Source organism: Cupressus sempervirens, chromosome 9 (genome assembly GCF_028749045.1).
Source record: "Cupressus sempervirens isolate cs-2001-9-10 chromosome 9, ASM2874904v1, whole genome shotgun sequence".
In the NCBI taxonomy this organism is placed as follows: domain Eukaryota; kingdom Viridiplantae; phylum Streptophyta; class Pinopsida; order Cupressales; family Cupressaceae; genus Cupressus; species Cupressus sempervirens.
In genome coordinates this window covers 517,070,433-517,214,611 of record NC_143126.1, presented here as the reverse complement: position 1 = coordinate 517,214,611, position 144,179 = coordinate 517,070,433, and the positions used below count along the sequence as shown (strand labels likewise).

The 144,179-nt window shown below is 34.8% G+C and overlaps 1 protein-coding gene across 1 annotated transcript; it reads left to right on the top strand.

Annotated features, from left to right (window-relative positions):
• Positions 1-26,821: 26,821 nt before the first annotated feature.
• Positions 26,822-96,014, top strand: LOC149539630 (uncharacterized). Its single transcript, XM_089800860.1, has 2 exons — positions 26,822-27,683; positions 95,426-96,014. The coding sequence occupies exons 1-2, from the start codon at positions 27,042-27,044 to the stop codon at positions 95,660-95,662; spliced, it is 879 nt and encodes a 292-aa protein (XP_089656986.1). The 5' UTR covers positions 26,822-27,041; the 3' UTR covers positions 95,663-96,014.
• Positions 96,015-144,179: the final 48,165 nt, after the last annotated feature.

Here is a 144,179-nt window from a genome sequence, read left to right as displayed (position 1 = left end):
GCTGAGTCAAATGTAAAGACCGAAGCATATTCAAGGATAATTAAAGTGGAAAAAGGTGGTTTTCTTGGGCCACATTCCCTAGGAACGAATATTGAGGATAAAGCCCAATATTATAAGGAAGACTGAAGTGGAGTAGAGTATTAAATTAAGTTGTAAGTTGGAATGTAATAAAGTATAGGTCTACGAATATTAAGAAAAGAATATGTTGATAAGTAATAGAAATGATTAAAGAGGGAAAGTAAGAGTGGAACATAATAAGAGAGGTTTCTAATATCCAATATATTTGTTCTTGTATATGAAATTATCACCTCCTAAGGGTATACATATATTAAATTCAAGAAACAAAATCATTTATTTCCACGTGTAGGATATTTTTGAAATACCTGTAGAACCCCAAATCAAGAATTTCAAGGTGATTAAGAATAAAACCCAATAGGGGACATTACATCTTGCCTTTGTGTTAATTTATTGTCTTCATTTCTCAACTATATGATTGTATCTACTTGGCTTTTTGAATGATATAGAGTGAAGTCTCTTCCTTATAGCATTCTTCTAGTTTCTGATCTACATATAGTTGTTGGATTAAGCAAGGATTGAATTTGTAGGCTTTGAGGTTATATTGATGAATTGTGCATTCTTGGGTAGAGATAAGGTTGAACATATTATTTAGTATATCACCTCCTCTTAGATTAGATTAGGTAGTTTGCTTTCATGCATTCCTTCTCCCTTTTCCTCTCAAGAAATAGTTAGGTGCATCGTGATAGTAAGGAAGTTGACCTTCTCTAGAGACTCAATCTCAAGTCACAAAGTCCCACACTTTAGAGATTGTTCCATGTAAAGACTTTAGGTGAGGGTGCAAGCTTTTGTGTCAACAATTTTTGGCATGCCTGATGGGACTAATATTGAAGCATTCTTAGTTCACTGGTGTCAAAGAAGAACTTCAAATATATGTTGAGAAGATAGTGTTGCTCTTAGTATTTTTCAAGCTTTCAAGAGGCTTATTTTCAAAAGTACTTGGTGACTCCAATTCAATACATCTGGTTCCTAAACCAAAGTTGCTATGATCCATGCCCAAAGCTCATACAAGGACATCTTCTAGAGGTAATTTTCAATATATTTAGCTCTCATTTTCAAACCCTAGAAGAAATAGAAATAGATTATCTCTATCACCAATTAGGAGTGCATCAATAACACATACACTTGCAAGATCTCTCTCCACTCCTCCTGTTGATAGATCACAACCTAGGTTAACATCTTTTCATTTGAATAGGTCATTATTCCATATGGCACAACATAGAGAACATGCATTTGCCACCTTTAATGGTGGAAGTCCTCTCCTTTTTGGCTCAAAGACATGATATTCCAGTATCATCTCTTAAAAATATACTCGATTTTACTAGTGAAACTTTCATTTCCTCTATAGAGCATATTCAAGAAATTTCAAATGTTTGCAATATACATGTTATTACTAAAGATGATGTTGTTGTTAGGATTCTAGCTTCATCCTTAAAGGGAAAGGCCCTTCAATGGTATAGGGGTTTACCTCATAACTCTATCACTGATTGGGATGGGTTAGGAGTAGGGCTTTATAAACATTTTGAGGATAAAAGTGATCACATATCACTTTTAGAGCAACTAATAACTACCAAAAGGGCACCCTATCAATGCATGAAAGATTTTAATTATAGATTTAAAAAAACATGGGATAGAATACCTACTACAATGAAACCTACTCCTGGTAATGCCTTTTGTATTACCTCAGAGCCTTAAATAGTGATATTGCTACCACAATGCAAACCATGGGAGGAGACATTCCGCCTGCTGCCTATGAAATTGCCATTAGGGTAGATAATATCTTGATATAAGGAGGAAAGTTAGCCCCAACGCCTCCAATGCCTTTCTTTCTAGTTATACCCAATCATCAATCAACAATAGCCCCCATCCCTACTACATCTACATGCCATTTTTTGGCCACACCCCCAATAGCCTCTACATCCTCAGATGAGACAAATAAGATTAAGGCCATGATGTAGATGTTGATGCAAAATATAGATAAAAGACTTCAAGATTATAGTTCTGACATGGGTAAGAGATTCCAAGATCAAAGTTTAGAAACACAAACTATTAGGCAGGCCATTGGTCAGCAACAATCATTGATCTAGAACCTTGGAAATGAGGTGACAACCCTCAAAGGACAATAATCCCAGATTGTTAGGTCCCCTCAACCCTTGTAGTCATATAGGTCAACACATCAAGGATAGGCTCCATGGGCACACAATAAATCTTTCAATGGTATGCCTTATGTAGCTCCAGATTAGTCAAAGGCAATTGCTCATCAAAACAATCTAGCTTAGGAACAATAAGGATACACATATGGTTGTCCATCAAATGATCAAGGTACATTTCATCAAGCCTTAATTATACAAGAGATGCTAACAACTTTAGGAAAACAATGCAATGCAAACTAGTCTGATGTTGGATATTAGGCTCAAGTGCAGGGGAATGTCTCTTATGTCATCTTTCGTAGAGAGGATTTTGGAGGTAGAAATCAGAGGAACAATAGTAATGCGACTATGCATTCCATGCACTCAGGGATAGAGAAAGGGACAACCACACCATTTCAAGATCAAAGTAAGGGACAAAATTGCAAGAAGGAAGAAGAGCCTAAGGTTGTTTCTATATCAACTCAAGGTGAATCTTCAAATTTGGCCAACTATACATAGCCTCATAAGGAAGAAAATAAAAGTAAGGAAATGAAACCACCTCCTTTTTATATCTCTTTAGTTGTAGGAGATAAAGTAGTTCACAATTGTATGATACACTTTGGTGCTTGCACCTCAGTCATGCCTAAGAGGATTGTTGATCAACTAGGCATAAAATATGAACCTATGACTAATGGGATTACTTAGTTAGATGGAAGTTCTTGTGGAATAATAGGAGTGTTCAAAGAATTAAAGATGACTATAGATGCATGTCTTGGCTACACTATGTTGCAGGATATATCTGTTATAGATCTCCCCGCACACTCTGTCATTTGCTTATCTAGAGATTTCACTGCTAAGATTAGTGGTGGGTGTTTTTCTTTTGATTGGTCCCAGATGTTCTTCAGAACTAGGAATGGCACAAAAACCTTCCTCATGGAAGAGGTGTTCAATACCAAGCATGTTGAGCCTTACATGGTTGACCCTATAGACATGAATTGTACTATCTTTTTAGGGAGGAGGGGCACTTGGATCCATCTAGACACATAAATGAAGATGAACCAAGGGTCTATGTTATATATGAATAAGATGTTGTCATTCCAAATCTAATCCAAGATGAAAATGAGGAGGTCCTACCCAAGTCAACAATAGCAGATGGTTTGAGCATCAAGAAAAAGTTGAACAACTAGGGGAATCATGTTTCCCTCAAGGGTTTGATGAGGATATTTTTTTCTTCAGGGACATAAAAGATGATTCCATTCATTAGGATGAGAAACATGAATGCAAAGGTGAGCCACCTTTTGTATCAGATTCTAGTGGAGTATGGTGTTGTAGTCGCCACTTAATGGTGAGAGGATGATGTTTGAACATGTCAAGCATTCTACGGTTAGAAAGAAAGGGATTTATTTCATCAAGTCAGTCAATGGCTTTGTTTGAATTATTTTCTCTGTAAAATAATTTACATAGTAGTAGTTGTTTTCAATTTTTTCCTATTTTCCAAAAAGTGCATGAGCACAAGCTATTTTCCTAGAGATAGCAATTTTCAAAGTTTTACATAGTTGCAGAGAAGACAGAGGCAGAGTTGTGGTTTTGCAATGTGTTGGTCTCATTTTTTCTATGACTCCATAGTCCAATGGATGCTTAAAGGTCACTGGTCATATACATGGCAAGCTGGTATCCCCTTTGAGTCACTAGAATTGTTAGCCAGATTCACCCTCCCACCAAAATTTGAGTGTTTCCTATCAAACATGTCCAACAGTAATCTTTTCAAAAATTCAAATGTTCTAGTATTATAAAATGTATGTTTAAGCCTTGGGTTATGTTTTATATCTCAAGTCTTCAAGTGGTCATGTGTTATAAAGATCCCGACAGGCCCGTATCTTCTCATCCATCTAATCTTCCAAGATCTATAGCCATCACTTTGTCATTACCAAAATTTGCAGGACCAAAAGTCATAATGACATAGCGAAAATGTGTCACGCATCCCAAGTGGGCCTTTCTTTTTTGTAACTAGTAGAGTTATTAGACGAGGTACAACTGGCGAGGCTTCATTTGTGCCTTACAAAAGTGGGCCAGTTTTCTTGACGTAACTTGTTCACCATCAGTTCAAAGATGATCAAGCATCATCATTATGTCGCTAACCAAATATGTGAGGCCATTATCCATAGCCACATAATGACAAGTTGACACATGTCTCGACGGGCCCAGATAGTGAGTAAGTAGTAAGCAACGACGATTAAGTCCATTTTCACAAAGTCGTAGGCATTTCATGTTACATCAAGGTTCAATCTACAACAACGTGAATGGTATGTTGGCAATTAGGTCCCCATGGTTTGCTGGGTGGCTGACATTTGATGTTATCCAAGAAAACTGCGATGACGATGCGAAGGCTTAGAATCATGCAATCGTCAGGTCACAACAATTAGTAAGAAATGTTGGAGACAAGCTATGAAGTAACGATAATGGTTAGTTTGACTATGCTTGCAGTTTCACAAGGTAAAACAATTAGTTAAATTAAAAGGTGGTGAAGATGTGACTAGGGTAAGGTGAATAGGTCAACATAAAGTCAGAGAAGTGGCTGTGTGGAAAAATGATGGAATATGACTAGTCCACATGGCAAAGCCTGAGGATTGACTTCAGTTGACCGATGATATGGCTGACTTGGCATGCTGTTAACAAGGGAAACAACTCTTTAATGGTATGTCTAATCTCTTCAATCTCCTTCAACCACTTTCATTATTCCCTATGCTTGATAAATGTGAAGGGATACTCCATTGTTGCCTGGTGATCCATCTACCTAGTTAGAATGATAATGGTCATCGTTTATGTCTTCTCAAGGTTCTGTTTGGAGAATAAAGTGATTTTCCTGTGTCTAGATGTGTATTGTGATGAGATCTCTTCCAAATTTGTAGTGATTTTTCTTTGCAACATTAAATATAGTTGTTAAATTTTGCCTTAGGGTAGAAACTATCTTAGTTATGCTTACACTATAAAAGTAGATTTTGTAACCCTTCATAGGGTCAATATTTTCTCTGATTCTGTAGCATTGTATGTCTATGCTCTACTATTGTAATTTCCTTTGCCTCTAAGTTAATATACTCCTCTGTTGTATCTCTTTCTTCCATTAATATACTGTGCAATACCTTCTTGCCTTTGTGTTAACGTGTTGTCCTTATTTCTCAAATGTATGATTGTATCTACTTGGCTTTTTGAATGATATAAAGTGAAGTCTCTTCCTTATAGCATTCTTTTGGTTTTTGATCTACATATGGTTATTGGATTAAGCAAGGATTGAATTTGTATACTTTGAGGTTATATTGATGAACTGTGCATTCTTGGTCAAAGATAAGGTTGAACATACTATTTGGTGTGTCACCTCCTCCTAGATTAGATTAGGTAGTTTTCTTTCATACATTTCTTCTTCCTTTTCCTCTCAAGAAATAGTTAGGTGCATCCTAATAGTAAGGAAGTCAGCCTTCTCTAGAGACTCAATCTCAAGTCACAAAGTCCCACACTTTAGAGAATGTTTCCATATTACAAGAGGTTTCCTTTAGGTAAGACTTTAGGCGAGGGTGTAAGCTTTTGTGTCAACGCCAACTTAGATGGTAGTTTTCACCCAAATTGGGTTTCCATAAGATAAATATAGTATTTATTATGTGTGGTTAATTACTTGTAGATACATGTTTTGAAAGTTTTATTTACATTAGGTGATGATTGAATGTTTTGGTGAATAAAAGTTTAAGGAATTTGAAATCAACAAATTTTATTGACTATTGATCCACCCCTACCCTCTCACTAATTAGACATGTATTAACAATTGGTATCAGAGCTTTGGTTCATTGACTAAGAAAGTCGAACAACTTTGGGAAAATATCTAAAGATATATAGAAATGACGCACCTATGTTCACTAAGGATAATTTATTTACATGGTAAGCAAGATGAAGTTGCATATGTGAAGCATTGGAGAAAAAGCATTGAATTGTCTCACAACTAAGTATACTCAACCTAGTAGAACCCTAACTATTGAACAAATACAAGAAAATGCTAGAGCATAACTCTATAATAATAAATATATAAAGTACTTTATCTAATGTCGAGTTTGTAGGTATTAGGGATATGGGAAATGCTAAAAGGAATGTGGAATAAGTTGATAATAGTTTATGATGGTGATGTTCATGTTCAAAAAGAAAAGGTGGATAGTCTTAGAGGAAAGTACGATGAAATGAGAATGCAATAATGTGAGAACATTTTCTCAATACAATTATAGTATAAAGGAGGTTGTTGCTACAATCAAAGGAGTTGGTGGTCAACTTGGAGAAGATGAAGTGGTAATTAAAATCTTGAGAACCCTACTACCACGATATACCATTAGAGTCTTTGCCATACAAGAATTGAGATCTATTAATCATGTAAATGTGACTCTAGATTCCTTGGTTGGGAAGATCACTACTTTTAAGTTAAGTTATTTTGACAAAAGTATGTCTGGAATGGAATCTGCATTCAGAGATTCCCTAACCATTAGTCCATTGAAGAAAGGAAAAGAAGTCTCTTACAGTTCTAAAGGAAGTCGTGATTATGATTCTATCTAGTCTGAGGAAAGAGATAAAGAAGAGTTTAAGGCACTACTAGCAAGGATATTACCTAAAGGAAAAGTGAAGTACAAAGGTAAGCTCCTCTTAGTATGATTTGCATGTAAACAAATTGGTCATATTTTAGCTATATGTCCTAACAATGATAAGAAGGATAAATACAAGAGGTTTAAGAACTTAAAAGGAAAGAGAAAAAAGGAATATTACCTAGTAGAAGAAGGAATGAGTGATGAAGAATCAAATGGAGGAGATGAAGATGAAGAGATAGTTTTTGTTGTAGTCAAAGAAGAACCCTTTACAAGTGAAGAAGGATCTACTGAAGAAAAAATATTGGTTTCAAGCCTAAACATCAATAATGACTAGATAATAGACATTGGATGTACACACCATATTATTGGAGACAAAAATAAATTTATTTCAATGGAGGAATGTGATGGAGGTGTAGTCAAATTTGGTAATGGTTCTCCATGTGTCATAAGAGGTAAAGATTCAATAGAAATCAATGGTAAAATGACTTTTGGTGATGTTAATTGGGATGATGGATTAAAGTATAAACTATTAAGTGTTTCTCAACTAAATGAAAAAGGTTTCATATTTGAATTCGATAATGGCATTTGCAAGATCTCAGGAAAGTCAAGAGAGTTGATTGCTACTAGTGAAAAAACTAGAGGTAACCTATTTTGATTGAACTCTACTAATAGATACCTTCCTTGACTCAAGGTAATCGCCACTTGGTTTTATTTGCCTTTGATGCAATTTATTCAAAGTTATAGTTATATATCAATTTTGAAAATCTCCTTTGTCAAGTATTAGGATGTGGTTGGGGGAATATGTACTTGATACCTCGATGGTTTGGCTTGAGCTTAAAAGACTTTTCTCCAATAACTAGTGTCACCACGTTTGTAGAGCATGAACTACTACTACTACTGATTCTAGGCAACAAGGAGTATAATGGTTCTCATATGACTTCTTCTTTCTTGACTAATGGGCTATTACTCGCTCTTCTTGAATAAGCATGCCACCTAAAACTTCTTCTGAGTCATCAATTATTACACCAAAATGACATTCTAAATCAAGAACCTTCAATTTTGGATCCATAGTAAAATTTTCTTTGAGAAGGATCCACTACCTCCTAGAATTTCTATAACCATTTAAAGTGCTTTCTTTTTCTCTAAAGAGAAGTGATAGGTTTGACAATCTTAGAAAAGTTCAACACAAAGTTTTCATAATATTTTGTTAACCCCATAAAATTGTACACTTGTGCATATTTTTGACACGGTCTATTCAAGAATGACTTTGATCTTTGATTAATCTATTATTATTCCTTCTACTAAGATTACATGGCCTAAATATTTTGACTCTTTTTAAGCACATTTATAAAACTTCCCATATAGTTAATTTTCCCTTGGACATTGGAGAACAAAATATAAATATTGTAGTGTTCTTTCTTACTCTTAGAATATATAAGACTATCGTCTAAAAATATCAAAGCAATCAAAACAAAGACATCCCAACAAAGACATTATTGATCAATTTCATGAATGATTTTGGGACATTAGTATATCCAAAAGGAAACATTGTGAATTCATAATGTTATATCTTGTTCATGGAACTTGTTTTATGTCTCCATCTTTCAGTCTTAATTGATAATAACTAGATCCAATCGATATTTGAGAATACTATATTTCAAAAGATCATAATTACACAACTTTGTACATAATTATGAGCATATTTTTATTTTATTTTTAAAAATAGAAACTATCTTGATGGTCTTTGTTTTTGTCATGCATTTTTATTACAAATTACTAAAAAATCAATGACTAGAACAAAGAGGATCAAGATAGTTTCTATTTTAAATAACCAATTTTTAAAAAAATATCAAACAATGTAAAATAATATTATTGTCAATGTTTGACTATTTGATAAATTACTTTAATATATTTATTTACTAGCTTATATATTGTTAGAGTGGGGTTGTCATTGCACAAAAAGACCGATCTGTCAATGTTTGATACAACCACTCAACTTATAGTACAAAGGAGGCTTTTAAGCCCTTGTCACAAAACCAAAGGGGACCACTAAATAAATTTCTAACAATCTCTCCCTTAGCATTACCCGAGGGTCTAAGGATTTGAACCTATGACCAAACTCTGATACCACTTGTTAGAGCGAGATTGCCATTGCACCAAATGACTGATCTGTCAATGTCCGATATAACCACTCAACTTATAGTACACAAGAGGTGGTTAAGCCCTTGTCATGAAACCCAAGGGGAGCATTGGAACAATTTCTAACAATATATACCTATATATAATACGATGAGAGTAATCCTTCTTGAGACACCTATTTTCATCAAAGCCCAAGCTTGTTTTTATTCTCGATTAGGATTGATGAAAATAGGTGCCTTAGGAAGGATTACTCTTGACATGTTTTATATAGGTATGTATAATCTAGTAGCAATCATGACACAATAGGAAAAATATTTTAGGTATTCATTTATTTTGTTAAGGTTAGTATCAAATTATTATTTTAATTTTAACTTTTAGGTGTATATTTTCTTAAGGTTAGTATACAATTATGCTTCAATTTTTTGTTTTTAATTCTATATGTAGTGTTTAATTTACATAATTTGATTTGTTCCTAAGGAAGGGCATGAAAAGAGGTTCTTGGGGTCTTAGAGGGAGTGTAGATAGAATCGGGAAAAGTGAAAGAAATAGGAGAAAGATCATATTGAACATGAATCCATACATAGTCCATGAAATCACTATGGGATGGGTCCTAAAAGGCCTTAAATGATGGGTGCTTCCATTTTAAGATGATGCATTTAGCTCCCACTTTCGTGGGAGTATGAGTTGACAAAAACTCATGATAAAGTAGATCAGAAGTAAAAAGTTATTCTCATCATGACTAAGAGGACTAAGAAACCATCAATCCCTAAAGAAAATTGAGTCTTCATTATATCCAAAATCACAATGAGAGAGAGAGAGAGAGAGGGTTGTGATCAGCTCGCCTAATAAGGTTTGTGCTCCTTATTATGAACCACACAAAAGGGATAGGATTGAATAGTCTAGCGGGTTTGTATACCTAATAGTCAATCCCATGAAAATAAAAAGGGGTAAGACAAAATGGTCTAACAGGTTTGTTTCCCTAATAGTTAATCCTACAAAGAAAATAAAGGGGGATGATTGAATGGTCTAGTGGGTGTGTGTGCTTGATAGTCAATCCCATAAATTTTGCACCTTGTGACGGCTTTAAATCCCCATGATATAGTATTCGTATGTCATGAGAATAGTTTTTGAATGTGCTAGGATAGGTCAAATGGCCTAAAAAGTGTGTATTGCATTCTAGTCAACCAATCAAAGACATGTATGAAGGGAGATTAATTGGCCCTAGCAAATTGTGTTAGGCTAGTGTACTCTATATGTTGTGCTTGAAAAATAAAAAAATATGAAAATCAAGGGACCATTTATTCCACTCACCCCAAGATGGATAAGTAATTGCTTAGTTTAACATCTTAAGAAAGTAACGAAGAAGGATAAAGCAATTTGAACATCTAGACAGTATCCATAAGCAACAACTAGTCCAAACCAAAGAAGTCACAACTCCTATGAGGCCATAGAAAGGTAGACTTCAATGAGACACTATGCAAGAAGTGAAAAAGGAAATCCTTCAAAACGAGAATACACTATTACGAGGCTCCAAGGTAAGTGATATATCTACCATAAAGAAATAATTGCAAGTAATGAAAGATTGAATACCTCATGATAAACAAATAACACACAACCAAAGGAAATAATGAATCCTTAAGAAAATGAGAAAGATGGATATGATTCCCTTTCCCCCTAAGTTTGGGAACAAGAGAATAGAGGACCTATTATGATACAAAGTAAACCATGTATGCACGAGATATTTGTATAAGTGTAGGTTACACATAAATATTACTATTTACAAACACCAAACACTAGCATGGGTAGAGAGACAAATATTTGGGTTAGGACATCAAAGGAGAACTACATCAAAACTTCATTGCCCATATAATTGTAGGGAGTATTGTCAAGTTGTTTAATTAATTCCCTACTATTCTAAAAGTGAAGAGTTGGTGGTTTTGAGTAATTGATTATGCGTAAACAAGCTCACTTTTGCACCTGCATCATCAATCGGATCAACATAAACCATTGTTTCTCCCATTTATCCGCTACTCCAACAGACCTTTGCACCTAGATCCTTGGGACAACATAATAGGGACTTAAATTTTATTTGAAGAAATTGGGATTAAATAAGAGATTATCATAAGGGGACATGTCAATAATCTCATTATTAATGAGTTTTTGAATCTTGTAAATTTTGTCAATCATTAGTAGAGTGATCATGATAACATCATGAACACATGCAAAATAAGAGATTCATAAGTTTTTTACTATGTTTTTGCCTATGTTTAGGCATAGTAATTACCTTAGTGCAAAGAATTTTAGGTAAAATTGTTTCTTGATTAATAGTATAAGATAGGTTCAATGATAAATGTGAGGATGTGCACAAAGAATGAAATTCAACACTTTATTGCACACATCCTAAATCATGATTGACAATGGTGTGAAAAGAGTACTCATTCCCCCCATTGCCTAAGGGTATATGATTTTTGTGTTGTTTACCAAAGGAATTCTCAGTGAATCTATGATAATTAGGACAAAAACAAGAATCCATATCACTAGGTTTAATAGATTCAATATGATGGGACCTAGTAAAAAAGTTATTAGAAAGAGGAGTTGGTTTAAATTTCATGAATGAAAGATCATTAGCTCTCTATTCTCTGAGAAGGTTGTTGTGAAATATAAGGACCCCTAATCATATTCAAAAATAAAACTTGTAGAAGGAGGATCATCATTAGATTCTTGATTTTGTCTCTCCTCAACATTTAGACAACTATTTGGGTTAGTATTTGCATGAAGAATGTACGCCACACTATTGTAGATAAACTTGAATTTTTCATGAAGAGTTGAAGGAATAGCATGTAACTAAGGACTACCCAAAAGAAGGTTGTAATTAAGAGGTCCAAGCATAATATAAATATAAGTATTCAAAATTACTAGAGCTACTTTGATAGGTAAAGTGATGGTGCCTAAAGTTTTCTTAGAAACATTATCAAATCTACTAGTAGGAACATTGTGAGGTTTGATATTTGAAAGATTGACTTTAAATTCTTTGAACATATCCATACTACAATTATTAAGTTCAAACCCATTATCAATTAAGGTTTTATAGATGAGGTTATCATTGAAAATGAAAACTACTATAAAAGAATAATAACAATCTTGAATCTTTTTAGGAGTAAAAATGTCATTAGTAAACACAATGTGAGGTGGGATAGGTGTAAGGTTCATGTTGTTGAAAACATATTGATACAAGTACGATAATGTGTTTCAATCATTGTTTTTTCATTGATGTCAAACCTGCTACTTGCTGGTAAGACAATTGCTTGTATGATTTGAGTAATATCATTTGTTTGATTGATGAACAAGATTTGATCAAATGAGGAAACAATAACACCCTAGAGGAAAAGTTGAGTTATGATATGGAAAAGGAGTACAAGGATTATTTAAGACAGTGATATTATAGTGCATTGATAATCTACTTAAGGTTGCAAAGGATGGTTACATTGATTAAGCTAAAAAGAACAAACTAAATGAAGGATGTCTACCAAGCTTAACAATCTGCATAGTAGGTGCCGAGAAAAGTTAGTGTGAGTCAAGCAAAAAATCATTTGGACCTGAGCAAAGTCAATTTCATTGTAAGTCAAGTGAAACAGTGTAAGTTGAGTAAAGTTTAGTTGATGTCGAGCACCAGTAAACTTTATTTTGTGCCGAGTGTTTCAATAATGGATGTCGAGCAACGTAGTATGTGTCTAGCATCAGAAGTCAGTTAATGTTGAGTGTCAGCATTATGAGAAAGATTGAGAATTTGATGAATCTGAGTTAACAAGTTTAATTTCTTGGATTGTGGGAACCATGTGGAAGATAATTTTGATGAGCTAGTGGCACAAAATTGAAAATGAATTGTTTTGAGGCAAATTCAAAGAAGATGGAAGGATAAGTTTCTAGAAGGAAATGAAATGAAATGAGGGGTAGATTTATTGAATCCTACCTAATCTAACCTAACCCTAAAATGGATAATGGAGGATGAACGATAATAGATCCTAATTTTATATTTATAGAGATGGTTGGTCAGAAGCAAAGGTTGTCATGTGTGAGAACCTAAGGAAGACAAAGAGTCTAGAGTATTGCTTCATTCAATGACCTAAGAGAAGAGACTGCATTGGCAAGCAAATCAAGAAGGCTTAAGAGTATGGATGTTTGAAGGGTGAGTGAGCTATCAAAGATGAAGTATGTGAAATCCAAGCAGAATGGAGGACTAAAAGAAAGATTTGTAATCTGCAAATGGATTTGTAAGTTGTTATCAGATCAAGCCTTATTGTTACTTTCTAATCATTGTACTAGTCTAGGGTAAATCCTTTGGATTAAGGTTGACCTAACAGTCATTTGTAAATCATTTAGCCGAGTGACATTCCAAGTGAATGATCTAAAGTCCTCTAACAAGGCTCACTCCTAATAGGGTAATTAAAATCCTTTAACCAGGTCGCATTTAACAGTGTGCATTGCAACCTTTAACAAGGTTGGCCTTTCATAGGGCATCACTTTAGATGAGTGAGAATGAGTAGCATTTTGCTAGTGGTTTTTACCAAATTGGGTTTCCACATGAAATTATTGTGTCAAATGTGTTATTGAATCTATTATGTTTCATGTTTACATTTCTAAAAAGTTGATTTGACGGTAACCTACAATTTTAAGTGATTGTATGATCTAATAGATGCATGCATGATGAAAATGTTTTTTGGATATGGGTTCACTAAATTGTGAAAAGTTTTAATTTTACATTTGGACCTTGGATAAATGATTCACTGCACCCTTCCCAATTATTCTAAAGAATTCCAACAGTTGGTATTAGAGTCATCTGCTTAAGAGGACTAGTTTGAAGGTACTATAAGGAAAAAATCAAGATGTCAAAAAGAGAGGTATCCAAACTTAATAGAGATAACTTTCCTGCATGGAAAAGTCTTATGAAGCTACACCTAAGAGGTCTTGGAGATCATGCACAATCTACCATTGATGTTGAGCATGTTGATCCTACTAGAGCCCTAACTATTGAAGACCTGAAAAAGAAGAAAGAACACAACCATGCAATGTTGAAGATTGCCTCTTCCTTAAGTTATGCCGAGTTTGATGATGATATCAAGGGTTGTGATAGTGCAAAGAAAATGTGGGATGCTCTCCACACCATTTATGGAGGTGACAAAAGTGTTCTAATTGCCAAAGCTGAAAGTCTTAGAGGTAAGTTCGATGATATGAGAATGCAAGAAGGTGAGAATATTGCTCTAGGATAAAGGATGTTGTTAATGCAATAAGAGGAGCTACTGTTAAAATAGATGATGATACTATACTAAGAAAAGTTTTAAGAACACTACCACTCATCTATGCTATTAGAGTTTCTGTAATACAAGAACTAAGATGTATGCTAGGGAATGATCTGACTCTTGAAGGTCTGGTAGGTAGGCTCACTGCTTTTGAGCTATTAATATTGATAATTACAACTTGAAAATGTTGAATCGTCTTTGAAAGCAAAGTTTTTATTGAAGGAACCTAATGAGAAGAAGAATAAAAAGGCAAAATATGTGTTTAGTGATAGTGATATAGATAAGGAAGATGTAGATCAACTTGAAGCACTACTAGCAAGGAGATTTCATAGAGGTAAAGACAAGTTCAAAGATAAGTTACCTATCATGTCTTTCAATTGCAATGAGGTTGGTCATATTGCTGCTAGATGTCCAGAGAAGAAAAATTACAGAGGTGGAGACAAGTACAAAAGTAGAAGAGATTAAGACAACAAAGATTACAAAGACAAAGGCAAGAAGTCAGGCTACATTGCTGAAGAGGAAACAAAAGATGGATATGGCGATCATGATGATGAAGTGGTGTATGTTGCAATGAAGGATGAATCTGATGAGGATGAGGCAACTGCACTAGTGTCTTGTGTGAACAAGAATGACAGATGGATCATTAACAGTGGGTGTTCACATCACATGACTGGAGATAAAAGTAAATTTGTGACCTTGAATTATTATGATGGAAATAGTATTAGGTTTAGAAATAATGTACCTTGTCTGATAAAGGGAAAAGGTCCTATCAAACTTACTAAAAAGATTTTATGTGACAATGCTTATTATGTTGAAGGACTTAACTATAATTTGTTGAGTGTGTCACAACTGAATAATTTAGGTTGTAAGGTGGAGTTTGAGAACAAGATTGCTAAGATATATGATACTGATGGAAAATTAATTAGAAAAGGTGATCAAACTAGAGGTAATCTATTCTACCTTGATATAGAGGATGTTACTTGTTTAGTTGTAGAATTTGATGACGTGTGACTATGGCACAAGAGGTTATGTCATGTTAATTTTGATAACTCGGTTAACATCAATAAAATGAGAAGAGTTAGAGGTTTGACTAAGTTGAAGAAGTTTGACAATATAATTTGCAAAAAATGTTAGTTAGGCAAATTGACAAAGTCAAGTTTTAAGAGTAAGACTCATACCTCCAAAGGAATATTAGAGATTGTTCACATCGACTTGTGTGGACCGATTAAGCTATAAAGGAGATAACTACATTATGTTACTTGTTGATGATTATTCTAGAATGATGAGAATTATGTTTTTGAAATAGAAATGTGATGCTTTCCAAATGTTTAAATGGTACTTAGCAAGAGTTGAGAAGGAAACATGTAAATGTATGAAATATTTGAGATTTGACAAAGGAGGATAATTTACATGAAATGAGTTTGAGATGTTTTGTAATGACAGAGGAATCAAAAGACAAACATCTGCTCCTAGGACCCCTCCACAAAATGGAATTGCTGAAAGGATGAACATATATATAATGGACTATGCTAGGACACTCATGATAAAGAAAAATGTTGCTTTGAAATACTGGAGAGAAGTTGTAAGTACAACTTTCTATACCTTGAACTGTGTACAAGTCAAGAAAGGTACTTGTTAAACACCTTTTGAACTATGGTATGGATACTCACCCAATATAAAATATTTTAAGGTATTTGAAAGCAAGTATTATATTCTCAAAGATTTTAGGAATGATAAATTAGATGCAAAAAGTGAAGAAGGTATATTTTTCAGTTATTCCACAAGAAGTAAAGCTTATAAGTGTTTAAATACTAACACTTACAAAGTTGTGAAAAGTACAAATGTGAAATTTGATGAATATACAAAAGTACACAAAGTCAAGAACCTGTGAAGAAACCAAAAGAATACAAATCATATGTATACTTTTATGAAAGTATGCCTACTAATGAAGATGTAAATCAAGTTGCAAACCAACAAAAAGTTTTAGTGACTGCTGAGTCAGATACTATGAATGTCGAGTTGCATTCTGGAACCAAGCTACATTAAGGTGATGAGTTATAGAATGAAGTAGAGGCACATTCTAATTTTGAGATTAGTATACATGAAAGAGATGTTGAACTACCTGATAGAGATGTACATAATGACTCAAAAGTTGAAAGACCAAGTGAAGAAAACAAAGAAGAACCAAGATTGCCTAAGTATGTCAAGAGACATCACCCTGCTGCACAAATCATTGGAGATAAAGATGCTAGACCAATGACAAGGAACAAGTTGAAAAATGATACATGTTTGTTGAGCATGTAAAAACATAAAATAGTGAAAGATGCCTTAGAGGATGTCGACTGAAGTAAAGCCATGGGAGAAGAGATTGAACAAATTGAGAAAAATAAGACATGGACTCTAGTTCCTAGACTAAAAGACAAAAGTATGATTGGTACCAAGTGGGTATAAAGAAACAAGTTAGATGAAAATGGTGAAGTCACAAGGAACAAGGCAAGATTAGTTTGTAAAGGATATGCAAAAGAAGAAGGGATTAACTATGGAGAAACATTTGCTCTTGTTGCAAGATTGGAAGGAGTAAGAACTCTACTTGCTTATTCCACATACAAAGGTTTCAAAGTTTATCAAAAGGATGTTAAGTCCGCATTTCTGAATGGTATATTAGAGGAAGAGATTTATATAGAACAACCAAAAGGATTTGTTGATGATAACAAGAAAAACATGGCATATAGACTACACAAAACTTTATATAGTTTGAAGAAAGCACTAAGAGCACGGCATGGAAGGCTTAATAATTATCTTGTGAAGATTCAATTTGAGAGGATTGATGATAACAACAATTTTTACTTGAAGGCAGAGAAAGGAAAAGGTATTTTGTTATCTGAAATTTGTGTTGATGATATCATATTTTTAGGTCAAGATACTTTATGTGAGGCTTTGGAAAATGAAATAAAGAAAGAATTTGAGATGTGTATGTTTGGAGAGATCAAGTTCTTTGTGGGTTTGCAAGTACATTAGATGAAATATGGTATATATATCATTCAGTCAAAATATGTTAAGGAGATATTGAAAACTTTTGGATTGGAAGATTCAAAGCCAATTCCCACACCTATGGTATCATGACATAAATTGTCAAAGAATGACGATTCAGTTGAGATGAATCAAACATTATACAGGTCTATGATTGAAAAATTACAATATGTAGTACATAGTAGACCTGATATTACATTATCTATAGGGATAGTTGCAAGATTATCTACTAATCCTAAGAAAATTCTTTTGATGGTTGTTAAGAGAATAATGAGATATCTGAAAGGAACAGAAGACTATGGTCTATACTATAAGAAAAATACAAAATTTGAATTGAGAGCCTACACTGATGCTGATTGGGATGGAAATATTGATGACAGAAAGAGCATCAGTGGAAGATCTTTTTTCTTAGGAAAACAGTTGGTTACTTGGACTAGCAAGAAACAAAACTACATCTCTCAATCTACTACTGAAGCTGAATATGTTGTTATTGCAGTAAATTTTACAAATGTTGTATAGTTCAAATAGCTACTCAAAGGTATGAAGGAGGAAATCACTGAACCTTTGATAATTCATTGTCATAATACAAGTGCTATAAATATACCAAAGAATCCTGTGATGCACACAAAGACTAGGCACATTGCAATCAAGTATCATTACTTGAGAGAGTTATTTCAAGATAAAGAGGTGCAGATGAAATATGTTAACACAAAAGAGAAAATAGTTGATATCTTCACAAAAGCATTACCTAAGGATGCTCATGAGTATCTAAGAGGTAAACTAGGGGTGATACCCCTATCAAAGGCTATTTAAGAAGCATGAGGAGTGCCCTGCATCAAACAAGATGATTGACATATGTTACACATTGATACAGTGGATTCTACTTTAGGAGCTGTCTAAAGTAATTAAAGAGCTCGAGTTGCAAATCAGTCACAAGCTAGGTGACCAAGGGAGAAACTAAAAATGTTCATAACTGCATATGAAGATGACAAGTCTTTGGTATTGTTGTCAGAGAGGGAGAAATCATTGAGGGAGAAAGACAAAGAAATTTGAAGAAAAGAGGGAGCAATCCTGATCTTCCTGATCTTGTTGAGAGAGAAATTCTGACTACAAGGAGAGATGAAAGAAACCATAGAAGAAACATGAATACCTAGTAAGAGGGAGTTAATGTCAAAGGAGATATAAGAAGTGATCTAGAGGGAATCATAAGGATGAGTTGATTAATTATTTGTTGATCAAAACATAATTTTTGTAACCTATTCAGAAGATAAAAGTTGCTAATAGAGGGAGAGATTTCAATACAAAGGATTATTTTCTTTTTGGTATTTTGTTGGTTATATTGATTAAGTTTGGTCAATTTGGTTTTCCATCAATGTCAAAGAAGGAGATTGTTGAAAACAAATTGATACAAGAATGATAATGTGTTTCAATCATTGTTTTGTCACTGATGTCAAACCTGCTACTTGTTGGTAAGACAATTGCTTATATGATTTGATTACTATCATTTGTTTGATTGATGAACAGGATTTGATCAAATGAGGTAACAATAGTGCTTAGAGGAAATGTTGAGTTATGATATGGAAAAGGAGTACAAGGATCAATTAAGATAGTGATATTATAGTGCATTGATAATTTACTCAAGGTTGCAAAGGATGGTTACACTGATTAAGTTGAGAAGAACAAGCTAAACAAAGTATGTCTTCCAAGTTTAACAATTTGTGCAGTAGGTGCCGAGAAAAGTTAGTGTAAGCTGAGTACAAAATCAGTTGGAGCTAAGCAAAGTCAATTTTGGTGTAAGTTGAGTGAAATAGGGTAAGGCGAGTAAAGTTTAGTTAATGTCAAGCACCAGTAAACTTTAGTTTGTACCAAGTGTTTTGATAGTTGATGTTGAGCAACGTAGTATGTGCCGAGCATCAGAGGTCAGTTAATGCCGAGTGTTAGCATTATGAGAAAGATCAAGAATTTGATGAATTTGAGCTAACAAGTTTGATTTCTTGGATTGTGTGAACCATGTGGAAGATAAGGTTGATGAGTTGGTGGCACAGGATTCAAGATGAATTATTTTGAAGTGAATTCAAAGAAGATGGAAGGAGAAGTTTCTGGAAGGGAATGAAATAAAATGATGGGTAGATTCATTGAATCCTACCTAATCTAACCTAACCCTAAAATGGACAATGGAGGATGAATGACAAAAGATCCTAATTTTCTATTTATAGAGATGGTTGGTCAGAAGCAAAGGTTGTCATGTGCAAGAACCTAAGGAAAACAAGGAGTCTAGGGTATTGCTTCATTTAGTGACCTAAGAGAAGAGACTACATTAGAAAAAAAAAAAACAAAGGTTTAAGGGTATGGATGCTTGAAGGGTGGACAAGCTATTAGAGTGAAAATGTGTGAAAGCCAAGTAAAACGGAGGACTGAAACAAAGATTTGTAAACTATAAATGGAGTTGTAAGTTGTTATCAAATCAAGCCTTACTATTACTTTCTAATCATTGTATCAGTCTAGGGTAAATCCTTTGGATTAAGGTTGACCTAAAAATCATTTGTAAATCCTTTCATGGAGTGACATTTTAAGTGAATGATCTAAAGTCCTCTATCAAGGCTCACTCTTAACAGGGTGATTGAAATCCTTTAACCAGGTTACATTTAACATTGTGCATTGTAACCTTTAACAGGATTGGCCTTTCACATGGCATCACTTTAGAAGAGTGAGAATGAGTAGCATGTTACTAGTGGTTTTTCCCAAATTGGGTTTCTACATTAAATCATTGTGCCAAATTTGTTATTGAATATGTTATGTTTCATGTTTACATTTATGCAAAGTTGATTTGATAGTAACCTACAAGTTTAAGTGATTATATGATTTAATGGATGCATGCATGATGAAAATATTTTATGGATACGGGTTCACTAAATTGTAAATTTTTTTAATTGTACATTTGGACCTTAGATAACTGATTCACCCCCCTCTTAGTTATTCTAAAGAATTCCAACACATGCATTGTAAAAAGGAATTGATGTTATCTTGATTAGAAGGCATAATTGGAAAAGTGGATAAAGCCTTTATCAAGGCTTCATGATATGCAGAAGATGTTTAAAGAAGTTCCCTAAGAGAAATCTTGGCTAGGGTATTATGTAATCGCGATACCATATCATATTCCATCCCAAGACTTTGAGAAAGATGAGGCAGAGGAGGAAGAATGAGTTGAGAAGATGGAAGAGAAGTAGAAGGTTGAGGATTATTCCTAGTACGATAGGTGTGGGATACCTCATGATAATCCAAATAACCACTAGATTCTCCTTTAATATTTATGGAAGGACAACCTTAGAGGGTGATTATAGGTTTATTCTATGAAGGTAGCCCTTGAGAGTAAGAATAGGTTGAGAAACATTAATTGGATTAAGCTATTGATTCTCCATAGACTCATCAAAAGAAGAGAGAGCATATGGATTGTGGATTTCCATTAATGATTCATTTAAACTAGTATCTTCAAATGAAGGAAAGGTCACATTGATGACAGTATTTGTAATGTTCTCCTCTTGCACTAAAATACCCCTAAGAGGAAGGTATATTTTAGGAGGAGGAATATCAAGTATGTCATGTTGAAATGATATAGAAGAGGTGTCATCCATGATATATATCATTGTTTGGAACTAAGGTTCCTTCACAAGGAACAAAATAATTGATGCCATCATCTAGGGGTTCATCCTAAATATGAGAATCATCTAAGGTAAGAATATCTCTATCAAGAAATCACACCATGGAAGGAAAAGGAGAATAATTGAAAGAAGGTAGAAGATCATCCTTACCAAAAGCATCTTCATAGATAAGGCTTATATTAGGAGAAGGGAACTGATATAATTTTTAAAATCTCCCTCACAAAGAGAAAGAGCACTAAGAGAGAGGTTAAAGTCATAGTCTTTCTCTAATAATTTCTTATAAGGTGATTCAAGAGAGGAAAAGGAAACATCACATACACTAAATTGATTTCTTTTAGGAGAAACATATTTTAAAGGAGGATTCTTTTTTTATGGAAAAGGGGATAGAGCAATGGTGGAAAATTTATTTAAACAACTTTCCCAACATGAGTGAAATGCATACAAGTTAGATCTAAACATGCAATGCAAAAGAAGATTAAAGAAGAGATAAAATAATATAACTTCACAAGATAGTGAAGTCTAACTCTAAAATCCAATAGAAGGGGGAAAGAGGTTGGGTTAACAAAAAATATTTAGTGGTGAAATAGAAGTGCTCAAATAGGGTAAAAACCCCGACTTCACATGCTAAAACATTAAATATGTGTATGGGGAGAAGGAGAATTTTCAACCACAATCCCCTTTGAATTCAAATTAGATTAGCAAGACCCAAATGGAGAAAGGGATGCCAATACTGAATTTGAATCACTAAAAGGAATGTGATGCAAAGAAATGCTCTTTGTCTTGTGTGTGATATGTGAATGTAATGATGAAATTTGATTTAATTGACTAAATAAGATATGCAATATAGATCTAAGCGCCAAATGTATACAATCAACCCAACTAAGATATGCAATTATGTTTAAATTGAAAATAGAAATGAAAGATAGAGGAGTCACCTTGAAATGTGTGTTTTTGCTCAGAAGAGTGGGGATCTGGGCCTAGTTTTGACAGTGGATCCCTAAATAAAATAGAAAACTCAGAAAAGTAATTTTTTCATTGAGGCTCAAGGAATAGGTTGACCTAGAGGAGAAGTGTTTGGATGTTGTTCCATTAAGTCACCATCTTTTAGGACCCTATGACCAGGTTGACCCAACCTTCTTTGAAAGGTCCCGAAGAGTTATTTTTAGATTTGTAACCACAAATTTACTAACCTATTCCTGCACATAATAAACTTGATTTTTATTTTTGGGTGGGGGAGGGTTTGCCTTGGTCAAGCCCTAGATTGAGGAATCAACCTTGAAATTGAAATGTAAATGCATGTAAAGGAAACAAGATAAATGTAAGTATTCACATTTCTTGTAAAGACCCTTATCAATGAGGATTTGTCTCGTTTTATGTTGTATGTTGTAGATGTTGAGTTTGATGTGTAGGATGTAAAATATCTCAATGATTACAATGGATCTACCAAAACCACATTATGGACCCATGGATGTAAATGTGAGTCAACGAAGAAGATGATGAATGTGATCTCCTCCCTTGATGGCCAACAATATTCTAGATCTTGAAGAGGAAATACTCACAAAGGATCTTTGAATGCATTGAATGCTTGAAGAAGACTTGCTTGCTTGAATGCCTAAAAGCATTGCCTTGCTTACTTGATGTATTTTGAATGTGTTGTGAATACTTCTGTATGAAAATGAAGACCCCAAGCCTCCTTTTGTACTACTTTTCAAGTGGGAAAATAATACAAGCTAATTAGAGAGTAAAAATTATTAATTGAAAACCTCGAGACACCTCGAGCCTCGATCTCCCAAGGAAGGGCCCAAAAAGAGGTTCCAAAGGTCTTAGAGGGAGTGAAAATAAAATTGAGAAAAACAAAAAGAAATAGGAGAAAGAACATATTGAGCACGAGTCCATCCATGGTTCATGAAGTCGCTATGAGATATGTGCTATAAGGTCTTAATGATGGGTGCTTCTATTTTAAGATGGGACAATATGTAGGCTTATATTTAAGGTTAGGGTTTCACTTAGGGTTAGAAGTAGGGTTATAGATAGGATTACAATTAGAGCCAACATTATGAATATGGTTAGGGCTAAGGTTAGACTTATGATTAGGATTAGTGTCAAGGTTATGATTATTGTGAGTCTTATAATTAAGATTTAGACTCAAGAATATAGTTAGGCTTAGAAATTTTGATTGGGAAAAGGGTTACATTTAGTAGTATAGTTAGGGTTAGAGTTAAACTAATGATGAATAGGGTTAGGATTAGGGTTGGGGTTAAGATTAGGTTTAGACATAGGATAAGTGAAGGGTTAGACATAGGATTCGAGTTAGGACTAGGATTACTCATTAATTTAAGATTAGATATAGAGTTATGATTAGGGGCACACTTATGGTAGGGAAATTCTTAGGATTATAATTAGTGTTATGCTTAGGAGTAGATTAAGGTTAGGGTTTCATACTTGGGATAAGTGAAGGGTTAGGCATAAGAATGGGGTTAGGTATAGGAAATACTGATTTACTTAGGGTCAGATTTATGGTTTAGGAGTTACAATTTGGGAACGGGTTACATTTAGTAGTAGGGTTAGGGTTAGAGCTAAACTTGTCATTAGGAGTAGGGTCAGGGTTAGGGTTAGATTTAAGGGTTACATAGTATGGTTAGTGTTAGAGTTATGATTAGGAGAAGGATTAGTGTTAGGGTTAGGATTAGGGTCAGACATAGGATAAGTGAAGGGTTAGACATAGGTCTAGAGTTAGGACCATGCCTATTCATTGAGTCAAGGTTAGATATTAAGTTATGGTTAGGGGAACACTTACGATAAGGCATCCCTTAGATTATAATTTGTTTATAATAACACTTAATATGCTATTATGACACTTACAATTAGTGTTAGAACTTTTGTAATACCTAAGGTTAGTCTTAAGGGAGTTGTTAGGTTACATTTAATAAGTTTGTTATAGTTTGTTCTATAATTATGGTCAAGGTTATTTTTATATTATTGTTCCTCTTACGATTAATGCTAGGGCCATTGTTAAAATTAGGGTTAGTGTTAGTGTAATTGTTAGGTTATTATTTTTATGTGGGTTAGTGTTATTGTGATACATGCAGTTGGTGTTAATGTTATTGTATATGTGAGGTTAGTGTTAGGATAATTGTTACATTACATTAAATAAGTTTGTTAGGGTTCATATTATTATTATAGCTAAGATTATTGTTAGGGTTATGTATCTTATTGCAATTAATATTAGTGTTATTGTTATACTTAAGGTTAGTGTCAAGTTAACAGCTACATTTTTTTTATGTGCATTAGTGCTAGATTGTGACATCTACAGTTAGTGTTAGTGTTATTATTATGCCTAACATTATTGTTAGGCGGATTCCTAGGTTTTATTTAAGACATTTGCTGGGGTTTTTTGTTATTATTGTAGTTAAGGTTATTTTTAGGATTACTACTCCTATTACGGTTAATGTAGGTACTATTATTACACTTCAAGTTAGTGATGGCAATTGTCAGGTTAATTTTTTATGTGGGTTAGTGCTATTACACCACCTATAATTAGTGGTATTATGAAATTTATGATTTTTTTTTAAAAAATGTACTCCCTCCCTCCCTCTCCCATCTATTCCCACACTCTCTAGAGAATCCCCTTAATTACCCCCTCTCTCTAGATACACCCCCAATCTCTCTCTCTCCCCACTCTCTAGATATGCCTCTCTCTCTCTCTCTCTCACACACACACACACACACACACACACACACACACACACACACACACACAAAAAAAAAAAAAAAAAAAACATAATATGAACCCCCCTCTCTCTCCCTATTAAAAATATAATATGACTGCCAGGGTTAACATTAGGTATATAATTTACTGAATTCTTAGTACAATCACATATAGAGTTAGGGTTAGAGTTAGGATTCAAGATTTACAAATTCATTTATATGACACTTAGTTTTATGGTTAGGGTTAATAAGTGGTTAGTGTTTGTAACTAAAATAAGGGACGTAGTTAATGGAAGTAAGAGATTTAGTTGCAATGTTGGAGTATTTTGAGTATAACTATGGTCAAAATTGGGATATAGGTTTGAAACATGACTTGAATAGTGAATTTATTAAATTTGTATCTTGTTTATGAAAGAGGGATCATAAGCCTCAACACAACTATTTAGATGATGCAAAAAGTGTGAAAGAATAGATAAGAATCAACTATATGGAAAATATTTCTCCTTATAATATTTTGAAATGTGCAAATGTAAAATTATTATGAAACATACAAATCTAAACATTCCCACCAAAATCATTTTAAAATATGGAAATCTAAAACTAATATGAAACATGAAAATCTAAAACTAATTTGAAACATGTAAATGAAAAGTAATATCAAACATGTAAATCAACTAGATTATGAATGTACTTCTAAATCTAAATCAAACATGCAAGGTTAAACTATTATATGTAAATCTAAATAATTTTGAATGTGATTCTAAGTCAAAATGAAACTAATTGGAATTGAAATCTAAATCAAAGTAGAATATTACAAATAAATTTGAAACTAAATCTAAATCTAAATCTAAATCTAAATGCAAAACTAAATTACAAATAAAAAATACAAATCTCACTTGCAAAAAATTTGTTCCAAAACTTCAAAATACTCTTCTTCAAAAATTCATTCTACTTTATAAAAACTTCAATCCACTCCTCCAAAAGTCCCCACCTCTTCCTCCTTGAAAAAATACAAAATGAAAATGAAATAAGGAGCCTCTATTTTATAACTTGTGTGAGGCTCCTCATACCCCCCTATCCCCTGATGGATGTCTCTTGACATTTCACAAATTTGTTTCAAATTCCTCCACCCCCCACAAAAAATAAGCATGATTGTGCATGCAAAGATATATTTAACAACAAAAAAATGTTGCAAAACCAAAAAAAATGTTGCAAAACCATCTTATTTCATCAATATTTGAGTTCTTATTATTTCAACTAGATTTTTTTGATAGGTAATGAGTTGAAGGTTTTACATCTCTTGCTCTCTCATCGTGATGACAGATCACGCAGTGTGATTCAAAACGTTGATGGCAAAAATCTTTACACAATCTAATCCAAAAACTAAGTACCATAGCTTACATTATTTTTTCTTTTATTATTATTATCCATTGGGAGTATTTATTATTATGTTTTAAGCTGGAATAGACTCAAACCCAAAACCTCGAAATGAGAGACTCACAATATACCTTGCCTATAAATTATTTTTTAAATTTTACATTTAATTAATTTTTTTTGTAACTGATCCTTTTTCTTTTTTATTAACAAAGAATATGATTTAACATATCTATACTTAATGTAAAAGTATGTAACTACTCCTTTTTCTTTTTTGTTTAATTTTTTTTAATTTCAACATCTTCTTGTACTTAATTTCCATTTATACTGTGATTGTATAAAACATTTCTCAACATTATAAATATATAATAAGCATTTTTAATCTATTTAATTAGGTTTGAGATTTCAAAATATTAAAATATTGATTTTGTGAAGCCTATTTCTACATTAGGATGTACATAATTCCAAACTTATCTACACGTGCAAGCCAAAAATAAACATCAGGTCTTTAGGAGTTACTTCTCTAAGTCCGTCTTCCCTAAATTTGCTCTCTTGTCCAACTGCCCTTTTTAACTTGCCATTACTAGAATATGCCCATAGCTATAGCTGTAGCGGATAATTTGCCATTTACTACAATATCCCCATAGCTATAACTGTAAGGATAATTAACTTGCCATTTACTATAATATCCATATCCCGCATAGCGGATAAAGATTCTACGCCAACTTATTGCATATCTTTATATCATACACATATTTTGTCGTTAAATTCAAAGCTGGCGGTAGACTCGATTTGCCACCCAGACAACGAAAACACAGTCTGACGGCACCTATTACCATGCACATCCTCCCAAATTCCAATGGAAAAGCTGACAGATAACATCAAGAAACGGTTCGATATGTCGCTATCTGTTTACATCCAATAAAATTTCCCTATCTCTTCAATTCAACGTACCACGAATTCCATCCATACTCTGCGACGAAGTGAATCTGTGAGACCTATTTACAAAATTTTATGAAAACAGGGACAAAAATGGTAGGCTCTGGTTCCGAGAGTGTTAAGATGAGCTCTTCGAAGCAAACAACTTTTGCAAAACCATCTTCTCGAAGTGGGTATTCAGAAAATGAATCGGAGCAGGAAGATGAGAAAATTGGGCAAGGCAAGTTGTATGCTCCTTCAGAAAAGGGCAGACCTGCTGCAACAAAAACCCAATTAGAGAACGGTGTCGGACAGGGGAAACTTTACTCTCCGGAGGGCGCTAAAATTTACAAAAAACCCCGCAAAGATGACAATAGTGAGATTCAAAGCAGGGGGGGAAATGAGGAGGAAGAAAAGGGGAAATTATACTCTGGTGATAAGAATGGTAGGACAGATCATTCTCAGCTGTGGAATAAAGGAAAGGGCGTGTTAGAGGCGTCGAAGGGAGTAGCGGGGGATATCAAGAGGAGCTTGTCCCAAATGAAGGACAGAATTGTGGATAAATTGGCAGCAATTCCTGTTCCTGCTGATGCTCTGGATAATGCACGGCAGTCATTGGAGTCCATTATTAAGGATGTAACTCATGCTGCTCAAGGATTGACCATGGACGCTGTGCACAGAATCAAGGTTCGGCTTGCAGAAGTTCTGCCATTTGTGTCCCCCAATCAGACTGGAAAGGTGTGTATGTTGCAGCCTTTATCCTTTATATGTTTTCGAAATCATGGGTTGTACCCTATTACCCGTTTGAATGAATATTGAGGTGCCGTTTCTTGCATTGAGATTTGTCTGTCTTGTTTCTGGTTAAGTTTTAGATAGTTTGCATGATTATAGTCACAAGTTTCAATCATTCCTTTGGCTTCTTGATAGTTGACACCTGATGTTTGTAGTTTTAGAAATGTGGATGCTTAATGAATATCTGAATTTTTAATAGTTTTTCTTGTTTGCAAATTTCATATTATCATTCTCGCAATCAATTGTTTTGGCAAAACCTTAATTCTCCTCCTCTCTTTTTACTCTCGTTTCTTGTTGACACATTATCATTTCAAGTTTCTGGCAGCTCTGGTTCTATGTCAAGCTCACTTCAGTACAAGATTTTGGCTCTAAAGGTTGAAGTTCCATTGAATTCTAGCTAGAAAACTAAAATTTCTGAAGCAGGAAGCATTTTCGTATCCCACTTGTTCCTCAACTCACCTTCTCCCAGTGTTTCATTTCCTAATCTGGATCCAATTCTGGCTCCTCCCTTAACTTGCCTGAATTTTGTTTGCCCTCATCTCAGAAATAAATGGGTGGGGTGCAGAGCTGCTTGTTTCAAATATTCGGCAAATCATTTGTACTCGTATATTGTTTCAACTTTTCAAAAATTCAATATCTTATGCATGATGTTTGACCAATGATCTCTAATATTGAAACTATAATCATGGAAGCATGTCGAGAAAGGTTGGAATTGCTGGTATCAAAACGTTCACGGAAGATATTGGAGGTGGGTTTCAACAACTGGCACCTAAACAAAGGTTTTAACAGGCATTTTGAGTTAGATCTGTACTTTTGTGGGATTTGACCCGCTGGCCTAGTGGTGGAGAACTTGTACTCTTGAAAGAGAGGTCACAAGTTCAAATCCCACTAGGGGGTAGGGTATGTACGCCTTGTTTGTAGCGCCAAGCGCCTCTCGAAAAAGAGTATGAGGTAGTCCCATATCACTGTCACCATATGTAAACCCAAAAACTATGGCATAGTGTCGTGGACTATAAAACCACCTTTTTTTTTTTACCCTTGGGTTTGGTCATGTCAAAATGACCTCCCTGACTTGTAATTGCAGCCATGACATTTTTCCTGTTCACGTCTTGTAATAATTACAACAAAGGAAGCTACTGACAGAGTAGTTGGTCCATTTGCCTTGTACAATCAAAATAGTTGAGGAATATTTAATCAGTGCAATTACTAATTGTGGCTTGAGTTGACTAAAACTAGCTTTCCAAGTGTATTTTCTTCTTATTTCTCCATTCTCTAGTCTGTCCAATCTTCCCCTTCTCCCTTCTTTTATATCCAACCGGTTCTGCAAACTTTTCTTCAAGTTTTTCATGCACTCTTTCATCATCAGGATCATTGAGTATGATCCTAAATGTTTCTTGATACAAATAAAATTGACACAGAGGAATCCAGAAACACACAACTGAACTGCTATGGACTGTGGAAAACTAATATCTACTATTGATGACTAAAACTTCATATCCCACAAAAGTTAACAACAAACAAATTCAGAACTCCTTTTGAAATGAAAAGCACAAAAGGAGACCTTTGCTATGGCTGTGAACTGTCACCTCTATAATTTAACCCAGGAGATTCAGTCTGCTCTGTACACCATCAAGGCTTAAAATTAGAAAAGCCACATTGTATCGCATAGATCTGTCTTATTCAATGCTTGGGATTACACATTGTAGACAAGTTATGCCCAGAGCTGAATCTTCTATTCAGCTTCCTCTAGGGTGGACGACATTGCTTTTGGACATGATATTAGACTACTTCTGGCAGATATGCAGAGTTGTTAACTTATTTTTGTCAAGTAATGCAGTTTTTGGGATTATTCTTATTAATCTTTACCATATTCTTAATGAATACTTTAAATGTCTAGTCAATCCATTGTATTTAAGGTATTCTAAGAGCCACTCCACCAAGCTGTTAATAGCAGTCGTACTTTTCACCTGTTTGTAGTGAATCTGATGCATGGACATCACTTCCCATCCTTTTCTTTTGTTTTCTTATTTGAAATGCTTTTTTTGTTCTTCATTTTGATCTTAGTTTGGATGGTTAATCCTTATGTCGATAGGCTAGCACAAGAGCAATCTTCTGTTGCCAGTTCCAGATTTCCTGTCGCCAGTTGCAGATCAGTTCTGGCAGATGGTTGGTTACAAAATGACCGCATTGGGTCATTATTCCCAGTCACCTGTTTCCAATTTCTAAGGTAAGGATTGAAGACTGTGGGTGAGGGGTTTGGAGGGAAAGAGAACCTGTCATGAAAATCAACCTTTGTTGCCTAAAGAGCAGCGTGAAGAATCTGCAAGTGCAGACTGGTTGAGAGGTGGTTATAGTAGGTGTTGAACAGGTGGTTGTAGACTGTAAGGAACAAATATTAGATCTGCAATGTTGTTGAATGGATCCTTAAGAGGGTCAAAGCCAATTGTATCTGTCAATACATTTGGAATAAAGAAGTTAATGTTCTGTCCCTATTCTGCGAAACCTCTGTAACTTTATTTCCTGTGAAGCTAACTTTATTTCATGTGAAGCTAACTCTCATAACATTATGTTATGACTCTTGTGTTTTAAGCTTGTATTGAAGACCTCTGTGAGACCGACCCTTATCTTCAGTCATTTTGTACTTATTCCATCTCGGTTCCTTGTTGATTTTCACTGGTCTCTGTTTTATCTGCAAGATTTCCATCGCATTGGATTGACTTCCATCAGAATGTTTTTATGTCATTTCATATCTGGATGACAAGCATTCCTGACCATTGCAACTCCACTGTCTTTTCATCTCTGCTACAAATAAAAGTCTTAGGCTAGTGCAGAAATCCCTTGCACACAGATGTAAATCCAACACATCAGCTTGCAAAGTTCTGTAGCCTGAACTCATTAATGAGATCTTCTGTTGTAAGTCTTTACATCTTCCTTGAAGCACCCTTGAATCTTCTTTGAAGCATCATGTTTTGTTCACTCCACATTATGCCCTACAAGCACATGCTCTGTCTTTGCAACTTATTTTGATCATCTGTGGGTTACACATGGAACAACATCATCCACTTTCAATGCCTCTGTATGCACATGACACTTGCGCACCTTGCACCATAAGATTTTAGTTCTATACAAGTTTGACATCTGCATCATATACATTGAACATATGGAAGCACTCCCCATGCCATATGTTTTCTGGACCACGAGTTCAACACTCGGCAGCATCATGTACACATAGGCCTAACTAGTAGTTTGTAAATAAGCATAAATGTGAAAAGGACAAAAGAAGGCTTTGACACATTTGATTTGGTAGAGCTGCACTCTAGCTCGGTAACCCTTGCACAATAGCCTAATAAGTTACCTTTGATGCATTGGACTTGGTAGTTCTGCTTTCTAGTTCAGTAGGTAAAGCGCTATAGCCTGATAGGTTATCTTTCTCATGTCAGCATGCATAGTGCATTTGATTTTCTGCTTTGTGCAGTCTAAACAGCTTAGAAGAATGCCTAATTAATCTTTTGATCAATTGCATTCTCATTCTTATCCTATTCTCATACATGAATGGGAATAGCGATTCTTCTATCTATCTTTGTTTGAATGTGTTGCTGTTTTCTGCACGTTGTCTAACAAGTTGCAGTTACACATTCAGTAGTTCATGGTACTTTTTAAACAATACACCATCTAGACATACTATGAATTGTCCTATGATTGACTTCTTGGGGGCAAATGATAATTTGTGTTAAAGCTTGAAAGGCTGCTAGCCAAAAACAATCAGTTCCATCAATCTCTGTGAGGGAGAACAAGTGTCTTCTCATGGATATTCAACAGCTGCAGCACTGGGATCAACAACTACAAGAATATCTACATGCACAAGAGAAAGATTTCAACAATATTTTGAAGTAGTTCACAGATTTCATGGTGTAGTATCTTTGTACTGTACATCCAACCTCAAGAACCTTGCGCAGCCAAGGGTAGTGTTGATGTATGTTCTGTTCCACTACAACATGCAGAATCAAATGCTCAGCGTTTCAAAGTGAAACATCAAACACTCAATTCAGTGCCACCTCATCATCCCTATCTTGTAGATCCATTGTGCAAGGACTTCGTTTTGATGCTGAGCGGATATTTTTATGCTTGAGGAATCCATGGGCAGAACTAGCTAGTGCATGAGGAGTCATCCTTATAGCTGGCAGGAATTTGTCAGGAGAGAAGATTTTTGGAAATTCGAAGTCCTCGATTGGCACCTTATCAATAATCAGTCCTGCTTCCCTAATAGTTTTATCACTCAGATCAGATTGTGTTGCCATGCCTAGACCTTACCTTCCTCCATTCTAAGCAGGGTAGAAATGAGTGAAGGTTGGGAATTTTTTCCCAAAGGCCAGCGGATTTCGCCAGGTCCTGGGAATTTTCACCTTAATTATTTTGTTCTTAAAGCTTATGATTTCAGATTTGTATGCCCACTACTTCTTTATGTCCTCTAGACTTGTTGCTTTCAACACCAAACACCAACTTGATCATGCCCAAGGCGGAGATGGAGGTTTTAGAACATGTTTAAGGATGGGGCAGGATTTAGTGAAGTTTGGGAATTATTTCCCAAGAAGGGGCGGAATCTGCCCTTTCTTTCGAATTTTTAGTCACGTCATTTTTTTTCTCTCAAAGTTTAAAACTCATGAATTTGCCCATTCCATATTAAAATTCATCCGAATTTCCAGGTTTCATCATCCAAAAAAAATGAAAGGCACTACTAAGGAGGCGGAAACTCAAGTTTTTTTGGGACTGAATGCTCAAGAGAAAACTATAATTCCAAATTTAGTCCTTTCAGCACTTCTAAGCATTTCCTTACAAACTATGATTGACCTCCTACCGATTCTAGACACCTCGACCCCTAGCATCCTCACCCTAAGGCCAAAGACCGGAAACTGATGCTTACCTAAGACCCCAAGACCATCCAAACCTACTGCTGAAATGAAAAGAGGGGTCCTCATTTGCAATGGGGTGATGGTGTGTGAACCTCACAATAGGTAGTAACAGAGTAGCCTTACAAGGTCTACAATATCTTTCCAAAGGAGAAGGGGAACCAATTGTGACTTGCATTTGACAGTCAGGGTTCCATGTGTCTAAACAACCATAGCTTAGTGCACCTTTGCTAATCAAGATTTTTGATATGTAAACAATGCCATGTTTGGTAAATCTTTGTCATGCCTCGTAATCTTATAATACATCCTACTTGTTTAGCAATCTTGAGAAGCGGAACAAAGGCATTGGTGCAAAGTTACTTAAATAAATGAGTTACAAGGCCTTGGCCTTAGTAGACTTGACTAAGACATCATCATTCCTCTTCAAATAGTAATTCTATTGTGCAACATCAATATGGATCGCAATGAATGGGAAAGATTGTTATTCTTCTTACCATAACTGGACTCCAATGATGCTTCAACATCACACATTGCTTTGAATGGCTCAATTGACTTGACATGCATGTTAAGCAACTCTATATAAAATGACCGCATCTACACTTTGACAAGGCCATGTCTATCCCAATGTTCCACACCCAATCAACCTATGCATATGCTCAATTTTCCATGTAGAGTGAACCTTGAACTTAGAAGCTAACTTCTCAATCACCTTATGCATTATGGCAACATTGTGCATGTCATCTTGTGCAAGAACTTCTAACTCTTCAAACACAATGAGCGTACGTGGTGCAGGAGCACCTAGGCTAACTCCTAGTCCTAGTTCCACATTTTTGGTTTTTGGCTTGTACTGACCTTAGCCAAGTCAGTTGGGTGTGTTTGGATCTTATAAGGTCATGTGAGTTTGCTTCTAGATGGATTTGACTAAGCTCAATCCATCCTAGATGTTTTTGCTTGCTTGCTTTGTGTTTAGGGTTTTAGGGTTATGGGTCTTATACCCTTGAAGTCTAGGAAAAGTTTGGTTTTGAGTTTAATTTGTCTTCTATGGTGTTTGTACACCTTTTTGCATAGGTTGGAGGTCATAGGTTGTCATCTAGTACAAAGTTGGGAAAATGTCAAAAAGATGTTAATTGTTGCAGAAGGTGTCAAGGGGGTTAAATCATGTGAGTTGATGCTCCGAAGGCTAAATCATGCTTAGACATCATAAAGAGGTCATAGTAGATCTCTTGGAAGGTTCCAAGAGTTAATGTCAAAGGTGCTAGGAGATGCAAAATGTTGTTAACAATTTGGAAAAATTGCATGACAATTTCTTGACAAGAATGGTGCATATTGTAAGGATGGTGTTGATGGTTATGATAATTGTCTGAAACCTTTGTGAAGACCTATAAAACCACAAAGGAGACCCATCTCAAGGGTTGGATGTTGTAATAAGTGGAGTTTGAAAATTAAAGGCCACGAATTGCTGTTCTAGAACTGAGAATTCTTGCTGTTTTAATTGCTTGAGTGCTTTAATGGATTGAAGGATTGCTGTTTGTGTTGGATCCTTGTAGTTCATGTTCTTACCGTGCATTTAGATTTAGGTTTAAAGTTGATAGGAGTTCATTTGTTTATAGTTAGAAAGTCTTTTATAAATAGACAGTTTGCTATTCCAATTTTGAGAGTTTGTGAAAAATGGCTCCCCCATGAACCCTCATCGTGGAATCATCATTATAACGCCCCACCAAGGGATCCAAAAGAACTAACCTAAAGTTTTACTAAGTTTGCCAAACATTTAAAAAAAGAAAAGAATAACATGTACAACAACCATAAAGTAGCGGAAGCAATAACATACAATCATACATAAGCAAACATAATAGATTACATTCCTTAAGGATCCCAAGATGTTGAGTCACTTTTAATTTTAATTAATACTAAGTCAAATAAATAACACATCCATATGAAAGAATAATTACAAGTCCAAGTCCACTTAAATAATATAGTTTGTTTCGAATGCCACTTGGCAATAAAATTCGGAATGCACAATCATCCACTGTACTGTCACAGGGTATGAAAGGATGAAAGAATATAAATTTATAAAAATATATTACATCATCCCTTTCGGATCCATGAAACAAAGTACAATACAATAAGTAAAATCATCCATCATAAAGATATAACCATCCATCATAATACACAAAGATAGAATGAAAGGAAATGCAGAACAAGGAACTCCAGCCACGACATCAACGGATGGATCTCATTGGTAAAAGTAAATAGCACTACCACCTGATTGCGTGGTAACCCAAAAAGGCCCACTCCCACCACGTTGAGGAGATAGTCTCAAGTCCCAAACAGGATATCAATCCCAAAATCAAAAGTAATATCTAAGTCAAGGAAGCCCTAAAAGTAATCTACCTCAAAGGTTCCAAGATAAATCGACATCTAGACCTAGAGGCAAACAAAGACACGTGGGGAATCTACTATGCAAGCGGGCAAGTGTCATCGCACGAATCAACGCTAGAGTTACCCTAGCAGTCTAACCTAACCCCAGCCCCCTAGTGACTCTATGCGGCACTAGTATCCTTTCGTACTGACAAGGCATACTAACGATGCATGGTCGCAACCAAAAGTCCTCTCTACTCCCATCCTAGTCTGTACTAGCACTCGAGGCATGGGCAAGGAAAAACAAAGACTCTTATTAGGTTCATTTTAATCCCCTTTAATGTAGTGTTTTCACTTATTAAACAACCTACAATGGGTTACCCTGGCAGCCACTTTGGGCCCCGACCTCCATTGCAAGCCACTTCCCGACATTACATATAGATGACCTACCCTAAGCTCATAAAATCACAAATCAAAGAATCGTAGTATTTCCCTCAGTCCTATACAAGTGATTGGAAAGCATCAAAAGATAAATCAAAGTAACCCATCAGTTCTTTACAAGCAATTGGAAAGCATCCCAAAAATATTGATCGAAGACACAAAAAGGTTAAGTCAAATATGTCATAACGTTCATCTTGTAATCACACGAGGACATAGAAAGCAATAATGAACAATATAACCAAACTCATCATAGAGCGTACCAAACACATTACCATGGTTGAGTTTAAAAGATCAAGATCAAATCATCATAATAACACAAACACAGAACTCCCAAGCCTCTGGTAGACATCCTAAAACTGGTCAACACTCTAGTCAACCCAAACCCAAAACATAGACAACATACAGATAACAGTGTAGGTTTCATAGATTGGTTTGATTTTGAAAATACATAGTTAACAGTAAGGTTTCAGTTTTCATTTTCAATGTAAGTTTTCGAACTTATGAATTTTACATTTTACACTTAACTATATAACCCAATTCTTGAATTTGAACAAAATGTGCAATTACCTCTATTCGATTATAAGTCAATTATTCCAAAATAATTTAAGGGTAATTATTTATTAAATTATTAAAATAATACTTATTGATTTTCCAATAAAATAATTATAGTTTTATTAAAATTAATATTAATAATAATAATAACATAAATTTAGAACTCCATTTAAAACAATATTCATCATTAATCAAACTTATTTAAACTAATTTTAATTAGATTAATTAATAATAATGAAATAAACAACTATATTAATATCTTATTAATTATTAATCATTAATATTTAACAAAACTATTAATAAATTCCTTAATTAAAATTAACCATATTTAAATATATATAAAAATTCATTAATTATTAAATTAATAATAAATAAAAATTATTAATTAATAATAAAATTTTGTAACATAAAATTTAAAACAACCTCTGCAATTTTTTTTAAAGTCCACTAGCTTTTGAAGCTGTGCGGCCTCCTTGCAGCCGCAGCAGTACAGAGTATTGCTGCTGTCACAGTACCCTGCGGTTAGCAGCAATTAATGCTGCCAGACAGGTGGGGGGGGGTGGGTAAAAATATAGTGAACAATCAAATTTTTAATTTTCAATTTCCATTTCTTTCAAAGCCCTTTGCGGTTTAATTTTTAATTTTAAAAGCTACTGAAAGAAGGTTCTAATGATATTTTTAATCCTCATGTATACAAAATAAATCAACATGCATACCAGTAATTTCAAAATAAAATATTGGAAGATTCATCACAATGAAATTCGGATAAATGATTCAACAATCACAAAGAAGATAGGATTATAACATAATTTAATTCGGTGAACAAAACACAAGAATCTACCTGGTTCTGATGCTAAATTCACAAACATTCAAAAGATTGTGAGAGAAATTTCTTCTCTCAAAACCTTTTCTCTAAAAATTCCTTCTCCAAAATTCCCGGTCCTTGGAAAATGGACCCTCAAATGTTGATAAGGAGTTCTCTCCTAAATTCGGGGCTCTAATTGTGCGATCACCCGAGGGAACTCCTTGATCACAGATTTTTAACTCTTTATTATCTTTTTCGAAACTTCATGCATACTTTATGCAATTTTAAATATCTTCAATAATTTAATTTGCTTTCTCTTTTTAATTAATTTATTATATTTTAATCTCATGCATAAGCTTTATGCAATTTAATTAAAATAAACTTTATTAAATAATTGCTTACTCTTTCTTAAAATTTTTTGAAGCGTTTTTAATATAGTATTTATTAACTTAAGTAATAATATTATTTAGCATTTGTTTAAAAATGATCTCCTAAATATATTTTTATTAAATTAATTAAATATTATTACGCTCTCAAATTAGAAATATAATTTTCTCTTTTAATTTTAATTCTTTTTATTTAATTAATTTGCCAATTAATTAAATATAATTAAATATTGAAAATATCATAATAATTTTCCATTAAATTAAATTATTAATTTAATCTTTTAATTTGATTTAATTAATAGAAAACTCACAAAAGACTTACAAGACTAAATATGGAAACTCATCATAAAATACCACATACAAGATCAAACTCAAGGGTTATAATCATGAATTTATGTTATACAACGAATTTGGAAGGTAATCATCATAGATACTTGTCCTAATTTTCTAGGACAATTGGTTTAAAGGTTAGAATTTGGACTTAAGAATTTATATCCCCTCTCTTACCATTGAGATAATGTGATAGGGTATGCTCATCTTGGCAATTCAAGGAAGTCGATACCCTGTACAATTTGCATAAAATCCACGCATATACAAAGACATATTTTATGTTAAACAGGCAATGGCAGGAAGTGGTGCATCGTGTAGATCCTGACTAGTAGGTGACTACGACTCCCTTCCTTAACCACACCAGAAACGTCATAAATAAAGAAAACATACACGCACACCATACACATGCAGTATGGGGTAAGTATCCATAAGAAAACACGTATAATAATCCATCTAACTAATCATTATCAAATAACTGAAATCATTGTAACAATCAACATCAAGGTATAATCATGCATACATGAAGTAAATAGTACCAAGTACCGAGTAGTCTCATCATAAAATCAATCAAGTCTGAAACAATATCTGATAATCTGAAAGATAATGCAACTAATCATCAAGCATAGACTGGCCTAAAAGAGTTCGACAATAATAACAAAATGTAAACTAGGGGCAGACATGACAATCATGGCCTTGAGGGATGTGGAAGTGGAGTCCTTGTATAATGTACATAGCAAAGGAGAGGTCTGGACAAGCCAGGTGATGCCCCAGACAAGGTTTTAATGCATTGCTAGGCGATTACAGTGCTTGCAAGTTGTTTTTGGTAGATTGAATGTACTAGAAAGTTCAATCTAAGAGTTGCAAAAGGAGGAGGGATGTATGAGGAAGCTATGTGTGAGAGGAGAAGTTTCCAAGCCCAGTTTTGCTAAGAATTTCACCAGACCCTAGTAGATGCTAACATGAAGTTCTTGAAACCCTTACTTGTAGGCACAAAATTAGCAAAGTGATGTATAGACAAGTTGAGGACTAGAGACTTGCAAAATATTGAAGTACTTCCAAAAGGGTATTCATAGTGGTAACTAGTTTCCACCTTGTTAAGGGAAAGTTGGAGTTATAGCCCAAAAACTAACTTTGGAGGCCTAATTCAACTAGGCCTAATTAGGACAGGTTTCCCAATTTTGAAGGAATCGATAGTGAAACCTATGGATTTTGAGACCAGGAGGATAGGGGAAGTCTAAAATCCCTTAAGTTGAATCCCTCACTCCAAGTTGAAGGTAGAATGACCATTTTTGTTGAAATTGTGGGTTTGGAGAACAAGTTGGAATGCCTCTATGATGGATGCAAGTTGTAAATACATTGATGTAGCTGGGTAGGGAAGTGTGGAGGATAAGATAGCAATCCTCTTGAGGTTAGGGTGACAAAGGGGAACCCTAGTAGGCTAGGAGAGAAGCCTAGGTGAGTCCTTAGTGGAAAAAGGGCTTGAAGCAATCTAGTTTACATCAGATTGGTATTAGAGCCATCAAAGATTTGGGGATAGTGGCATGTCTTTATATACTAAAGAGTTAGTAGGGCAGGCTAACACAGTGACAAATGTAGAACTTGCCAAGGAGATGAAGGAGCAAAAGGAGAGGAATAGGCTCCTAGAGGAAGCACTAGAGGTGATGAAAACAAAATTTGAGGAAGTTGCTAAGGCAACTAAGAAGAGAGATCAAGATGGAGAAACTAGTGATAGAGGTAAAGGAAAGGTTGGTGAGGAAGACATCATTCCTGAACCAAATCCTCCATTGAATGAAGAACCATTCCTAAAAGCCATCAAGGCATTAGGTGGGAAATCCCTAGAATGAATCCCTTTGTTTAGTGGAAAGATGGACACTGAACTTGTGATGGAATGGATTGAGGGGATGGAAAACCATTTTGAGTGTGAAGGTGTTACTGAAGCACAAAAAGTTAAGGCAGCCAAATCTAGACTAAGAGGATCAGCACTAACATGGTGGAAGTAACTCCAAGAAGAGAGGGAGAAGATGGGAAAGAAACCCATTGCAAATTGGAAAGCCATGGTGGCTAAGGTAAGGGAACAATACCTACTTGAAGATTATGAAATTCAATTGCACAAGAGAAGGCAAAGTCTAAAACAAAAAGATGTGGATGTGGAAACTTATATTGAGGAATTCCAAAAGCTGTGTTTGAGATCAGGGATCCAAGAAGAAGAGCCTCTTAAGGTGGCTAGGTATTTAGGTGGGTTGAAGTGGAACATACAAGAAGAAATTAGTCTATGGATGCCTACAACAGTCCATAAGTGTTTCCAATTAGCACTAAAAGTGGAAGAGAGGTATAGAAAGAAATCAACCACCAACTTTAGAGGCAAAGATGATAGGAATCAAAGAGGTTATGGTGGTAGAGGTTCAGATTCAAGGACTCAAGGGGAAACCAAGATGACTGAACAAGAAGAAGGGAACTCAAATAGAGGGAGTTTCAGTAGGGGAAGAAGCTCTTATAGTAGTGGAAGAGGACTAAGCAACTACCAAGGTAGAGGATCCTTCTTTGCAACTATGAAATGCTATCATTGCAACCAGATGGGTCACCCTACATATAGGTGCCTTGAGAAAGACTCTACTTCCCAAGGGAGTATAAAAAGGATCAATTATGTGCAAGAAGAGTCTAGCAACAACAACAAACCATCTGAAGTGCCCTTGGAATCAGAAGAAGGGGAAAACTTAATTATAAGAAGGACATTAATTAAAGAACCCATAAAAGAAGAACCAAGCCAAAGGAGAGCACTATTTAAGGTGAAGTGCAAGATGATGGGAAAAGTGGGTAAGGTCATCATAAACTTAGGTTCCACAGATAATATTATATTAGAGGAGGTAGTTAGCAAATTGAATATTGAAAGAATTCCACATAACGGTCCCTATAAAGTTACATGGCTAAACAAGGGGCAACATGTTCTTATAAATGAACAAGCATGGGTGGAATTTTCGATAGGAAAGTATAAGGACAAGCTGTTATGTGACATTCTACCTATGGATGCATGTCACCTCCTACTGGGAAGGCCATGTCATTTTGATAGACAAGCAATGCATGATGGAACCAAAAATGAAGGAGTCCTTCAAAAAAGATGGTGTGGCATTCAAGATTCAATCCTTAATAGAAGAGGGAGAAGTGAAATCTTCAAGTCCTAATGGCCTTATGGTGGGTGAAAAGGAGTTCTTAAAGACCTTGGAGGAAGGAGGAGTAGGGTTTGCCTTAATATTGAAACCTAAGCAAGAAGTTGCTGACAAGGTAGAAAAGGAGACAAAGCTACCTAAAGGAGTGCAAGAAATGCTTGACGAGTATATGAACAATGTTAGTGATGGGCAACCTGCTACCCTACCTCCCAAGAGATCTGTTAGCCATCAAATTGACTTAATTCCAGGAGCCACCTTTTTCAACAAAGCTGCCTATAAAATGACCCCTCAACAAAATGAGGAAATTGCCAAGCAAATCTAAGAACTCTTAGACCAAGGCCTAATTAGGAAAGTGCTGTACCCACTTTTTTAGCACCCAAAAAGGGGGGAACTTGGAGACTTTGTACTGATTCAAGAGCCATTAATAGGATCACCATTAGATATAGGTTCCCAATACCTAGGATTGAAGACCTAATGGACTGTTTAGGGGAAGCAACCTCAAAAGTGGCTATCACCAAATCAGGATAAGGGAAGGAGATGAGTGGAAAACAACCTTCAAGACCGTAGAAGGTTTGTATGAATGGCTTGTCAAATGCTCCCTCAACTTTTATGAGGCTTATGAATGAGGTATTAAAAGACTACATTGGTAAGTTTGTTGTTGTCTATTTAGATGACATTTATTTTCAGTAAAACTAGGGAGGAGCATATTAAACATTTGAAAATTGTTTTCAAGAAATTACATGAAGAAAAGCTAATGATAAATTTGGGGAAGTGTAACTTCATGACCTCAAGATGGATCAAAGTAAAGTGGATGCCATCCTCAATCGGCCTACTCCCAAAATTGCAACAGAGGTGAGAAGTTTTCATGGTTTGGCCCAATATTACAATAAGTTTATCAAACATTTCAGTACTATTTGTGCTCCTATGTTAGACACTATCAAAGCGGGGATGAAGACAAAGTTTCATTGGACTCCTCAAGCAAACAATGGGTTTGAAACACTCAAGAAGAGTATAGCTACTCAACCCATTCTAGTTTTGCCTAGTTTTGACAAACTCTTCACACTGGAGTGTGATGCTAGCAATGTGGCTATTGGGGCAGTCCTAAGCCAAGAAGGGAGGCCAGTGGCTTTTCATAGTGAGAAGCTCAATGATGCAAAGAGGAAGTACTCTTCCTATGACTTAGAGTTATATGCTCTAGTCCAAGCTTTAAGAAAGTGGAGACATTATTTGCTTCCAAAGGAGTTTGTGGTATATTCAGACAATCAAGCCCTCAGTTTCCTCAACTCCCAAGTAGCAAACTCATGAAGTGGGTGGAATACCTACAAGTTTACACTTTTAACATCAAGCATAAGAAAGGAGTGTAGAACAAGGTAGTTGATGCCTTGAGCAGGAGACTTCTCATAGTACAAGAGGTTCAGTTGCAAAGTATTGGAATTGACAACTTCAAGGACCTATATGCTGATGATGAAGATTTTGTAGACATTTACAAGGTATGTAAGGAGTACAAGAACAATTTCCATGGCAAATTTTCTAATTACACTTTGCAAAATGATTCATTATTTAAAGGGAGTCAACTATGTGTTCCTAGGGGATCAATGAGGGAAAATTTGATTCATGAAAAACACAATGGGGCACTTAGTGTCATTTTGGGGTCAATAAGACTCAAGAGTTAGTCACTACATTCTACTTTTTGCCCAAATTGAATAGGTATATCAGACAGTATGTTGAATGTTGTGTCGTGTGTCAAAACGAAAAAGGTAGATCTTCCAATCTAGGCCTTTTTCAGCCCCTTCCAATTCCTAGCAGGCCATGGGAGTGCTTAAGTATGGACTTTGTGGTAGGGTTACCAAGGAACAAGCAAGGGTTTGACAATATTTATGTTGTAGTGGACAGATTTAATAAAATGACATATTTTATCCCTTGTAAAGCAGTCCATGATGCTTGCCAAATTACACATTTGTTCTTCAAGGAGGTGGTGAGAATCCATGGCTTACCTCGAGTCATTTTTGGAAAACCTTGTGGCAAAAGCTAGGCACCAATTTGTCCTTTGGATTTGCCTATTATCCTTAGATAGATGGTCAAATTGAGGTAGTAAATAGAAGTCTTGACAACTTTCTAAGGTGTCTTACAAAGGAATATGGACAAGTTTGGGATCAACTCATTGGGTAGGCTAAATATGCAAACAATGATACAATCAACAGGTCAATTGGTAAAAGTCCATTTGAAATTGTTTATGGGTTGCATCCTTGAGGGGTATTTGAACTAAGGGAGTTGAAAGATGGTGCAAAAGGTAGCAGTTATGCTGAGGACTTTGCCCACTCAATGAAAGAAGTCCATGAAACAATGAGGAAGACCCTAATTGAAAATGTTGTGAAACTCCAGCATAGGGTGGATGATAGTAAGAGAGATGTACAATTCCAAGTTGGGGATCTTGTGATGGTTCATCTACCAAAAACACAGTTGCAGAAAGGAGTCCCTCATAACCTTCAGATGAGAAGGTTAGGACCTTGCACAATACTGGCCAAGTATGGAAACAATGCCTACAAGGTGGAGCTTCTTGAAGATATTGGGTTATCACCAATTTCCAATGTTGTTGATTTGGTTAGATACAAAGGCCCTATTCCAGATGCTGATAAGATACTGAAGGAAGTCATTCAAGATGAAGCAAACTTGACTTTAACTCCTACACCACTTCAGACTAGTGAAAACGTACTTGACTCAAGAGTTTACAAGCAAACTAGGACAAAGACTTATTAGGAACATCTTGTAAAATGGCATGGCAAAGATGATGCAAAGGCTACTTGGATCAAGGAAGTAGACATAAAGAAGTTGGGCATAGACTCCAGTTTGCTCAGTCCAAGGATGGCTGAACTCTTGTGTTTAAGAGAGGCTAATTCCTAGTCCTAGTTCCACATGTTTGGTTTTTGGCTTGTACTGACCTTAGCCAAGTCAGTTGGGTGTGTTTAGACCTTAGAAGATCATGTGAGTTTTCTCCTAGATGGATTTGACTAGGCTCAATCCATCCTAGATGTTTTTGCTTGCTTTGTGTTTAGGTTTTGAGGAAGCAAGATTAGGTTTATGGGTCTTATACCCTTGAAGTTTGGGGAAAGTTTGGTTTTGACTTTAATTTGTCTGCTATGGTGTTTGTACATCTTTTTACATAGGTTGGAGGTCATAGGTTGTCATTTGGTACAAAGTTGGGAAAGATGTCAATTGTTGCAAAAGTTGTCAAGTGGTCCAAATCATGTGAGTTGATGCTTTGAAGGATAAATCATGCTTAGACATCATAAAGAGGTCGCAGTAGATCTATTTGGAAGGTTCTAGTGCTAAATGTCAAAGTTGCTAGGAGATGCAAAATGTTGTCAGTAATTTTGAAAAATTGCATGACAATTTCTTGACAAGAATGTTGCATATCGTAAGGATGGAGTTGATGGTTACGATAACTGTTTGAAACCTTTGTGAAAACCTATAAAACCACGAAGGAGACCCATTTCAAGGGTTGGAACTTGTAATAAGTGGAGTTTGAAAATTAAAAGCCACAAATTGTTGTTCTAGAACTGAAATTTTTTGGTGTTTTGAGTGTTTGAGTGCTTTACTGGATTGAAGGATTGCTGTTTGTGTTGGGTCCTTGTGGTTCATGTTCTTACTATGCATTTTGATTTAGATTTCAAGTTGATAGGAGTTCATTTGTTTATAGTTAGAAAATCTTTTGTAAATAGATAGTTTGCTGTTCCAGTTTTGACAGTTTTGTGAAAATTGGCTCCCCCATGAACCCTCACCGTGGCATCATCATGGCCTTGAGGGATGTGGAAGTGGAGTCCTTGTACAGTGTACATAGCAAAGGAGAAGTCTGGACAAATCAATTTGCTATTTTTTCAAGTGATGCCCTAGGCAAGCTTTTAATGCATGGCTAGGTGATCACAGTGCTTGCAAGTTGTTTTTGGTAGATTGAATGTACTAGAAAGTTCAATCTAAGAGTTGTAGGAGGGATGTATGAGGAAGCTATGTGTGAGAGGAGAAGTTTTCAAGACCAGTTTTGCTAAGAATTTCATCAGACCCTAGTAGGTGCTGACATGAAGTTCTTGAAACCCTTATTTATAGGCACAAAGTTAGCAAGGCGATGTACAGACAAGTTGAGGACCATAGACCTGCAAAATCTTAAAGTACTTCCAAAAGGGTATTCATATTGGTAACTAGTTTTCCATCTTATTGAGAGAAATTTGGAGTTATAGCCCAAAAACTAACTTTGGAGGCCTAATTCAACTAGGCCTAATCAAGACAGGTTTGCCAAATTTGTAGGAATTGATAGTGAAACCTATGGATTTTGAGACCAGGAGGATAGGGGAAGTCTAAAGTCCCTCAAGTTGAATCCCTCACTCTAAGTTGAATGTAGAATGACCATTTTTGTTGAAATTGTGAGTTTGGAGAACAAGTTGGAATGCCTCTATGATGGATGCAAGTTGTAAAACATTGGTATAGCTGGATAGGGAAGTGTGGAGGATAAGATAGCAATCCTCTTGAGGTTAGGGTGACAAAGGGGAACCCTAGTAGGCTAGATGAGAAGCCTAGGTGAGTCCTTCGTGAAAAAAAGGGCTTGAAGCAATCCTTTTTACATTAGCAGGCCTCCTTAATTAAGGGGCACAACATGCACCTTATATGTCCAATTGCTTATGTAGGGTATATACAACTTGAGAAGGCTAGATTCTACATCCATGCGGCCTGTACAACAAGAGCACCCATTCGTAATTTGGTGGCTCTTGAATATCCACATGCAAACAATTGTGTGCACATTGAAGCAAGACTATGGGTGGATCAATTCATCTAAGTGAAGGCTGATCACTTTCTCTCTACATTGAATCTACAAGCACATTCTCTTAATCAACAATGCACGAGATGCTAGGACATCCACACATTCTTCAACATTAGCTACAATGCCTATAGTAGGTCATATCTGCATAAATCAGAAGCTTCATGGTTCTTTTCAAGACTATTTTTCAACTTCATTATGTTATGGCCTCAATAAACATGACTAAGACATCATTATTCGTCTTCAAATAGAGATACCATTGTGCAACATCAATATGGATCACAATAAGGGGGGAAGATTGATATTCTTCTCACCATATTCTAGCTCCAATTGTGCTTTGACATCACACATTGCATCCAATATCTCAATTGACTCCACTTGCATGATAGCAACTCCTTACAAAAAATGATTGCATTTGCACTTTGACCATACTATGTGTATCCTCAATGTTTCATGTACAATCTATGTTACTCGGGGACGCGTTTCCAGCCGTAAGCTTGGAGTTTCGGAAACCGTCCCTGTTTCGGGGACTTGGGGACGGCCGGAAACCGTTCCCATTTCCTATAGCAGCAATAATTGCCCAGAAATAAATTGTTGTAGCTGATTACTGCCCAAACAAGATGGCTGCTACCCGTCTAAGAAGATTTGACACAACAAATTCGATTTTTTTCCAAATCCCGCAAGAAAGGGCTCTAAAGTCTAATCTATGGTAGATTGATTCTCTCATTTGATGTCATTCTATGTTTCAATTCTTAGATGATGATTTGATTTGATGCTATGTTCTATGCTGATTTGATGAATGAAATTGATAATTTTAAACTATGTTGCTATGATGAATGTGACAATGTTATGTAATTCTGAAATTCATGAATATATATATAGCCGTCCCCTACCATCCCCTATTTCAGCCAAAAAAAAAAAACGTCTGGGAAACCCGTTTCCTCGTCCCCCCGTCCCCTCGTCCCGGAAACTCGGGGTAACATAGCGTACAATCAACCTATGTATATGCTCAATTTTCCATGTAGAGTGAACCTTGCACCTAGAAACTAACTTCTTTTCCATGTAGAGTGAACCTTGCACCTAGAAACTAACTTCTCAATCATCTTATGCACTATGTAAACATTGTGAATGTCATCTTGTGCACGAACATCTCACTCTTTAAACACAATGAGCATAGGTCTCCTCAATAAATGGGCACAACATACACCTCCCTTATATGTTACACTTGCTTGTTTAGGGTATATAGAGCCTGATAATGCTAGATTCTACATCATTGTGGCCTCTACAACAATAGCACTTATTTGCAATCTGATTGGTGGCTCACAAATATCCACATGCAAACAAGTATGCACATATTGAAACAAGACTTTGGCAGATCCATTCATCAAAGTGAAGATTGATCATTTCCATTTTGCATAGAATCTACAGGCACATATCCTCTTACATCAACAATGCATTGGATGCAAGTACTTCCACATATCCTTGAACATTACAACACCCATGCTCACATCTGCAACTCAATGCCTTTAGTAGGTCATATCTACACGCTTTAGAAGCATAACCCACTAGGCTGAAGAAGGACTAAAGCACTAAGCGGGTACAATGATCCTTCGCTATGATTGATTAAGATGTGCTGAGAATAGTATGATATAAGATTGAATGCTAAATAAGCTTAAATTACAATTTTCAGCAGAAACAGACAGACAAAAATCATATAGGAATGCACAATGACTAGAAATATCAACCGAATTGTAGTATCGTCTTGTGGTTCAAATTTGAAGCTGATTTGAAGGTTATAGAATGCCTTCCTATTTTATACTCTGTAACTTTGTCTAAATCTTTTTGAAGGTTATAGAACGCCTTCCTATTGTATACTCTGCAACTTTGTCAAAAACTTTTGTGGATCATTGACGAGCCTAATTAATGGCTCAATTTTGTTTGTCTTTTATGTTTTTAACCACTTCTGTCAGGTTATATACATTATTACATTGTTATAAGGTTTAAAGACCTTATTTATAATGTTTCTCTGCTGCCTCTCTTTTGTCTTTCTCAACATGTTAAAATGGTGATAACTTGTCCTTGTACTTATTTTTTGACTAAGTGGGGAAAGATGATATGTGACTTTTCTATGTGAATTATTCGTATTGATTTTGCATGTAGTTAGATAAATGATTATTTTGGTGTGAAATGGATATGCCATTGTATTGTACACAATAATGTCATAATTTAGGAATAAATAGCAACAATCAAAGCCTTGCAATGAGAGAGATCATATCAACTAACCAGTTGAAGACAAACTCCACCAAGATGAAACATGAGAAGTCAGCAACCCCTTACCTACAGTTCGTGAGGTGTAATAATGAGGCAGAAACGGTTTGACTGTTTCCTATTTGGAGCATAACTCCCCTTCCCCTTGTCATGTTGTAATAAATTGCATCCGCCTAATGTATTGGGAGTGGACCTTCTATTAGTTAGAGTTAGTTAAGAGCCTTCTTGCTATAAATAAAGTTCAAACACCCATTTTGAGGAGGTTACAACTTCAGATATTTTAATGTTCAGTTTTTAGTTTATTGAAGATTAGTTTCAGCTACATTAGTATGTAATAACATTTTGAAGAAATAAGATAAATATTCTAGTTTGCAGCATTTAGTGAGTCTTTGAGAAGACTCACTCAAGGTGCCCACTTGGTGAGGATTCCAGTCTTAGTGTTCGGCAGTTACTTTTCATGCAGTAGTTAGTTGTCCTGGTAGTTGACTATTCCTGAAACCATTGAAAATTTCTTCTTGTGACTGTTCTTGCAGCCAAAGCAGACAACAATATCTTGTTGTTTTCCAAGTATTTCATTGATATTAGTTATTTGAGTTCATTTTTTATGATAGCTGTTGTTAAGTATTTAAGTTGTTTCTTTCTATGCACTTTGTTTTCAATACCATTCTCCTTTCAGTTATAGATAAAATGGCTACAATTGGATTCCTAGTGCATATACCTTTCTGTCCCATTTCAAGTATAGGTCTCTAGGTTGACAGAAAATGAGCCTTCATGATGATCAGATAACTACTTAGCATGGACATCCAATCTCCAACTAATGGTTCTAGGGCCTGGTTATTGAAACCATTGAAGGAGAGTAACAATCATCTCTCACATCATAGATCTTCAAAAGTAGGTTTGCCACCTATTACTACACGTAGAAAAACATGGAATGTAATAACCCCAACCGGTTATAACTTTGTCAAACACCAAATTCTTTTCTAAAATGTCAAACGCTTTTCAAGCACGCTCTGATACCATTGTAATATTCCATGCAATTATGATTTTTATTTCCAAATTGCTAACCTAAGAATTTCATCAAACACTTTGCACACAAGGGATATATATAGATATATGCCAAACTTTAATTGATATGCTTGCAAAACTCCAAACAACCAACAACAAATGTTTTTTGTATTTTTTTGAAACATATAGCATTGGTTACAAATGAGAAAATATGCATCTACAACAATAAGATATTAGGGCAACGCCTGCTATGATTTCCAATGATATTCTAATCCTTTTTGACAAGATTCTGATATAAGTCAGATTACAACAGATTAAAAAAACCCTACCAATGCCCTAAATATCTACTCTCAAACAATGCAAAATGTAATGGATAGAAACTTGAAATTACTCCAAAAATATGAGTTTTACTGTAGCAGCATTAATGTAGTGGCGTTATTGTAGCAGCGGTACTGTAGTAATATTTAACTTAATCATTACTCCACAAATCTCGCCCTAGGCCTCAAATTTGACACAATGAAAAGACTGATTTGTCTTCTCCAACACTTGTGACCCTTCAGAAGATATTTTACCACTTAAGTTATGCAAATCAATGGGAGTGTTTGTTCCCAACGATCAATGTAGCAACTGTAGAAACCCTTGGCTCCACAAGTTATCCGGAAGAGTAGAAAGCAACACATTCGATGATTAACAATGAGGCTGCCCTCTCTATTTATCCTTTCCCTCCAATAGATGGACCTCCTTCTAGAAGAAATAAAATAAAATTTAATTCCTCCTTCTAGAAGATTCTTTTAAGTTATTTAATTAACTTTAGTCATTTTTAATTAAATTAATTATATATAAAGCCACCTTTTAATTTTTTATTTATTTAATGACTTTATAAGAAATTAATTTAATCAATTTCTCATTATTCCTTCACTTAGCCTTCGAAGAATGTAAAGGTTAAGAACTCCATTAAGAGGCTAAAATGATGGGGACATTACATGGAAGAATGTTGTCTAGAGGTATTTGGAATCAACCTTGAAATGAAATAAGATAAGTGATAGTGTGTTCTCATATAGAAAAGGCTAGACTGAAAAATGAAGTATAGCATTCCTTAGTGATTTGAAAATGAAGTGTATAATTCCTTGGCAATGCAAATGCTTCTTTTAATGTGCTCATATATGTTTACGCAATAGCTCTGTGTTGACACAAAAACCCTAAAGGAAATCATGAAATATAAAACCTTTTGTAATCAATGTTGTAGTTTTCTACAATTTTGATTGAAGAGAAAGAGAGTGAGGAGTTGAAGACATGAATGCTTTTTGAAGACTGTGGATGGATGATTGAATGTGTGATCTTCTTCCTTGATGGTGGACTCCTTTGCTTTGGGGGAAGTAGCTAGATCCATGGAGAAGATTGCCTTGAAAACAACTTAAAATGCTTGAAGAATGCTTGAGACTTGATCTCAAATTCTTGGATGCGAAATTGTAGGAGAGCACTTGAAATCATGATCACCAGTACCAAAATGAGGAGAGATAGGCCACTTATATATACCGCTCACAACATTTTGGGGGTTAAAACTCGAGAGGTCTGACTGCAAATCTTGAAATCCCATCAAATTATTGAAATAGGAAACTCAAGATATAGCACACCTATGCATTGCATACCTAGGTATAGATTATTCGAGTGCTCTCTACCCATTAATCATGGCTCAAATTTAAATCACGACTCCCAAATAACTAGGACATACCATGTTTTGAGGTACAAGTAATTTCGGGGTCGAGAGGTATAACAAAGGCCACAAATTGTAATATAGGGCCCATGTAGGCTAATAAATGATTGAATTAGAGAAATAAGCAAGGAGCAGACCAAGAAATAAGGGCTCACATTGATTTTGGATGAAACTGAAATAACATAGTACCCATATTTGAATTTAGGTGTCCATTAAGTGCAATATAAAGTGCAATGATGCAAACATACTGGCGAGTACTAAATAATCATAAAATTGTACATGCATGTAAGGTTCTTGCAATTTAAGACTATATATTTAGGCCCAACTTTAGGAGTATGAGACTACCTCATGTTCACAATAGTGGAAAGCAAAAAAAGAGAAATTGTCATGGGCAAACTACAGAGATATAAGACATTACTAAGTTTAAGGATGCAAATTGAAGGGTCTTAACTCAGACATCTATGAGAAAGGACACAAAGATAAAAGACTCAATCTTACTAATTTTCCAAGTCAACCAGGTGAAGAGACCGCAATAAACCAAATGTCTCAACCACCAGTATCACACTTGGAAAGCTATTGCAAGAAAACAAGTGATCGCATGGAAAGGGCAAGAGCATACACCAAGGAAAATACTCCATGATCTAACCCACTAGCAAAGCTATGGGTGCATGGAAAGAAAGAGAGACCATGAATCCAACAATCTAGCAAGTTTGTGTCGTGCTAGGTGATTCATGGAAGTAGAAGAGGAAAAACATAGAAATAATCGAAAGTTGTATTATGTTAGTTTCACTCATCCCAAAGAGGGCAAGAAGGAGAATTGATGGTCTAGCGAAATGCATTATGCTAGTCAATTCTTCCTTGAAAAAATTGTGCATAGGGTGTCTTATGAAATTTTGCTTACAGGGTTGCTTATAAGATTAGTCCTACAAAAAACATAGTCTCTGCACGGATCGATAAAGCGGTTAGTCTAAGGACCAATAAAAGTGATCAATAAGAAAAAATAGCTAGTCTAAGGATCAATAAGGCCATATAATGTACAAGGAGGCCACATGTATGCTACCTCTTATGATGGTGACATAGCACTATGGTGGCATCATAAGGAAAATAAAACAAGGATACCTGCTTCCAACAACAAGGAAATATCCTTAAAACAACAATTTAGATCATAACCTTAGCAAGGCGTGAAGACTCTCCATTAGTCCGAGAAAGCACTGATGATCCTTCTCTCTTTCTTCTGTTTTCTTCTTTTCCCTTTTGTAGCGCTTTTTTTTTTTAGGTCACCGTTTGGTGCTCCTGCTAGTTGCTTTTCTTCACTGTACTGTTGTGTCTTTTAGTCACTTAGACCCTTGTCAGTCTCTTGTTGGACATTAATATCATTATCTTATCTTATTAGCCAAGGAATAGATAATTGTGAAAGAACGTCATCAAGTGGGAAGAGACCCTTGAAAAAAAGAGATCTTGAGAAAAGATAACTTCTTGAAGACAAAGAGGTGAGAGAGAAAAGGGATGCACCCTTATAACCCACTATTTATAGGTGACAAAGGGATTCTCGTTAAAAAATAACACCCTCTAAGCCCTCGAGCAAGGGTATTTGTTTAGGATCGATAGACACTTTTTCAAGCAAGGAGAAGGTTGTAACTCAAGATATAAATCTCCCGAAAAAAGAGAAGATCCTCACATAAACAAACAACTCCATGCAAGAAAGGATATTAGGCGACAAACAAATACCACATAACAGAGAGAGGGAATCCTTAGAAAGGAACAAGAGATTGATGAGTGAAACCTTGTCCCCAAAAGTAAAGGCAAGGGAGAAGATAACACCTTGTACGCCCTAAGTGATATATCTTTTAGTATAGACATGCACTTTTAAGCAAGGATAAGGTTATGAACAAGGATATAAATCTCCTAAATAAGAGAATACCCTCATGTAAGATAGACAAATCCATGCAAAGAAGGACATCGTATCATAAAAGAAAAACTTAACAAAGGGATAATGGATTTTTTTGGAAAAGGACAACACATTATGCACCCCAAGTGAAAAAGTCATTTATAACAGATATGCACTTTTTTAAGAAAAGAAAATGTTGTAAAGAAGGATGTAAATCTTCTAAAAAAGAGAAACGTCATCATGTAGAAACAAACAATTCCATCAAAGAAAGGATATCATGTTATAAAAGACACAAGTCAGGAAAGGGAGAAAATGGGTTTTTAGGATATATAGGAGAGTGAAATAGTGCCCTTGCCCCCTAGTTGTGAAGACAAGGAATAAGAAAGACTATTATGTTTCTCACAAAGTATTATTGCACCTAAAGTTGCACTATCATAAATGGCAATGAGCCCCCAAAAGATAGACCAGCAATGTCACATGGTGAAGTGAAATATAATAGGAACTTAGATGTTATTCATAATGATCAAGACGAAGGTGACATTCATTGTTTCATGTCATTTGAATCTGACCACAATCAATGAATTCTTGAATTTTACACCTTAAATCATAACATTCTTTAGTCCTATGATCAGCAATTTTGATATTACATACAAAAGAAACAATTATCTTGTTTGTGTTTGCTATTTTTTCAAGGAAGAGTAATTGTATTGGCGTTGAAAAGCTCAAATAAAATGTTCTCTTGTCGTTATGAGAAATTAGGGGAAGAATTTATAGATTGAATTGAAAAAATATAAATGTTGGCAACCTAGAGCTCCTTTAGACGATTGTGATGTGGATGCCTCATGGGTTTCAATTTTGTTGCATGCATCCTATACCATGTCCATCATCAAAGTTTGAAATATCGAAAAGAGAAAGGTTACTTGTGGGTGGGTTTGGATTGAAATATAAAGAGGACCAATTAATATCCATACATGTGTCAAAGTAAGGTGTTTGGGTCTGAAATTAAAGAATTTAGTTTTCTCTATGAAATGCAGGCGCGAAGTCTAGTGTTCCCCAATCATCATCTTGAAGAATTAAAATTGTGATTGTTTTTATTAGAGAAATAATTAGTGGGTAAGATTGCATTAGAGTGGTATTGATTTGATTAGAACTTTATTTGCTAAGTTTTTACTCGTAGAAGTGAGGTCATCAAGAATATTATCCTGCTTTTCCCACGCGTGCTCATGAATGGGAGAGACTTTGGGAGAGGGCAAGACATTACTTATTAATGCCTCATCTCTAGAGAGAAGGTTATTGAAATAGATAGGAGAGGAAGTGGAATTGTCGATCATATCACACTCTTCCACTACAAAATCATCCTCTTTTGCCAAGGTATTCTCATGAGTGAGGTGCAATTCAAGAGAATGATAAACATCCCTATCCAATGGTCATCCCAACAAAAAAGATCATTGAGGGAAGTGCTAAAAGTATCTTCTTGCATCAATACATCCTCATGAGGGAAAATCACTTTGGGAAAGGAATCATTGATAGGTACATAAAGGGGATTGGTATAAATTGTAAATCCTTAAATCACATTAAGAAACTTTTGGAAAAAGGATGGTTTAGGAGTTATAGATGAAGACTTAATAGAGATGAAGTTATCAAGGGATTCACCCAACATATTGAGGTCATTACTATAAAAGGGCTTATCAAAGGCAGTAAACTTTATAAAACGAAATTTGACATTTTGTAATGCAATAAGCTAATGTAATGAAACAAAACATATAAGGAACTAATTAAAACACATAAAATACATGAATATATATATAAAATTGTTTTCAACATGCAAATGCAATGCAAGAATGAACTAGATCTATGAAACTTTTTATGTCTTTTTATTTATCAATGAATGCAAGAAAGTATGACCTAAAATCAAAATTGTGTGAATAAAATGAAACAATATATAAATATAATAAATAAGCACCAAAGTAGAAGTGGAAATGTTATGATTTAGGTTCACCAAAATGTACAAACGAAAAAGGGATGCAATGCACAAGGGGGATTGTCCAACTTTTACTAATGGATACATAGAAGGAAGATTACCTACTAGGCTCAATAAGGACTTGAGCACTAAGCGGGTGCAATGATCCTTTATTGCGATTATTAAGATGTGTTTCTAATAGGATGATGAAAGATGTAATGCTAAATAAGCTTAAATGACAATTTTAGTAGAAATAGATGGACAAAAATCAGACAGGAAACTACAATGACTGAAAACAACTATTGAACTACAATACTACGCGATGTGCCCATCGTAGGATTTGATGATAAATAATTTTATTAAATCACGAAAGAAATTTTTGATAAAATAAATAATATGATAGTTGAATAAAATATTTTTTATAAACTAATAGATTAAATGACAAACAAAGATTATCATTATTATAAATATAATAATCTTACTATTATTATCTCTTACTAAAATATTACTGAAATAATAATGGTACTGTATGAATAGATAAGTAATAAATACAATTAATAAATAAACAAATAAACAATAAGATAAAATGATTAGACAATAGAGCAACAAATCACATGAGGTATAGAAGCAATAACAATAAACATATACTAAACCAGTTCTCTAAGGGGTGTCTGATTACACAAAATTTGATTTGTTTAAAAAGTCACCACCCATACCAAAGGGTACATAAATAGTATATAATTTAAATCAATTTCATTCTCAAAGTACCAAAGAGGAGAATATATACAATATAATTAAGAAGGATAACAAAAAGGAATATGTATCATCAATACTTAGAAAGGAAATAGAACATATTTAATTGATTGCAACTATCTTTAACAAGTAGTATGATGTAACTTATTTATTCATTGATACTAATTTATAGAATAGTATAATAGAATGCTATTGATAATAAGGGACCCATACATGGTCTTGCATAAACTCAAAATTACACACACACACATAATAACAATTAAATGATGTGTATTATTATTGATAATGAACATTATAAATATAAACTTAGATCCAATTACTATTTGGCTAAGACGGGAAGATCGTAGTGTTACCAAGGAGGGGCTTGTATAAATCCAAGCAATGGATCTTTGACCCAAGATAGGGTAAAGATCACAGATCTTGAGCGCCTTTGGGAAAAAACCCCAAGAAAGGCTAAGGGCTTGGATTTGTAACCTTTGAGAGAATCTATTGCAAGTTGGTATCTAGGAAACTTGGATAACATTGAGTTTTTCTGTCATTGAGCTGCAATAGTACTAAGTTATGCATGAATGATAATAATTCGAACAAATAACTTAAATATAATATAGATTTAATGACTGTTTCTATCAAGGGACATTACAAATCAAATCCTAACTAGGAAATTTAGGCTAAATTAAGTAAGGTCTTAATAGGGGACATTACATACTAATATGTAGTTCAAATTTGAAGCTTATTTGGAGGGTATAGAATTTTACACCCAGGTATAGAATGTCTTCCTACTGTATACCCTGGAACTTTGACTAAAACATTCTTGGATCGTTTGTTGGATCATGTACTTTCCACAACTGCAACGATAGGTTTGCCGCATGTTCCTAGTCCACCTGTTACTAGTACATACACATTGAAAAATAGGGGAAGAAGGTTTTATAGAGGGGTTTTTCTCAGTCAAACCCTTGTTTGGAGTCAACCTTGAATTGAAAGTGTCTTGTCATTTAGCAAAGGCTACATTTAAAAAATGACGCATATCATTCTTTGGCAATGTAAATATTTTTTTGAATGAGATCACATACGTTGGTGCAATAGTTTTGACTTACACAAAAACCCAAAACGAAATCATAAAAGACAAACCCTTGTATAATAGATGTTGTAATTTGCCACAATGCTTGAGAGAGATGAATGTGGATGGATGCTTAATGTATGATCTTCCTTGATGGCGAATTTCTTGGCTTGGTTGTCAATGAGGGAAAGAAGCTAGATTAATGGAGAAGATTGCCTTGGAAACACCTTGAAATGCTTAAAGAATGCTTGAGACTTGATCTTGAATACTTGGATGAGAGATTGTAAGAGAGTGTAATGCCCCGCCAAGGGATCCAAAGAATTAATCTAAAATATCACTAAGTTTGCCAAACAATTTTTTTTTAAAACATGAAAGATAAACCATTCACAATACTTGCGGAAGCAATAGTAACATCCAACTGAAAATAACATAACAGATTAGATTCTTTAAAGATCCCTTAACATTGAATTACTTCCAATCATAACTTATTCATCTAACATTACATCCTTAACAATGAAATAACAAGGATACATCCAATGTTCTTAAACCATATACAAGTGTACATTTTAGATTACTCAATCATCCACTATACATGTTACAAGGCATGAAAAGCTTAAAAGAATATACATCCATGTAAATAAAGTACATTATCATCCAATATTAATCCATGATGTAATAACATAATGAAACCATAAATCATACATGATACATCATCACAAAAGACATAAACATCCATCATAAAAGATAACCATATATCGCAAACATAACTAACTAAGTGTACGGTTCCTCCCAACTGTAAATAGCATCATTAGACCATCGTGGATCCTAGCAATCCCTCCGTGCGTAACATTCCAAAGCACCGAAGAGATCATCGGTATTAACATAGTAGGAATGTCACTCCTAAAACATCCTACTAACATGCAAAGTAAAGCATAATATATCATCAACTAACATATGCAAATCATCAATGTGAGAAACATACCAATAAATACATCCATCATAAGGTATTATCTACCATAATGCTTCAAGAACAGAATGAAGATAGATACCAACCAATAATACTCCAACCACGGTGTCTCTGACGGATCTTAAATGATAAGAGTGGAAAATACACTACCACTCGACCACGTGGAACCTAAATGGTCCACTCCCACCGTGCTGAGGAGATAATCTCAAGTCCCAAACAGGATATCAAAACCTCAAAGCATAAATCTCTGTGAGTCTAGGAATCCTAACTCAAAGGTTCTAACACACACAAAATCGACATCTAATTCCCAGAGGCACACAATGACATGTAGGAAACCTACTCTGCAAGCGGGAAAGTGTCATCGCATTTATCTCGTACAAGTTACCCTGGCAGTTAGCTAAACTCCACGGGTCCATACAGATCTCATGCGGCCACTAGTATCCTCTCATACTGACGAGGCATACTATGGAATGCAAGGTCGCAACCATGTGTCTCACTACTCCCATCCTAGCCTGTACAAGCGCTCAAGGCATGGGCGAGAACATCAAAACAATTATCTTTTTAGGTTCATTTAATTCCCATTTAGTGTGTAAATGTTATCACTTATTAACCAAACTTACAATGAGTTACCCTGGCAGCCACTTAGGGCCCCGGCCCCCATTGCAAGCCACTTCTCGACACTACAAGTAGATTACCTACCCTAATGCACATGGAATCATAAAATCACCACAGTCCTGTACAAGCGACTGTAAAGAAATTCCAAAAGATAATCCATAAAAAGAATCATCAAATATCCGCAAAATAAGCATCAAATATCCATAATAAGAATCATCAAATCTCCAAGATAAGAATCATCAAATCTCCATGAGCATCTGAAAAACATCCATAGAAAATCATGACCACAACAGTTCTCTATTGGCAACTGAAGGCATCACTGATAATCATAAGTATCAATTGGTTCTCAACAACCAAAATATATCTCAAAATAATCACCATATCCATTGGTTCTTCAACAAGCAACCAAGAATATCTCAAAATCATACTGATCGAAGACTCCAAAATGGTTGAGTCAAACATGCCACAACATGACATCATCAAGAATAAATCCATATTTCAGTCCCATCATGGCGACTAGAAAGTAATCCAAGGATAACTGATCGATGACTCAAAAATGATTAGCTCAAGTGTCTCATACACATACATTTCAGCTTCACACATGAAGACTGATGAACAATAACAAACATTTCATAGAGCATACGATCACATACCATGGTTGGGCTTATAAAGATCGAGACCAAATAAGATCAACATGCCAACACATCTCATAACCCCCGAGCCTCTGGTAACAACCTAGGACTGGTCAACACTAGTCAACCCAAAAACCCAAAACAAGAAGCATATAGAATACACGATGCAGACACATGTTTTTGGTTTTGCTATATTACATAGTTGAATAAAGTGTAGGGGTTTCCAGTTTTCCATTTTCAAGTATACTTCAAGTGTATAAAGTTTATCATCATTTGACCTACAAGTCAACCCATTTGTTCCCCCGATAGCATTATCCTTCCATTATTAAGAATTACATTCTAAGAATAACTTAAGGATAAATATTTACTCATTAAATCATTTGTCTTTTAATAAAATCATTCACTTTATTTTACTGAGATTACTAGTTGAATAACTCTTCCTTAATGTTACTTTAACTTTCAACGTAATCAAAGAATCATTATTCGTTTATAAAAGAACTAATTACTAGTCTTCGAATAAGAAGAATATGACTTTATTAAAATGATCAATCAAATCAATAGGTACACCATCCATGACCTATTAACATTCTAATAGTCTTCAATTAGAAACTTAATTAAGTATTACTAAAGTTTGAGTCTTTTAATTATATCGTTATCATCGTTGACAACCATACAATATTTAAGGTCATAAAACTTATCAATTTTGATATCAATATTTCTACAATCTCATTAAAAGAATTATCTCAATTAAATCTCCATTACATAACTTAATTATTAATTAAATCCAATTAGCTCTAGTTAATTGATTTAATTAATAATTCCACAACCAAACTATCAACCCAATGAGTATTAATTGACTAACAATAGTTTGTACGTCAAAGTCAACTTCAATCCAATACACAAATATTAATATTTTAATAATAATAATATTAACAAGTTACTTTGGAAATCTTATCCATAATGGCTACATTCATCTTTCTTAACGATTTCGTATTTATGATAATCATTTCCTAGTTAAATCTCTATCGCATTTAGTTATATTGACAACTCATTAATTGATTAAAATCAATTATACTTCAAATCCAAAAACTAATGTCTTTACAAAACTTCAATCGTTAAATAATCTCTTCTAGATTAATTATAATTGAATTAGCCATTTATACTATTATTTATTAATAGTTTGTAGACCCAACAACTTAATAAATAATAACTCAGATCATAGCGATGCTATAACAATGACTCCTTGACAATTTAAATCTTAATCCACTTTTATCAAAATCCCATAGTATAAATTAACATTTCTAAAATTAAAAGTCAACTATATTATTATCTCAATAAATTATTTAATATAGCTCCATGAATATTCATCGACTAATGACTAACGCTAATTGTAAAGAATTAACTATATTCTAATCCATTATTAGTAAGTTAATGGTAACAAGTTATATTAAAATTCTCATTAATAGTTCTACAACACCAGATCCTTCATCATTTTCTACTCAGTTTAATAACAGTCGACGATTTGAGTATTCATACAAGTATGATATATTAACATTTATAACATATCGTATTTATAAAATAGCAAACATTATTGCTAATTCTTGATTATATATATATTTCCACCACTTAACTATTTAACATACTTTAAATAATTAATATTAAAAGTTTACTACATAACCTATATTAATATCTTTCCCCTATTAATAATAATTGACAAATTATTATTAATCATTTATCATTCTCAAATTGGTCGATTGAGAACCCCAACATAACAAATCACTTAAATATTAAGGTTCATTCTAACTATACAGATAGTCCAATGGCAATTTACATTGTCTAACATCTAATTAAATCTTACGTCTCACATCTCCTGAGATTGAACCAATTTATTAATTAACCATAGTTTCCATACCCTGAATTAACAACTCAATCAATACTTGAATTAAAGTTTAATGATAACTTGCTAATTACAAGTTAAATATATAAATCTATGATAATAGATTCTTTAACATTTTATTGAATATCTTTATTCAATTATTATTTAACAAAAAAACATATTCAACATTGTTAATAACTATTAACAACTTATATAACAAATAGATTAACATTTAATAATGTTTAATAATATATTACTATAAACGTCATTTAATACAATTTAAACTAAAATGAAACATCAGCCATTTTAAATCGCTACCGCTGGCTCGTGCGACCTGCGAAATGCAGGTACCCGGCGATACGCAGAGTCGTACCGCCGCCGGCATTTAAGGAGGATGGGGGTGCGGTCGGGGTAAAGCCCGCCCACCCCAATATATATATATATTTTTAAAAACGTTTTCAAACAACGTTTTCTTTAAACGTTTTTCCTTCTTAATTCGGTTTATAATATACACTTTCACCATATGCAAATTCGAATTTGCAAATAAAGTTTCTCATTTACACAAATATATACATATATGTATATATGTATATATATGTATATACGTATGTGTGTGTATATATATATATATATATATACAAAATTTGTTATCAACCATCACTGTATTTAAAATACACACATATATATATATTTATTTATATGCAGATTTACAAAAGAAAATGCATACTTAGATTTAAAGGACTTTTCTAAATAAGTATTTTTTTTTTTCCCTTTTAAATAATTGTTTTCTAAACATATCCATTAATCCATCCAATAGGTTTAACTATAAATTTGAAATCATCATTCTCAATTTGATTCTAATTCGAACCCAAACCCGTTTAGATCTAATTTCTCCTTAATTGGATCTAGGGTTTTCTATTATTTTCTACTCAACCAACAAAATATCTAGATTCCAATTCAATTGTAGATTCAATCACAAAGAGTATGAAGACAGGAAGAGAAATAGTGCAAAGAGAATGTGCGAATATCACGAGTGCACCTGGACACTGATGCTAATCCGCCATGCCTCAGAAGTCCATAGAAAATCTTTTCTTTCTCCATCATTCGCAATACCTCCAAGATCCAAGCCAATCGAGTCCTCCAAGTGACCAGAAATGCTAGAAGGAGCATAGTAGCATGTAGGAACATATGAGCATATGAGCTTCTGCAATACATGTAAGCTTTGAAGCTTCCATTTAAAGCTTGTAGCTTGTAGCTTCCATTAAGCTTCCATTTAAGCTTTCATTTTTTTGGTTGTCCAAACACACTAGGGGAGCCTCTATTTAAAGGCCTCTAAGATGCATCTAGAGTGTCTCTAGAAACAACTAGAAGATAAGCATGACAACCAAGCATGAGCCTTCTCCAACCTTCTAGATAAGTCTTAAGGTTGTAGACACCATGTGCTCAAATAAAATGCTAACTTCTAAGTGTAGACAACTTATGCATTCTTAGAGTGCAAACTTCTGTGTTGTCTACATGACAACTCTCGAGAATTTGCCAACTCCTATGTGAGCAAATATTAAAATAATGCACATTGATTAATATAATATTTAATTTATTCTTTCCAATTTAATTAATTTATTTATTAAATCTCATGCACTAACTTTAATAATTCCACTTTTCAATCTTAATATATTTATATTTTAAGCACATGAAATTTATAATCTTTTATTAATTTAAATATATCTTCCACTTTTTAAATTTCATTTTCCAAAACTTAATTGCTAAAATATTTATTAGCTTTAATAATAATATTATTTAGTCATTTATTTAAAAATGAACTCCAAATATATTATTATTAAAATAAATATTGTCACATTCCAAATTTAAACTTTTAACTTTTTATTTTCAAATTTAATTATTTTATTTAATTAATTTCCCGATTAATTAAATAAAATAAATATTAAAATACCATGTTAATTTTTCATTAAATTAAACCATTAATTAAATCTTTTAATTAGGCTTAATTAATAGAAAATACGTCAAAGACTCACAAGGTAAAAATATGAAAACCCATCATAGCCAAAATACATACAAAATCAAACTAAGGGTTTAAATCACGAATTACGTTAGCCAACGTATTCGGAGGGTACTCAACTCAGATACTTGTCCTAATTTTCCAATTAGAACAAATGGCTTAAAAGGGTTGAGATTTGGATTTGAGAATTTATCTCCCCTCTCTTATCATTGAGATAATGTGATAGGGTACGCTCATCCTGGCAATTCAGGGAAGTCGATATCCGGTACTTGCAACCTGCATAAAAACCATGCATGTACAAGCACAATATATACTAAACTAAATAGGCAATGGCAGGAAGTGGTGCATCGTGTAGATCCCGACTAGTAGGTGACTATGACTCCCTTACCACATCAGACACGCCATACAAAAGCAAACACGCAAAGCAAACACGCACACCATACACATGCAAGTATGGGGTAAGTATCCATAAGAAAACACATATGATAATAAATCATCATTAATAACTGAAAGCAATGTAATAATCATCATACATACATGAAATATAAAGTCTAAGTGATCTCATCACATAATAAATTGAATCCATAGCACAATATCTGATAATCCCAAAACAATGCTGCTAACCATCAACATGAAACTAGCTCCAAAAGAGTTCAACAATGATAACAAAATGCGAACTAGGGGCAGGCACTACAGAGAGCACTTTAATCATGATCATGGTTACTATATTGAGGAGAGATAGGCCACTTATATACTCAAAACATTTCAAGGGTTAAAAGTTGGGACACCAAATTACCGAGATGGGCCCCTGATTCAAATTTTGAACCAAATCCTAGGGTATAGAATTCCTAGGCATTCTATGGTTGGGCATAGATGCTTAACCGCTCTATACCCACCAATCAAAGCTTAAATTTATACCATGGGTCCTGGATAACTAAGAGATACCAAATTTTTAGGTACATGTGATTTCAGGGTCGAGAGAGATAACAACGCTTGAAAACTGTAATATAGTGCCCATATAGGCTAATAAATGATTGAATTGGAGAAAGAACCAAGGAGCACACCTAAAAACAAGGACTCACATTGATTGTGAAGTGATTTTAACAACATAGGACCTGTTGGTTTCCAAAACCGCAGATTGGATATCCAAGAGCCTGCCACTTCTTCGATAAGGATTTCTCAATCAGTTCTGGCCAACGAACGAGAATCACCTTGATTCTCCTGCACTTCAGGGTCCGCTACATCTAGGCGGGTAGACCTTCTCCTTAAACCTAATCACTTGGTTAGAGCTTTTCTAAAGTGAATTTAAGCTTTGGAGTTCTCCAATTGGCAAGGTCCTTGAACTCAATGAAACTAAAACCCGATGTTGAGTGTTTGAATTGAATGTTTTGTAAAATATTTGTAAATAATGGATTTGATGCTTGTAGGAAGGAAGTTGTAGATTTTTTGACTTCAATAATAAAAAGACTAATGCCTCTGCTCATTCGGGCAATAGAGTCAGCTTTAGTGAATATTTTCACATACAACTTTATAATGTTCTATGCACTTATATTACCAACAATTAAATAATCAAGATGCGATAGATCAAATATTTATGCAATCTTAAATTAGTTTAGATTGAATTTTAACTCCTCTGGTAGGGAGACAAACTGGACGCAAATACGGAAACAATTTAATATTTCACAATATCTATGATGATCAAGTTTAAGATTCTAAATGACCTTGTCCACTTATTTGACATTTAATTTGTATACAAAATTCTAAAAATAATTACAAAGGACGATTTATCTCCAATTCAAATCTCCATGCCATCTAAAAATAAACATAAGACATTTTATTTTATTATAAAAAATACAATAATAGAATTCATATTACAAAGCCATATTGCGCCCTTATTCTTCCATACAAGTAGATATAAAATACTCCTTTCCTTGTAGAACATTTTTCGAATATCTGAATATATCCTGTTCTCATATCCTACAACTCCTATATAGGGGAGAGGACCCAATACTTGAACACCTTCCAATAGTTGTGATAGGAGTTGTTCACTTAATACCTACACTTATTGACTTAATGTCCAATTTTTTTGACAACATTGTATCAATACTTGTGACTTTAAAGTTGTTAGTATAATGCTAACTACCCAAAATTGAATAAAATGTACCCTTAGTTGTAAAAATTAACCAATGATGTGATGCCACATCAGCTGTTCAACTATGGGTATCCTTTATGCACGACCATTAGTCTCACTTTTTTTTTGGGTTGTTTTGGACAACTTGGCAAAAAGCATGTTGATGTGGCATCATAACAGGTGACGTGGACTTGAAACCTTAGTTATAAGTAGACGACTTGCCAAATAAGCTGCTGTAAAAAACTGGGAGCAATTTGAAATTTTTACGTAGGGTTTTGATAAGCCCGAAGTTAGGGTGTTCAAGTATTGGGTCCTCTCCTCTATATCTTTTAAGTTTGAAATTGTGTGACTTTTCAATATGAAAAGCTATGTCGCTTTTCTTTTAATTAATCACATTCCTTTATTGTTATTGTTATTTTACTTGATTATTATCGGGGATAGTAAATTAAAACATTTCCCCCCGAAGCAGACCTTTTGCAAAAATATTATATCACTAAAATGTGGGCACATTGTATTTCCGAATGATATGAATGTCGAAGAGAAAGGTTTCCAGAATCATGCAGATGTAGGTATTTTCTTTCCTGGGAAAGACACCGCCTCACATCCAGCACTAGTATCATCTTCTTAACCAGCAGAAGTCGTGTATAGAATATGGAAACATAGCATGCCTGTATTCCTTTTTACTACACGCAGACACAAGAATTCCTTTTATTTCTAATAAGGTTCCAGAATTCATGTTCGCACATAATTGTTTGTATGGACCCGATTCTCTGTTGGCATTCATACTCTAGCACTCTCCTTTTCTTTGACATCAGAAGTTTTGTCTTCAGATTCACTGAGTTGTGCGTCTTAGGTAGATTGCTCATCTTCAGAACCAATACCATCCTTACATGCTCCCATCAATCCCTCAATATTTGGTATTCGCTATTGTTATTACTTCGTTTGTGGCCTCCAAACATCTGCGAGTCTGTTCGCTGCAAGACCATGGTTCTTGAAAGAGCCTATTCTTGACATCTGGGGCCATGTCCAGGGCCTGCACAATAGATTAGCATGATACCGTGGAGATTCATGATGCCATATTCAGTACTGGGTTCAATTTATCTAACTTTGACTTCCTCTTTTACTTTCCACTGTGCTTGTGCTTTTAATCACTTCCATATAGATCAATTTGTATTGCTATACTGAAGAATGGAGGGCTGCCAGCAAACAAGTAATGTTCTTGAGAAGTGGCTTGTTAGTTAGGTGCTGTAGGTTCTCATATCCTCTACTTTTTAGTGTATTGTATTATAGGTGGAATATGAAAGATGTGGAATGAGAGGCACAGTCTCTAGTTCGTGTGGAAAAGACTCTTCTGATCACTTCCTTCAATCAGACTGATTCTCTGTGAACCTTCATCTCTATTACAGTGCACTCACATGCTGAGGTAAGTCATTTGAGCCACGCCATACCCAATGAATCTATGAGAGTAGGGACATAATCTTTAGTGTGTCATGTCTCTAGAACAGGAAACATAGAAGGAGCTTTACCAAGTGAACCTCTTATCTGCATTCAGGTTAGAAAATGGAAGCCAATGCAATAGTAAAACATCTATCCCTGCTATCCATGTTTGTTCATGATATCCTGGTTGCCATCATATCCACTGCTCACATATGAAGCAATTTCTTTATTGCTAGTTCTGTGATACTTCTGCTACCAGCATAGTCTGACTTCTTGTTGACTTTCTTTGTATTGATGTTCTATTCTTGTCTTCCATCAGAATAAATTGACACATTGGACCATTTCTTCTCACTCTTCTTATTCATGTGTATGCTTCCAGAAATACACCACTTCTAATGCCAAAATACTGGTTTAAGCCTTTGATTCCAACATTATTTCTCAAATGGAGAATCTAATCCTTTGCAAAATTAGAGCGCCATTAGGAACCATGTTTGAATTCAGGTGTCCATTAAGTGCAATATGAAGTCTATTAATGCACACACACAAAGGCAGGTGCTAAACAATTATGAAATTGTACACACGTAAGGTGCTTACAATATACGAAGGTACTCAAAATCACACCTCAAAATTATTGTCACCCCAATATTGGTAAACATTCTTTTTGATTTGTTGTGTCATGTGCTTATGTATCATTCTGTGTTATGCTCTTAGTTATAGGAAGTGTCAGAATATCCTTTGAGAAGGAAACAATTTTCACCTACACCCTCTCATTATAGCATTAGAGGATGGGCAACAACTTCCCTCAATATTTGCAAGCATCCATAGCAAGGAGATTGATTCAAGTAGCAATCGAATATGTGTCCTTAGGAACCCTAACAATTCTTGAGTAAGGATAGGTTCTATTGGACATATATCCATAGAACATATTAGAAGATGTGCACATCATTAACTATGAATTACCATGCAATTAAGGTGCACTGTACGATTAACCTTGCTTTTTTTTGCATTGCCACTTCTAGTTACATCAGAGTGCAATCGAGACCATCGCTCATCAGGAAAGAGAAAATAAATTGAGAATAGCTATGGGCTGGTTCATAAGGTCATGTTAATCTTTCCTACAAGATTCTTCAGTTCACTCAAGGATGTAAGGGACCCATTGCTCCTCCTCAAGAAAGTGCAGATGAGCACAACTTTCTTCTCTATAAAGGGCATATGATCCAAGCACAAACTACAACGGTACTCTTTGCAAGTCTTGTGTAAATTTGTATGCATCAGTTTAGCACATAAATTTGCTGTGCGTATTTTAAAATCCAATAATTGAGCCTTCAATGTTTTACAATCCAACACTCATGTGATCTTTGGGTGTAAGCTTGTGCAACTTGCTCAAAGCATCCTCAAGGGGTCATGCTTTATTCCTCTAACTGTGCGCTCCTAGCACATGCACCTTCATATTGTGTGCTACAAGCTAATCCTTTGACTCTACGACTAACCATTGGACACATGGAAAAATATACATATGTTATGCTTCCATATGCTTGTGACACCTGGCAGGCCTCGTGCCACAGAATTTGGCTCCACGCAAGTTTGACATTTGACACCATACCCATCAAACATATTGTGGTTACCCACCTCACATGTTTTCTACATCATTAATGTTTGACATTTTGTAATGTTTGTGTCCACGGAGATGTAGCAAGCAATAGTCATTCTGACCTATATAAACTGTCACTACACTTTATATAGAATGCAGTAAGACAGAAAAGGTAGGAGACGCCTTTGTTGCATCTGACTTGACTCTCCTTTTATGCAGGCCATTGAGTCCAATACTCAGTCCAATAAATTAGCATTCTTGCATCAGCATGCTCTGCACATATTATATTCTGCTTTGTGCTGTTTAAAAAGCTTAGAAGGAAAACACAATTCTTCTGTTGACCAGGGAATCTCAATCTTTTCTGTAAGAACACACTCATGCGACTGTCCCTTTTCTCATGTGAGTGGAAGTAGTGATTTTGCTAATATCTTTATTTCAATGTGTTATGATTTTCCACATCTTGTCTAACAACTTTCGTTAATGTATTCTATAATTCATAGTACAGCTTAAATGAACCCCATCTTCTAGATATAAGATGAATTATCCTGATTGTCTTCTTGGGCTTGCACTGATGTACTTTTAGTTCTTTGCAACCATTCACAAGAGGCTTGGCCTTTATTTGGTTAAGAAAAATGTCATCCTCAGCCAGTCCCTGAGTTATAAAGATGAGATCCCGATCTACTATGATTTTGAGTACCATTATATTAGATTTGCTCTAAGTGTTAGAATATTCACTTCTTTTTGAGGTCAATATATTCTAGAGAAAAGATGCAAACAATCATAGACTATGAGAGAATCAGCCTCCAAAATACCTTTTACAAATGACATATAAACAGAATTCCAATCCTCGGACTTGGCTCAGACTTGATGAGGGTGTCTTGACTTGAGATTGGGGACATGGCAAAAAAACTTGGCTCAGACTCGGCAAAGTGAAAATTCCAAGAATTTAGAGATTTTCAGGAACTTACTTGTTTCACACACTCTTTACCAAATAAACCTTACAGACAAAATAACATCATCGAATAGAAGCTGATACAATCATATAAAAAAGTATGCATTGATCACATAAGTATAAATCATAGTAACACGGGGACGCTTCCCCTCCCTTTTTGCCCAACATCTCGGAGACTTCAATGCACCGGAGACTTGGGGACTTCGTCTCCCCGTCCCCAGTGGCGCCACCAGATTTTGCCACCTCCACCGAGGATGGGGGACATCCTGATATTCACTATTTGCAGATTCGACTGTTTATGTTTAATGTTCGATGTTCCAATTCAATGCAATGTTCAAGTATTCACTCTTTTACATCTTTATATCCTATATTGCAATACATATTTTCATAACTAGCATTTTTAAGGACCATATGTATAGATATATTCACCCCTCTTGTCCCCCGCCGCCGTCCCCCCGCCGTCCCCAAATTAAGGCCCCTCTATCCCCCCCTTCTGGAAACTTGTCCCCCCGTTTCGCCATCCCCCTGTCCCCTAGGGCGGTGTAACTATGGTATAAATGCAAATTGTAGGTGGAGGAAATAACACTCTTTGATTCATAGATATTGTCAAATGTATACAAAACTCAAGGAATATGGAATCTATGACATCAAACGATCTAAACGAATATCAAAACAATAACTACAAGTCTATGGCTTAGAGGAGCTTGCATACCTCACATGAAGGTGTCTAAGGTAGGTTCTAGATGATGTAGCAACCATACTCTTTGCCCATGAGTCCATGCTACCCTCACCAATCAATCATTCCTGTGTCTTCTCGTGCTCTATCCTCGTTTACCATGGTTTTTGCTTCAACCTTTTTATCTTTGTAGTCAACCCAATCAAGGTCCTTGTCACTCAAGAAAGGATTTGTGGTCTCAATGATCCACTCAAATTTTGGATTGACCTCTTGTGTGATTTGGGTGGAATCATTATTTAAAACATGTCTGTTTCTAAGACGAAGGTTGCAATGAACATTTACAAGTTCATCCATGTTGGAATAAAGGAACTCTAAGAGGGGGAGGGGGTGAATTAGTGTTATGCAAACTTTAACTTTAATTATCTTCTTTCAACCATTTAACACATATAATCAAAAGTAAGATGCAAGAGCATAACACAAACAACTAAAACACCATGCCACAAATATTTTTGTATGTGAAAACCCGATTAAGGGAAAAACCATAGTGGGGATGAACCCACAAGATGAACATAATTTACAAAAGTATTACAATGGCAAATTCACATGCATCCGGGCACACTTTCTAGAGTTCATTTCTCAGAATGAAAAAGGGCTTACTGCCTGTACATTAATTCTAATGTTACAGTCGTGTTTGCACCGAGGAACATCTTCCAAATTACCAAAATATAGCTATGGATAAGTACATTACATAGATTTCACACACTTCATTATGCACTGCTCTGTTACATTGCCTTGCTCTGATTTAAATCACAGATCTCTATCTTGTGCACATGAAACTACACTATTAATATAAATGACTTCTCCATACCTAAATTGACCAAATACATCGATCTTATATATCTACAACAAGAAATTAGATTGGTTGCATGTCGACTGGAGAACACGTAGAAAAGTATTTAAACATTTACAAGCTGTCTGCAAAATCCAAATACAGATACTGTCGATCAAAATATTTGATTACACTCTACCACATATGTCGGCCAAAAACCATGGATCACAAAAACAATCACCAAAACTGCTCCATCAGATCAACAAAAAGGATCAACTACACAAGTTGGCTATTCTGCACTATCAAACCAAAAACAAATACACATATGCTTCTAACTTGTACACCACTTATCACTGAACACCAAAACTCTAGAATATGGTAGTCTAGTCAGTCATCAACCTTTCCTTAGATCCACAATACAAGATATTAACCTGAAAATGAGCACTGACCAAAATAATGAACACTTCTATATGCTTTGTTCTCAGCTTGTCACACTAAAACAAATCTTAAATCTGACTTCTGGTTTGATCACACAATGCAATGTGAATGGGTACACTTACTTAGGTTTCCATCAATGACAACACCAAAGAATCTGTGTAGTGTCCCTTGCCAACAATCTCCCCCCTTTGGCATTGATTGCAACACTTAGTGAAAAATGACTGTGTGTCAAATACCACACGTCTATACACTTCAAAACTCAAAAATTCAATACTCCCCATGAGATGAATACAGCCCTATATGCCCATGTTACATTTTTCACTTCCTTACACTCCCCTTTTGACAGTAATGAAAATGGTAGGAATCCGCATACAAGAATTCATACAAAGATCATATAAATAGACTGCTTATGTACATACTCCATTTACTTCTGCGAGCAGAAATATGTTTGCAAAAATGTTCTTCAGTAATTTCAAACCATCATCCCAACCTTGCTTGAGACACTCCAAAATTGAAATGTGACTGTGGAAGATATATGCTTGCATTTCTTCTACTTGAAGATCTGAGGGGTCACTTCTTTGGCTTCCTTTAAAGGCACTGAAAATTGTTCCTAACTTGGGAGCAATTAGACTCTGAAGTTGACCAACTTTGCCAAAAATCATATCCCTCTCATGCATTAAACTCTTAATTTTGTCAAGCAAAGATTTGATTTGACCTTCTTGACTAGTTGCAGAAATAGATAAGGGATCAAAGGACTGAGAAATATCTGCTGACTTCTAATTCTCTCTTTTCTTCTCAATATCTTCAACAAATTTAGAAAATGATAAACAAGATTAATATACACTGCCACCTTTAGATGGGCATTTTGAATACTCTTTACTCTACTATCCAGCATAATCCTATCATTACCAATCATTTCCTTAAATTTACTGAATCTATTAGACTCAAATGCATTTTAAACCTTTATCCCAGATGACTCCTCTAAAGGCTAAAAGAATTTATAAGTCTCTTTAGCTGTCCAGAGGGAGAATCAGATGTGTCCTTGACAAATGTAGGCATTATCCTTTCCTGAAACCGGATGCAAGACCTAGCAACTCACTGTCCTACATGTGATAGTTCAGAATCTCCTCTCTTGCCTTGGCTTGTGCAAATGATGCAAGTTTAAATTTCTATATAAGAGAAATCGTGGCCAAATTGATAGGCGCTTGGGTAATTTCAGGATCATCCAATTCCTATCTTTCTCTAGAAACTCCTTCACTGCCTTGCAGTGTTTCTTGCTTCAATTTTTTTCTTAGGCTCTCATCCTTAGTCACTTTCTCTGCTCCTTCTTTGCCTTTATTCATCCTCCTTCAGTTTCATCTCCCAGAGTATCATCATTACCTTGCACTTCTTCTCTGACAATATGAAAATGATTCTCTTCTAGGATTGACTTGAAATTCTTCTCTATTTCTTTTGCAACTTCATTTGTCTACCCAATCATTAGCCTATTTATTCTTGATTTGCTCCTAAATTCTTTCTTATCCTTTTTAAATATTAGATCATTTTCTTCTATTGATATAACGGGACATAGACTAATCAACACTTGCTCTTTCAACCTTTCATCTTCAGTCTTAGTATTTACTTATCTCATTTCCAGAAGATCATATAAACCTTTTGGAATCTCAGATATAATTTCAACAAGAGCTCTTTTGAATGTATTCAAATATTTGATGGTGGCTTCTTCAAGTACTCTTTTCTCTGCATCATCGAACTTGTCAAAGAGTTTAGAAAATGGTTTCAAATTACCATGCACATTTATAACATCATTAACTGAAATAGTAGGATTTTCTTAATCAAATTTCATTTTCCTACTTTTTCTTCTTCAGATTGCTTGGTCGTAGAGACTCTTGAAGCTTTAGTGCCCTTTGTCTTTATTTTTTTCAATATTCATCAAATTCAGTTTTTTCATCCTCCCTAGTAGCGACATGCTTTTTTGTGCCCATGGTTTTCTTTCTCTTTCCTACCTTGTCAAATGATTCGTCTTGTGATTTCTTAGTGTTAACTACCTTAGGAACATCAGAGGAGGGTGGAGATCTTCTTGTTTGTCTTGATTTGGAGGAATGGGCATTCAGAGTAGCTGCTTCAAATTTGTCTAGCTTCTCCTCTGCAACTTGCATTGATCACTTCCTTGCTTCCCTAATGCTTGCACCGGAATGCACATGCTCTTTGCTAATTCCTCAACCTCTCTTCTAATTTTTCTCTTTTTACTTGGTCTTCTCAACTATGTAAGCACCTTGAAGTCTTTCTCTTGAAAAGTGCCATATATCTTCTTTGAAGTGTCAATGGTTTTACTCAACCAATGCTGAGCATTCATGTCAAGTATTTGTGCATCAACTTCATATCCTATACGCATGATCCATGCCATCCTAGGTTCCACAACTTCCATTAACATTGATCTATTTCAACCATAAGATAGATTGCCCTTGTATTTATCAACAATTGTTACAGGAATCCTTTCCTAGCCTGCATCTCATTTTTGAAAAATTTGATGTCACTCCAAATAAATTTTCTTCAAGTCTTAGGGTCACTGGTGTATAGGAGATCTCTGGCATAATTAGGGGTTTGTCATTTGTCCAATAAGCTTTTCCAACTCTCGGAACCTCATTCATGAAATAGAAAAATACACACAACATTAGAGTGGCCAATTTGAAATATTTTTTCTCATCCTTCTTTATCTTGATTAGATTCTCCATCAATTGGCTTCGAAGTAAGTCATATAGCTCATACTCTATTTTTTCTCTCACATTCTTATAAGCTCCGTATATTGCCATACTAGAGACTGAATTTTCAGGGCTTGAGTAATATTTATTGTAACCAATAACCATTGAAGCGAACTTTACATCAGGCTCAATTAATATCAGTAATTGTCATTGCCTTTTTTGAAACTTAGATCCAATGGCATCTGTAACAAGTTGATTATTTACAAAGTATAGGCAAATCACTGGATGAGCTCAAACCTGTTACAACCCTACTGGCATCCTTGGTAAGCTTGAACGACTTGCTTAACCACATATATTCAACATGAATTCTACTTAGGACATACTTTGATATTCTAAATAAAGTTCTTCTCCTCCAACACCTTAAATTCCTGCTTTAGTTGTTCATAGAGTTCCTTTCTCTCTTCCATGGATTTGTTTAGCTTCCCTTTCAATGACTGAATGAAAATTTCAGCTTCCTTAAGATTCCCTCTCAATTCTAGGACTTCATCTTTGGAGTGATCAAGATCACCAAGTGCAGCTAGGAATTGTTGTTGAATACCATTGGAATCCATTGAACCACCCTTCCGGATCTTCCTCAAGTTGTTCAGTTTCCTCTGAGGAGCTAGACATTGATACCAATTGTTGGAATTAAGGAACACTTTGAGGGTGGGCGGGTGGAGGTTGATTCAATGATCTGCAAACTTCAACTTTATTTATCTGTTCTTTCAACCATATAATACATAATCAAAAGTAAGATGCAGGAGCATAGCACAAACATCTACAACACTTAAGGGAAATACCATGGTTAGGATGAACCCACAGATGAAAAACCTCTGCAGAAGTATTATAATGGGAAATGCACATGCATTCAGGCACATTGACTAAAGCTTACTACACAGAATGAAAAAGGCTTACTGCCTAAACATCAATTACAATATCACTGTAGCGTTTGAACTGAGGAACATCTGTGAATTCCAAAATACAGTTCCAGTTCAGTACATTACACAAATCTCATACAGTTCATTATACACTACATTCTTGTACTGTCATGCTCTGATCTGGATCACAGATCTCAGTTCTGCACTTGTGAAATTGTGCACAATTGATATACACACCTTCTCCATATCCAAAAATGACCAAAGACATTGATCTTATACATCCACAACAAGAAATTAGATTGGTTGTATGTCAGCTCAACAACACTTAGCAAAATATTCAAATGCGTACAAGCTGTCAGAAAAATCCAAATGCAAATACTAATGTGGACAAAATTATTTGATTACATGCTACCACATATGTTGGCCAAACTTCTTGGATTAAAAAAACAATCACCAAATATGCTCCATCAGATCCACATAAGTGTCAACTACACAAGTCAGCTATTATGCGCCTTTGAACCAAAAACCGATAGACAGATGCTTCTAACTTGCACACCAATTATCACCAGACACCAAAACGTTGGAATAAGGTAGTCTAGTTATCCCTCAAGCTTCCCTTAGATCCACAAACACAAAATATTAACCTGAGAATGAGTACTCACCATATTAATGAACACTGCCATATGCTCTTTTTAAGCTTGTCAGTCTTGAACAAATCTTCAAACTGACTTCCGGTTTTTTCACATAATGCAATGCAGATGGGTACACTGACTTAGGTTTCCATCAATGACGACATCATGGAACCTGTACAATGTCTCTTGCTGATAATTCAACCTCTCCACAAATAGTCTATTACGCTTATTAGAGCGTACGTGCTCAAACATTCTCCAATTATGCTCACAACCTGACTCACTATGTGGATGCCAATACTTTGAAGGCTTGGTGTTTTAGCATCAAACAAATGCCACCATTTATCTAAGATGAGAAAAAGAAAAAGAAAAGAAAAACTCATTTCCAATTATAAATTTCAAGTTTTAAAATTATAATAATATAAAAAGAGGAAAATCTTATTATATTTTGAAACTTCAATTATGCCCTTAAAATGCATTTTATGTGACTGTAATGCCGTTTGACTATTTCTGCACATTTGACGAGAAAAGACTTCTCCATGTGCATTAGTAAATGCCCTGAACTATAGGGTTAGTATCACTAGTCAACATCCGCTCTATTATTGAGTAGTTGAAAAACAAATGGTCTTCCTTAGATATTTCCTTATGTTTTACTTTAATGCCCGAATCACAGAAAACAAATGCTTCCAACAGTTGGAAAGCCTCGACTATGTTGTGTTAGCTTCCCTCTAAATTGTAAGGTACAACTCCCTTGTAGTAGTGGATGATTTGCAATGAATTTGTTTCGATTCCTAATTAGTAGGGGTATGCTCTTGACCTGAAAGCAGAAGAGGCAGTAACTAAACCTTCCATATCTATGAAAGGCTCAGGCGTGCAACTGAATTATATCCCACCCACAATTGTGAACGAGTTAGAGTTTTAAAGTTTCCCTTTCCAACCTTTACATACAACTATTATGCTTCTATACACATGACTCACATAATATGATTGATTCCTAAATATGCAACAGGGCGATGAAAGCAAATATAATTGAATCACAGAAACACTCAGATTACTCATTAGTTTTCATATTTAAGAAAGCTTCAACTTTTCCCAAAATTTGATACATTTAATTCAATAAGCATTCCATTCATCACATGCAAAAGAAAAGAATATCTAAACTAATGAACAACAAATTCTGATAAAATCCTTGAGACTCACTCAGTTGTCTTAGCAACAGGGGGAGAATTCACACCAAAAATTTTCCGTTCCTTCTATTAGATTTCAAAATGATACATATAGGCCCTTTCATTTCTAGTCATTACAAAATTACATTTGTCGAAAAGCAGAAAGAGAGGAGTAAGGAGAGAGACAGGTCGTTCTGGCAGAGCAATGTTTACAAAAGTCAAGAAATGAAAGTGGAAGCGTCAATGTTTCCTTCATTGGCCTGTTTGTTTTTTTTGATCAAATTTGAATTTAATGCCGAGTGGTTAACGGCTGAAAATGACGTCAACATGTCCCATCGCTTCATTTCATATCTCAGAAAACCAGATTTCCCCTTTACTTTCCCTTTTCAACTTGGAGTAGTGGTTTTCTTACTTTTCCGACCCTTAGCTTTATGTGATAAGTTGGTGATCTCCTGTAGTCATGACAAAATCCAAACTTGTTCTTTTAATGCGTTTTAGATGAGGTGTTAACCTTGGAGAATCTATTTTCCCATTTTTCTACAAGCTTTAGATTTTCTCACTATTTCCTTCTTTACGGTGTCATAGGAGGTGTACTTCTCCAAGAAGCTGCTTTAGAGAATCTCCGGAGGCATATTCACTTTCCCTCACACTTAACTTCCCGCGGCATCTACTTTATTTCTTACCTATGGAAGCGCACCCACTTTGTTACTTTTCCAAACTGCGAAGTGTGCTTGGGGAGTTTTCGCAAGAATATTCCCACGCATCAACTTACTTCACCGTGGCAAGTATGATTGTGCTCACTCGTGGGGGCGAAGCTGCTCCGCTACTTTTTCGATCGAAGTAATAGCTCGGACTAGAAAATTTCAAAATCCTGAACCATGAAGTGATATACTTTTAACTTAAACTTTGTTTCTCATCGGGGGTGTCTCTAATAACTTACCTGCCCACCTAGACATATGAACTACCCAATGTGGCTTGCTTGCATTGAATTTCAACTAAACTCACACAATATGATCGGAAATGCAAGGGCAGAAGGGAAAACTCGAAAACCCAGTCAAAAATGACTTGACTCAAATGCTAACTTAGACTTAGACTAGGCTTTGTATTTCACAACTTGAGTCGTTGACCACATTTTAGTCCTCCATCCTTTTGCATATGGTAGCATGCTAAGTTCGAGTCTAAATGTGCTGGCTAGGACTCGGGTGTGCAAACACTTGAGCGCGGGACCTAGATATCTCTGGTTTTGTAAATGAAAGGACGACAAGACGTGACAAAAACATGACGACAGAAAGAAAACAAACGAACAAAAAAGCAATACAACAAGAAAGAAAGACGCAAAAACAATTAATAGACTAACTATGGTACAAGACAAGGGTTGCTTCTCAAATTTGATACAGTTTTAAGTCTTGGGCATTGTAAGATAATGACAAAACTTCACCATCTGGGTACGCCATCTTGAAGGAGTTGTGCTTGTTAACTCAATAGATCTTGAATGGAACCTTCTAAAAACTCTCAAACTTTGAGTGCATCCTTTTTAGTTCTCTCCTCTTATCCCACAGCAAAACCAGATCTCCTTCCATAAACTTCCAGGGCCATGTCCTTTTGTCAAAAAGGTTCTTCACTCGCATTTGATGCTGCAGAATCCGATCCACCATTTCCTTCCTTTCTTCTAGTTGTGTTAGATACATTATTCTTTCTCGAAATCATCCTAGAATGTGCCATTCTCTATTACGATTTGGAGTTTACATGCAGAGAATTCTAGAGGGAGAGGTAGACTGGCCTTTGTCTCATGTACCAACTTGAAAGGGGAGATTTAGATAGCTTGTTTTGGGGTAGTTCTATTTGCCCACAATGCCTCATGTAACTTTTATGCCAATTCTTTTGATTATTTGAGATTAGTTTCTTCGTGAAGTTTATTAAGTTTTTGTTGCTCGACTCAGCTTGTCCATTGCCTTGTGAAAAATAGTTAGACGAGTGTCCCACATGGATCCCATGGTCGTAGCAAAATTGGATGATTTCCACCAAGGAGAAATAAGTGGCATTGTCCATCACCAGCTTCTTAGGAACTCCGAAACGAAAGAGTATGTATTCCTTCAAGAATTTGCATACACTGCAGATGTTGTCTTTTTGGTAGGCTTAGTTTCAACCCACTTGGTGAAGTAATTGGTAGCAGTTATGATGTGGGTATGTTTCGAGTTGGAGGACGGGTTGATTGCCTACAAAATCCAGTCCCATTGTTGAAACGAGCCTTCTATCACTACTGGTCTCAAAGGTAAAGCTGCTAGCTGCAGTTTTCTAGTAAACATCTTGCATTTCTCGCACTGAGCAACCCATTTGTAGGCATCTTTGAACATTCCTGGCTAGTAATAACATTGCCTTAGGATCTTTAAGGTGGTAATAGAGCACGAGAAATGGCCACTACATGCTTCGTCATGAAAGGTCCAAAGCAACCTCTCCTATTGTTGCTTTCCATGCATTTTAGGAAGGTTCAATCAATGGCCTTCTTGTAGAGCCTATCTTCCCAGATTATGTATTTTAATGCTTTCATCTTAAGGTCCCTTTTCTGTTTGGGATTTCGGGCCTCTAGGCATTGTCCATACGTGATGAAATATACTAAATCAGAAAACCAAGGATCTTGGAGATTTATCGTCAAAACTTTTAGTATGTCTTCATTTTCTTCTACTATCTGGTTCTTAGCTATTGCTCTATACAGTCTGTTTCTGCAAACCAACTTGGTAGACTTGATGTCAATCATATTCTTTCACCTTTGCTACCCATGCCCCCCGAGTATTACACCCTACGTCTGGTTGGGTGAGGATACTTTTCACCACTGCTTCTGGCACATACACCACAGTGTGAGAATGTAAGATATAAAATCTGAAATTCTTCAAGGCTCTAATCACGAAATATACATGCTTTTCAACTTGTGAGTACTTAAGTTCATGATCCATAAGATGGATGCTCATGAAAGCAATGAGTGCCTGTATTCACTCTTTGTTCTCTTGCATGAGTATGGCTGACAAGGTGTGCTCTGAGGTGTAGCAATAAATAATGAACTCCCTAGCATCATCAGGGTGAATTAGAACATGAGCTTGTGCAATGGTGCATTTAATATCTTCAAAGGCTTGCTTACTAGAGTGACTCCAACAGAAATTTTGGCTCCCCTTCATCATGTCCACTATGTGCTTGGTGATCTCAGAGAAGTCAAGGACAAACCTTTGCAAAAATTTCACCGCCTCGAAGATAGACTTAACCCCTATTTTACTAGATGGGAGACTTTATTGTTGTATGGCCCAGACTCTTTTAGGATCATTTCTAATCTCTTCTTGTGAAACTATGTGTCCAAGTAACTTTCCTTCAGTAACATAGAAAACTGATTTCTTCGGGTTCAATGAAATCTCCTGTTCATGGCATCTCTTTAGCACCTTCTCCAAGTCCCTTAGGCGGTCTTCTCTTTTCTAGGAAAAGACAGTCAGGTCATCCAAGTATATGACTATGATTTTATCTTTCAAATCTCCAAATGACAGGTCCATAGCCCTCTGCAATGTGGCCTTGCATTAATCAAACCAAATGGCATCCTATTATATGCAAAAGTGCCCTAGGGGGTGGTCAATGTCATCTTGTGCTGATCACCTTCTTCTACCTCAATCTGATTATGATCCAGCCACTATCTGTAGCAACTGATCCATGTTAGGCAGGGCGTAGTTATCCTTGAGTGAAGCTTGGTTTAAACTCTGAAAGTTGATGTATATTCTGAGTTCTCTATTATTCTTCCTCACGGGCGCAATGTTTGTGACCCAAATGGAGTGATGGACTAGGTAGATGAAAATGGCGTCAACAACCATGGGATTGTAATTCCTTTGTTTCTGGTAGAAAGGAGTTGCTCCTAGCTTTAGAGGAATGTGATGCTTGTAACTCCCTCATGAAAATTTTCAAATCTTCATATCCCATGTGAACACGTCTTGGTATCCCATGAGAAAATTTATCCCTTGCGCCCTCTCTTCTCCGGTGCAACACTTCTCGATATTGACAATTTTTGGGTAATGTTCGTCTCCCATATTTAGGCTATCATACTCCCCCATGGTCTTCTCTTGTTCGCTTCATTTCTCTGGATATATGCATCATGCCTATTAAAGAGCTTTTCAAGGGAGATCAAATGAGGTGGGACTTTGTTACCTTTGAGCTGAACAATTCCTTGTTCTAGGTCCTTGCTATCTGGGGAGAAATCACAACACACGTTCTCACTACCCTTGAAGTATTGCTTAGAAAACATCTCGACATTCTTCAAGAACATTTGCAATTTCTAATCATCCTCAAAAATTTGTTGTCTCAACATTGTCAGGCACATTGGGTCGAAACAATACCTCCACCTCGTACTTTTGGCTTTTAAAATCTGGGTATGGAAGTAGTGAGGTGAACATGGCTCTCATCTCTTGTGTTTTGGTCTCCAGGGACGAGTCGATGGAGAACACCTCAAATCTTCAATCTTGTCCCAAACACAACACCTGCTGTTTTTCAACTTGTGGTTCTCGACCGAGTATAAACCTTGGTCCTGTTTAACTATCAGTTTGGCATGTCCTTGACCTTTGAGAATCTTTACCTTTCTTTCCTTAGCAGCAGCCATATCCAATAGCAATGTTTCATACTTAGTAGTATTGTTCATGTTTTTTTGAATTCAAGCTTGTATGTGAAATGAGTCATCTCACTTTCCAAGGATACTAATACTACGCCAGCTCCAGAGTGACGGACGCACAACTGCCATCAAATTCTAGTGTCTAGATGCAAGGGTCACCTGCGAATTCTTCTCCATCGACCAGCTGAATCGCTAAAGAGCATGTAGTCCTGAACGTGAGTTCCTTGTATAAAATTTGAGCCTTGGGATCATCTGACTTCATCATGGTAAACTTTGCCTTCTTTGGATCGAGCTTGATCTTCTTGTTACCGACCAAGATGACAACATGCGACCAATCCAATTTAATTTTGCCTCCCATATCTCTACAAAAACTTTGACTCAATAACATGCCGTAATTGGCAAGGATGTCGGCTACTAGAATAATTAATTTCAACCTCTTAGCCCGGTGGGTTGCCAAAGCCACCTACTCATCTTTGATTTGTCCTACTAAGGGGACTTGTTATAAAGTAACAACAACCAAAGGTCTTGGTCAATGGGAGCCCAAGAGCATGGACTACTGATGTTGGCATCAAATTATTGGACACTCCCAAGTGAATAATGCAATTGCTTAGCTCATGTCCATTGATGAATAGCGACACATAGAAGGGCTCGGGTTTTTGCCTTGGGAGATAACCAGGAGGCATGACTCCTCTGCTTGGAAGAATTCCAACCGAGAGGGTTCCTCTTTAGATGGAGAATTTGTGCAAGCATTAACGTCATCATTACCATCCCTCTAGTACTCGACCAACTTCTGGAGCTCTGAAGGATTCAACCTCAAATTATCTAGTGGAGATATCGCCACTAGTTAATTTCAACCTCTTAGCTGGGTGGGCTGCCAAAGCCACCTACTCATCTTTGATTTGTCCTACTAAGGGGACTTGTTATAGAGTAACAACAACCAAAGGTCTTGGTCAATGGGAGCCCAAGAGCATGGACTATTGATGCGGGCATCAAATTATCAAACACTCCCAAGTGAATTATGCAGTTGCTTAGCTCATGTCCATTGATGAATAGCAACACATAGAAGGGCTTAGGTTTTTGCCCTGGGAGATAACCAGGAGGCATGACTCCTCTTCTTGGAAGAATTTCGATCGAGAGGATTCCTCTTTAGATGGAGAATTTGTGCAAGCTGTCATTACCATCCCTATAGTACTCAACTAACTTCTGGAGCTCTGAAGGATTCAACCTCAAATTATCTAGTGGAGATATCTCCACTAGTTAATTTCAACCTCTTAGCTAGGTGGGCTGCCAAAGACACCTACTCATCTTTGATTTGTCCTACTATGGGGACTTGTTATAAAATAACAACCAAAGGTATGGGAGCCCAAGAGCACGGACTATTGATGCGGGCATCAAATTATCAAACACTCCCAAGTGAATTATGCAATTGCTTAGCTCATGTCCACTGATGAATAGCGACACTTAGAAGGGCTTGGGTTTTTCCTTGGGAGGTAACTACGAGGCATGATTCCTCCTCTTGGAAGAATTCCGACCGAGAGGGCTCCTCTTTAGATGGAGAATTTGTGCAAGCATTAATGATGCTGTCATTACCATCCCTACAATACTCGACCAACTTTTGGAGCTTTGAAGGATTCAACCTCAAATTATCTAGTAGAGATATTTGTATGCAGGCATCTTTACAAAAATGGACAATGTCAAATGAGTTTGAGCTCTTACCCATTTGCATGACATGAGATGGTGAGGTGTTGGGACTGGTTGCCTGGTAGAGGTGCTTGCGTGCTTGTTGTTTTGAGGTTGAATTGGGGCAGCCAAAGTTCTATTCTTTTGGCTTTTGGTCAACATAGTCAACGACGTCCTGTCCAATGTTGCGAAGCAATCTCCTCTCTTTGAGTTTGGTTCATACTCCCAAGTAATAAGTTCCGGAGTCACCATTGGGAGTCTCATCTTCTTTGCCTTTGAGAGTTTCTCCTACCATTTTGTTAGAGATACTCATTTGCATGAACCTCACCATTTTTGGACAAGTTTCTCCATTGTGATCAATAGTGAGGTGGAAAACACACATGTTTCCCTTCTTGGCGGTGCTTCTATGGCCAACCTTTGTTGTACGGGAGGTAATTGCAACACCTTTCCTTCACTGTTCCTCCTTGGGATGTCTTGGTAGGGTTGTTGGAAGGAGGAGCTAGGTTTGGAGATTTGCCTCTTTAACGCAATCATTTCATTCAAGAGTTTTTGAAACATAGCTTCCGAGGAACTTGTGTTACCATTGCTTGCTCCAGTCTGCATTTTCCTTTCCATTTTCCTAGTGGAAATGAGGTCATCGTCCAACTTGACTACTGTGCTCTGGGCAACTGCTAAATCAGCCACATGAGTTTGCCTCAAATTAAAGCTCACATTCGGAGGCATGGCGCCAAGGAAAAAGGTCTTCAGATTATCAAGGGCGGCCTACTATTAGCTAGAATTTGATTAACAATCTTGTTGAACTTTGCTACGATTTTCTGCATGGTGATGGTAGACTCTTTCATGTGAGTGAGTTGTGATAGCAATGTGCATTCATCTTCGACACTCTTGAATCTGGCCTCAAAATGTCTTGTTATGTCAGCCCAATCGATGATGCATCCCACGGGAAAATGTTGAAACCAATCTACAATCCCATCTACCAATGTTTCCACAAGCAGGCAGACCGCCAAATCTTTGGGTTGAGGAGCCAGGACACTGCATGTAGTGAAAAATGATGCGATATTTTCTTTTGCTAAGATCTTGCCATCGCTTGCAAACTTCAGAAAAAATCCTTTCTAGACCCTCAGGGGAGGTCGTGTCCGGCTAAATTAGGGGACTAGTCACGACTCCCTATGGTATTGGTGTAGCCATCACTTTTGGTACTATGATAGGAATTGGTTGCAACTCTTGTAAGAGCAATTACAATGTGCAATGTTAGGGTATGACAGATTGAAGATGTTATGTTTTGTTGCTTCAGGGGTGAAGCTGGTCGACATTTACTCCAACAAATGGGGTTTATCATTGAGAAGTTGACCCTGCTCAAATCTTCGAGGATAGAATTTATCTCTCGTCTTTCTTTTCCACCTCGGCATGTGGGTTCCAGCAAAGGGAAATTAGCTTTCTTTAACTCTTCAAAAATAGAATCCATCTTATCTTGCCCTCTTGCACTCTTGGTGTACCATTTAGACACTAGATTGAAGAGATATCCTTGTTCTTGTTGTTTTTAACTGATCAATCTCTAGGTACTCGGCATTGAGCCTATCTCAACCTTTGCCTTTGGATAGTTCTCTCCATGTTCTCTGCTATGGTTTCTTCTTCTTCCAAGACCAAACTCACTCTCCTATAATCCTCTAGACTCCTCCTTCCTCTCCACGCAAAGGTGTTTAATTGGTCAATGATATCATCCCATTCATCTTGAAAACCTAGGTTTGATTGGAGTACTGGGATTATATTTTCATAAGGGAGTACCATGTCTCCTCATAATCTTAGTGACTAGTCAATATGTGATTATTTGTATCCCCAAAGGAGTGACCAAAAATCTATTGGTTAACAGATGGTCTTCCTTAGATATTTCCTTATGTTTCACTCTAATGCCCAAATTATAGCAAACAAATGCTTCCAATATTTGGAAAACCTCGGCTGCGCCATGTTAACTTCCATCTGAATTGTAAGGTACAACTCCCTTATAGTGTATGATTTGCAATGAATTTGTTTTGATTAATTAGCTGGGGTATGCTCTTGACTCAAGAGCAGAAGAGGCAACAACCAAACCTTCCATACCTATGAAAGGCTCATGCATGCAACTTAATTATATCCCACCCACAACTGTGAATGAGTTAGAGTTATGAAATTTCCTTTTCCAACCTTCACATACAACTATTATGCTCTAAGTCACAGGATTCGTGGAATATCATCCATGAGATTCGGATTTCAACAAATTTTTACTCTTTTCGAACTTCATCCGAATTTTATGATATTTAATATAATAGCATTTTATTTTAAACTAATATTGAGTTAATTAGTTAGATTATTTAGCAATGTTTAACTATTTTGACAATTTTGTGAATATATTACTAATATTTCAAAATACATAAATATATATAACTAAAATTTAATGTCGATTTTTTTTGCCGAACTTTTACCCTTTTCAAATTTCATTCGAATTGTGTGATCACGGACTCAAATTCAAATTCGAACCTTGTGACTTAGATTATGCTTCTACACACGATTCACATAACATGATCGATTGATTCCTAAATATGCAACAGGGCGATGAAAGAAAAGATAACTGAATCACAACAACACTCAAATTATTCATTAGTTTTCAGATTTAAAGAAAGCTTTAACTTTGCCCAAAATCTGATACCATTTTATTCAATTAGCGTTCCATTCATCACATGCAAAACATAATGATATCTAAACTAATGAACGTCAAATTTTGAAAAAAACCGTCAAGACTCACTCAGTTGTCTCAGCAATAGGGAGAGAATTTTCACCAAGAATTTGCCGATCCTTCTATTAGATTTCAAAATGATACATATAGGCCCTTTAACTTCTGACAGTTACAAAATTACATTTGTTGAGAAGCAGAAAGAGAGGAGGAAGGAGAGAGACTCATGTCGTTCTGGTAGAGCAATGTTTACAAAAGTCAAGAAACGGAAGTGGAAGCGTCAATGTTTCCTTAATTGGCCCCTTTTGCGTTTTCAATCAAATTTGAATTTAATGGCCAATGGTTAATGACTGGAAAATGACATCAGCACGTCCCATTGCTTCATTTCATATCTCGGAAAATCAGATTTCCCCTTTACTTTCCTTTTTCAACTTGGAGTAGCAGCTTTCTTACTTTTCTAGACCCTTAACTTTATGCGATAAGTTGGTGATCTCGTTTATTCACTACGAAATCTGAACTTGTGCTTTTAATGCATTCTAGACGAGGTGTTAACCTTGGAGTGCCTATTTTCCCATTATTCCGCAAGCTTTAGATTTCCTCACTTGTTCCTCCTTTACGGTTTCGTTCTCCAAGAAGCCGCTTTAGAGAATCTTTGGAGGCATATTCACTTTCCCCACACTTAACTTCCTACGGCGTTTGCATTATTTCTTACTCGCAAAAGCGTACCCACTTCGTTACTTTTCCGATGTGCAAAGTGCTCTTGGGCAATCTCCGTAAGAATATTCCCGCGCATCAACTTACTTCACATGACAAGTATGATTGTGCTCACTTGTGGTAGTGAAGCTGCTTTGCTACTTTTCCGATTGGGGACTAGGAAAGTTAGAAATCCCAAACCATGAATGATATAATTTAAACTTAAACTTTGTTTCTCATCGGGGGTGTCTCTAAGAGCTTACCCGTCCACCTAGACATATGAAGTACCCAATGTGGCTTGTGTGCATTGACTTTCAACTAAACCTGCACAATATGATCGGAAATGCAAGGATAGAAGGGAAAACCCGAAAACCTGATCGGAAACGACTTGACTCAAATTATGACCTAGACTTTGTATTTCATGACGCGAGCTTGAGACATTTGGTCTCGGGCTTAGCATGCTACCATATGCAAAAGGATGGACTAAAATGAGGGCAACATGAGTATAGCCTATTAAGAACCTCCTTATTTGCCTTGAAATCATTGCAGAATTGGAATGTCGGATTGGTGAAATAAGAAGCCCCATGGAGGGCTTGTGAAGTAGGAGGTGCCATCTACTATCGATAATCTCGCAAATGGGATGAAACTTACCCTCAACTCCCTTATAGATGTCTCTAATGACCTCCTTGGCCTTATCCATGCCCTTGTATATGAAGCCCATTGCAAGCTTCTCTCCATCAACAACTTCTAGAACTACCAAGGCTTAGATGAGCTACAAGTGCAAATATTTACTGAAGTGTGAATGAAATAAAGAAAATAGAAGAAAAATATGAATAATAATTAAAACATAATTTAGAGATAGAGTTAAACTTTACCTTCACAATCTTTGCACAAGGTACCCAAAATTCCAGCTCATAAAAAATGCTTTTCGTCACATCAATCCCTGTAGTAGTCATAGTATAGGATGAGGAAGCCCACTCCTCATCAACAAACATACACCTCAAATCTGCCTTGGACCAAATCAAGGATTGTAATGTGATGAAATTAATGGCCAGTTTAGTTATTCCAAAATAAGCCAGCTCCCTCAACAGAGTGTATTGCCTCATTATGTTGAGGAGTTATGTGGTGATTGTATACAAATTTGGAAATATTTTTTTGGTCATTTTTGCACGTGTTGATCCATGGAAGTTTGCCAAGATCCTCCAATTTTAAGGTCAAGGCAACAAGCGGTACATGGAGTCCAAAATACTGCGATGGAAGTCTACTAGCAGCAACGTATTTGGTTGCATTATCGGTCACCACTTGAATAACATTTTCCTCACCCACCTTAAGTAGCATTTCTTGTGTACATGTTCTAAAGCATCGATTGACGTCATGAACACGGTGCCACCTGTCACAGAATCAAAATCATTGATAATTTTTTTAATAAAGCAAAAAATAAAATTATTAATTACTAAATTAAATTCAATGCATTGAGGGAATTACAAAATAAACAAGAAAATTGAGAAATGTCTTATTTCTTCTATTAGTCCAACCATTGGTCATGCTTGTGCAACCATTCTTGCTCCATATCAAGTGCTGCTCCTCTATTGTGGCTTTTACATAAGCCACCTTTTGTGTCAATATTAAGCCTTTAACTCATCTTGCATAGCCCTTTTCACTCATCTTCATTAGGGGCTTTGTATTCTGCCCCACAATAGTTAGAACATCAATCATATTTCGAAAATAAGGAGACCTAACATATGTCATAGATAAATTAAATTAGATAAGTTTTGTAAATTAAAGATTTTAAATTTGGATTCAACATACATCTAAATACAAAAAATTCATGAGGCAAAGAATCAAACTCTATAAATTTTAAAACAATCAAACTAACAAGTACCCGGCTACATGGAATGGAATGGTGCAAATAGTACCAAAAGTCTCCAATTGCAAGTTTAGCTGTATCATGTCCCTCTTTGTTCCCACCCATGTTCTCAAGTGATTGTTGGGAACTAGGAGTAGTGTGGCAAAAAATACAAACCCATCCTAGATTTGCTAATTTCAGGACAAATAGATACACTCCCACACCTACTAGCTTTAGCACTAGGACAAAATTGAGGCATAGAAGAAGCCCCTCCAGTAGCTCCAATGAACGTCAACAACTCCCTTTACCTCTTTTTTGTTTTTTTTTGCTTCTCAAAAGTTTCTAATTGCACCTGGAGCTCACACACAATCTTAGGAAGGGTCTTATCACACGTCACAACATCATGGCTGGGAATGTGTGGAAGATGATACTTCAATCTATTAATAACTCCTTGAAAAGTTGTTTTGCAATAATGACATTTTGTCTTTTCTCTTTGTATTTCAATTTTGATATCATAATGTCTCCAACAAGGGTCTTTTTGGACTGGGGTTCTAGACATTGTGAAAAAAAATGGATTGAACTGCTCAAAGGTGCTGCAATAACACATAATTACAAATAAAATAATATTTCCGATTTCTCATTTATAATTGTTAAAGTAATTAATACAAAAGAATGTACAGTTTTTTCAAAAAAAATAATGTAGGGTTTTTTCCAAAGCAAAATCTAGGGTTTGTTCTTTCTTTGATGTAATAAATTATAAAGAAATAACAAAAAATAATATGTAGGGCTTGTTTCTTTGATGTAGTAAAATAAAATATGGACAAGAATTGAAATGTAAAACAACAATTCAATTTTTGGATAAAAAATACAAAAAATCAAAGAAGATCAAGCTTACCTCTTCGAGCAAACTCAAAATCAAATGCAAACTCTATTCAATCAATCATTGACACCTCTTAATAACTTAAATGTGAGAATGCAGCTGCACAAATGCAATTTAATGATGGATTTTTTGCTCTCTCCTTGCCAGGTGCATTACAATGCATGTTTATTTCTCCTTACAGTTCTCTCCTCTTCCTATTTCGCTAGTAAGATGAAATGAAATGACTTTTAGGGTTGTAAAAAAACATGACTGGAAAAATAAAAGTAAGTTTTGAGTTCCTTTTTAAAAAAATTCAATACTTTATCAGCTGCTAATAATGGCTGAGTCTGTCTAGACTCTATAAGGACTTGCCCAGAACTGCGAGTCCAGTGAGTCTTATCAAGACTCGGCCGAGTTTGAGTTTGTGTTCCCCGGATTCGCCAAAGATCACCCAGCTCACTCACAAGTCTGGGCAATTCCAGGTGAGCCTTAGATTTTTGCAACACTAGTTGATGATCACCTCCCAACATGCCGAAGTTCCAAATAAATAACGAACTAATACCTAAGTTGCCGGTTCGGGTTCGGTTCCAAGTTCGCGGTTCGAGAACCGGTTCGCTGGTTCGACAAAATTTTGGAAAGGGGTTTCGGTTTATTTGGGTTCGTTAGTACAAAAACATGTAAAATTTTTATATATATATATATATATATACTCATCTTTATGAAGCATGAGTTAAAATTAGAATGTAGCATAGCGGCATAAACACATTTAAACAACAAAAACTTTAAAACAGCATAAACAATAAGTTATAACATATCATGGTTATCATACCATCATATAGTAACATAGTTCAATTAACTTCAACATCAAAGATGAAAGATTCAAAACATTTAAAATATCAAGTTCAAGTATCATTGTTTCACGTTCAGTGTTTAACAGTAACTAATGGAATGAAAATCTATAAAATTCTGAATTTTTAGTTCTAATTTCTTCAATCTTCATCTTCTTCTTCATATTCATCTTCTTCTTCTTCATCATCTTCTTCTTCATCTCCTCTTTCTCCACCTCCGCTATTACTTGCACCAAGGCCAATGGGATCAGCAGCAGAATCAACAATAGTATTGACATCAAAGTCATCAAAATCATCAATTGTAAGTCCAACAGTGGAAGCATCCAAGTCCGCAATCTCTACATCTATATACCCCTTCTTTGTATTCTTGACTCTTGTGTGAAAGAAGGCGCAAGTTGTTATGCACAAATACCAGGTTCTCTGCTTTTTTTTTATTGCAACCTATTGCACTTCATCGAGTGGATGAAAGAATAGGTGCTTCAATTTCTTTCTAATGCTGAAGAACTAGCAACCTATAAAGACAGCATAGGGTAAGCAATTAAAAAAGAATTAATTCAATCTTATAAAAAAATTCTTTTGAAGATAAAGTGAGCTAATTTTTTAAAATTAAAACTTGTGATATAACTTTGATTGCAAGGGGCTGCAATGTTCAGAATTTTTGGCCATGGAGGTACCACCAAGCATGAGCATCCTTCTTGAAGTGATGACGAAAAGCATCATTACTTAGACCTCTAGCATTGACAAACTCAATGAACTCATCCATGATTACATCTCTTATATCATCATCAGGAAATATTCTTCTAAATGCTGCCTGGTACCCGTCAGACACTTCCATATCTCTATATGGTGGCAACCTTCCTGTTAGATCACAATATTGTGAGCTATACTATTTGGGGGTCAAGGCATAGGCAAGAAAATGTAATGGAGTGGTCATTTTGTTCCATCTTTCATCAATAATTTTTTGCACTTGTTTGAAAAAGGTCTCTTGTGGATCTTGCTCCTCCTCATTTATAACTTGCCTGATCTTCTCAATCATTGAGTCTATGCCATCATAGATCTCTCCAAGACAAGGCCTATCCATGTCAATGTACCTAAGCATGCTCATAATGGGCTCGGTGATCTTAAGGAGATATTCCACACGTTCCCACCATGACTCAGCCAATAACCTCTCCTTTATTTTGTTTGCCCTTTTAGTGTTCTTTTGCTTCCATACACCCCAATTGTTGCTGATTACCATACCTTGAAGTGCATCTTTCACTTGCACAAGTCGTCTTAAGACGATTATATGTGATGCAAAATGGGTCTCAGCAACCTGTGACATAAATTAGAGCAAAAACCAACAACTCTTGGATACATATTTTAGAAAACTAAGAAAAGTATACACATTGCCAATTGCACAAGTAAAATATGAAAAATCAGAAATTGTCAAATATTAAAAATTAAATTACTAACTTGAGTTCAAGTTCATTTACCTTCAATAGCTCCAATTTTGAGTAGTTCTTGAAAAGAGATTGAGTCATGTGGTGGTTTGTGACAAACATTTGTATGTCCTCAGCCTCTTCATACACTGTTTTGATCCACTCAATTTGGTTCCCAATATTTTGTAGCATAAGATTGAGTGAATGGATTGCACAAGGTGTCCAAAAGATATGTTGATATCGTGATTCAACCAACAAACCTGCTGCTCTACAATTCTTTGCATTGTCCATTATGACTTGGACAACGTTTCTTGCACTCACTTGTTCAATGGCCTCAATTAGGATATCAGCAATAAATGGCCCATCTTTTACTTTGCCCTCACAATTCACCGCTTTCAGAAACATTGCCCCTTTAAGGGATACCGCAAGGACATTGATCAAGGGACGGTTCCTAGAATCCTTCCAGCCATCTAAAACAATTGTCACCCCTGTCTCAACCCACGAGTCCCTTGTGGGCTTCAATTGATTTTCAACTCGTTGGACCTCATCATCCAACAAGGTGGTGCGCACTTTCTCATACCCGGGGCCACAATACCCTTTTGGAGTTTCATTGGCACCCCTCAACATGTCCTTCCAAAATGGAGAGCGGACAACATTAAAAGACAACCCATTTGCATACAGGCATCTTCCCACCTTAATGTTAACAACTTCTCGGGCCTTATTTTGAAAGAAAGTTTCTAGTGGCTCCTTTCTTTTGTGTACAATGGGGATAGATTTAGTGTTAGTGTCCATTTTAGTACTGAAGAAGGGGTGGTCTTGTACTATAACATCTGAGGGGGGCTGCATTCCCTTTGCTTTTTTACTTTTATTGCTACTAGTACTGAGTTCTATTTCCCTGTGTCCTCTCTCTTCTATTGCCTCATGCTCTTCAATATATTTTAAGATAGTGTGATTTGGTAGAGGGACACCATTTTTGCCAGGGCATTTCTTGACTCATCTTCTAGTATAACCACATAAATGACCTACCCCACGATAATAAGAACTATTTCTTTCTACACCACATCTTTGACATCTCCAACGGAATGCACCACCTCCTAGAATGGGTTCTATAATGTTTACATACTTCCATAGAGGAGAATCAGAGTTGGGTTCCATTCTTTGTTCGGTGTTGCCTATTGATGAAGAGGTAGATGACATTCCTTTCGAACCTTTTCCTATGGCAAGAAATTAGATACATGTTCATAATCTATATGCAAGAAAATGACAAATTTTGGAATAATGGAAAAGATTCAAGAACATATGAAGATTGAAAGAGAAATGAAAAAATGGAAATTCAAAAACTAGAACAAAAACAATAGCAAATGGAATAAGATCTTACCTTTTGGTCTTTTTCCAGCCATTGCAAGTTTGCAAATGGGTATGAATGATGCAGAAACACTTGAAGAACACCAACAAATCAATCTTCAAACTCCTCCTTGCACAACGGGATGCTTGCTCAAAAACTTATGTGCTCTCCTTCAAGGCAAAATAACTTATTTAGAAACATCAAAAGACAATGAGAGGGCAAAAAACCAATTAATAACACCTTTTTAGGTTACATGGATGCCAAAAAATTATCAAAAAATGCAAATAAATCAGTCAAACTGATGTCTGTAGCCGCGGGTTCGACCTTGGTTCAATTTTTTTTATGTGTTTCACCCGGGTTCGAACCTTGGTTCAAACCAGATCGAACCAGGCCTGCAAAAAAGAACGCTGGACGAACCAAGTTCGAACCGGACCCGAACTTGGAACCGTTTCGAACCAGTTCATGGTCTGGAGGGGGGGGAGGTACCCGTGCAACTTAGACTAATACAAAAGCAAAAAAAATATAATTTTAGCTCATAACATGTCTACAATGGGGATTTGGTGTCCGATGCCAAGAAGCTTCCAGTTAAGAACGAAGGCTAGAAAGATTAGGCAGCCTTATAAAGACTAGAGCAGACAAATTCTCAGGAAGGTAGGGGTCAGATACCATTCAAATATTTTGTTTCTGTTCCTGTATCTCATCTATGTAACTATATGCTACCCACTTCTCCAGTTGCTTCTGGTACTTTTTGAAGCTGATTGATGCGAGATTTGGGATAAAATTTCATCTGTTGTCCATAGGGATAAGTATATGGTATTGGATGATGGGTGAAATGGTTCACGAAACATCCAAGTAATGGATTTGGATATGAGCATGAGGTTTTATTTGGAAAGCTATAAAAGTATTCATTACTCTGACTTGATACAAAAGTAATATGCCTCCCGGACAGTAGTCAGCTAATAACTGTCTTTTTATTGTGAACGAATATAGTGCCTTACTTGAGCATCATTTAAGAACTAACATTAGACTAGTCTGAGATTCTTTGGGAGGAATCTCAATTGAATTTGCATTTTGAATGTCATGATACATCACCAACAAATACAGATTTATATGTCACTCCTGTGATGTCTGCTCAAAATGAAAATATCAAAAATTGTGATCAATTATGTCATCGGCATATTACACGCTAGACAAACCACAATTTAGTTTCAGTTGTGTTGCTCTGTGGTTTTTACTGAAAATAAAGATTAAGCTTATCAGAGTTCTTTGGAAAAGAGACAGGAAAAGGGTCTATATGGGCCCTAGCTGAAAATCAAATCTTCCAACTGTACAAAACACAGGTTAAGAAGTTCAACAAACAAAATGGCACGCAGGTCAGCAGAATACAACATTGACAAAACAAAAGACACAACAAAGCACCCCACCACCTACGCAAACTTTGGACAGAAGAGGGATGGATCCCCAAATAAGCAACACCCCACCTGCCTATCCCACCGTGCTGATTGTTACCACAACCGTCCACACCACCTGACAGCCACTCAAGGGACTGTCCACGTCCTTCGCAGCTGCAAAGCCCTCTGGTGCTTTGCTTAACTCAAGGAATTAGAGGCCATGAATTATCCCCTTGCTGCAAAGTTTTGACATAGAAACCATACTTCCATGCAGACACAGTGAACACATTTGCCTCCTTCAGGTGGCCTGTGGTAACGAGTGACCAACGGATTCTCCAGTCAATAGATTCTTGACAATCATTGTTAACTTGAATCAAGAGGCTGTCAGTTCCTGCAATTCCTTATTCAATGCATGGATTTCCTTGCTCAACAGATGCACATGCCCCACAAAAGTATGAGTTAAAAGACTACTAGATGCCTAAGGAGATACCCTTCAACACCTTCCATTGGCACTATCACACTAAAGAGTTTTGGCAGAAACACACACACACTAGTCATCCTCTCACCTCAATTGATGGGACTGCCCCCACAAGTTTTGCAAGGAACTCCTCGGAGAGAGTCTTTAGATTGAAGAATCCCAGACTTGTCAACTGCTAAATGCCCTGGCACTCTCTGCCCAATTTAACGAGGCATTATCAAGGCGATGAAAGAGGTTACACAACCTGCGGATGGAAACCAACCCACTGACATTGAGCAATTCCAGAACTGCCAACCCCTAAAAGCCCTAGCACTGTCTTCACCAGATTCATTGAGGCATTTTCAAGACACATGCAAATGGAAACCACCCCTCTGAGATAAGAGTTCAATGTCTTTCAAAAACAATGCCTGCCAACCATCATCTACAGCAAACCATCAACACCACAAAAGTAGAGGCTCCACCTTGACACAGCACACTATCAAACTAGCAATTCTCTAGAATTGATAGAGAAATGAAGAGCAGTGGAATGCTGAGACTGCCAAAGCTTCACCATAGAAGAACCACAAATATTGCAGCAAGCCCCCACAAGACAAGTTTTCAAAGCATGCAAAGAGAATTGCACAAATAAGCCTGACAGGGAAATATGTTATCAATATGACCTCACAGTCATGAACTATTAAGCAACCATCAACAAAGTGAATTGATATATGGGGAAGGGCAAACAAACATAACATGGGTTGTAAATAAATGCCCTCAACAAACCCCCCATGGTCAAAAAACTTGTTCCAATCAGGCCATGGGAGTCAAAAGTTGGAATGATATTTATCGACTCCCATTCAAGCTCCATCCAATCACTTCAGAGAAAAGGCCCCCAATCGAAGTCCATGTTGGCTAAAAAATCAGCACTGAGTTCAACTCTCAATAACATCGAGTAAAGAAGTCATCATATTATTTTTCTCACAGTCCCAACCTCTTGGATGAAGGGATGGAATTTTCATTTAAGAAAAGTAGATTTTCAAAGCTGTTGGATAAAATTTAAGTGAATTTCCTTACACTATAAGATGCTTGCAAGTGGTGAAGCTAAAACTATTCCAGCGACTGCTGCTTACTGTTTGGCCTCAGTATTAGATGGACGTCCAAGGAAAAGAGAGAGCCACCTTTGACAAAACAGCTCAATTAATCCCTTGTGACCATGCCAGCCAGACCTTGATTCTTACCAGAACAATATCGAAATTAAGCTTGAGGAACCCACTATGGGTTTCGCTCCAATAATTGTATGAAATTTGAATGAACCACCTGTTTATCTGTTACTCCATTTACAGGGGAAAGGGAAAAATAAAATAAATGTCCTTATGTTTAGAATCTTGAAATTGTTCTTGAACTGTAAAAGAACAGTTAATTGGGAAATTCAAAAGAGGTGCTCAACATGGCTTCAATGAATATATACAAGAATGCTTAATAAAAAAAATCTAGACCCACACATAAATTGACAGAGCATGGACGAACAGGTACCTAAAGACTCGATTCATTACTCTTCATTACCTTTAAAACAGAAGCAGCATCTACACTACGAATTTGAAGAATGTCTTTTAGATATCATTAGAAGTTTAGTTGGGGTGAAGGGAAGCCAGTGATACTATCCTTAGGGTTTGGATATTTATTAAATTGGCTTCAAAGAATTCTTTTAGACTCTGATTGCTGGATCAAGCTTTTGAGGCACATATTTTGGTTACTAGAATGTATGAATGAAAATGGTAGGTGATAAATTTGACAGTATTTTATTTGGTCAGTTAAGTAGAGCTGAAATTAATTGTTTTGTGCAGATTGTAGATGATGTTGAAAGGGAAGTTTTGGACATGTCTGAAGCTCCTAGTGGAGATTCTTTAACAACAGAAGAAAAAACTTCATCAGAGAATTCTAATAAGCATGGCAATCAAGTGGAGAGTAGGGGCGTTTCGGCATCTATGACTTCAGCAACTATTTCACCATCTCCTTATTCTTCATTCTCAGAGAGTGTGAACCCCTTAACCAGGATATTACCTCTCAAGTCCAGAATGTAAGGAGCGATGAGAATCCGTCATACTGCGTTTCTCTAGTGTTCTAGCAGGAGAGTGCTGACAATGAATTAGATCCCATTATTATAGAAGGGATTGGCAGTAATTCATCAATCATGGAGTTAAATCCCACAGTTGATGAAATAAAAGTTTTTTTATCAGAGGCTCTTACAAGACCAGTTTAAGTTGTAAATAAGTTGTAGACTACTGATATTGTATGGCGAGGAGACACGGGAATAAAATGCAGAGTCGTACATCAGCAGAGGTACAAAATGAAATCACAATAAGAGGTACAAAACTGAAATTACAGTGTTTATATAAATTTAATATGATACGTAATTCAAAACCCAAAAGGAAATCACTGTTTGTGACACAATTTATACATTACAAGTCGAGTTAAACTAGTTAAATCAATTAATTCACAATAAGAGGTATAAAATTGCATTTACATAATTTAAACTTTAAATAAATTGAATGTGATACTTAATTCGAAACCCAAATGGAAATCATTGTTTATGACACAATTACTAGAGTGAAAATGCGAGAGGGTTGAAACAAATTTGAAACATAGGTGGCTTTCTTAGTAAATGATATTAGCATTGAAGCAATAGTTACACTAGCACTTGTACCCCGGAGGTTCAAGAGTTACACCGATTCATGATGCCACAATCTTGATTCTAATCTTATAATTAAATGCATTATTAATTTACAACTTACAAACTTAAGTAAATAATTTATTTTCATAAATTTACATTATTTATAGGCAATAGCCTTAACAAAGACAAAAGAACATTCCAAGAACATTTCTATTTATCCATAGTGAAGACAGAATAATAGAAACTCAGTATGCTTTATTTAACACAATAATACATACAAAAGTGAATCAATAAACAACACTAATAACCTTGTTAATTACAAACCATGAAAATCTAAAAACATTAATCTATCGCTCCTAATAATACAAACACTAACAAAAAGCCCCATAAGGGATCTCTCTTCCACATAAACAATCTTAAACAAAGGCTTTTATTTATTTATTTATGGAGAGATATTCATCCTTCCTAGTTCAGAGCCAAGGACTTGGAGGTATTTATTGTGCAAAAGTCACTTGAGACATTTGACAAACCAATTAATGAGCTTGAGGGGCTCTATAATTAATGGTTTATCAGGGATAATAGTTTTTGAAGGTTTTACAAAAGGGATAGCAAGCTAAATGTGGGTAGCCATGGAGGAAACTCAATGGTTAAATGTGCTTGAGTTGAAGTAGTACTAGGATGAGTGACCTCCCAAAAAGGGTAATGCTTCACCTCTACGAGCATCACTCAGATGCAATAAGTGCTAAGTGAACCATAAATTATTAATTTTGACTTATAAACTACCCAAATAAATTATGATAACAATAACATAAAATATTAGTCTTTATGGTAGTCGTTTAAATTATGTTATTTGCATTAGAAGTATGAACTTCTTGAATATTGTTATTATTATTTATTGTGATGATAAATTGGTTGTTCATGAACCTAGTATAATGCCAAAAAGAAAACCACGGAAATTAGTAACTTCACAAATGCCATAGATGAATCCTATAATTCGAAAATTGTTAACTTGACAAATGCCACAGACAAATCCTAGCATTCAATGCATGTTGCAATCTCCTTAACAACTAAATTAAGTATTAATTTCTATGATATAGCTTAAGACCTCAAATAGTCATATCAATTTCAAACAAAGCCTTTCCTTTTAGGAATGTTCATATAGATCAGCAATACAACAATCAGTGACAAATCTTTTCGTTCTCAAAGTCTCTAGATTTTAAAGATCAATCTTCTTGTTACCAACATAATTTGTGGTCACAAACATATTATTAATTGCTATTATCATGTTGTTAAGATCATTGGTCATAAACACTTACCCATCTTTGGAATGACTAGGTGTCTCCTGCAACAAGGGAGTATTGTAGTCGTGTCATTTTCATATTGTTGATTGTTAGGGCTTTTGATTTTGTACTACTACTATCAATCATATATATAGCCACATGTTAGCAGATTATACTACTATTAATCATATATATAGCCACATGTTAGCAGATTTTAAGAGATTTGCCTTGTTATCATGTTGTATGTAAGGGATTATCCATCAAAACTACTGAAAATAATTATTCTAACCACCATACTACCACTCTAAATGATGTTTTACATGATATATGAATGTTCCATCTTCATTTTTGCTTGCATACACATTGATTTGCAAAAATTATGACAATTTCCACCTACAATAGAGGTGTACGATCTATTGGAACTCAAGACAATTATTGTAATGCTAAAAAAGTAGTTTTATATTCTTTAGCTTAGAATGAAAATAGTATGGCGCAACAAAAAATATGGTGATAGGTTCATAAGATAACATAATTATTTTGGTAGCCGACTTATTGGGCTCACCTTTGTCCGTTGTTTTGGATGATCAAAAGGTATATATATATATATATATATATATATATATATATAGAGAGAGAGAGAGAGAGAGAGAGAGAGAGAGAGAGAGAGAGTGTGCGTGCGCGCGCGCGTGTGAAGATGTAAACTGAGATAGTAGAATGTGTTGTATGGTGTTTTAGATTCTATTGATCCCACTATCCACTATGAGGTTCTCTGGTTGTACATCAACACAGTTCTTGAATCTCATTGCATCATGTCCCTTTCTAATAATCCCCTTATCTGTCTTTGGGATTTTGTTTAAGGAATCAAAAATTGTTTTCTTTGGAATGATATAATATGAACCACCACATACTACAGTATTAGAAGGAGAGAAATGTTTAGATAGTTTTCCAATACTTCTGGAGCTAAACTTCAAAGATCTAGCTCAGCTAAAGAAAAGGGGCATAGTAGACAACTACATCACTGAGTTCCAAAGGCTGTCAATCCTAGTCACAAACATCTCTGAAAGACGTCGAATTGTGTTATTCATGGATGGGCTAAGGGATCCTTTGAGAGGTTGGATCAAAGGGTTCAACTCATGTACACTCAACGAAGCTATTAAGAAGGTGTGTGACATGGCCGCATCTTCCTCCAAAACTCATGTAGCTACACCAACATCATCCCCACAAGAAGACAAGGACAAGGAGATAGTTCAAAAGAAACCTCAGATTGACGAAGATTCTCGACAAGAACTTTGGATGAAAATGCTCTGTTTTACATGCAAAGAACCATGGGGACCTGATCATCATTGCCTTGGGAAGGGAAAGATTCATTACATTGAGGTGATGCCTGATGACGACGAAGGACACCAGAAAATGACTTCAATTTCATATGAGAAAATATAACTAAGCTTGAAGGAATCATTCCTCAAAAATTTCCCAATTCAATGAAATTCTACCTACTTCAAAATCAACCTTGGATTTAAGAAAAATATTCTGATGTATAACAAAACAAAAAGCCACAGAAGAACAACCCTTGAAACCTCCTTTAGGTTTCACTTATAAAATCAAATATACAAATAGAAAATAACAAAAGCTAGTAAAGACTCTCATGAAAACAAAATTCTAAAGCAACTGCAACAAAAGAGGACACAATCACACTCTTTCTATATTGGATTAGAAGCCAGTCTCTTTCCTCCCTCTCAATTTTTGTTTGAATTTCCTTTATTTAACCTTCATTCTACTAATCCTCTTTTCCCCTATAAACAAAAATAGGGCTCATTAGATTTGGCTGTTGTAAGAGAGGTTGCAAATTATCTTGGAACCCATCATGCATTTCACTTTACGATGTAGGTGTGTGTTTCACTCATGTCTTTCTCAAAGTATATCACTAGTAAAATACCTTGAAAAATATTGGTCTCCTACCACATTTCAGAGCTGCAAAACCTCTTGATTCTGAGTTAAAAGGTAAAAATTCTTTTATTTTATTTTCAAAAACCAAAAACTGCATAACTTCCAACTTTCTCTATAACATTAGTTCTAACCAACTGATTTTTTGCCTCTTCTAAAACTACTTAATTCAGGTAGGATGAGTCACAAACAATTGTTGACTTCAATGTCTCATCAAGTGTACCAAAATATTGTTCCTCCAACACTACATAAGAACTTTTTGGATCCTTAGCTTTCACAAATGTTTCCTTGAATTTATCAACATGTTCTTTGATTGCTTCCTTCTGACTGTTATCATTTCCATTTCCATTCCTTCTATTATTTCTATTGTTGTTCCTTCTGTAGATAGGATTCCTATTGAAGTTTCTTTTGTCCATTCTGCAACATCTTGCTGTGTGTCCAAAGTTATTATAAAACTGACATACAAGTGTATTCCTTTTCTAATTGGTTCCATTCTGACTTTTAGGTTCTTTGCAATTTCTTACAATATGTCCAGGGTTGTTACACTTTTAACACACAAACTATTTCTTTTCTCCATCAGATCTTTCTATATCATTAGATCTACTCTGTGATCTCCCTGTTTCATTACTTGCAGGGTTAGTATTCCTAAACATTCTACTATTTTCATTATTACCATCAAACTTAGGTTTATTACAATTTACTTCTTTATGTCCATAACCACAACAATTATAACAATAAAAATTAGTAATAGGTTCAAAAGACTTACTATGCAATCTCTTTCCATATGACCAACTTCATTGCATATGAAAAATCTACCTCTGAACTCATGTCTTACTTCCTCGAGTGGTTCATATTACTTAGGTTTATCAACTTACTCTGTTTTCTTAGGTTCTTCATGTTTTGCTGACAAATCAACTAATTAAATCTCTTTTGATACTTTAGTAGTTGTGCTTGATTCAACTTTATTTAGATCATATTATTTAGGGGATTCAACAAATGAATTTGGCTCTCTTCTGATTTCAACTTTCTTGGCTTATTTCTCACCAATAAGATATCCAAGTCCCGTCTTATCATAAGGTGGTCTCTAGTGAAATATTTGTTCATCAATCTTCTCACTACTGGAATAAAGTTTCTCTAACTATTGCTTAGCTTGAGTCGACTCTCCTTTCACAATGATATTGTACTTTTCTAATTTTGTATGCTCAATCTTAATAGAATCTAATTCAGATGTTAGTTGACTCAAGTAGGATCTAAGATCCGCATTCTCAGATTTCAGATCAGGTTCATTCTTACTACCATCTTTCTTAAGGCTTAAGTTTAAAAATTTTTAGTTCATGTTTCAAGATCTCATTTTTTTTTCTTGAGATTTCCTACTTCATCATTTTCACTAATTTGCACAATTGATTCCTTGCTAGATTTTAGATCATCAATCTTGTCTTTCAATTTTCCAATGTAAACTTTTGCATCTTTGTACCCATCTTTCAGGTTATCTCTTTCTTCTATAAGAAGGTCAATCTATTCAAGAGCTTCTTCAAATTTTTTCTTTAAATGTTCCATATTCATAGGGATCTTACTCAAACTATTAAGTTTCTTCAAAGTTACTAGGCTATGATACCAATTGTTAGAAATAGATAATACTAGGGGGTTGGGGGGTTTGAATCAATATTCTACAAAATTTTGACCACAACTCAATATTGTTAATTACTTTATAATTTTCATATGAAAGTAAACCAACAATGTTGAACAATAAATATAACCATACACATAGAGAACTAATAATATCATTGTTTGTTAACTAAGGAAAGCTTGGCCAAGGGAAAACCTTGATGGAGATGATACCCAAGATGATTCACTAAACAAAAGAATCTTGTTAAGGATATTGACCTTGTTAGGAGTCTATGAAGTACATATAGTGTCTCAAGTCCTTGTTGGAAGCCTCAACCCCATTAGGAGTTGCTTCAACCCTCTTAGGAGTTGGTAGAACAAATAAAATGTATGCAAGATAAGATAAGATAAAATTATTAATGTCCACGAAAAATCAAAATGGTTTATGGGACTGAGCATACAAACAGAAGAGCCAGCCAAGCAAAGGCATCTAACAGTGACTAAAAAGGAACAAAGCAATAAGAAGAAAGAAAGACAAGGTAAGGACTAAGGGTTCTTCATTGTCACAAAGAAATCCATAATAGAGAGGTACATTTGTGGACAATCCATAGTCTTTGGATGTCGTGAAGAACCCCAATAGGACTGATGTTGCCTGTAGAGACTAGTACAATGTCTGACAAATCTGGAATGTGAAGTAGTGGAAGGCCTTTTCAAACCCCGCGGAGGAGACAAGGGAGAGAAAAAGGTGGTAATGAGCTGATCAAAAGTTTGTCTTTGATGAAAGGACTGCAAGGTATTCTCACGAAGATGGGTGGCCTCCTGAAGATAAAGTGCTAAACATCGCCGATCAATATAACTGAAGAACATCGAGAGAGAAGAATAGTCTCTGAAAAGGCAATATAATCTCCCTTTTATCTCATAGTAACGAGGACAACAAAATATGAAGTGAGTCTCGGTCTCAACCTCCATCAGAGTGCATAACTGGCATAATTGATTAGCCTGATCCATATGGTGATCAGTCCGAGCCTTGAAACAATGAGAACCAACCCTAAAAGAGCCCAAAGAGAATCATAATGCATGATTCCAATGCTTGTAAAGATGTGCAGGGCGAACAACAATACCATCCTGAATAACAAGAAAATGCTTAGCATAGAAGGCCATTTTAGGTCGCAAACCACCCAGGGGATGACACCAAGTAGTGGTAATGTACTGCCTATAGATATCCTGTTTGACATGCTCATTCAACTCTTGACGAGAGGGAAGAAGATGAGCTGGGGCATCCAACGAAAACTGATAGGAAGGAAGACGATCAATCTCAATCTTGATCGAACCCAAGAAAGAGGTGGCCGGAGCGTACCAACATCTTGATCTAGCAGAAGTGTCAGATCTCATAATCTCCACCGAAGAACAATATGCCAAAAAAGAGTATCTATGTCGGTCAACACCAGTCTCCATAAAACCACAAAGCTGATGAAGAAACCAAATCAAGTAAAAAATAATGGCAAGTTTGAGAGGATGAGCACCAAACTCCGCTAAAACAATGTTGTGAGGGGTGAATCTGTGACACCTAATGATACGACACAACAACAGTGTCTGGACCTGCTCAATAGAAGGCCAATAAGAAGTAATAAGAGGTCCCCAAACCACAGAACCATAGAGGACTATCAAATGAACCAAGGAGTCAAAAAGGGACAACTTGGACGAGATATCCTAAAAATGATGCCTGAAGCATTGTCTCTCCAACAAAGCCAGGGAGCCCATACCCTTACTGACTCTGGACTGAATAGCAGGTCTCAAACTGAAACATGGTTGTGAGAACTTCACACCAAGATACATGTAAGAGGGAGTAATCTCAATCTCCTTCCCCTGGAAGAAGAAATGGAGATGAGAGGTCTTTAAACAGTTAAAGACCATAACTCGTTTCTTAGATAAATTGACCACAAGTTGTTGCTGAGTACAAAAAGAAGCAAGACTATCAAGGAGTCTCTGTAAGCTATCGGGAGAAGAGGCCAAGAGAACAAAATCATCAACAAAGAGGAGAATAGAGATCAAAACCTGATGTAAATAACACCCATCTCCTGGTTGAGAGGATTTCATAAGGAAATCCTCCAACTCATCAATATACAAGCCAAACAGTGTAGGGGAAAGAGGACAACCCTGCTTCACGCCAATGGTGCTCTGAATCGGATCAGAAAAGCCCTCTGGAGTTCTGAGCCTACCAGTAACCTTCTCATAAAGTCTCAAAATAACAATCTATAACATATTTGAAATCCCAATCTCCTGAAGCCGCTGAAATAAAACCAACCTAGGAACATAATTAAAAGTCTTACGAAAGTCCACAAAACAATAATAGACCTTCTAAGAGCGGTGTCTAGCCTCCTCAATGATAGCCCGCAGTGTAAAAGCATGATCCATAGTTTGGTAGTTTTCCTGAAAGCCAGCTTGACCTCTCACCCTACATCCTCGTCTATCAAGCTCACTGGATAACATGGTGTTTAGAGCAGTGGCATAAAGTTTGGCAAAAGTATGACCAATCATAATAGTTTTGTAATTTCTTGGATCAGAAACAGGCCTAGAGTTGTGAATAGGGTAAACAACATGTCTAGAACAGGAATCAGGAAACCTAGTGCAAACTACTCTATTAAAGAGTGTAGGAAGGTAAGATCCAAGAACTGAAGCACCAAGTTTGAAAAGTTTTGCCTGAAAACCCTCTTCATCAAGAGCCCACTACCCTAACATGCATTTATACAATAAAGTTCTTCACAAGAATAGATATACATACAATACTTTTTCATTGCTATAATTCACACTTTCTCTAATCATACATCATTTCTCACATTACATAAGGCTCATATAAATTTCAATCTATCTATACAATAGTTCACAAATCATACAATTTTCACATCTAGCACATATGTTGCATACTAATCTGTGCAAGATAAGATCTTTACTTATAATTTGCAAATTAGTAATTCTTTGCTTAGTCGCCCTTCATGTGTTCACATGCTTGATATAATATAAAATAAATTATGGAATAACATCCAGCGAGTCAACTCATCAAGACTTAGTAATTATTTTATTACCAAAAATATTCCTTAAGTCGTATAACTCAATTCTCTAGTATGCTCTGTTCAGCGCTGTCAAATACATGTATTGGTATTTTATTATAACTCACATTGTACTATTTGTACATATGTACACACTTTATCACGTGATCATGACATTTTCATAAATATTTTCTCAACCGTGCATAAGCTAACTCAAAGGGTGTTGTCTGTACACATCTCATCTATCTTTGTGTTGTTGCAAACTGTCCAACACTTAGACAATTTTCTAACTCTAAATGAATAAATGAAATGAGGAATATATGTTTCCATAAATGAAAACTCTCAAGACATCTATCTGACCATATTTCCAATAAATACATCTTCTACTACATAATTCAAGGTGAGTCTTGTATATTTCTTTTCTTTTCATATCTTTACTTGAGATCTATATCTTAAATGGGTTGATTGTATGCACTTACCTTCTAGATCTACATTATTTAATTAATTGGTTCAATTTTACATACAAATTATCCTAGAAAGGTCAAGGAGTGTATTTCCTTATATTATATTGTCCTTTATAATTCAAGTTCATTATTGGCACCCTTTCTCCTTTGGGTCCTAGCTAATCAAATTTGAGTTATAAAGAGTGTAACGCCCCGCCAAGGGATCCAAAAGAATTAACCTAAAGTTTCACTAAGTTTGGTAGCATTTTAAAAAAAAACAAAAAAAACATGAAAGTTAAACCATTCACAACATACACATTGTAACGGAAGCAATAACAACATTCCATTGAAAGTATACATAAACATACATAACAAGTACATTCCTTAAGGATCCCTTAACGTTGATTCACGTTTAAATTGACTAGTATTGATTCCATCTAACACCACATCCACATAATATAATAATGAAAAGTCCAATGTACTTTAAACAATATACTCTGTTCCAAATGTCCCTTAGTAAATTACATTTCAGAATGCTCAATCATCCGCTGTACATGCCACAGGGTATGAAAGGCTTAAAAGAATATACATGTGTGAAAATACAGTACATCATCCTATTCTAATCCATGATGCAAGTGGAGTAAAGTAAATAAAACCAAATACCACAAATGACACATCATCATAGAAGATATAAACATACATCATAATTATCTAAGTGCACGGTTCCTCCCAACCGTAAATAGCATCATTAGACCATCGTGGGTCCTAGCCATCCCTCCGTGCGTAACATCCCAAGTCACCGAAGAGATCATTGGTATTATCATAGTAGGAATGTCACTCCTAAAACATACTACATCATATGCAGAAAGAAATCTAACATACTACAACATATGCATCATAAATCTAATCATGCAAAATAAGACATAAGATGAGTAAATAACATCATCTATCATATGCTAATCATCAATATAAGGATACGTGTCCATCATCATAATCCAGGAATAGAATAAAGATAGATGCCATCAAGAATGCTTCAGCCACGGTGTCTCAGACGAATCTCAAATGGTAAGAGTGAAAAAGAACTACCACCCGACTGCGTGGAACCTAAATTGCCCACTCCCACCGTGCTGAGGAGATAATATCAAGTCTCAAATAGGCTATCAACTCACATAGCACAAATACTCTCTAAGTCTAGGAATCCTAAAAGTATACTAACTCAAAGCTTCCAACACAAATCAACATCTAATCCCAGAGACATAACAAAGACATGTAGGAAACCTACTATGTAAGCGGGAAAGTGTCATTGCACGAATCATGCTAGAGTTACCTTGGTAGTCTCTCAATAGACCTTGGCCCCCTAGTGATCCCTATGCGGCCACTAGTATCCTCTCATACTAATGAGGCATACTACGGAATGCAAGGTCACAACCAAGCATTCTCTTTACTCCCATCCTAGTCTGTACTAGCACTCGAGGCATGGGCAAGAACAAACAATTATCTTATTAGGTGTAATATATTCACTTATTAAACAACTTACAATGAGTTACCCTAGCAGCCACTTAGGGCCCTGACCTCCATTGCAAGCCACTTCCCAACACTACAAGTAGATAACCTACCCTAGGCTCATGGAAGAATAAATCACAAAATCACCACAGTCCTATACAAGCGTCTTGAAAAATACCAAAAAATAATTCACAATAAAGGCATCAAATCTCCATGAGCAACTAAAAATCATCCATTGATAATCATGACCACAACAGTTCTCTATTGGCAACTGAAGGTATCAATGATAATCACAATATCCATTGGTTCTCAACAAGCAATCAAAAAGGCATATGAAGCAAATAATATTGATCGAAGACTCCAAAATGGTCGAGTCAAAATATGTCACAACATGACATCATCAAGATTAGATAAACACTTTAGTCCCATCAAGGCGACTGGAAAGTATTCCAAACACAACTGATCGATAATTCATAAATGGTTACATATATCACAACTTACACAAGAAGACTAGAAACAATATCAATCAGTAAACTACACACCATAAAACATGCCATCTCATAACCATGGTTGGGTTTAAAAGATCGAGATCAAAGACATCATCATGACATCACAAAACATAACCCCCGAGCCTCTGGTAGACGTCCTATAACTGGTCAACAATCTAGTCAACCCAAAAACCCAAAACAGGAAGCATAGAGAAAATACAAAATGCAAGCACTTGATTTGGTTTGTAAAAACCACATAGTTGAATTAAGTGTGGGGTTCCAGTATTATTTCGGATTTAGATATCAAGTGGAGGAACACTGTTCGTCTTCCTTATAACTAACCCGTGTATTAGTTCTAGTAAGTTAAAGATTTTCCCCACCCCTAACTCATTTAAATCAATTTCCTAAGTGCCCAAAGGATAAATTATATACTTTCGTTATTTAGTCAATAATCTCCATCATGTTTTTAGTAGAATACATTATGAGCAAATGTAATTTCTTCCTCATAATTCTCTATCCCTAATTTTATCATAATTAAAATCTAATTAAATTGAATTTATGACAATTAAATTCATTATGATATAATTAATTATCATTAGTTAAAATCTATTATTAAAAACTTATATAATAATAGCATATATGTTTTTAATAAAACATAATGTTAATAATATAATATTAATTATTATTAATTAAAAACTATTGTCAAAATCTTATATAATAATAACATATATTAATATAGTCTAATAATATATATCAAATATTATACACATAACTTTTAAACAAAATAATAATAAATCCGCACCCTGAGCTCACATTTATTGTACCGCCATCTGCAAGATTGCAGACCGTACCCTGTGGCCATAGTGCATATTCCCACCCATGACCCTGCATATAAAAGGGACGGCAGGTAGTGCCTACGACAGCAGAGTTGTTGGCACCCTGTGCCGTGAGAGGGTGTGGGGCTACGGGTTCGTCCCTCCCTGCCTCTCTTTAAATATATATATATTTTTAATTTTTTTTTTTAAAAACGTTCGGCCCTTATGCAATCAAATTTATTTTTAATAAATAATTTCATTAAAGCATTCTTCCCACTGTTTTTAATATGCAGTGTTATATATATATATATATATATCTTCCTTCCTAAAATGTTTTCAATACTGTTTGCAAATATACACATTTTTTTAAAACAAAAAGGGCATTTCCAATTTTGTAAAATAAGAATTTCCTTATAATGATCGTTCTTTGGATTTACCTATTTAATCCATCTAATAGGTTTGTCTATAAGCATTTAAACCCTAATCCCATATATTCCTTAGATCTACGCATGTGGGGTTTTTCATACAAAAATTTAAATATCCACAACAAGAATGCATACAACCAAGATATTCAACACATGAGATCTTCAAAAAGCATTCAAAAGACATGAAGAAGATAAGAAGTGCAAGAAGCAAAATATCATATGCAAAAAAAATTACGTGTCTACTTGGACACTGATGCTAATTCACTTCTCCTCAGAATCTACAGAGCAAGCTCCTTACTTCTCCAACGTTCACAGATCCACCAAAACATGCTCCTCGAGCTTCTAGGAGTGCTTGAATATAAAGAACTCTCAGGAAGCACCTAGAATGTCTCTAGAAACAACCAGAAGATGAGATAAGCGTTGACAACTAAGCACGAGTCTTTTCCAACCTTCTAGATGAGTCACAAAGTTGTAGACACCATGTGCTTAATTTGTGCACTAACTCCTGCATTGTAGACATACGTGCATTCAAGAGGTGCGCTTACTCCTAGGTAGACTTATAACTTTTATTTTAATTCTTTTATTATTATTATTATTATTATTTATTTATTTATTATTATTTATTATTATTATTTATTATTATTATTATTATTTTTAATTTCTTTAATTTAATTCTTTTACTCAATTAATTTCCCACTTAATTAATTAAAATCAAAATATCATAGCATTATATTATTTTTTCCCGAAATAATTAAATCATTAATTAAATCTTTTAATTTTAGACTTAGTTAATAGAAAATTCACCATAGACTTCCAAAATAAAATATGAAAACTCATCATAGAACAATCCATGCAAAATCAGTCTAAGGGGTTAAAATAATGAATTACGTCATCCGACGCATTTAGAAGGTAAAACATCTCGGATACTTGTCCTACCTTTCTAGGACAAATGATTTATGGGTTTAGGATTTGGACTTGAGAATTTATCTCCCCTCTCTTACCATTGAGATAGTGCAATAGAGTATGCTCATTCTGGCAATTCAAGGAAGTCGATACCCGGTACCTACAACTTGCATAAAATCCATGCACGTACATACAATATATATATATATATATATATATATATATATATATATATATATATATATATATATATATATATATATATATATATATATATATATATATATATATATATATATATATATATATATATATATATATATATATATATATATATATATATATATGCTAAGCTAAACAGGCAATGACAGGAAGTGGTGAATCGTGTAGATCCCGACTAGCAGGTAACTACGACTCCCTTCCTTAACCACGTCAGAAATGCCATACATAAAGAGAACAAACACACACATGCAAGTATGGGGTAAGTATCCATAAGAAAACACATGTGATAATAAACCATCTAACTAATCATCATCAATAACTGAGAATAATGTAACAATCATCATGCATACATGAAATGTAGAGTCTAAGTAATCTCATCATATACCACTGAATCCATAGCACAATATCTGATAGTCTCAAAACAATGCTACTAATTGCCAACATAAAACTGGCCTAACAGAGTTCGACAATGATAGCAACAATGTAACTAGAAAAATGTAAACTAGGGCAGGCACTACAAAGAGGAATCATATTTGGAAATTTCCCTCTTTCCCTCACATACATATTTGAATGGCTTAGTGGCCTGAAAAAGTAGAGATCTACAATCTTATTAAAGTGTCTCCCTTTTTCTCATAAATATTTTGGTGAACTCGACATCTTCAACTCTTTATTTTGTGGTGTTATATCACTCCTTTTCATTTTATTGTGTGTTTACCTTCTTTTTTGCGAACCCAACCTTCTTACCATCTTTTTTGGAGTTAGAACATTCTTTTTGGTAACCTCTCTCTTCTTTGGCATTGAATTCACCTAAACATTTTTCTGAATCCAACTTCTCTCCCCTTATTTTTGGAGTTAGATTGTTTTATTATAAGTGTTTATCTTCTTTTGGTGAACCCCTTTTCTTCCTTTTTGATTTTAGAGTTAGCTATCTTTTGGATGGTTAGATCTCTCTTTTATGCTCTTCATGACATTTGTATGGTTAGATCTCATTAGATTTTTCTTTTGTGATCTCCCCTTTTATGAGCTTAATTACACTAAGTCCAACCTATAGCATTCCCGTTAGGCAAAGTCATTGACTCATGGGCTCTCTTGGTCATGATTCCTCTTTTCTTCATAGGACTTATTATGACACTAACATATTTTCTCATGATATTATTCCTATAATGGATCATAACTCTTCTCACTCATCCCATGATGAAGATTAAGCTTTAGGAGTTCCTCCTTCACAAGTTGATAATCTTTCTCATGAATTTGATGAATTGGAAACTTGTCTTGCAGAAGGAAATCAAAATCCTGATAGTGTTGTTGCTATCAAGGCTCTTGAGAAGCTTGTTAATAATGATGATAATAACATTTCTATCTTGCATGGTATATCTCAACTTATTAATACTCATGCTAAGTCTTTGACAAAATGTTTACTCCTTCCACACCCATTGAACCCTCTCTACCAATTTCCACTACTCTTTCTAGTATACCTACATATGCTCCACCTCTTATCACTACTAATACAAAAGTGTCCACTCCTTTTAGTGTTGGTTTGAAACTAGCCTTTCACTTCCCATGAGTGTTCCTCCTACTTCCATCCCTTCTTTGTTACCTTCATATAATGTGGTTCCTTTTACTTATATGAACCCTTTACATGTTCCTTCTAATCCTCTACTGACATCCTTTCATCTTCCTTCTACTTCTTATAACTTTTCCTAATACATCTAGCATACCTATTCCTACCATTGCATCTTTCAATCCTACCACTATTATCTTGGTTCAAACTATCACTGCGTTGCATCAACAACTGGCTCAATTCACTCAATCTAAGTATAACATTCCTATACATGACATTGCTAATCCCCTTTCCTTTTATATATCCTTTGTGTTGTTATACGACAACGTGTTGAGGTACCTCATCTTGAGACTTATTGTGGTAAAGGATATCTCGTAATTCATGTTAAAACTTTATAGACTATATGTAGTGATTTTTATCATGCCTATAGGATTATGGCTAAGTTATTCCCACATACTTTTATGGATAGATCCTTGCAATGGTATTTCTCTTTACCTCATTGTTCTACTGATTTCTTTCAAACTCTTGCTAATGCTTTTTTCAACAATTTTAGAATAATATTAGTCCACAAATTTCTTTAACTAATTTAATTCATTGTAAGAAAAATGTTAAAGAGAAAGTTACTAATTTTATTGGTATATTTAAACATTTGCATGATTAGATTTCAAATTCTATCCCTAATCATGTTATTCATCATATCTTTATTTCTAATTTATAGAAAGACATTAGAGATAAGGTTCTCCTTACCAAGTATACCTCCTTTTCACATCTATGTGCAATGCTTCACCATCACTAGTTACAAGTAAGTCAACTTTGACGACTTCTATTTCTAGTGATAACACTGATGTCCACGTTCATTCAAAAAAAATCTCTAAATCTAAAAATTTCATCAAACTCAAGTCAACCAATATAGTTGTTGATCAAGTAGCTACTACATGTAAAGTTACCTATACAATTCCTTTGCATATCATCCTAATTTTAGTACACTCAATCATCTGATCCTTTGTCTGAGGTGATGACTAAATTGATTCATGCTAAATTTCTTAAACTTCCTCCTATTTTTCCTATTGATATTAGCAAACTGATGCCTAAATATTTTGTTTCAAATGATTTCTATCAATAGCATAATCATCATGGACATGATACTCAAAGATGTTATGCCTTGAATAATGCTATTCAAGACCTTATTTACTCTAATGCTATATTTATTGATGCTCAAGTTAATAGCACAAATAAATATATTGCATTGCCTAATCAAAATTTATAGATTTACACCAATCCTTTACCTTCACACTCAGTGAATTTTATTGATCAACCTTCTTCTAACCACTACATTAATTATGATGACAAGATAGAGGAAGAAAATTATGTGGTTAATCATGTTGAGTTAGAGCTTCAACATTTGATTCCTTCTCCACTTGAACCTAAACAAGCACCTCTTATTAGATTTAGTTAATTTGATATGTTTAAGGCATGTAATGGTCATCTTTACATCACTGCTAGATTTTCTCATATTAATTCTCATGGTACTTTGATCGATCCTTCTTCTGCTATCAATATTATCATCGAAGAACACCTTTTTAATAAAGAGCTACATAGAGATACCTATGATACAACTCCTATATAAATTCAAACTTGTAATGGTTTTCTTTATCATCCTTAAAGTTCTATCACTTTACCTATTACTCTTTCAAGAAATGTTGTTTATAGTATTTTTTTGGTTCCTACTTTCGATCAATTTCAAGTTAAGCTTGGTATTCCATGCAAGATGTAGCTTGTCCTAGTCATAAGTGCCTTAAATTTCCTTGTTATTAAGTTTTTGATACAAATATTTCATTATTAATAATATATTAATCAATAAAAATATATGACAACTATTTTTATTTTCTTTTTAATCATTTGGGAAAAATGATAGTTTGATAATAATTGTTTAAATTAGATCTCAAATATATTAAACATAAAAGATCAATGTTCTTTGTTTTACCATGAAATATTAGATTATTAAAAAAATTGATGGCTCATTCATTGTCACTATACAAAATGGTCAATTAATCACTTAAATGGAATTAATTAAGAATACTCTTATCTAAATTCTAATAGAAAAGTTTCTAATTTATTATTTTATTGATTGTGAGTCTCAATTAGAAAAATATATACTTATGAAAAAAAGGTAGGATTCCTTTACTCAAAGGTAGGCCTGGAATTTGATGGTCATATTGGTCATTTTTCCACTTTTGAGTCATATATGACAGGATAAAAAATTGTTGGACCATATTGATTAGTAAATTAAATTTTTATAAAACCATCAATACGACACTTAAGTTTATTAGTAAATCGTCAAAATTCATTATAGGCAAATATTTACTAAAAAGTTGTTTCACCAATTCAAAATATTATTATGTAAAATATAAACTTAGAAATTTTCTTAGGTTGACATATATTGGTAATTTATAATTACTTTCTAGAAATTTATATTATTTCATAAAATAGATGAATTTAGAAACTTCAAGATATGATATTTTTTTCAATATAACTAATTTGTACATATATTATATTGATTTTTGACAATCAATATTTATCTTAAAAGTAAAATCAAATGCATGAACATGACCAAATTATCGTAAAAAAATACACGTGAGAGACATGGGTGATCGATGAATTCCAGGTCTGCTCGAGGGAATCAAATCATTTTTTATTCTTAGGAATATTTTATTTTGTAATAAGAAAAATAAAGATAACTCATAAAAATATAAAGAGCCAATAATATAAAGAAAATAAGAAGCTTGCATGTTTAAACATGTAGACTGTACTTGAAAAAAACTCAATTTTAACTAAAATAAAATGTAATGGAAAGAAAACTTGATTATTTCATATGTAACTAACAAGAGAGGAAGAGGTTGGATAATATTGGGGAGCAATAATTTAAGCATGGAATTAACTTAAGGTGAGAGATCAACATAATAAGAAAAATTGGAAAACAATCTAACTATTAAAGTCATAGAGATCAAATATGGTTGTATTGATATGGCCTAACCAATTAAGTAGTGATATTATTTTAAAATGGAAAATACAATCTTTGTACTACAAGAGAACTTCCATCAATCAACAAGAAAAGGTGAAGACAACTTGTTTCTTAGGGTTGGAAATAGATAAATAGATTAACTGGGTAATGATATTGTTCCTCAATTAATTGGAGATAGGTGAACAAATTAATTGGGTTATGATATTGTTCCTCAATTAATTGGAAAAAGATGAAAAACATTATTGGGTTTGTGAGCATATTTATTTGGTACATTTTCTTATTATATTGTGTGCAATTATTTTAATCTATATTTTGGATCTGAATTGTTCTGATGGAAGATAGGTAAGAGATATTGAAGATAATTTGCATTTGAAAAGATTAACTCCAAGAATATATATTTCCCTCAAGAAATTAATTGGAGAGACATTCTAGAATTACTTTAGATATATTTATTTTTAAAAATTAACAAGTTTCTTAAGATGTATAGTAGAAGAGCTAACATAGTAAGAAATATAATAATATACTATTAACTATTTAGAATTAGAAATTTCATTGAAATTCTAACATTCATTGATTTATATAAAATCAAATGTTTCTTTGTTATTTCTATCATTTAGTGTTAGAACCAAGACTTTGCCTATGGACTATTGAGGTGGAGAGTCGAAAGAATTTTTTTTTCTAGAATAGCCCTTGAAAAAGTGGTCTCAACTACTTGAACATTTAAGATCCATAAGATAGTAGAATTAGTTGAACAACAAAAAATCAGAGGTGTATTCAAAGATGGGCTATTACCATTTGATTGAAGAACTAGAGATTTTGGTGCTTGTTTTTGTGTGATTTAATGTATTAGATTCATCATTTTAGTAGGTAAATTTTTCATTTTCTTATATTTTTTATATTTTACATCACAAATTTTACTCTCCTATTGGTCCACTTACATGCAAAAAAGCATGTGACTACTAGTTATAATTGTAACTATTATTATAATTGTAACTATAATATTAACAATATCTATTGTTTTTATGGCTCTATCATTAGTTTAAAATAGTATACATGACCCACTATCAATCAAGAGGCGAGTTAAAGATTATTAAAGCACAACAACATTCTATTTACACACTAATATTGAAGGGAAATCACCCTCCAAACCATCAAGCTAATGTATTATTCAACAACAAGTTACAATACATTTTCAGCCTTGACATGGAGATTTACATCTTGCTCCATTTTAAAGAAAATTCGGCAGCATAACTCTGTGCAAATAACTTCTCATCTCTTTCTTAATTCTCTACAACAATGCTTTGTACTTATAGAGTTTTCATACAAGAGAAAACAATTTCTAAAGCATCTACATTCAACACATCTACAAATTATTTTATAAACTTTCTTATGCACAACCCTTGCATAAAAGAAAAGCATAAGAGAATAAATCACCAAAAAATAGAAGTTTTTTGTTTTTCTACTCGAAGTCTTTTCTTGTGGAAGAATCTAGCTTCATTTAGCAACTTTTCAAGAAAGTACAAATAAAGCAATAAATTGCGGTAAGGCTGAGTCATCTTATCCCAACAATCTCCCACTTGACGAAGACCTTACACAATTGAAACTGATGAAACTATATCAACACAACCATTCATGAAACCACATAAATCTTAACACATGCTCTCGTGCTCCAACTAGACACTTGTCCAAATAAAACAAGCATGAGATCCTAGTGATAACAAAGGTTACACAACACTACCACCACTCCACTGTGCTCATGAGCTACATAGAAGCATAAAAAAAATAAACTTCTTATCCCAACAAAACTGTGAAGTCATCCTCCAAAAAACAAGATAAAACATCAACCAAAACAACAACCAAACTGATTTGTCCAATCCATCTAATAAACCCATGAGATTGAAAATAACATCCACAGTAAATGCTAACCCATCCAATCACCCATACCTCAAAGGTATCCAATACTAGAAAACTCATGCCAGCAACATAACCAACCCATAAACTGCAACCTCAGACTCTATGTACAAACTAGTCGATGAAGACCAAAATACAAGAACCCCCATTGCATGGGTAATGTCAAATCTAAAAAATTAAAAGCATACCGAGTCTGCTGATAACAATGCAAAAAAAGTGCAATCATGTAGTACCAAGGACCATCCACAAAGATATGCAAATCTTGTAGCAAAAGCAGTGCAAGAAACATCTCTCTCATCCAATCTCCATAACTCTCCCATGTTCTCCACATCCAACAAAGAAAAGAGATAAAAGAACCACATTGTCATCACAAATACAATGAAGTACAAGTGATAACAAATGACCACAAAAGAGTGACCACCATAGCTCCAATAGATCTCAAAAAGAATGTTATGTGAACCAAAACATCCAAGAAGATAACCAAGACCAAAGAAAGAAACTGTAAATCATAAGCATGTCGAATGTCCTTCTACAAGCACTTCTAAATGTCAACTGTGCCAAGTATGATCTCCTTCACAACCCCAAGAAAAAAGCCACAACAACATCCAAAACTATTCAACCTCAAGAGATCAAACATAACATGATATCATAAATCTACATGGATGTAAGCCTCTCAAAGAAGATCAAACAACTCTATTCCCATTTTAGGAAATCAACCTACTACCATCTCCTATTATCATCATAAATGAAAATACACCTCAAGGAGATAATCATGTTATCCATCTCTCATAATGAATCCTCCAAAACTATCTAATTGCAACTCAAGATCCATGAATATGAAAGAAAAGATAAAGCACTTGAAAGTAACATTGGGCAATACCTCTCAAGTGATAAACTACTGAGTAGACCAAGAGTAGGGAATAAGAATTCTCCTCCAAGATATGCAAGTCACCCTATGACTTATCCAAGAACAATCTCCTCATAAGTCTCTATTGAACTCATGTCCAACAAAGGTGTAGGCTCCTCAGACTTTCTATTGAAATCTCATCAAGAGTATACATCTCAACAACATGTCTCACATCTCAAGAGAACCCTAGCCTCACCTAAGTCTCCAAGTATCCACTGTATATGAGCAATGTTAGTATGCTAATAGAAACCAAATTTAAATAAAGCTTCTGCAAACTAAAAAAAATTCATAAACTTCAAGATAGACTAATATCAGCTCTCAATTGAGAAATGAGCCATTAATGGGCTCTCTCAATGAGAAGCTCTCTTGTTGAGTGGCTTTGTCTAAATAGATAGGATGTATGCTCAAGCTTATGCTTCAAAAAGGGCTTCAAATGGAGTTGGAATTTGGGTGTGAGTGTATGGTTTTGATGTAAAATGGCTTCTTAAAATGGCATTATGACTTTACTTCATGGATTGTGTTAAAATGGCTTGGGAGAGGATTCCTTAAATAGGCAAAAGGCTTGAGGGATGGAGGACTAAGATGCAAGGATGGGAAAAAGCTCATGGAGGGCTCATATTGCATGAGAGGAGAGCACATGGATTGTGCTTCCTTATAGCCAATCAAGGAGTGACACATGTCACAGGGTGAGAGGATGGAGGAAAGGGGAATGATGAGTCAACAAAAGAGACTCAAGGGATAAAATCTTCATAAAGACCCTCATAATGGCTTGTAAGAGCAATGAAAGTGCTTGGAAGAGTCATTTATGGCCTAGTGGGCTTCATAAAGTTTTATGGTTGGGATATTTTGAAGGAGATGAGAAGAATTTCGACTTGGGCTTGATTAGGAAGGTTTTAAACTTGCTTAGGATTGTGCAAATGATTAGAGGATGGATTAGGATGGTTTAGGATTAGCTTAGGGATAGGCAAGTGGATGGCATTTAATGAGGGTGGGTGAAGGAGGAGATATTTGTTAACTTTGGCTTGGGTTAGTAAGTCTTAACCCATGTTTAGGGAATGTGACAAGGTTAGGAGGAGATTAGGATTAGGATTAAAGATAAGGATTGACATCTTCTAGAAGAGTCTAGGCTTTGGATGAGGATGAAGACTTTCTAGAAGAGTCTAGAACTTCCTAGGATGAGGATAAATTAGATTTATAGGAAATAAATAAAGTTTTATTTATTTCAAGGGTTTGGGTTGAGGAGATATTTATTAAAACTTTTTTAATAAACATGAGGATTAATATTTAATCTTAATTAAATATTTTGAGTTGGGATTACGGGTAGGAAATGATGGGATTAGCCTTTAATCGAAATTAAAGAATGTTTAGAAGATTTTGGAAGAGGTTAGTGGTCTTAAAGAAATTGCCCAAGTTTTGGGCAAAAAATAAATAAATAATTTATTTTGAGATTTTTGGTCAATTTATTAATTAAATAATTAATAAATAAGGAAATAATGTTTAAATAAGATTTAAACATTTTTGGGAGGGATTCCTTAATTAAATATTTTTAATTAAGATAAAGGGATTTAATGGCATAAAAATAAATAAATAAATAAAATAATTAATTAATTAATAAATGATGATGTCATCAGGGACTTTTTTCAGAAAATAAAAATATTTTATTTTTAAAAAGATTTTTAGGTGTCTACATCCACAAGCACCTGTAATCAATCACTCCATGCAAAACTCCAGTGCAATGTAGCACTGCCATGAAGTATCAAGAAAATGATCAAAGTACTCAATACCAAGAAACTAAACTAAGATCAATGTCAAAGCTCCAACCATGGAATGAGGAACATAAACATGACATCATGGTCTAAACCATCTCCTCCAAAGAGATAACATGCTTCATGTGATCATATCAAATAACTGTATCATGTCACAGCTCTAAAATGGTAATAAAGAGAAAGTCATTGCATAAAAGCCACAATGACAACATATCAAATAAAAACATAAACATCTCTACCAAGGACCCCTTGAATCCTAAAGATGTTAACATCTCCAATCACATGAAGATATCATCTCCAACTAGTGAACCAAAAAATGTGAAAGACCCTTATGCAACAATAGGATCTAAGACATCCTCCAACATTTGCAACACTAAAGAAGATCATCCATCACCATATGATGAAAAAATATAGCCACTACCAAAACTCCCACTGAAACGTGATACCAACCATATGACACACCATCCTCCAAATTTGAAAATCATCCAGGCCCACACATCACACTGAGTGAAACCAAGATCTCTACACTAAGGAAATTCACCATGCTATAGGACTCCATAATTTACTATCAACATACTCAAATATCATCCATCCTCTCATCCCCAAAGCAACCACACAAATGCACAAGTGACCACAAACAAGGCCAACTAACAAGTCTGCACCAACATTGAATCAAATCTAGTGGATATAGACGGTCCACATCCAAGTTATTCCACTATAATTAAATGGGTGGCCTACCCACCTAACTGCATAACTTGTAGATCCAATCATTGCAACATGCAAACCCACTATTACATTAGTGACATTTACAAATGAGATCAAATAGAATAATCATGCAGACAACATGACTCAAACACCATATCAAACACAAATATGATTTGCCAATCATGTCCACATCGAGCACCATAGTCTAGGAATCCAACAAAGCATCACCACAAGAATGTTGAGTGACTGATCACATACCAACATCTACATGTAGAGAAAGAAAAATGCCTCCTCTCACCATGCACAAAGAATGCATGCATGTAGAACTACAACTATCTCATCTCTACTTTAAAGGAAAAAGACTCAAGAAAATAGCTCTTTAGTAGATCCACAAAAAACCACAAGTTTTTATTTTAGCATGCAAAACTTGCAAAAATATTGTGTTTAATAACACACATGCACATCCACACCCACTTCTCATCTGGAAGATTCAAAGTTTGAAAAAAAATATGAAACAACTTAACCCAGAATAATGGATTATCATAGATGAACATCACCATATATTTTTAAGGAAAATCTACAAATCCCTTAGATCCAAAAAGATAGAATCCAATCCATGCATGTATAAGCATCCAAGAGGAAAACATAGTACAGGAAATCCAAGCCCACTTGTAGAGAAATTCCACAACCACTACTAGTACATGCATCTAAGAGAGATAGGCTATCCAAAAGCTTCAAGATCATCCAATGATCAACTCCATAACCTCTATGCATTCTAGGTAACAAAAGAGACATCTTCCAATACCCATGCATCAAGAGTTATTCTATTGTCAACCAAGAGCTCAAGATCAATGTTATTTCAACATGACCAATTGTATTTTCTCTATCTTCACCATCCTTCAAGAAATGTTTGTTGTCTCTTGAAAGAATAAATCAACTGCAAGACTTCCACTCATCGTAGGATTAATTATCAGTCAATTTCTTCAAAACAAACTTCTTCAAGCTCTACAACCTAAGAAATCTTAATAGAAGAAATACCCAGAACTAGAAACTTTGTGAATCCTCACATGCAAGTAGCATGCAATTCACAAAACAGAGCTCTAATACCAATTGAAGGGAAATGAGAGCACCTCATAAATTCATCTGAGATCAATATGCACATCCTGTATACAATATTTCCTTGAACAATTTCTAATAAGAAAATACAAGTGCATACTACTATGCCATAAAAGTGGAAACAGACATGGTTGATTTCCCACAATTAAAACCTTAAAGGTAAGTGATTGCAATTTACCAATCTAAATAAATTTCAGCAGCATTAAGACATACAAATTATTATTCTACAATCATAGAACTATAATAATTCAACAAAATAGAAAACACAGATATACATGAGGAAGACCTTTCTAGGTAGAAAACCCCACCCTCCAAACCATCAAGCTAATGTATTATTCAACAAGAAGTTACAATGCATTTTCAGCCGTCACATGGAGATTTACATCTTGCTCCATTCTAGAGAAAATCCGGCAGCATAACCCTATGCAAATAACTTCGCATCTCTGTCTCAATTCTCCACAACAATGTTGTGTACTTACAGAGTTTTCATATAAGAGGAAACAATTTCTAAAGCATCTACATTCAATGCATCTACAAATTATTTTAGAAACTTCCTTATGCACAACCCTTGCATAAAAACAAAGCATAAGAGAATAAATCATCAAAAAATAGAAGCTTTCTATTTTTCTACTCCAAGTCTTCTCTTGTGGAAGAATCCAGCTTCATTTAGCAACTTTCCAAAAAAGCACAAATAAAGCAATAAATCGCGATAAGGCTGAGTCACCTTATCCCAACAAATATGACAAGAAATAGAAAAAATTCAAATGTCAAGTTTAATCGTTGAAATTAAAATATATTACACAAAAAAAATGTTGATTTAATAGATAATGTCAAAGGTAATGTGGACATTAAAAAATAAACATAGCACATAATAAAGACTATTATAAAATTTATATTTAAAAAAAACACTTCTTTCGCTGCTCTTTAATGATTTTTTAAAATAAAAAATTGCTTGACACTATAATTGATAAAAAAAAAGTATAATAAAATATAATTTGAAAAAAAATAAAAAATGGTGAGAAATAAAAATAATAATTTTTAGAATTTATTGATTTACATAATTTTTGAAAATTACACATACATATTTTTAATCTTTTAATTGAATACACTTATATAAAAAGTTACAAATATAAAATCTACAGAAAATATATTACTTCACTTACTAAATAATTAATTATGTATAATTCAAAATATCTATTTCATTCTTTAATTTAAAAAATTTAAAAACAAGGCAAGAGCCTATTAGAGTAATTAGACATTTTCTAATGAACTCTAGTCTACTTAAGCTAAACTTTAGGCATCTAATAAATAATTCTTTTATTATGATGCTAATAGCAATTTCTCTTTTTTCTCATCAAGAATGCCTCATCTGTGGATCTGAGAATTCCAGCCTCCATAGCTTTTGCTTTTCTTTTTCTGTGACAGGTACTTGCATGTAGGTGATTCTTGGAAGCTGTGGAGTTGATGTTTCATCAACTTCAACATGGTATCAGATCTCCAGATCTTCATGCCCATGTTCTATTCTTGAGAGATTTGACATCGATTTGTAAATTTGTTACTTTCAAAGGATTTTGTATGAATATGGGGCATCCTATTTTCAAAGCACTTTGAGCCCAAATAGACACCATCATTGAGCTCAAAGCATTTGAAAACTACCAATTACATATAAAACACGTCAAGTTTAGATGCTGTTGAAATCTGAGGCAAAAACATTTTACACCCAAGACAATTTGACTTGGGCATGCAAATCGAGGTGGTGATTATTTTTTAATTTTTCAAAAAAATAATAATATTGAGGGTATTTTTTGTTATTAAAAAAGGTGTGGCATGAAATTTTTAAGGGGAACAACCCTTGTACCTGCCAACACAGGTCCCTCATGGGTTATGTTTCACATGGTCCTACCATTTTCTTTGGGAGAAAGTACAAGTGAGATCAAGCTTTCTCATATGCGGCTCCTATGGTACGCCATTTGTTGGTGGAGCTGCCCAATTTGTCATGCTTGAAGGATCAAATTTTGTAGGTCTGATGTTGATTTGGGCCATGCATCAATGGTTTTTGGAGGTCATGACCATCTCCACCACTGCTCCACCTACCTTCTATTCTTCTTTTCTTGGTCTGACAGTTTCTCACATGCCTCTAATGGTTTCCCACATGCCTCTGGCCTATCTTGGGCCTTCTGCACATGCATGAAATTTGGGTGTCTGAGCTTGGATTCTACAATTTGCACTCTCTAATTGTGACCTTTACCTCATTTATGGTTTGATTTCTTGGAGTCCCATGCCTCCACACATGCTTGTTGACCCCATTTTAGTGCACAACATTTGGGTAGAGCACTTTGACTTAGTGCTATCCAAGACTTGGATCCTGTGGAGCATTCTATTTCCTCAAATCTCTCCCTCTTTTAGCTCTTGGATAAGCACTTCATGGCAATTTCTTCTCCTTTGAAGTGACAATTCGAACCAAGTTGTTTTGGTTCCACTTTGGTGATTTTCCATGACCATTGATGACACTTTTTCATTGGAGCACATGTTGAGTTTGAGTCCAAGTGGCATGATTTCTTGCACAATTGTTTCAGTGTTCTTTGGCATTTTACAGGTTTCTTTTGTGTGTAGGTGCTTGGAATCCACTTACCACCCATGAGTTCTTTGGTGGGCATTTGCTAACTTTGGCAATGTGTGGGAGTATTTTGCTTTGGCAATTCCATAATAATTTTTTCCTAGGTTTTGTGAATGATGGATTTTTGGACTACTTGTCACCAATTTTGGTAGTCACACCACCATGTCTGATCTTTCTACTCATTCTGCATAGTTTTTTTCATTGCACCATTGGTGGTTTCAACCTTTGAACATGCATGTTGATCTCCTCTCCTGCGAGTCCCTATATTTTGGGCATTTTTTTACTATTGTAATGGTGGTCTTTATGGGTCGTACTCATTTTTTTTAAAACAATTTTAATTCTTGGCCACCAACAATTTATTTTCCATTTATATCAACGTCATTTGGATATCCATGGGGAAGTGATGGCAGTTTATTTGATTGACCTTGGACCTTTTCCAAACACATTCACGTGATTTTTTCTCCGCATACTTAAACATTGGCCACTGAACTTTTCTGTTGGCTTTGACTCTTTGATCCGATTTGTTTCTGATCATCAATTTTTTTTCCTGGTAGGGGGTCATTCTCTACCATATTTTATCCTTGATGGTTGTTTGACCATCAAATTTATGCTCCTCACTTGCTGATGTGAGCACTGCATTAGTATATCCTGTCACCTCTTTAGGTTCTATTTGGACATACCATTGCATTTTTACTCATATCTCAGGCATACAAACTCTATTTTTTGAAAATGAGATATCGTCAAAAAGATGGTTTTGAGACCATCACAGTGGTATAGGTGGTTTTTAGTTTTGGTTATTTTTTATGGCTTTTTTTGCTGTCAAAGTTAAGGGTAAAATTTTGCACTCCAAGAGACATCTTGAGGATCCAAACTTCAATTTGAGAATTCTTTATATCGTTAGAAAGGTCTTTTTGAGATCTTTTTAGTGATGCTCATTATTTTCCAGATTTTGATCTAGCCACATTCTATTTAGCCTTTTGAATTTTTGTACTATGGTGGATATCGTGGTTGTTTCAGGTCTAGGGATCGATTTTGTTGCTTGAGATGATTCTTCATGGGTTATACTATCTATTGTATCAACCTTATATCTCTTCTAGTCTATTTAGTCATCATTTGTATGCATTCTTGCAAACACATTGAGATAAAATATCATATTCCACCTATATTTTTGTTTCAATAGTTTTTCCTTATTTTGCCTTCTAATTCGAGTAGTGTCATCTAAGGACACTCATGCAGATTATTGTATTCTTGGGATTCATTATATATTGTGCCTCATTGTACATGCACTACTTTGATTAAAGTGTCATGGGGGGTTGATTTTTTGCCTTTGTTTGCCATCTTCCTTTGTCTAGTGAGTTTTCCTTCTGTGACATTAGCCACATGATGTGTCTGAGATTGATCGCCTCTATACAGACATATGTACCCTTTTTTTGCATCTTGATCATGGTTCCTTGAAATGCAGTTTCTTTTCCACTTTTCCAATTGCCTATCACCTCACCCTTACCTGCATTAGGGGGTTTCTTCTATTGTTTCTCATGCTTCCTTGGTTTGATGGAGTGAGCTATGTATTCATTATTTGTTCCTATGTATTAGTCAGATGCAATGGTTAGGTACCTATGTATTTTGGTAATATGGGTCATCTACCATATAGACACTCTTCTTTTTCGTTCCTACTTTGGTTGTAACCTTCCATGTTTGATTGATCAACTCTTTAGACTTTGGTATTTCATGCCATCTGTATCTTTGAGTTCAGTTATTTGCCTTTGTGTGCCTCCTAATTCAATGCAGATTACAGTCTTCTCTAATTGGTCAGGTTCTATTTTAGTGGAGGTTCTTTAGATCAATAGTTACATTTGATAGAGCTTTGCAACTTCTAAATGCTTCAATGATGTTCTTAATGATCATTTGTTGTTCCTATCTTATGAGAAATTCCCTAGTTTGGAGGCTTTTTCAGTCCTTCACTAGATTTTTTCAACATGTTTAACATCTCTTTTTGGAGTAAGGTTTTTCCCATGTGGTTATCTCTATTTCTACTCTTTGTATAGACTTAGTTGTGCTTGGGTACCTCATCAGACCTTATTCTCGGGACCCAATTCTACTTTCAGTTGTAGTTTCTAAGTTTTTAGCTACTCCCTAAGTTTATCTTAATGGGGGGTATTAGAGTAATTAGATATTTCCTAATTAACTCTATTTTACTTAACCTAAACTTTAGGCATCTAATAATTAATTCTTTTATTAATTATTATGATGAAACCTAGGTTACAAATTTTTAGGGTTTTGATCTCCTTTATAAGGATAATCTCTCATTGTAAGATTCATTCACTTTTGATATCAACAATATCTCTTTTTTCTCACGAAGAATGTCTCATCTTGGATCTGGGAATTCTAGCCTCCATAGTTTTTTCTTCCCTCTTTCTGTGACAAGTGTTTGCATGTAGGTGATTCTTGGGAGCTGTGGGGTTGATGTTTCATCAACTTTAACAGAGCCTACAACACATTGGTAAATTGCAAGCCTCTAATTTGGGAGGTCTTAAGTTTGAATCTACTTGATATAAACATATAGTAATAATAAATTTTAACAGTAATAATAAATGAATAACAAATAATCTAGGCTTCATCTAATTACCTATCAAAAGAAATGAAAAGTAACTAAATTAAATTGTAAAACAAAAAATATTATTTTTAAGAATATAACATAATGATGGAGTCATAAAGAAAGAACAACTATGAAGAATATGAAACAAATTAACAATTGAAAAAGTATTAAAATATGTCAAAAAAGAAATTGTTTATTAATTTAAATATTTTGAAAACCATAATTTTTTCATTAGAAAGTTTCTTTTAATATATATTATTAAAAGCAGAAACTTCTATAATGAGTCAAGATATTTTCAATTTCAAAGAGAAGGAAAATCTCCTTTAGTATAATCTATAAAAGTGAGAAGAAGATAACAAAAATCTTATTCATATTATAACATTTGTTTTATTGAATGTAAGATACAAGTTTCTCTATTTTATCTAAGATTTGATACTTAGTTATTTTTGTTTTTAAAAGAGAATATGAGTTTTATATAACAACTTTAGAGCTTACCATTAAAACTTAGTAATCTTATATTTATTCTTATCTTCCTAAACACGTAGTTTTCTTTTCTGTACTGATTGCCAAACTCTTTTAGGACTATTTCATGCATGTGTTAGTTTCATAGATATTTAATTTTCAATTAAATGATATTGTTTCATGACTTGGATTACATACATATCACTGATGATTACTTAGTTGATTCAATTTCACTGGTTATATTTGATGATTATGATTACTAGTGTAGTAATGATTCTTTAATTATTCCAAGCTAGTAAAGGTGGTTTCTCTCATGATGATGTACATGCTTGTCTTGTATAAAGGTACTAGATATTGAATTCCCTAAATTTTTCAGATGAGTGTGCCCTATGCAATGACTCAATGGTAAGAATGGGAAGATAATGATCAAATCCAATCCTAGCCATAGCTTAAAAACTTATCTTAAGAAGGAGGATTCATATCTGACTATCTACCCTTTTGAAACCCATGAGTCTTTCTTTGTGTATGTTTTAGATTATGGTAAAAGAAAGTTTTGAATGGACCCAAAACCCTTTACAAATATCTAAAGATAAACATTAAAATCACTACTAGGTTTTACAAGGACCTGAAACCCAAAGTTCAACAACAACAAAACCAAGCTTTATAGGGACCTAAAACTAAGAGTTTAAACCATATAAAAAATTAGGTTTTACAAGGACCTGAAACCTACAATTTTTAAACAAATGGGAAAGTAAAAGGACAAAACCAACAAAAATAGCCAGACTAGAAACCAACACACACAATCCACAACCCGCACCTACAACAACTCTTTGATAATGTTCACCACCTCTTTACCTGCTTCCGTAGTACTCTAGATAATGTCAGCAGGTGAAGGAATAGGAGCCCCAAGAGCCTCAACAACCTTTTCCCTTATGCTCTGCCTTGTTCTCTTACTAGGCCCACCAAGACTCCCCACTCCAGTATTACCAACATTACCATGTGGCATAATTTTTTCGTTACTTTTCTTTTCCAGACTGGCTGTCACTGCACAAAGACTGGAAGTAACTTGTTCCATTTTTAGCCCACTTTCCTTGATAAGGTGATGAAGCTCCTATTCGTATTCTTTAATTTTTTAGGAATGCTATCAATTTGGACTTCCAGCTACGTAATCTTAGCCCGTTCAACATCCAAATCTCTCTGCATAATACCCATTTCTTTTTTAGAACCATTTATTCATTATACAACCACAAATCACCCTTAAGAGAAGTCTCTACCTTAAGCTTTGTCATGTGAAGAAAGGAGAGCTTAGCTTCATCCCTCCCATCATCCCCCTTTCTAAGCTTAGAGGAAGTAACGGTATTGATCTGGATATTTTATTTATTTCCATATTCTCCCTCCTCTCCTCATTCACATCTTTACTCTGGCTATCATCCTTCCCAAGAAGGTCTTTTCCTTCTTTCTCCTTTCCCATTTCCTCCTCCATATTCTACTCACTGACATTATTTTAAGGGTGACCACCCTATTTTTCATCTTCTTCACTGTAGGATTCTGACCCCATTTTTCTATCATGACTTCCATCCACATTATCTTTACCAATAGATACTCCTTTACTCCTAGAGTACCCATCTAGGTTAGAGCTAAAATCCCCCATTTTCATTTTCTCATCATTGTCTGTTTCCATCTTATCATTAGTGTTCGATTTCTTAGACTTCGTAATTTCCTCAACATGGTTCTTAGTCCTTTCCTATTTTGAAACCTTCTTGCTTACACTTGCCCCTTCTTCAGCCTTAATTCTCTTAGGGTAGGTCACACTTCTAGTCCCTTTCCTTTTCTCAATTGTGAGGGCTTTATAGCCTTACTTTTACAATAGTTTTCAATAAGTAAAATCAAACCTTCATGCAACACAGGACGATATTCTTTTTTCCTATGAGTATAAAGACTAAGAAGTAGAGAGTATTTCAAAAAAAATGGGAAGAAAATTGTATCTTTGTGCCTAAAATGATTTAGGAAAACAAAGTGAAATTTATGGACCCTTTAACCCTATCATCAAGAATAAAATACTCATGAATACAAGACAACACATCCCTCCAGATAACTTTAATTACTTTCAATTTGTAGAAATCCCCATTTTTCTCCAGCCTCTTCTCTTCATCTTCTGTCTTTGGAAATTTTTTGAAGGCCACATTGGAAATGCTAGTCTCTTTACTAAATTTTAACCCTTCATTTGGGAGCCTCATAACCCTTGCAATAAAATCTTTAGTCAAATTCACCATGACCACATGCAAAGTCACCCTATCTTCAAACCAATTTTTGAAGAACGCTTCAATAATATGGGGCTTATAACCATGGAGTCACTCCAAATAGGTAATCATATTTCCTTTTTGCATGATTTTCAATATAGAAGCCTTTGCCTTCCAAGCCCTACAATTAATAGGCTCTTGCTTTCTAGGTTCACCATCCATCTTGAAAACTTGAAAATCTTTATAGAAAACTAGAATAGCACAACCAGAAAATGAAGAAAAGTAATGACTATTACCGAGGAGCTAATAACTATGCTTATGTGTCAAATGCAAATCATAATAGGCACTCGTACTTCTCTGAGAATCTCAAATTTTCCTCTATAAATCCACCACTCTTCTTCATAAATTTGCCAATCTTAAGAAATCTTTCCTTCTCTCGCATGTGTCCTATCATTATTAACAATCGTCGTAAGCTCTACACTCTTTCTTAGATCAACATGCCACCTCAACTTACTTTCTTGATAGATAGCTTAGTTAGCAATCTAGTTAGCAACATAATTTCCCTCTCTATAAATATGACAAAATATCACATTATCAAATTTATTCATTAGGTTTTTTATCTCTGTTAAACTGGCTTCAATAGACCAAGTGATCAGATTCCTTATATTGAGCATATTAATAATGTTAAGCAAACCTCCTTCCATCCAAAGATTCTAATAATCAGTTTCCACAACCAACCTCATAGTATATAGCATTGTTGTTGCCTTAGCTTTATGGCTTGTAGAGATCCCAATAGGAATAGAAATAGCATCAATAATTCTACAAATATGGTCCCTCAAAACCCCTCCACAGTTGGCTTTGCCAGGATTACCTTTAGTAGCAACATTGAAGGTCCTTTGATCTATCCTATAGGTGGAGACTTCCAATTGACATTCTATCTTTGATCATCATTCGATCTTTTTAAGCCTTTAGTATGTATAGGATTATTGACTTGGAATTCATCACTAAATTTTCTGTGAGAGTTGAAGTTTTCTTTGATAGCTCTAATTATGTTATGCCCTAGAACCCAATCAGACATTTCTTTGTCTCTAAAAATTCTATTATATATTTCTTTCCAAATTCCCCACCAGAGATGGGGTAAAGTAATTTTCCACAAAAAACCAATATTGCTCTCCTTAGATGGACAAGTCTAGCTCTGGAAGCACTGATCAATTTTACTGTGATGAACCCAATCTAAAGTCCAATAATTAAGGATGTGACTCCACACTTTTTGGCTATAGCTACAATTTAAGAAAAGATGATTTATGTCTTCATAGTCCTCTCTACATAAGCTACATCTATTGACCACATTGATTCCTCCTTTTTGCAAATTATCCAAAGTAAGAATTTTGTTTTGAAGCAAGATCCAAAAAAAATAGTGATTTTAGGAGTGAGGCCTTTTATCCAAGCTTTAGTCCACAAAGGTCGAGGACCTTTTTCCTTAGTTCTGAAAATAGAGGAGACTTTAAAGCAACCACTAGCATCAACACCCCAAATAATTTTATCTTCAATATGAGGGTAAAGACTAAAAGCATTCAAGATTAACTAAGCATTATAAAAAACCTTATTAATATTAGCAAGGTTAACCCATGTGTTATTAATCCAATAATGTTACACAAGAGTACCAAACATTTGTTTAACTTTGTTAATCAGAGTTCTATCCTCAAAATCCTCGATCAAAGGATGGTCCAGAATCCAAGTATCATCTCAAAACTTGATCTTTTTCCCATTACCCACTTTTCAAGAGCAACCTTTAACTAATATGTTTTCAGCTCCCTACACTGCACGCCAAATGGCAGAAGGAGATAAAACATTAGGATAAGCAAGAAAATCAGACAAATAAGGGGCATTAAAGAGATATTTATGTTTTCAAATAGTACTCCATTCCTTATCATCTTGAAAAACTCTCCACCCCTGCTTAGTAAGAAGATCTTTATTCATACTTCTCGTCGACCTAATTCCCAGGCCACCATCCATTTTAGGCTTACAGATTTGATCTCAAGCAATTAAAGCCATTCTCTTCCTTTCCTTTGCACCAGACCAGAGGAAGTTCCTTTGATTTTTTTCAATAGAATCAACATACCTAGCTGGAATCCTGAAGAGACTCAAGGAATAAGTAGGGATACTTTGGAGACTAGCCTTGAGGAGAGTAATTTTACCAGCTTGACTCAAAAGAATACCCTTCCAACCTGCCAATTTCTTGTTGAATTTTTTAACAAGATCATCTCAATAAGAGTCCGAAGCATTAGGACCCAAAGGGAGGCCTAGATAAATACAAGGGAAAGAACCTATAGAACACCCAAGAATCTTAGCAATTTTACTCTGTTTGGAAGTAGGAGTATTGATAAAATACAAGGAACTCTTATTCCAATTAGTCGATTGACCAGAAGTAGAAGCATAGAGATTAAGGGCCATTTTAAGATTCCTGGCTTCCCTTACCTCAGATTTACCTAGAAAAATAGTATCATCCACAAATTTCCCATGGGAACAAATAAGAGGATGAGAAGAAGGAGACAAACCTTTAATAACCCTAGAGAAACTAGATTCCCAATATATCTACCCAAATAATCAGCCATAATAGTGAATAGGATAGGAGATAAAGGATCTCCCTGTCTTGATCCCCTTGAAGGTTTAAAGAACTTTGAGGAACAACCATTAACCAGGACTACTATTGAAGTAGAAGAAATCATTTGTAAGATAATCTTCACTACATTGATATTAAAACCAAAATCCATTAAAATCTTCTGAAGAAAAGCCCATTCAACTTTATCACAAGCTTTTGCAATATCTACTTTCATAATAAAGCCTTGATTATTAGAGAGAGATAAATAATGGATATTCTCATGCACATAAATAATAGAATTAAGGATTTTTTTGCCAGGAAGAAAACCATTTTGTTGCTCAAATATAAGTGACGGTAGTAGAAGCAACAACCTTGAAGTTAGGACTTTTGAAATAATTTTATAAAAAGACTTGTATAAGCTGATAGGCCTAAATTGACCTAGAGAGTCAACCCCAACTTTTTTGGGAATAAGGCATAAGAAGGTAGACTTAATTTCCTTCAACATTCTTTTGGCCCCAAAAAGTTCTTTAACAACATCACACACGTTTTTCTTGGGTTTCCATTCCTTTTGAAAAAAGAACATAAGAAAACCATTCGGTCTTGGAAATTTATCCCCTCCTAAAGAAAAAATAGACCTATAAATTTCCTTTTCCTTAGGAATAGAACACAACATTCTATTTTTCTCTTTAGTAACCAAAGCGAAAATAACATCTAAAAACTCAACCTGATGAGTAAGGTTAGCGTTAGGATTTGAAGTCATTTAAGAAGAAAAAAAGGAGACCATCTCCTCCATGATATCCTATTCACTTTCACTTTGCTCAAATTTCCTTATATTTTTATGTGGTTTTGACTTTGTGATTCTTCTTGGTAAATGGTTTAATTGTGATGCTTGGTATATTTGAATAATTAAATGTTATTTTATTAAAAAGGTGATGAGAAAAATCATTGCATTGTCAATTTGCATAATTTAGTTTTTAATTCAAATGTCGACTAGGGTGTACAAGGTTGTCTTTTATAAGGATCATTCAATGAGACTTCAACGATTGGGGTTTTTTGCACTATAAATAGTGACTGACTTGCTTCGTTGGATTTAATCGAAGCAATCTAGAACTCTTCTAAATTAATCTAACATAATTTCTAAAGTTCTCAACTTACTCCTTTTTAGAACTTAGAGCAGATTTCTAACATGTTTCTTTCCTATCTATCAAATTGGAAAATAACAACAGAAGTTCTATTTAATCTATCCAAAACATTATTTTACTAAAAATGATACTAAATAATAAGGAAATTTCTTTAATCTAAGAACTACAACAAATAATCTAATTTAAACAATCTCTCTTAACATTTTACTGTCTTTATCTACTGAAAATTGTTTACGCAAATAGTATCCCTATTTTAACGTATTTTGAACTAGTAAGAAATAAAATGATTTCTACCAAAAGAAATAACAAACTTTCTAAAACTATTGTGATAGAATCTACCTTGACATCTGGATCCATTTGAGTATAATGATTTCCATATCCAATGAATTCAAAACACAGATAAGATCCAAGTAATCCCTTCAATTATAGAAACATCTATGTTGAGTTTGAAAACAAACTTTTTCTTTAACTGTAAAATACTAAGACACATTTAACTAACTCCCTAAACTGTCAAACTTTCAGCTAATTTCCTATTACTAAGTAAATTATTACAGATGCTCATACTCAAAACAAAGTACCGATGCATACCCAAAATAGAGCAGCAATGGAATATATAAAGTATTGCTTACTTTGTAAAACAAAGCAACAATCAGAATGTTCATGATTGACCAAAATAAAAGAGGAATAACTATGAGTTCTATTAGGTGGGTTGAGTGTATCAAATAGATGTCAATCACTCATGAAATGTACATTCCTTGTTTAGTTGACTGATCGTATTCTTCACATTCTGTCAATCAACTTTTAATTATGTGGAACTCTCTGTACATAAATTTTGGTATCTTTCCAAATATATTGCCTTCAAATCTGTGAGTATCTTAGAAATGGTAAAATGCATAACGATACCACATATTTAAAAAATCCTATTCAAATTGATGAGAACAAAATATGCATTACCAATCGAATATCAACATTAGTTCGTCATTCATAATTAAGTTTAAAAGTCAATAACCTAAGTATAAATGCATATAATTCCTATCATTTACACATATTAATATTCAAAATATGTCTTTTGGTTACTGAAAATAGGAATAAAAGATTTATTAACTAATGCTCATCAAAAAGGCAAAATATTATAAAAATATGATATTTAATTCTTTGGAATTATTTGAATATATGACTAATTTAAAAGTTCTAATTTAGAAAATTGAATTAAAATAATTTAATTATTAAATACTAAATATTTTTTAAGTGTAAATATTTAATTAATATTGATTAAAATTATAGTTGTATTTAAATAATGAGCTCTCATAATCTTTATTGATTAAAAAAATAAAAATCTATTAATGTGCTTGCATTAAATAATAAAGTGATAAAATAAAATAAAATATTTAATTTAATTAAAAAGGGAGTTAAATTTGCATGAAAATATTAATGAAATAAAATAAATATATTTTAGGGCTTTTGGAGACAAAGCCTAAAGGGAGTTAGGGCTCTATATTAGAGGTTTCCAGTTCATTATTCCACTCACATGTTTTGGGGAGCAACTTTTTATGAATTAGACAAAAGAATTTTTTGAATCTTTAAATGGTTTTGGTTTAGCAAGTGTTTCACCAAATTGCCAGATTGTTAGCATCAAAATAAGGTAGGGTTTAAAACTCGTAGTAGAAATTTTGTTTCAACAGATCTGTCTACTTTATGCTCGGTGGGTGTTAATATTTTCTTGCTATTTAATCGTATTGATTGAGAAAACTTGGGAATTGTCAAATCTTTGATAGAAAATTTCACAGAAACTAATTGTAGAGAGAACAAACTAAATTGGTTAGGATTTTATTTGAAAATTATATCCATTTATTTCACCAAATCGATAGAAGGTATGGCAAACAAATATTTGATTGGTTGGATTAACATTACCTATTAAAGTAGCATTGTAAAAACCTGTTAAAAATACATATTTATTGAGCTTTATTTTATTTTATTTATGTTAAATTATATATATATTTATTTACTTATTTAGGGGAGGGTGAGCTAGGTCCCCTGAACTACCTGCAGTGGCCTTGTGGTTGTCATGGGTAGCTAAGGTTGTTGCGAGTAGCCAAGGTTGTCCCACGCATCAGGCTACTATGACAGTCACTCCATAATCTGGGGTTAAATTTTATATATAAAAGAAAATTATTTATTTTAAATTATTTTATTGAAGTTAAATTTAATTAACTTTTTATTTAAAGTTCAATTATTATTATTTTTTCAAAAAAAGGAAAATAACCTATATAAATTAATAACTAAATGAGAGTATTACATCATAAAAGAGGCCTAGAAGACCAATTTCATACAAAACATGACAACCTAGACAATACTTGGAAGAAAGAGGAACTTGAATGAACCACCTAAAAAACTTCAACTAATAAACTAACAAAACCCACCCGAATAAAATGGAGACCAGGAAAAAAATTGTATACTAGTAATTATTTACAAACCCACCCAACTGAAGTAAACCAATCATGAAGACACCAAACCAAAGAAATGATAGAATTTTGCACCACTTGAGCAACCTAGACCACAGCTTGAAAATTTTCCATCTCAAATGACATTTTGTGTTAGAATTGCTTTAGAATAACTTATGGGGGGTGGGGGGAGCGGGGTTTTGGGTGAATCAGTTATTCAAGGTCCAAATGTCCTAATAAAACTTTTATGCCCATTAAACTAATCATGCATCCAAGCTAAACTTTCTTCTTAGCAAGTTACTGATAAATCAATATGAAAGAATAACACATGAAAAGTCAACACATAACACAATGATTTAAATGGAAACCCAATTTGGGAAAAACCATCGGTAACATGCTACTCCTTTCTCACTCTTCTAAAGTGATGCCCTATGAAAGGCCTACCCTATTAAAGGCTACAACACATTGTTAAATGTGACTTGGTTAAAGGATTTCAACCACCCTGTTAGAAGTGGGCTTGGTTAAAGGACTCAAAATATTCACTTGGAATGTCACCCTGTTAAAGGATTTACAAAATAGTTGTTAAACCAACCTAAGTCCATAGGATTTTTCCCTAATTGATACAATTGCTAGAGAGTAACAATAAGGGCTTTGATCTAATATAACTCACAACATAACTTTCAGATTTTAGATCTCAATTTAGCTCACAATATTGCCTGACTTTCAGTCTCTGCAGCTCTAAAAACTTGTCCTCCTTTCAAGCTTCATCTCCCTAAGTCTCCATGCTCATTGTGCCAATGCAATCACCTTTGTGGTCACCTATCAAAACAGAGTCTCTGTACTCTATTCTTCCCTTTCGATGTCTTCTCCTTGATACCACATACTATCTCCAACCAAACACTCTTGCTTCTTGACCTATAACTCCTTAAATAGAAGTCTGGAATACTTTGTCGCTCTAATCTTGTCGCTCTTAATTTTGGTTCAAATGGATTAGATAAGATTCAATGATACTACCCCTTATCTTGTTTCTTCTAGAAACATCATATAGAATCCACTTGTATTCGCCCAAAAATGGTTTACCTAGAATTCTGTACCATTAGCTCATCATCCTTATCTTCCATCTGGTTCACAAAATTCAAGGTAACAAACTTGTTGGCTCAAATTTGGAAAATCTTCGACTTTTCAAATAATGCAGTAGCTCTACACTATTGAAATTATGATGCTCGATACATACTGTGTCACTTAGCATCAACTAAGTTTTTCTAATGCTCCACACCTACTTTGGATTCACTTGGCATCAACTAAATTTTACTGATGCTCGACACCTATTACATTTATGTCTAGCTCAACACTTGAACTTGCTTGGCACTCACTATATTTTACATTTGCTTGGCACTTACTGATAATCTGCAAGGCATGAACTAACTTGCTTGGCACCCACTAATGAATTTAGTAAAGTTTTGCAGACCACTTTGTTACAACTTATTCTTTTAGAGTTTCTAAGTGTAGCCAACCTTTGTATCTTCAAGTGTATTATCAATACATCATTTTACCATTGTCTTAAATGATCCTTGTACTTCATTACAAAACCATAACTCAACCTTTCCGTCATGTGTTTTTGTTACATCTTATTGATTAAATCCTCTTTATCAATCAACTAAGTGATAGTACTTGGATCTTATAAGCAATTTCATTCCAACAAATAACAAGTTTGACATCAGTGACAAAACATTGATTGAAAACATTCTTTATCAACAATCTCCCTTTTTTTGCAAAAATCTCCCTTCTTCAATAATGATCTTTTCAATTAGATTTCAACAATCTCTCTCTTTGGCATTGATGGCAAACCAAACTGATCAATCAAGTTATCAAAATGCTCACTAGGTCAAAACAATGAGTCAAATGCCAAAAAGAAAACTTTGTATCTAAAACTATTCATTCTATCAACAACTTTGAATTTCTTATGACTCCCTCTGAATTCTATAAGTAACCCCCTCTTTCAAAGTATTAGGGATATCTCTTTTGTTGATACACTATCTTCTCCTTGTTTGTTCTGCTCCCTCTTTGATTTGTTATCTTGATTGATTCCTTACTTATGCTTCTCTCTCTTAACTATTGTTTCCTTTCTCCTTCCTTTCTACTATTTCTCTGCTAATTCTCCCTCTACATGTCTGATCAATTTATGCTATTTCTCCCTCTTTGACAACAATGCCAAAGACATATTATTTTAGCATCTTATTATGCAAGTGTAGCATTTGCAGGAACTCTAGTTTCTCCCTCTGTCACCTTTCTTGTGACTTGTTTGGAATTTCAGTACTTTAATTACTTCAGGCAAAATCCTAAAGTAAGTATCCTCTGCATCAATTTATATCATTTCAGCAATCAACTCATTTGATGCAGGGCAGTCTTACTGTTACTCAAATAGCTTTGGATAGGGGTATCACCCTTGACTTACCTCTAAGATTTTCAAATGCATCTTTAGGTAATGGTTTTTTTGAAGATGTCAGCAATTTTTTCCTTTGAGTTGACATTCCATCTTCACTCGTTTGTCTTCCACCAATTCTCTTACATAGTGATACTTAATTGCAATGCACTTTTTTTTGGCATGCATCACAAGATTCTTTGATATGTTAATGGAACTTGTATTATCACAATAGAGTATCACAAGTTTAGTTATCTCTTCCTTCATACCTTTCAACAGATGCTTGATCCATATAATATTGGTGTAGTTGATAGCATCATCAACATACTTAGCTTCAACTATGGACTGTGAGGTACAACTTTGCTTTTTGCTAGTCCAAGTGACTAATCTTTTACCTAAGAAAAGTGCTCCTCCACTGCCTGTCATCTATATTACCTCCCTAGCCTGCATCAATATAGACATTCAACTCAAATTTTTCAGTCCTTTTGTAGTATAAACTAAAATCATCTATTCCTTTTAGGTACCTCATTATTCTTTTTACTGCCATAAGATAATTTTCTCTTGGGTTTGCTGAAAATCTTGCCACTAGTCCAACAAATAATGCAATATTTGGTCTACTGTGTACAACATACTGCAACTTTTCAATCATTGATCTATACATTGTCTGATTTACTTCAGCTAACTCATCATTCTTGAATAACTTATGTCCTGTTACTATTGGTGTACTGACGTGTTTTGAATCCTCTAAACCAAATGTTTTGGGTATCTCCTTGATATATTTTGATTGGGTTATAAATATGCTATGTTTCAGTTGATGTACTTGCAATCCAACAAATAATTTGATTTCTCCAAACATTGACATCTCAAACTCATGTTTCATCTAATCAACAAAATCTTTGCATAGTGCATCTTTTCTTCCAAATATTATATCATCAACAAAGATTTCAGATATCAAAATGTCTTTACCTTTTTTTGCCTTGATATATAGGTTGTTGTCATCTATTCTCTCAAATCCTATCTTCTCAAAATATTTGTGAAGTCTCTCATACCATGCTCTAGGTGCTTGTTTCAAGCCATAAAGTGCTTTATGTAGTTTGCAAACCATATCCTTGTTGTTATCATCAACAAATCTCTCTGGTTGTTCTATATAGACTTCCTCTTCCAGTATATCATTCAAAAAAGTAGACTTTACATCCATTTGGTAAACTTTAAAACCTTTGTAGGAAACATATGCAAGCAGTGTTCTTACTCCTTCCATTATTGCAACAGGGGCAAATGTTTCTCCATAGTCTAGTCCTTCTTCTTGTGCATAACCTTTACAGACTAGTCTGGTCTTATTTCTTGTGATCTCACCATTCTCATCTAGCTTGTTCCTAAATACCCACTTGGTACCAATCACATTCTTATTAGTTTGTCTTGGAACTAAAGTCTAGGTTTTGTTCTTCTCTATCTAATCAATCTCCTCTTCCATAACTTTACACTAGTTATCATCTTGTAGTGCATCCTTCACTATTTTGGGTTCAATCTTACTCAGTAGACATGATTCATTCCCTAGTTTGTTCCTAGTCAATGGTTCGGCTTCCTAGTCACCAATGATTTGTTCTGTAGGGTGATGTCTTCTCACATACTTGGATAACCTTGGTTCTATCCTTGTTTCCATGTTTGGTCTTTTAGCTTCAGAGTCATTATGCACATCTCTTTTAGGTAGCTCAACATCTCTTTCATGTGTACTAATTTTAGAATTAGAATGTGCATTATCTTCATTCTACAACTCAGATTCTAAAAGTAACTCGGCATTCACTATTTGTGACTTGGCTGATACTGAAACTTGTTGTTGATTCCCAACTTGATTGGTAGCTTCTTCTTTAGCAGGAATTCCTTCATAGAAGTATACAAAGGATCTGTACTCTTCTGGTTTCTTGGTTTTATCAACTTGAACTTATGTATGCTCATCAAAATTTACATTTTCACTCTCCACAATTTTGTTGGTGTTAGTATTTAAACACTTATATGCTTTGCTTCTAATGGAGTATCCAAAGAATATGCCTTCATCACTCTTTGCATCAAACTTTCCATTTCTAGAATCTTAAAAAATATAGCATTTACAACCAAACACTTTGAAATGTTTTACATTGGTTGAGTGACCATACCATAATTCAAAAGGTGTTGCATTTGTACCTTTCTTGACTTGTACTTGATTCAGGGTGAAGACAACAATACTAACAACTTCTCTCCAGTACTTTAGAGCAATGTTCTTCTCCATCATTAATGTTCTGGCACAGTCCATTACTGATCTATTCCTCTTTTTTGCAATGCCATTTTGTGGGGGAGTTCTAGGTGCTGATGTTTGTCTTTTAATTCCTTTGTCATTGCAAAATGTCTCAAATTCTTTTGATGTAAACTCTCCTCCTCTATTTGATCTTAGGCACTTTAGACTCTTTCCTATTTATTTCTCAACCTTGGCCAAATACCACTTAAACAATTGAAATGCATCAGATTTTTGCTTTAAGAACATGATAGTCATCATCCTAGAGTAGTCATCAACAAAAAATATTATATAGATGTCTCCTTTGTAGCTTTGCACTTCTATTGGGCCACACAAATCCATATGCACTAACTCTAGTACTTCTTTGGAAGTGTAGGTTTTACTTTTGAAACTTGACTTGGTCATCTTTCCTAGTTGACACTGTTTGCACATTGTGTTGTCAGGATTCTTCAGTTTTGATAAACCTCTAACTTTCTTCATCTTGCTGATGCTAATTAGGTTATCAAAGTTGATATGACATAGCCTTTTATGCCATAGCCACACATCATCAAATCTTACAATAAGACAGGTTGCATCTTCCATATCTAGGTAAAATAGATTACTCCTAGTTTGGTCTTCTTTTCCTATCAGATTTCCATCAGTGTCATAAATTTTGGCAGTTTTGTTTTCAAATTCTAATTTGCATTCTACATTGCCTAACTGTGACACACTTAGCAGATTGTAGTTCAATCCTTCAACATAATATGCATTATCACATGAAATTTTTTTCTGTAAGCTTAATGAAACATTTTCCTTTGCTTAGACATGGAGCATCATTTCCAAATCTAACACTATTTTTATCATACTAAGTTAAGTTAACAAACTTATTTTTGTTTCCTGTCAAGTGATGTGAGCATCCACTGTCTATGATCCACCTATCATTCTTGTTTACATAAGTTACTAGTGTTGTTGCCTCATCTTCATTTGATTCATCCTTCATGGCTTAATAGACTACCTTATCATTATTTTCATCAGAATCCTCTTCTTCAACAATGTAGCACTATTTGCCTTTGTCTTTATAATCTTTTCTATCATCTTCTCTTATGTTCTTGATCTTTTTACCTTCTCTATTTTTCTTTTTCTGTGTGCATCTTGTAGTAATATGTCCCACTTCATTGCAATTAAAAAAATGATAGGCAGTTTACCTTTGAATTTACCTTTGCCTCTGTGAAATCTTTTGGCCAGCAATGCTTTCAATTGTTCCACATCTTCTTCATCTGTGCTGCTGTCACTAGATGCATATTGTCTTTCTTTTCTTCTTCTTTGGTTTCACCTCATTAGTGTCTTTAATGATAGTTTGGCCTTGAAAGTAGTTTCAAGACTCTCAGGTCTGTAGTTATCAAAGTTGGATAACTCAAATGTAATAAGTCTTCCCACTATGCCTTCAAGGGTTAGCTTGTTTCCTCATATACATCTTAACTCTTGGATGGCTGATACTCTAATAGCATAAATGGGGAGCAAGGTTCTTAATAATTTTCTATCAATAGTTTCATCATATAAATGACCACCCAAACTTCTTATTGCACTTACTACTTTTATTCTAGCGGCATATTAAGTAATGTTCTCACCTTCCTTCATTCTCATGTCATCAAAATTTTCTCTGAGGCTTTCTCTTTTTGCTCTTTGGACATTCTGACCTACTCCATAAATATCTAACAAGGCTTTCCACATCTTGAATGCAGTGTTACATCCCTTGATGTTATCAAATTCAACATAGTTGAGGGCAGAGGCAATCTCCAACATTGCCTAATTGTGCTCCTTCTTTTTCTTCATATCTTCTGTAGTAGGGACACCAACTGGATCTACATGTTCCACTTTGATTGAGGTTTGTTCATCACCACCTATTGATCCAAGATGCAGCTTCATTAAACTTTTCCATGTAGTGAAGTTATCTCTATTAAGCTTGGGAACTTCTCACTTGGACATCTTGATCTTTTTGCTTCTAGTACCTTTAAACCAAATCAGTAGATGGCTCTGATACCAATTGTTAGAAATGCTTTAGAATAGCTGGGGGGGGGGGGGTGTTGAATCAATAATTCAAGGTCCAAATGTCCTAATAATTTTTTTCACTAATTATTGTAAGCCCATTAAACTAATCATGCATCCAAGCTAAACTTTCTTCTTAGCAAGTAATGATAAATCAATATGCAAGAATAACACATGAAAAATCAACACATAACATAGTGATTTACATGGAAACCCAATTTGGGAAAAACCACTAGTAACATGCTACTCCTTTCTCACTCTTCTAAAGTGATGCCCTATGAAAGGCCTGCCTTGTTAAAGGCTACAACACACTATTACATGTGACCTAGTTAAAGGATTTCAACCACCCTATTAGAAGTGGGCCTAGTTAAAGGACTTTAGAACATTCACTTGGAATTTCACCCTGTTAAAGGATTTACAAAATGGTTGTTAAACCAACCTAAGTCCATAGGATTTCTCCCTAACTAATACAATTGCTAGAGAGTAACAATAAGGGCTTTGATCTAATATAACTCAAAACATAACTTGCAGATTTCAGATCTCAATTCAGCTCACAAAATTGTCTGACTTTCAGTCTCTGCAGGTTTGGCAACTTTTCCTCCTTTCAAGCTTCGTCTCCTTGAGTCTCCATGCTCATTGTGCCAATGCAATCACCTCTATGGTCACCTATTGAACCAGAGTCTCTATATTCTATTCTTCCCTCTCGATGTCTTCTCCTTGACATTGCATACTATCTCCAACCAACCACTCTTGCTTCTTGACATGTAACTCCTTAAATAGAAGTCTGGAATACTTTTCCTCTCTAATCTTCCTGCTCTTAATTTTGGTTCGAATGGATTACATAAGATCCAATGAATCTATCCCTTATCTTGTTTCTTCTAGAAATATCATGTAGAATCCACCTATATTCGCCCAAAAATGGTTTACCTAGAATTCTGTACCACCAGCTCATCATCCTTATCTTCCATCTGGTTCACAAAATTTAAGGTAACAAACTTGCTAGCTCAGATCTGGCAAATCTTTGACTTTTCAAATAATGCAGCAGCTCAACACTATTGAATTTCTAATGCTCGACACATATTGTGTTACTCGGCATCAACTAAATTTTTCTAATGCTCGACACCTACAGTGGATTCACTCAGCATCAACTAAATTTTACTGATGCTTGGCACTTGAACTTGCTCGATACACACTAGATTTTACATTTTCTCAACACTTACTGATAATCTACTCGACATGAACTAACTTGCTCGGCACCCACTAATGAATTTAGTCAATCTTTGTAGACAATTTTTTTACAACTTATTCTTCTAGAGTTTCTAAGTGTAGCCAACCTCTGTATCTTCAAATGTATTATCAATACATCATTTTACCATTGTCTTAATTGATCCTTGTACTTCATTATAAAACCATAACTCAACCTTTCCCTCAGGTTCTTTTATTACATCTTATTGATTAAAATCCTCTTCATCAATCAACTAAGTGATAGTACTTGGATCTTATTAGCAATTCTCATTCCAGAAAATAACAAGTTTGACATCAGTGACAAAAAAATGATTGAAAACATTCTTTATCAACAATCTCCCTTATTTTGCAACAATCTCCCTTCTTCAATAATGATATTTTCAATTAGATTTCAACAATTTTGAAGCTACCAAAAGAAATAGAACTCTTCGAATAATATGGATATGGAGAACCACACACATGCATTTTTTAAATACCACCTTTATAGAAATGCACAATACCATACCTCATGAGGTGTCAAAGAAAATGAAGTGCATAGTCACTGACAATGCATACATGTAGGAGATGAAGCAAGTTACAGAAGTATGCCAAATCGTTGATAAAAATATATTTTTAATTATTAGACATGTTTTTCTATTAGTTTTTGTTTAATAAAAAAATTAAATATTATTTAGTTATAAACCTTCTTTTATCTTGCTGAAATATACTTGTTACTTAAGTTCACTTTATTATATCAAAAATGTAGTATAGTTTATGATGAGTTGAATCTTCACACACACACACACACAATGATTAATACAATTAAATTTAATTATAATTGAGTGATTGCATATTTAGTCATATATATATACATATATATACATATATATACATACATACATACATATATATATATATATATATATATATATGTATGTATGTATGTATGTATGTATGTATGTATGTATATATATATATATATATATATATATATATATATATATAGAGAGAGAGAGAGAGAGAGAGAGAGAGAGAGAGAGAGAGAGAGAGAGTTTAACAAACTTTAACTCTCAAACTATTATTGGATTTATCATTATTTGTTATAATTCAATGTTCTTAGCTTATATTCTGGAATAGATAATTATAGGGGCAATAATTTCTTTATTTGAAAATACATAGAACATTACATTGAAAGGATGCATCCTACTGGTCAAACTAGTATTTTAAAAATAAACACATTCAACTATACACTTGAAAACCTGTGGTTTTTACTTTTTAAGTGTACTTGAAGTTATATGTTGTTCTTTTCATGATGGTGTTTGTGTGAGTCATTTAGTTGGCCAACTAGAATGTACACCAGAGGCTTTTATGATTTTTTTAATAATTTTTATCTGATTGGATGTCATGATGTGCCTTGTGATTTAAATTAGAGATTGCAGTTATGATATTTACTTTGTGGAGCATTTATGTTTACTTAAGTTTGAGAACCAACTTATTTTTGGGTTGCATGTTAAGGAACTAAGTTCAATCATTATGGGTGTTGTGGTATCAGACACAACTTTGGTTTATGTACTTCGGGGAGGTGGTCTAGGTACATGTCTTTGGTAGGGGCTTTCAATAAGGGTTTGGGACCCAAAGTTCAGTATTGGGGTAACCTATTATAAGTTGTGTAACAACTAATAACATAGTAATTAAAATATGTTACATAGCCCTTTCTTTGAGATACATTAAAAAAATAAGCTAGAGATGTTTCCCTTGCCTATATCTTGAGCACTTGTACAGGCTAAGGATGGGAATGGGATGATACCTAGTGGCAGGTATGAGTGGTTTTCCTCATCTTCATGAGAGGGCATTTTGGTTTTGCATGTGTCACATTGAGGGTTTGGGGTTCAGAATGCCCAATCAAAGGTAACTCAACATTTGAGGGTCTAGGGTCTAATGAGAGACCAATTCAAGATAACTCAAGTAGTTTGATCATGTAATTACACTCCCTGGTATGTAGCTTGAGTCTCCTCCAAATATTTTGTATTTTCCTCTAGTGTTGTATTTATTTGTGGTATTTTCTTTCATTGATGATAATTGGTGATATGTTGTTTATTGTACTTTTGATATGTCTTTCATTGATTGTATCTCTTGATTTTGATACTCATTTTGTACTTAGTATTTGTTTTTTGAATTGGTATTAGGTGTTGGATTGTTTGATCATCTTTTCAATTTTGGTTACTTT

What these genes read in the sequence shown, in the direction of transcription:
- LOC149539630 (XM_089800860.1), top strand. Translation starts at nt 27,042, where the DNA reads ATGAAAACAGGGACAAAAATGGTAGGCTCTGGTTCCGAGAGTGTTAAG. An exon ending in CCCCCAATCAGACTGGAAAG is followed by an intron (nt 27,684 to 95,425) that starts GTGTGTATGTTG and finishes TGTTTTGTGCAG; the next exon opens with ATTGTAGATGATGTTGAAAG.